Source organism: Macaca fascicularis, chromosome 13 (assembly GCF_037993035.2).
Source record: "Macaca fascicularis isolate 582-1 chromosome 13, T2T-MFA8v1.1".
NCBI classification, from domain to species: domain Eukaryota; kingdom Metazoa; phylum Chordata; class Mammalia; order Primates; family Cercopithecidae; genus Macaca; species Macaca fascicularis.
The window spans coordinates 72458111-72602289 of NC_088387.1; the positions used below are offsets into that span (position 1 = coordinate 72458111).

Sequence of the window (144179 nt, forward strand, 5' to 3'; positions counted from 1 at the left end):
AATGGTATTACCTAGGTTTTCTTCTAGGGTTTTTACAGTTTTTAGGTCTAACATTTAAGTCTTGAATCCACCTTGAATTAATTTTCATATAAGGAGTAAGGAAAGGATCCAGTTTCTGCTTTCTATTTATGGCTAGCCAATTTTCTCAGCACCATTTATTAAATAGGGAATCCTTTCCCCATTTCTTGTTTTTGTCAGGTTTGTCAAAGATCAGATGGCTGTATATATGCAATATTATTTCTGAGGACTCTGTTCTGTTCCATTGGTCTATATCTTTGTTTTGGTGCCAGTACCAGGCTGTTTTGGTTACTGTTGTCTTGTAGTATAGTTTGAAGTCAGGTAGCATGATGCCTCCAGCTTTGTTCTTTTGGCTTAGGATTGTTGTGGCAATGCAGGCTCTTTTTTGGTTCCATATGAACTTTAGAGCAGTTTTTTCCAATTCTGTGAAGAAAGTCATTGGTAGCTTAATGGGGATGGCATTGAATCTATAAATTACCTTGGGCAGTATGGCCATTTTCATGATATTGATTCTTCCTATCCATGAGCATGGCATGTTCTTCCATTTGTTTGTGTCCTCTTTTATTTCACTGAGCAGTGGTTTGTAGTTCTCCTTGAAAAGGTCCTTCACATCCCTTGTAAGTTGGATTCCTAGGTATTTTATTCTCTTTGCAGCAATTGTGAATGGGAATTCATTCATGATTTGGCTGTTTGTCTCTTAATGGTGTGTAAGAATGCTTGTGATTTTTACACATTAATTTTGTATCCTGAAACTTTGCTGAAGTTGCTTATCAGCTTAAGGAGATTTTGGGCTGAGACAATGGGGTTTTCTAAATATACAATCATGTCATCTGCAAACAGGGACAATTTGACTTCTTATTTTTCTAACTGAATACCCTTGATTTCTTTCTCTTGCCTGATTGCCCTAGCCAGAACTTCCAACACTATGTGGAATAGGAGTGGTGAGAGAGGGCATCCCTCTCTTGTGCCAGTTTTCAAAGGGAATTTTTCCAGTTTTGCCCATTCAGTATGATATTGGCTGTGGGTTTGTCATATGTAGCTCTTATTATTTTGTGATACATTCCATCAATACCAAATTTATTGAGAGCTTTTAGCATGAAGGGGTGTTGAATTTTGTCAAAGGCCTTTCTGCATCTATTGAGATAATCGTATTGTTTTTGTCTTTGGTTCTGTTTATATGCTGGATTACTTTTGTTCATTTGCGTATGTTGAACCAGCCTTGCATCCCAAGGATGAAGCCCACTTGATCATGGTGGATAAGCTTTTTGATGTGCTGCTGGATTTGGTTTGCCAGTATTTTATTGGGGATTTTTGCATCGATGTTCATTAGGGATATTGGTCTAAAATTCTCTTTTTTTGTTGTGTCTCTGCCAGGTTTTGGTATCAGGAGGATGTTGGCCTCATAAAATGAGTTAGGGAGGATTTCCTCTTTTTCTGTTCATTGGAATAGTTTAGGAAGGAATGGTGCCAGCTCTTCTTTCTACCTCTGGTAGAATTTGGCTGTGAATCAGTCTGGTCCTGGACTTTTTTTGGTTGGTAGGCTATTAATTATTGCCTCAATTTCAGAGCCTGCTATTGGTCTATTCAGGAATTCGACTTCTTCCTGGTTTAGTCTTGGGAGAGTGTATGTGTCCAGGAATTTATCCATTTATTGTAGGTTTTCTAGTTTATTTACATAGAGGTGTTTATAGTATTCTCTGATGGTAGTTTGTATTTCTGTGGGGTCAGTGGTGATATCCCCTTTATCATTTTGTATTGTGTCTATTTGATTCTTCTGTCTTTTCTTCTTTATTAGTCTTGCTAGCGGTCTATCAATTTTGTTGATCTTTTCAAAAAAAACAGCTCCTGGATTCAATGACTTTGAAGGGTTTTTTGTGTCTCTATCTCCTTCAGTTCTGCTCTGATCTTAGTTATTTCTTGCCTTCTGCTAGCTTTTGAATGTGTTTGCTCTTGCTTCTCTTGTTCTTTTAATTGTGATGTTAGGGTGTCAATTTTAGATCTTTCTTGCTTTCGCTTGTGGGCATTTAGTGCTATAAATTTCCCTCTACACACTGCTTTAAATGTGTCCCAGAGATTCTGGTATGTTGTATATTTCTTCTCATTGGTTTCAAAGAACATCTTTATTTCTGTCTTCATTTCGTTATGTACCCAGTAGTCATTCAGGGTCAGGTTGTTCAGTTTCCATGTAGTTGACTGGTTCTGATTGAGTTTATTAATCCTGAGTTCTAGTTTGATTGTACTGTGGTCTGAGAGACAGTTTGTTATAATTTCTGTTCTTTTACATTTGCTGAGGAGTGCTTTACTTCCTACTATGTGGTCAATTTTGGAATAATTGTGATGTGGTGCTGAGTAGAATGTATATTCTGTTGATTTGGGGTGGAGAGTTCTGTAGATATCTATTAGATCCACTTGGTGCAGAGTTGAGTTCAATTCCTGGATATCCTTGCTAACTTTCTGTCTCGCTGATCTGTCTAACGTTGACAGTGGGGTGTTGAAGCCTCCCACTATTATTGTATGGGAGTCTAAGTCTCTTTGTAAGTCTCTAAGGACTTGCTTTATGAATCTGGGTGCTCCCCTATTGGGTACATATATATTTAGGATAGTTAGCTCTTCTTGTTGAATTGTTCCCTTTACCATTATGTAATGGCCTTCTTTGTCTCTTTTGATCTTTGTTGGTTTAAGGTCTGTTTTATTAGAGACTAGGATTGCAACCCCTGCCTTTTTTTGTTTTCCATTTGCTTGGTAGATCTTCCTCCATCCCTTTATTTTGAGCCTATATGTGTCTCTGCATGTGAGATGGGTCTCTGAATACAGCAGACTGATGGGTGTTGGCTCTTTATCCAATTTGCCAGTCTGTGTATTTTAATTGGACGATTTAGTCCATTTGCATTTAAGGTTAATATTGTTATGTGTGAACTTGATCCTGTCATTATGATATTAGCTGGTTATTTTGCTTGTTAGTTGATGCAGTTTCTTCCTACCATCGATGGTCTTTACATTTTAGTATGTTTTTACAATGGCTGGTAGCTGTTGTTCCTTTCCATGCTTAGTGCTTCCTTCAGGATCTCTTGTAGGGCAGGCCTGGTGGTGACAAAATCTCTCAGCATTTGATCGTCTGTGAAGGATTTTATTTCTCCTTCACTTATGAAACTTAGTTTGGCTGGATATGAAATTCTGGGTTGAAAATTCTTTTCTTTAAGAATGTTGAGCCAGGCGCAGTGGCTCAAGCCTGTAATCCCAGCACTTTGGGAGGCCAAGACGGGCGGATCACGAGGTCAGGAGATCGAGACCATCCTGGCTAACACAGTGAAACCCCGTCTCTACTAAAAAATACAAAAAACTAGCCGGGCGAGGTGGTGGGCGCCTGTAGTCCCAGCTACTCGGGAGGCTGAGGCAGGAGAATGGCGTAAACCCGGGAGGCGGAGCTTGCAGTGAGCTGAGATCCGGCCACTGCACTCCAGCCTGGGCGACAGAGTAAGACTCCGTCTCAGAAAAAAAAAAAAAGAATGTTGAATATTGGCCCCCACTCTCTTCTGGCTTGTAGGGTTTCTGCCGAGAGATCTGCTCTTAGTCTGAGGGGCTTCCCTTTGTGGGTAACCCGCCCTTTTTCTCTGGCTGCCCTTAACATTTTTTTCTTCATTTCAACTTTGGTGAATCTGACAATTATGTGTCTTGGAGTTTCTCTTCTTGAGGAGTATCTTTGTGGCATTCTCTGTATTTCCTGAATTTGAATGTTGGCCTGCCTTGCTAGGCTGGGGAAGTTCTCCTGGATAATATTCTGCAGAGTGTTTTCCAACTTGGTTCCATTCTCCATGTCACTTTCAGGCACACCAATCGGACATAAATTTGGTCTTTTCACATAATCCCATTACTTTTTGGAGGTTTTGTTTATTTCTTTTTACTCTTTTTTCTCTAAACTTCTTTCGTCACTTCATTTTATTCATTTGATCTGCAGTCACTGATAATCTTTCTTCCAGTTGATCGAGTTGGTTACTGAAGCTTGTGCATTTTTCATGTAGTTCTTGTGTCATGGTTTTCATCTCTATCAGTTCGTTTATGGACTTCTTTGCGTTGGTTATTCAGGTTATCCATTCTTCCATTATTTTTTCAAGGTTTTTCGTTTCTTTGCACTGGGTACATAGTTCCTCCTTTACATCTGAGAAATTTGATCGACTGGAGACTTCTTCTCTCAACTTGTCAAAGTCATTCTCCATCCAGCTTTGTTCCGTTGCTGGCAATGAGCTGCGTTCCTTTGGAGGGAAATGCACTCTGATTTTTTGAATTTCCAGCTTTTTTGCACTGCTTTTCCCCCATATTTGCGGTTGTATCTGCCTTTGGTCTTTGATGATGGTGATGTATTGATGGGGTTTTGGCATGGGTGTCCTTTCTGTTTGTTAGTTTTTCTTCTAACTGTCAGGAGCCTCCGTTGCAGGTCTGTTGGAGTTTTCTTAAGGTCCACTCCAGACACTGTTTGCCTGGGTATCAGCAGCAGAGGCTGCAGAAGATTGAATATTGCTGAACAGCGAGTATTGCTGTCTGATTCTTGCTCTGGAAGCTTCATCTCAGAGGTGTACCCAGCCGTGTGAGGTGTGAGGTGTCAGTGTGTACCTAGTGGGAGAGGTCTTCCAGTTAGGCTACTCAGGGGTCAGGGACCCACTTGAGCAGGCAGTCTGTCCGTTCTCAGATCTCAACCTCCGTGCTGGGAGATCCACTGCTGTCTTCAAAGCTGTCAGACAGGGACATTTACATCTGCAGAGGTTTCTGCTGCTTTTTGTTTAGCTATGCCCTATTCCCAGAGGTGGAGTCTACGGAGCCAGGCAGGCCTCTTTGAGCTGCAGTGGGCTCCACCCAGTTCTAGCTTCCCAGTGTCTTTGTTTACCTACTGAAGCCTCTGCAATGGTGGGCACCCCTCCCCCAGCCTTGCTGCCACCTTGCAGTTAGATCTCAGACTGCTGTGCTAGCAATGAGGGAGGCTTCATGGGTGTGGGACCCTCCAGGCCAGGCGTGGAATATAATCACCTGGTGTGCCATTTGCTAAAACCCTTGGTAAAGTGCAGTATTAGGGTGGGATTTACCCAATTTTCCAGGTGTTCTGTGTCTCAGTTTCCCTTGGCTAAGAAAAGGAATTCCCTTCCCCCTTGTGCTTCCCAAGTGAGGTGATGCCTCACCCTGCTTCAGCTCTGGCTGGTTGGGCTGCACCCACTGACCAGCACCGACTGTCCAACATGCCCCAGTGAGATGAACCTGGTACCTCTGTTGATAATGCAGAAATCATCCGTCTTCTGTGTCACTCATGCTGGGAGCTGGAGGCTGGAGCTGCTCCTGTTCGGTCATCTTAGGCATGCCCCGAGCATGTTTCTTCTATACCAGTTGTTTGAGAGTTTTTATCATGAAAGGATGTTAAAAATCATCAAATGCTTTTACAGCATGAGTTGAAGTGATCATGTGGTTTTTGTCCTTCATTTTGTTGATATTATGTATCCCATTCATTGATTTGTATATGTTGAACCATTCTTGCATCCCTGGGATAAATCCTACTTGGTTATGATGAATAACCTTTTAAATGTATTGTTGAATTCAGTTAGCCAGTATTTTGTAGAAGATTTTTGCATCAATATTTACCAGGAATATCAACCTGTAGTTTTCTTTTTTGTTGATGTGTCTTTGTCTGGTTTTGGTACCAGGGTAATACTGGGCTCATAAAATGAACTTGAAAGCATTCCAACCTCTGCTATTTTTCAGAATAATTTTAGTAAAATTGCTATTAGCTCTTCTTTAAATGTTTGGTAGAATTCAGCAGTGAAGCCATTGTGTCCTGGGCTTTTCTTTACTTGAAGATTTTTTACTTTTTATTACAGCTTCAACTTCATTACTTGTTATTGGTCTGTCCAGGTTTTGAGTTTCTTCCTGGTTCAAACTTGGTAGGTTGTATGTGCCTAGGAATTTGTGCATTTCTTCTAGACTCTCCTATATGAGCATATAGGTGTTCATACAGGCCACTAATGATACTTTGAATTAGTGTTTCTCTTTTTTTTTCCTTTGAGACAAGGTCTCAGTTTGTTGCCTAGGCTGGAGTGCAGTGCTGTGATCTTGACTCACTGCTACCTCTATCTTCCAGGTTCAAGTGATGTGCCCAGTTCAGCCTCCCAAGTTGCTGGGAAACAGGTGAACACCACTATGCCTGGCTAATTTTTCTAATTTTTATGGAGATGGAATTTTGCCTTGTTGCCCAAGCTGGTCTTGAATGCCAGAGCTCAAGTGATCACCAACCTCATCCTCCCAAAGTGTGAGATTACAGTCATGAGTCATTGTGCCTAGCTAATCCTTTGAATTTCTGCAGTATCAGTTCTAATTTCTCTTTTTTAAACTATCATTTTATTTATTTGGATCTTCTCTTTTTTATTAGAATGACTAATGGTATGTCAATTTTGTTTGTTTTCAAAAAAAGAACTTTCTGTGTTTTATTGATATTTTGTATTGTTTTCTTCATTTCAATTTCATTTTTTTCTCTGATTTTATTTTTCATTGCTGTTATTGAACTAACTTTGAGTTCAGTTAGCTTGTGCTTTTCTATTTCCTTATGATTTATCATTAGGTTGTGTATTTGAAATTTTTCTTCTTACTTAATGTAGACACTTATAGCTATAAATTTTCCTTTTAGTAGTACTTTTGCTGTATCTGATAGGTTTTGGTATGTTGTGATGCCATTATTATTTGTTTCAAGACATTTTTTCAATTTCCTTCTAAATTTCTTCATTGACCCATTGGCCATTCAGCATAGTGTTTAATTTCCATTTTTGGGGTATAGTTTCAAAAATTCTTTATGTGGATTTCTAAGTCTATTCCATCATGATCAGAGAAGTGTTTGTTTTACACTACTTCAATTTTTGAATGTTCTAAGACTTGTATTGTGACCTAACATATGGACTATCCTTGAGAATAATCCATGTGCTGAGGAAAATAATGTGTATTCTGCAGCTGTTAGATGAAATATTCTGTAAATATTTATTAGGTTCATTTGGTCTATAGTGGAGATTATGCCTGAAGTTTCTTTGTTGATTTCCTATCTGGAAGGTCTGTCCAATAACGAAAGTTGGACGTTGTAGTCTCCATCTAGTACTGCATTGGAGTTTATCTCTTTAGCTCTTACAATATTTGTTTAAATATCAGGATTTTCCAGTATTGGGTGCATATATTTTTATAATTACCATATCCTCTTGCTGAATTCACCCCTTTATCATTACATAGAGACCTTCTTTGTTCCCTCTTCTAGTTTTTGTCTTGAAGTCTATTTTTTCTGATGTAAGTATAGCTACTCCTGCTTTTTTGGTTTCCATTGGCATGGAATATCTTTTCCATTCCTTTATTTTTAGTCCATATGTGTCTTCATTGGGGAAGTGTTTCTTCTTGGCAACAGGTCATTCAGTCTTGTTTTTTAATTCATTCAGGTGCTCTGTGTCTTTTAATTGGAGAGCTTAGTCCATTTACATTTAATGTTATTATTAATAAGTAAGAACTTTCTCCTGCCACTTTGTTACTTGTTTTCTGCTTGTTTTGTAATCTTCTTTTTTTCTTCCTTTCTTCATTTCACTTGAGGTGACTTTTCCTGGTGATACAATTCAGTTTCTTGCTTCATATTTTTTTGTTTATTTGTTGTATGTTCTTTGGTTTGAGGTCAACATGAGGCCTGCAAATACTATCTCATAGCACATTATTTTAAGCTGATAAAAACTTAATGTTATTTGCAAACACACACACAAAAACAAGTGAAAGAAAACTAATAAGAATTCATTAGGTCTCTATACCTTAACTTTGTCCCTAAACTTTGTAAATTTTTGTTGTTTCTGTTTAAAATGTCCTTGTCTTGAAATGTTGTTGCAGGTATTATTTTTGATTGGTTCATCATTTAGTCTATTTAAGATAAGAGTGTAACCGACCAATGGGTCCTTCTTGCCCACTACCTAGGCAGAGCTGACTTATCAAGACAGGGGAATTGCAATAGAGAAAGAGTTTAATTCACACAGAGCCAGCTGTATGGGAGACCAGAGTTTTATTATTACTCATATCAGTATCTCCAAAAACTTGGGAATTGGGATATTTAAGGATAATTTAGTACATAAGGGGCCAGTGAGTCAGGAGTGCTGATTGGTTGGGTTAGAGATAAAATCATAGGGAGTGAAAGCTGTCCTCTTGTGCTAAGTCACTTCCTGGGTAGGGTCCCCAATACAAGATGAACCATTTTATCCATCTGGGTGATGCCAGCTTATCCATCAAGTACAGGCTCTAAAAACTATCTCAAGCACTGATCTTAGGTTTTATAATAGTGATGTTATCCCCAGGAGCAATTTGGAGAGGTTCAGAATCTTGCAGCCTCCAGCTGTGTGACTCCTAAACCATAATTTCTAATCGTGTGGCTAATTTGTAGTTCTGCAAAGGCAGGCTAGTCCTCAAGCAGGAAGGTGGTTTGTTTTGGGCTAGCTCTGTTATTGTCTTTGTTTCAAAGTTAAACTATAAACTAAGTTCTTCCCAAAGTTAGTTTGACCAATGCCTAGGAATGAACAAGGACAACTTGGAGATTAGAAGCCAGATGGAGTTGGTTAGGTCAGATCTCCTTCACCATCATAATTTTCTCAGTTATAATTTTTGCAAAGGTGATTTCAAGAGTAGTTTACACAACACAGTTATAGTGTTATAAGTTTCTAGTTTTCTGTGTACTCAGTATTACCATGAGTTTTTTTTTTTTTTAACCTTCAGATGATTTGTTATTTCTCATTAACATTCTTCTCTTTCTGATTGAAATACTCTCTTTAGCATTTCTTAAAGGACAGGTATGGTGTTGATAAAAGTCCCTCAGCTTTTGGTATCTGGGAAAGTATTTCTCCCTCATCTTTGAAGGATATTTTCACAAGATATGCTATTCTAGGGTAAAACTCTTTTTCTTTCAACATTGTAAACATGCCATGCCACTCTCTCCTGGCCTGTAAAGTTGCCATGGAAAAGTCTACTGCCAAACATATTGGAGCTCCATTGTATGTTATTTGTTTCTTTTCTCTCTAGTATCCTTTCTTTATCCTTTACCTTTGGGAGTTTGATTATTAGATGCCTTGATGTATTCTTTGAGTTATATCTGCCTGGCGTTCTATAACCTTCTTGCACTTGAATATCGATATCGTTCTGTAGGTTTAGGGAGTTTTCTGATGTTATCCTTTTCAATAAACTTTCTACCCCTATCTCTTTCTGTGCTTCCTCATGAAAGCCAATAACTCTTAGATTTGCCCTTTTGAGGATATTTTCTACGTGTTATAGGCATGCTTCATTGTTTTTTATTCTTTTTTCTTTTGCCAATTCTGACTCTATTTTCAAATAGCCTGTTTTCAACCTCACCAATCTTTGTTCTGCTTTATCAGTTCTGCTAGCTATTAAAGACTCTTGTGCATCTGTCAGTATGCCAATTAAAGTTTTCATCTCCAGAAATTCTGCTTGATTCTTTTAAATTATTTCAATTTTTGTTAAATTTGTTAGTAGAATTCTGAATTCCTTCTCTGTTTTAGCTTAAATTTCTTTGAGTTTCCTTAACACAGCTATTTTTAATTCTCTGCCTGAAAGGTCACATATCTCTGTTTTTCCAGGATTGGTCCCTGTTGCCTGATTCAGTTCATTAGTTGACATCATGTTCTCCTGGATGCTCTTGATACTTGTAGTTGTCCATCTGTGTCTGGACATTAAAGAGTTAGATATTTATTGTAGTCTTCTCAGTCTGGGCCTATTTGTATTCGTCCACCTTGGGAAGGCTTTCCAGATATTTGAAAGTGTTTGAGTGCTGTTTACCTAAGCTATATCTATTTTAGGAGGCACTCTTAGGTGAGAAATGCTGTGGTTCTTGCAGACTCATAGAGGTATCCCCTTGATGGTCTTGAATAGTATTCACGAGAATTCCGTCGATTTCCAGGCAGAGACTCTTTTTCTTTTTGTTCGCTTTCTCCCAAACAAATAAAATCTCTGTGTGTATGTGTGTGTTCTGAGCCACCTGGAGTTGGGGATGGAATGACACAAACAACCCTATGGCCACCCCTACTAAAAGTGTACTGGGTCACTACCACTGCCAAGGCATAGGAGAAGGGTGGTGTCAATGATTAAAGACTGCTTTTTCCTACCACTTTAGTGTCTCTTTTAGTGATATGAAGTTAAAAGCAGTACTGTGAGTACTCACCTGATTGTTGGTTTTTAAGAAGGTGCTTATTTTGTGTGTAGATAGTTTTAAATTGGTGTCCTTTGGGGAACTGTTCAGTGGAGCCTTCTATTTTGATAACTTTCTCTACCCCAGATACTGATTTCAATTCTTTTTGATAAATACTTAGAAGTTAAATGGCTGGATTATATAGTAATTCTATTTTTAATTTTCTGGGGAACTTCTATTTTGTTTTTTAAAGTGACTGCACTATTCTACTTTTCCACCAAGAGTGTACAAGGATTCCAATTTTTCACATCCTTGCCAAGGTTTGTTATTTTCCTTTCTTTCTTTAATATAATAACCATTCTAACAGGTGTGAGGTAACATTTCATTATACTTTTAATTTGCATTTCTCTGATGATTAGTGATGTTGAGAATATTTTTATATACCTGTCAGTCATTTGTATATGTTTTAGGAGAAATGTCCATTAAAGTCTGTTGTCCATTTTTTAAATAAATTATTTATTTTCTTGCTATTGATTTGAATTCCTCATATATTTTAGATATTAATCTTTTATCAAATATAAGGTTTGCAGTATTTTCTACCATTCTGTATGTTGCCTTATTACTCTGTTGATGTTTCCTTTGCTGTGTAGAAACATTTTAGTTTGACATAGTCCCACTTATTTATTTTTGCTTTTGTTTTCTGTGCTTTGGTGTCATACAAGAAATCATTGCCAAGAACAGTGATGTAAAGGTTTTCTTTTATGTTTTCTTCTAGAAGTTTTATAGCTTCAAGTATACCAGAGATACAGTTTCAATATGTTTAGTTATTTTGTCCATTTTGAGTTGGTGATTGACTTAGTTTCCTTTCTTTCTTTTCTGTTGTCCTATCTAGGAATTCCAGTACCATGTTGTATAGACAGAAGTTGCGAGTGGGCATCCTTGACTTGTCCCTTATCTTAGATGAAAAGCTTTCAGGCATTTTCCCTTTGATACTGATGTTACCTATGGGGTTTTCATATATGGCCTTTATTATGTTAAAGTAATTTCCTTCTATTTCTAATTTGTTGAGGTTTTTTTTTTTTTTTTTTTTTTTTTTTTTTTTAAACGGGGTTGAATTTTGTCAAATGCTTTTTCTGGATCTATTTAGGTGATCATAAATTTTATACTCTGCTGTGTTAAAGTGGTATATCAAATCAATTGCTTCTTGTATGTTGAACCATCTTTGCATCCAGAGACAAATTCCACTTGATAATGGTGTAGCACTTTTGATGTGCTATTGAATTCGGTTTGCTAGTATAGTCAGTCCTCTGTTTCTGTGGGTTCAGCATCTGTGGACTCAAGCAATCATGAACCAAAAATATATTTTTAAATATGGATAGTTGCATGTATACTAAACATGTGCAAATTTTCTGGTTGTTATTTCCTAAGAAATAGAATATAACAACTATGTACACAGCATTTACATAGTAGTATATAGTATAAGTAATCTAGAGACAATTTAAAGTATATGGGAGAATGTGTGTAGGTTATATGCAAATACTAGACCATTTATATAAAGGATGTGAGCATCTGTGGATTTTGGTATCCACAGTGGGTCCTGAAACCAATCACCCACAGAAGGACCACTACATTTGGTTGAGGATTTTTGCGTTTGTATTCATCAGGGATATTGGCCTGTAGTTTTCTTGTAGATTTTTTGTCTGACTTTGGTAACATAGCAATGCTGGCCTCACAAATAATTGAGAAAGTGTTCCCGCCCTTCTTTCTTTCTTTCTTTCTTTTCATTTTTGGTTTGAGAAGAATCAGTGTTAATTTATATCTAAATCGTGAGCAGAATTTTCTAGTGAAGTCATTAGGTCCTGGGCTTTACTTTGTTGAGAGAATTTTTTGATTATTGATGGACTCTCCCTGCTAATTATTGGTCTGTTAAGATTTTGTACTTTTTCATGATTATGTTTTGATGAGTTATATGTATCTAGAATATATACATCTCTTTTAGGTTATCCAATTTTTGGTGTACTATTGTTCACAATAATCATGTATAGCCCTTTTTTAAATTTCCACAACATCAGTTTTAATATCTCCTGTTTTACTTCTAATTTTATTTATTTGAATCCTTCCTTCTTTTATTCTTAATCTAGCTAAGAACTTGTCAATCTTGTTTTCAAAAGTCAAATTCTTAGTTTCAATAATTTTTTTTCTGTTTTAATATTCTTAATTTTTCTTATTTCTGCTCCAATCTTTATTATTTCCTTTATTCTATGAGATTGGACTTAATTTTTTCTAGTTCTTTGAGGTGTAAAGTTAGGTCTTTTTTTTATCTTATTTTTTTAGTATAGGCGTTTGCTGCTTTAAACCTCTCTTTTTGTATTGCTTTTGCTGTATCCCAGAAATTTTAGTATGTTATGTTATCATTTTTGTTTCTCTCAAGATGTTTTCTAATTTCCTTTTTTATTTCTTCTTTGATGCATTAATTTTTTTCAGGAGTGTTTTATTAATTTCCATGTACTTGTAAATTTTTTTCTTTTCTTTCTTTCTACCTTTATTCCATTGTGATCAGAAAAGATACTTGGTATGATTTAATCTTTTAAAATTGTTAAGACTTGCTTTGTGACCTAATGTGATATGTCCTGGAGAATGTTCCGTGTAAACTTGAGAATATGTATTCTACTAATGTTGGGTAGCATGTTTTGTATGTGTCTGTTAGGTCTATTTAATCTATAGTATTGTTCAATTTTGAAACATTGTTCTGTTTTTGAATTAACCTTCTGCTTAAGTGTTTCATTGTTTATTAAAAGTTGGGTATTGAAATCCCCATTATTGTATTACTATTTCTTCCTTTTGTTCTGTACATTATTGCTTTATGTATTTGGGTACTCTGATGTTGGGTGCAAATATATTTATAATTGTTATATATTCCCGATGAATTGGTCCTTTTATTATTATATAATGCTCTTATTTGTTTTTTAATTCAAATTTTGACTTAAAGTCTATTTTGTCTGATACAACTATGGCCAATTCTGCTCTCTTTTGGCTACCATTTGCATAGAATATATATTTTTAAATCCCTTACTTTAGCCTATATGTGTCCTTAAATCTAAAGTAAATCTCTTGTAGACAGCATATAGTTGGGTCTTGTTTTCTAGAAAATTATTCAGCCACTCTGTCTTTTGATTGGGAAATTAAATCCTTTTACATTTAAAGTAACTACTGATAGAGATGAACTTACTCTTGCCATTTTGTTAATTATTTTCTGTCTACCTTGCAACTTTTTGTTCCTTTTCTTCTTTTTTCTTCTCTTCCTTTGGGTTTCAATAATTTTTTGTGGTGATATTGTTTGATTTCTTTCTCAGTTTCTTTTGTGTATCTTCTATAGGCTTTTTTTTGTTGTTACCATGGTATTTCTGTAAAACATAACTATCTCTTTTAATTTGTAACAACATAATTTAGCTTCATACAAAACTAAACCCTTTTGCTTCTCCCATGCACACATCATTTTATTTATGTCACAAATTACACCTTTTAATTGTGCATCTATTAGCACATTGTTATAGTTATTTTTATATTATTTACTTTTAATATCTATAGCAGAATTCAAAGTTATTTAAGCACCATTAAAAAATATTACAGTCTCCTTTATTTGTCTATATATTTACTTTAATCATAAATGTTATATTTGTATATGCTTTTGTGTTACTCTCTAGCATCCTGTCACTTCACCTTAATGGACTCCATTTAAATTTTTTGTTACACGAGTCTAGTGGTGATGAACACTTTCAGGGCTTCTTTTTATCTAAGAAAGTCTTTTTTTATCCTTCATTTTTGAAGGGCAGTTTTGTCAAATGTAGTATCTTGGTTTCCAGGGTTTTCTTTTTTCCAGCACTTTGAATATATAATCACATTTCTTTCTAGAATGCAAGGTTTCTGCTGAGAAATCTGCTGAAAATCATATTGGATTGCCTATACCATATGAGTTTCCTTTCTTTTGCTGCTTTCAAGATTTTCTTTGTCTTTGACTTTTGACAATATAATTACAGTCTTTCTCAGTGTGAACTTATTTGAATTTGTTTTAGTTGTAGTTCTAGTTGTAGTCTATGTGCTTCCTAAGTCTGGGTGTTTTCTTCCTTCTTTAGACTTGGAAAGTTTCATAACATTATTTTCTCAAATAAGCTTTCTATCACATTCTTTCTCTTTTCTCATTCTAGGTCTTCTGTAATGAGTATATTGGTCTGCTTTATGGTATTCCATAGGTTTCATATGCTTTCTTCATTCTTTTTCCTTCTTTTTGTTACTCTCACTGGATAATTCCAAATGACCTTTCCTCAGGTTCAGTGGTTCTTTCTTCTGCTTCAATATACAGATGAACCCCTTTAGTGAGTTTTTCAATTCAGTTATTGTACTCTTTAGCTCCAAAATTCTTATTTGGTTCTTTTTTATATTTCATATGCCTTTGTTGATATTCTCATTTTGTTCATGCTAGCCTTCATAGTTTACTGACCACTTTATTTCAGTTACATGGAATTCTTTGTCAGGTGATGCAAATATCTCATTTTCTTTAAGATTGATTTCTGGAGATTTATTTTGTTCCCTTGATTGGATTATGTTTCCTTGTTTCTTTATCAGACTTTTTACTTTGTATTGGAATCTATACATTTTAAAAATAGCCACCTCCTTTTTTTTCGTATATGAACTGGCTTCATACAGAGAGAGAGATCACCAAACGATCAGCTAGAGATTCTTGGTGCTTTTTGTACCGGATATGGTCTGGCTCTGTGTCCCCACCCACATTTCATCTTGAATGATAATATGAAGTATAATACCCATATGTTGGGGGAAGGACCTTATGGAAGTGATTAAATTGTGCCCTGCTCTGCTGTTCTTGTGATAGTATGTGAGTTCTCATGAGATCTGATGATTTTATAATGGGCTTTCCCCCACATCACTCTGCACTTCTCTCTCCTGCTGCTTTGTAAAGAAGAACATATTTGTTTCGCCTTCTGCCACAATTGTAAGTTTCCTGTGGCCTTCCCAGCCATGTGGAACTGTGAAGCAATTAAACTTCTTTCTTTATAAATTACTCAGTCTCAGGCAGTTTTTTATAGCAGTGTGAAAATTAGCTAATACCATAAATTGGTACTGCAGATAGTGGGGTGCTCCTATAAGGATACCTGATAATGTGGAAGTGACTTTGGAACTGGGTAACAGGCAGAGGTTGGAACAGTTTGGAGGGCTCAGAAGAAGACAGGAAAACATGGGAAAGTTTGAAACTTCCTAGAGACTTGTTGAATGACTTTGACCAAAAGGCTGACAGAGATATGGACAATGAAGTCCAGGCTGAGGTGGTCTCAGATGGAGATGAGGAACTTCTTGGGAACTGGAATAAAGGTGATACTTGCTATGCTTTAGCAAAAACACTGGCCGCATTTTGCCCCTGCCCCAGAGATCTGTGGAAGTTTGAACCTGAGAGAGATGATTTAGGGTATCTGGCAGACAACATTTGTAAGTGGTAAAGCATTCAAGAGGAAGTACAACACGAAAGTTTGGAAAAATTGCAGCCTGATGATGCAATAGAAAAGAAAAATCAATTTTCTAGGGAGTAATTCCTGCTGCAGAAATTTGCGTAAGTAACAAGGAGCCTAAAGTTAATCACCAAGACAAGGGAAAAATGTCCCCAGGACATGTTCGAGACCTTCATGGCAGTCCCTCCCATCACAGGCCAGGAGACATAGCGGGCAAAAAATGGTTTCATAGACCAGGCCTAGGATCCTCCTGCAGTGTGCTGCCTAGGGACTTGGTTTCCTGTGTCTCAGTCACTATAGCCTTGGATAAAAAGGCCAAGGTACAGCTAGGGTCATGGCTTCATAGGATGAAAGCCCCAAGCCTTGGCAGCTTCCATGTGTCATTGAGCCTGCAGGTGCATGGAAGTCAAGAATTAAGGTTTGGGAACCTCTGCTTAGATTTCAAAGGATGTACAGAAATTCCTGGATGTCCAGGCAGAAATTTCCTCCAGGGGTGGGGCCCACAGTGAGAAGCTCTGCTAGGGCCATGTGGAAGGAAAACGTGCGGTTGGAGCCCCCACACAAAGTCCCCACTTGGGCACTGCCTAGTGGAGCTGTGAGAAGAGGGCCACCATTCTCCAGACTGCAGAATGGTAAATCCACCAACAACTTGCATTACACACCTGGAAAAGTAGCAGACACTCAACACCAGCTCATGAATATAGCCAGGAGTGGGTGCTGTACCCTGCAAGGCCACAGAGGTAGACCTGTCTAAGTTCATAGGAGCCCATATCTTGCATTAGCATGACCTGGATGTGAGACATTGAGTCAAAGGAGAATATTTTGAAGCTTTAATATTTAATTACTGCCTCATTGGTTTTCAGAATTGCACGGGTCCTGTATCTTCTTTGTTTTGGCTGATTTCTCCCATTTGGAACATGTGTGTTTCCCAATGCCTGTACCTCCATTGTGTTGATAAAGTAACTAACATGCTTTTGACTTTATAGGCTCATAGGCAGAAGGGACTTGCCTTGTTTCAGATGAGACTATGGACTTAGACTTTGGGGTTAATGCTGAAATGAGTTAAGATGTTGAGGAACTCTTGGGAAGGCATAATTTTGTTTAGAACTTTGAGAAAAACAAGATTTGGGAGGGCCAGGGGCAGAATGATATGGTCTTGCCCTGTGTCCCCACCCAAATCTTATCATGAATTGTATTCTGAATTGTAATCTGCATGTCTTTGGGGACGGACCTCATGGGTGGTAATTAGATCATAGGGGTGGTTCCCCCATGCTGTTTTGTGATAGTGAGTGAGTGCTCATGAGATCTGATGGTTTTATAAGGGCTTTTCCCCGCTTTGCTCTGTACTTCTCTCTCCTGCTGCCTTGTGAAGAAGGATGTGTTTACTTCCCCTTCTGCCATGATTGTAAGTTTCTTCAGGCCTTCCCAACAATGGGAAACTGTGAGCCAATTAAACCGCTTTTCTTTATAAATTACCCAGTCTCATGCAGTTCTTCATAGCAGCATGAGAATAGACTAATACAGTACCTTTTCTGTAGATATATCTTCTCTGGACTTGTGTGGGTAATTTCCTAATTACAGGAATTTGCTGGTTTCTTTATTTAATGCAGCTTATAATATTTTGCATCCTCTGGTGTCTGTAGCATTGTGGATTCTCTTTAGTTGCTGCAAGCTACCTAGCTCACATTTTTGCTCAATGGTCCTCAGGCTTTTAGAGTGCGCTGGGTTCTATCAATACTATGAATGGGAAAAGACAGAAATCAGTTTCTTGGGCAGTCCCTCCAAAAGGCAGAGTGTAGGATGTCCATTCTACTCTTCTCTCTTCCAGCTGAGAGAGAGGCTACCAAATAGCATTGGCCTCTGTTTGCAATACTGTGAGTCTTCTAGAGCAACAGCAAACTGACCAGCTCTCTTTTGTTCTTAGTAGCCCCTAGGCATCTAGAATATGTGATTTCCATTAATTCTTTGAAACAGGTGAGACAGAAACTAATTTCTTGGAGAGTCTCTCAAAAAGCCAAAACATTGAACATTTTCTCCAAATTGTTTTCTCACCAGGTTAAAGATAGAAGTTGAGGCCAGGCACAGTGGCTCACGCCTGTAATCCCAGCACTTTGGGAGGCTGAGGTGGTTGGATCACGAGGTCAGGAGATCAAGACCATTCTGCCTAACATGGTGAAACCCCATCTCTACTAAAAAATACAAAAAATTAGCCAGGCATGGTGGCGGGCATCTGTAGTCCCAGCTACTGGGGAGGTTGAGGCAGGAGAATGGCATGAACCCAGGAGGCAGAGACTGCAGTCAGCAGAGATCGTGCCACTGCACCTCCAGCCTGGGCGGCAGAGTCAAAAACAAAAACAAAAACAAAAACAAGATAGAAGTTGAGCATTTTCTCCCTTTCATTCTGTGCTGAGGCAGGAGAAGGAAATATGGCGAGTGTGTGTGTGTGTATGTGTGTGTGTGTATTAGTTTTAAGTATTGTCTTTGTTTTCAGTGGGATTCTACCTGGCACCTTTTCCTGTCAGTTCTTAGATTTTGGCAAGACTAGCTAGTCTGTCAGCCAACAATCCCCCCAACCTCACACAAAGTCAAAATGTTGGACATATGGTTCAGTCTTCTCCATCTCTCCCCAGCAACAAAACCAGGAGCCAGGAGTTTTCTGATTGCCTCATGCTGTCAAAAGGTGAGACTGTGGTGAGTAAGAGCCATTAATTTTCCTTCTGGCTCATGTTTGCCCGGAGTACAGTAGCCTCTGAAATGGTTTCTGATTTCTCACAAATGGAATTGGTCTATACATTGTTGTTGAGTCCATGTCTTTGTGGTAAGGGGAGGGCCTGGGGATTCCTGTTCCACCATTTTGCTGCCATTGTTCCCTGAGGTAACCCATCTTATCACAACAGTCTACTTAAAACTATTTACATCCCTGGAACCATGGAAGTATTTTCATAAAAACTTAACAGATGGTGGTGCTTACTCAAACATCTTCATCAAATATGCCCACTTTGTCCTGTGTAGAAAACAAATGGATCTTAAGGAATGGCAATAACATCATAAGCTTTATTTAAAAAGAACCTCTGATTGAAGCTGTTCTCTTCATCTTCCAATCTATTTTTTCTCTATATCAATTGGAAAGATACTTAGCTAAAGCAATTTGCTTTTAACTGGCAGAAATAGCTATTTACCTTTATTGTTTTATCTCAGAGCAATATTAACTCTCCCACTTCATGTGGCAGTCAATTAAAAATGTATCTTCATCTGGAGACACGTTTTGTTTATCCAGCACATTGATGACATCATAATGTTTAGGTCTGGTGAGAAAGAAGTAACAAATTCTTTAGAGGCCTTTATAACACATGTGTATGATATTAAATGCCATATACAAGCCATGAACACTCAGGGATCTGCTGATTTAATAAAGTTTTTATATGTCCAGTGGTCTAGGGTAACATTCAGCAGACATTTTCTGTATAGACTAGGATATGATTTGGCTCTGTGTCCCTACCCAAATCTCATTTTGAATTGTACTCCTATAATTCTTACATGTTGTGGGAGGGACCTGGTGGGAGATAATTTGAATCATGTGAGTGCTTTCCCCCGTACTGTTCTTGTGGTAATGAACAAGTCTCACGATATCTGATGGTTTTATCAAGGGTTTCTGCTTTTGCATCTTCCTCATTTTCTCTTGCTGCTGCCATGTAAGAACTGCCTTTTCCTCCCTGCCATAATTCTGAGGCCTCCCCAGCCATGTGTAACTGTAAGTCTAATTAAACCTCTTTTTCTTCCCAGTCTTGGGTATCTCTTTCTCCGCAGCATAAAAATGGACAATAGAGACTAGATAGTAAATATACAGCCTTGTAGTTCATATGGTCTGTGAATTCATATCTGGCTTTGTATTTTGTATGGTCTGTGCCACAACTACTCTACTCTACACAGAATATGCACATAGTTGCAGACGTTACATAAATAAATAAGTGAACAGGTGATGCTGTGTTCTAATAAAACTTTATGCACAAAAACAGGTGGCAAGGCAGATTTAGACTGAAGCTGCTGACTTCTAGTCTAGGACATGTCAAAAATAACTCTGCAAAGTAAAAGACCTCATATTATACCTTCCATTAATCTTTTCTTTATGTATGTTTGATGTAATTGATATCTAAAAGACTAAAGGGAGTGTCTTTACATCCCACAAATGTGTTTCTAAAGATTTTTTCCCTATTTCCTTAGATATCACTAGATTTTCTTTATTGATTTAATTTACTCTGATAAAGATTTTATCTTAATATAGCCAATGGAGAGTTTTAATTCTTTCTGCTTTTAGCATTCCTGCATTGTTATTATTTCCTGCATATTTTATATCTGACAACTCTATTTTAATCTAAGTGTTGTGTCTTATTTTAGAATGTATATATATATATATTTTTTTTTTCTGCTGAGACAGAATCTCGCTCTGTCACCCAGGCTGGAGTGCATTGGCACGATCTCTGCTCACTGAAAGCTCCGCCTCTTGGGTTCACGCCATTCTCCTGCCTCAGCCTCCCGAGTAGCTGGGACTATAGGTGCCCGCCACCATGCCCAGCTAATTGTTTTGTATTTTTAGTAGAGACAGGGTTTCACCATGTTAGCCAGGATGGTCTCGATCTGGGATTACAGTCCTGGGATTACAGTCGTGAGCCATCATGCCCAGCCTCTACTCTTTTCTGTATTTTGTTGAGAGCACAAAGCATACACAGTCTAAAAGTGTCTTTTGTTTATTTATAGTAGAAGCTTTTCTATAGCATGCTTATCCTATAAAACTTTTCTTATTTTTTATTATAAAACTTTTCATATGCTCCTTGTTGTTGCTGTTTTTCTTTTTCTCTTGACTCTTTTTCAAAGAATAAAATATCTATTTACGTATGCAAGTTCTATTTGAAACTTCAGGGTGAATGTATTATCTTTGATCCTTTAACTAGTCACCTGAGTGCATCAAATAACCTTGTTTTTAGATCTTATTTGAGGACAAGTTGATGTGCACAGGCTCTCATTAAACTTCCATTTTCTGGGAAAGACTTTACCTAGTGTGACTTTGCTGAAACGTAATGAGATGATGAGATTTTCACCTGTTCCCATTTCCTGCTTCTCCAAATATGATGAGGAAAATTTATTCCTGCATAGTTTGAAATGCTTTGAAATTCTTAATTTTAAAAAGTAGCTTGTAAACACCATAAGTTTTCCAATACAGTGCTCCACATACTTTTTATGAATAAACCAGAAAATCTTAGGAAGTAACAGTCATATGCCGCCTCAATGAGATAATGGCCTCAGAATGAATGTAAAAGTAAGATACTGGGAGAGTGAGAGAGATATGCGGCCTGGCAGGTGAGCTCTGCCTGTCTCAGAAGGCAGTTTGTGTGCAGTATTAAATTATGGCTATATTTTCTTTTCATCTGTGCAGGCTCCAAGACTCAGACGTAGTAATTAACTATGTGTGTAGAAATTCTCTACTATGTTTCTTTAGTCTGATAGAGCCTCTATTTCGTAAGCCTGAGTTATTCTGTGGTTCCCTTTTCAATTTGATTTATCTGTAATGTGGTGGGCAGCAATTTCTATATGAAAAATGTTGTAAATATAGCAGATACTCAAAAGTGTTACCTGCCTGTTGTTGGCATATAACTAATGAGATCTTTAGTTATTATAATATTTGAATTTTTCAATTACTTTCTGTATTTTTTCATTTTTCCATGGGACATCCCCAAATTAAATAAGTAATTCTTTAACTTACACATAGGAATAAAATAAATGTCAGTTTCCTAGTCTCTAGCTTTAGAGTACCTGAGTTAGTAGAAATGAGGTGGAACCTAGAAATCAGTATTTTTAGCAAGTTCTCCAAATGATTCTGAGATGGGCAGTCAAGAATTCACACTTAGAAAAACTATCTTAATTCAAAGACCTTTTGAAGTTTCTGGATATTTTATGTTACAATCAAAAATACCTGGGCTATTAAATATATTTTACAGATTACTTCAAGATCTTGGGTTGTCATGTAGCACAGCCTGAGTGCAGACAGGTATAAGAACCTCCTACCGGCCAGGTGCTGTGGCTCGGGCCTGTAATCCCAGCACTTTGGGAGGCCGAGGCGGGCAGATGACCAGGTCAGGAGATCGAGACCATCCTGGCTAACACAGTGAAACCCCGTCTCTACTAAAAATACAAAAAATTAGCCGGGCGTGGTGTTGGGCGCCTGTGGTCCCAGCTACTCGGGAGGCTGAGGCAGGAGAATGGCGTGAACCCGAGAGGCGGAGCTTGCAGTGAGCTGAGATCGCACCACTGCACTCCAACCTGGGTGACAGAGCAAGACTCCATCTCAAAAAAGAAAAAAAAGAAAAAGAAAAGAAATGAAATGAAAGAAACTCCTACCTTGCAGTTAGAAAGTGATACTCCCAGTCATTTTAGCCACAGGCAGGGCTGTCAAGAGATTAGAAATGGTAATTATTATTCCCTTGGTCTGGAACAGTCTTTTTTTGCAGCTGAGTAGCTCTTAGAAAGAGGTAGAATTGTCACCATTCTTTGAAAATAACAAGAAAAGAATGTTCCCTCTTTAACTTTTAGTGCCAAACTTCCATGGAAACTGAGAATCAAAGGGCAAGTGTATTGGTTTAAGATACATAAAAATAGGAGATAACAATAAGCAATGATTCCTGAACTAAATCTCACTCTACTGCCATGTGTCTAAGTATGCTGTTCTAGTAAATTGGATTAAGTCCCTTTTAATATTCTTCATTAGTATCCAGTCATAAGTTACTAAGTTTCACATATTTGCTACTTCCAGTGTTAAATGGTATTTTCTTCAAATAGTTTTTTTCATATGAACTACCTGTATATGAGACAAGGTATTGAGTTAATATGCCAGAAATTAGAATAATGCTCAGACTAAGTAATATTGAATACATTTTGTTTTCTAAACAGGGCACCTGTCTACAGTGTTTTGGGATTCTAGAGCATCAAGGCTATTTAACAGAAATTCTATTTATTAGAATAGAACTTATAAATTCATCTCAGATAGATGAAAGTAAGCCTCATATTTTGTCTGTAAGATGAAAATAATCCTCACATTTTGTTTGTATTTTGTCACAGAACCTTGGCATTGGTTTGGAAAAGGTTGCTCAACCAATAATGTTAAATAAGTTCTAATTGCATACTTCCAATAATCACTGCAACTTGACTGCATTTTCTTCATTAATACAACATTGTACCCCTTATCACATAGGTTTTATCATATCTTATATAATAGTTATTGATCTCTCCAACATTCTCTTCTCTAATTGTTGAGGCTATGTATTCTGATAGTCTTGTATTTTGCCTATGGTAGATGCTTAAGCTGTGTTAAATGATTTGATTGGTGATTCAGGTTTTAAAGATTTGTATAGAAACTTCCTTTATCATGATTACAAACTCTCTCTAAAAGGAAGATTAACTAATATTTCGATTAACCAGAAATCCTCCAATAAGTGGGAACTAAGATTACAATATATAGTTACAAGTATCCAAAGAACTAGCTACCTGTAAATGGATTTTCAATTAAAGCTGAACTATGCCTGAGATATATGAGAATTAGCTATGAGAAGAGATGAGGTCAGATTATTTCATTTTATTGGCAAATTCTGTTTGATGAAAGAATCGATAATAGAAGTTAATAAATTATTTTTCATCTATTTTGTATTTTATATCTCGTATTGCATATCTATTCAGTATGTCATTGTTTATTTGAAAATGACACTGTAGATAAAGTTTATTATCCATTTATATGATTGGTTATAAAAAAGATCAATAAACCATCATCTTTAAACATTTATTAAGCAGCTTGATACAAGCACAACAGTGCATAATACTATGATACAAAGAGGTGCCTTTCCACCAGATTTTTAGAATAGTAGTATTTTCAAACACTGTCAAAATATGCGTGATGATCTCATCTTCTCCATGTCCAAACTATTTTTCAAATGGCATCTTGCACAGAGAAACAACATATATCCCAACTTACTCTTTGAAAGGTCTAACAAATGGTATTCCCTGAAAAAGCTTATAGCGAAGTTGGCTGAAAACAAAAGAAAACAACAGTATATGAAAATGTAAGCTAAAGTCCCATAGAATTGACCAGGATATGAGTGATCTCAAAATATCACATGCATGGCAAGGCTGACTTTGCTTAGCCTGACAGATCTCATTTTGAGAACTGGACTTTGTCCAGTGCCTTTCCAATTCTCCTTTGGTAAGTCAGCTTTCTACAGTTCCTTTCTGTGTGCACAGTGATTCTGCCCTGTTTGTAATTGGGCTGTAGTAGGCACTTAATAAAGCATCCCTCCTGCTGTGTTTGAGCCTATCAGCCTGCAGTTGTTTAGGTATTCCATAATCATCCATCTCCTAGTATATCCTACCCAGAAGAGTTATGCTGCAATATGTGTTGTTTCAAAGTGAGTAGATTGGCTGCCCTCCAGGATCTCATTGTCAGTGATGCCACCATGCCACTTAATTAAATAGGACTTCCAAAAGAAGCTTCTTTGGAAACCATTTATAAAGTCCTGAGCCACATGAGCTCTCACCACTCTCTATACAATGACAGATCCATAGACTTTCAGTTTCATTTAGCGTTTGGGGCAAACTGAGCTATCCATCTCCCTCCAGCTGATCAAAAGACACCATGATACATCTGACCCCTCTGCCTGACTAATTCCTATACATTCACTAAATACCAGTAAGTGTGTTTTCAGTTTTTATCAGACATGTGCTATATGTTTGGGATATACATTTAAATATAATTAAAGTTTGTGCCTCAATGACCACATCATCTTGTAATTAGGGTAAATACCATATATACAGTAATAGAGGTTTGTAAAGTATATTTTGGAATTAAAGAGGAGGAAGGAGTTCTACCTAACACATAGAGCAAGAAGAAAAGTGAAGCAAAGATGAAACAAGCACTTAGAAGGTGGGCAGTGTGAAAGGGATTGGCGAAAGGGCCCATTTCCATCGAGAGTAACTCTAAGAAAGGATATGTGTACCATGCGAAAGTTTAGTATAGCAGTTCAATTAGAAGCATGGCTTAGCTCTTCCAGACCATGGCTTATCTCAATCCATTTATTATCAATAACTCAATTCAATAAATATATACATGAACAAAAATGTCCTAAGAAAGTAAATAATTTCTCTGGTATACACAACTAGTTAGTTACATCTTTAGGTCTAGGATGCAGATTTCCTAACTGCAGGTCTAAGTGAAGTGTGGTTATTAAAAAGAGGGAAGGGGAGGAAATCCTAGGGTTAGAATACTTTGAGTAATGTAAGGCCTCTCCTCAGCATCTGCAGAGACCTTTTTAATACATAATACATAGAATTGGGATTATCATGTGATTTCTCACATACCAACACTGGCATACTAAGCATTTGTGATGACTGCGTCTTCCAAATTATGGTGAGTTGAGAAAAGTAATAAAACCAATTTCATCTTTTGTCATAAAAGTCATTATACATGCCAAATTAAATCCAATCTCAACATTTGAATATGAAACATATAAGATTTTTACATGAACTAAGCAAATAGTTAAAAATATCATGTAAGCAAGGAATAATTTTAATCTTAATTTGCTTCACCTCTCTGTGGACTCTGACTTTGTTGATTAGACACATCTTTCATCTTCAGAATCGCTCTTCTGTTTATTTTTCTGATAATATTCTGTTACACTTTCCTCCATCCCTTTATTTTGAGCCTGTGTGTGTCTTTGCACGTGAGATTGGTGTCCTGAATACAGCACAATGATGAGTCTTGACTCTATCCGATTTGCCAGTCTGTGTCTTTTAATTGGGGGCATTTAGGCCATTTATATTTAAGTTTAATAAATGTAAATTTAATATTGTTATGTCTGAATTTGATCCTGCCATTATGGTGCTAGCTGGTTATTTTGCCCGTTAGTTGATGCAGTTTCTTCATAGCATCGATGGGCTTTACAATTTGGTGTTTTTGCAGTGGCTGATACCGGTTTTTCCTTTCCATATTTAGTGGTTCCTTCAGGAGCTCTTGTAAGGCAGGCCTGGTGGTGACACAATCTCTCAATATTTGCTTTTCTGTAAAGGATTGTATTTCTCCTTTGCTTGTGAAGCCTAGTTTGGCTGGATATGAAATCTGGGTTGAAAATTCTTTTCTTTAAGAGTGTTGAATATTGGCCCCCACTCTCTTCTGGCTTGTGGGGGAATGCAGATCTGTAGCATTGTTGATTATGGAGAGTGTGTGTATGAAGGGGGTTAATGCTTAAATCTAGCCCTGAAGATGCGTTGTGACTCTAGGTAATTAGAGGACCCCTTGAGGAATGAAATGTTTAATTTAGTTTAAATGAGCAGGAATTTCTATGTTGAACAGTTCAGTAAAGTTTTGAACCTCTTCTGTATACCAGGCCCTGTACTCTTCCTTGGGGATACAAAGATGAATAAGACAGCAGCTTACTGTCCAGTGGAAGGAAAGACGCTTATATAATGAAGACTAAAAGTCAGCATGATGAATGTTATAATAGTCATATACCTAAGGGTGATATGGAGGCAGAAAGGTGAGGCAATGCTTGTTTATAGCAGAAGGAGGATGGTTGGAGGAGTATTGTTAATAAAAACTATTGTTAATAAAAGAAGGGACACCTCAAATTAATATTGAAATATAACTAGAGACGAGTTAAAGAAGGGAAAAAATGAAAGGAACCACAAGAAGGAAGGCACTGGACTGTATAGACATGCAGTGTTTAGGCTCAAGTATTTTAGTAATATTAGAGCATAAGATGATATTATGGGAATGGCTGGTACCTCCTTTTGCAGTTTCTAGAGAATTGGTAGGAGTCTTGCCAGGGATAACTAAGTGGGACATGCTAAGAACCTTGGACTTAACATGTAAACAGTAGATAGCCATGAGAGGGTTGTACCGACAGAAGTGACAGTCATATTTGAACTCAGAGTGACCACTGGTCATGCAAAATGAATATACCAGAGGTAGGAAGAAGGAGCTCAACAGAAGAGCACACGAGAGACCAGTTAGAAGACTTGATATTGGATGCAGATAACAGAGTGAAAAGATTGCTTTTTGAAAATATTAGTTTGTGAAACCAGCAAAAATTGCAAATAAATTTCTAATTTGAAATTTTAGGTAAGAGATTTCCTTTTCATTTGGAGAAACTTTAGCTTTGTAAAATAACATAGCAAAAGGATAAGCCAGGGTGCAGTGGCTCACACCTGTTATCTCAGCACTTTGGGAGGCCAAAGTGGAAGCGTCACTTAAGGCCAGGAATTCTAGATCATCTTGAACTACACAGTGAGACACTATCTCTACAAAAAATTTAAAAATTAGCTTGTCATGTTGGTGTGCGCCTGTAGTCCCAGCTATTCAGGAGGCTGAGGCAGAAGGATCACTTGAGCCTAGGAGGAGTCCAAGGCTGTAGTAAACTATGATCACACCACTAGATTCCAGCCTATGTGAAAGACTAAGACTTTGTCTCTGAAAAATAATTAAAATATAAAAAAATCGGTACTAAACATCCACCAGTAAGCATGGGTATAGTTATGTTCTAAGATAGAATTTAAGCCTCAAGAAAAAAGCATTGTATAAATCTGTTATGATGCATTTACAACACATTGCAGCCGTACAGTCAGTTCACTCAGAATTGACACTTATCTGGGGCCCTTAATTAGATGCATCTGACATGGGTTTATTTTATAAATGACAACGTGTGCCTCTCTGCTAAATGGTCCTAAGAAGTGGTGCAGGAGTCGCTCTGTTGTGGCATTAAGTACAATGTACACTTTGCAGTCTTTTAGGTCCACACTGGTTTAATGAAAAGTGTAAATTATTTTCAAAAGGTTGAATATGTGATATATTAAATATGAATATATAAATATATAAACATATACAAAATATATATATTTATTTCAAGCTAACAAGGAATCAGTGGCAAAAGTTTTACATCTCAAAACATTTTAAATATCTTTAAAGGTAAGAAATTGCTATAACGACCATATTTTCATGCTTAAATTGATTTATTTGTATACAATTTTTGAAAACTTTATACTTTTGAATATTTTAAAATATAGATTAAATTCAAAAAAATAGTACATAGTGTTCCCATATATCTATTATGCAGTTTTTCTGCATAATAGATATGTTATAGACTATATATGTTATATATGTTATATATAATATATATCATAATAATATATGTTGTAATATATAATGTGTAATGTATATTAACAGTAAAAAAGTTAATATCTTACATTGACTATGATACATTTACAAAATTAAGAAATTAACGTTGGTGCATTACTACTAATTAAACTACAGAATTTGTTCAGATTTCACTAGTGTTTCCACAAATGCCCTTTTCTATTTCCAAATACAATTCAGAGTATTACACTTTATGTAATCATCATGTGTCCTCAGTCTGTGACAGCATCTCAGTCTTTCCTATTTTTCTTGATGTAGACCATATTAAGGCATGGCCAGGTATTTTCTAGAATGTTCCTCAATTTGGGTTTGTTTGATGTTTCTCTTATGATCAGACAGAAGTTATAGGATTGGAGTAGGAAGACCTCAGAGGTGACACACCCATCTATTCCATCTCATCCTATCAGAAGATATGTGATAGCAACATGACATCACTGGTGATATTAACTCTAATTATCTTAGCTCAGGTTGAAATAATCGTTGTAAAGTGATGATTTTTCTTTCCATGCTCTTTCTTTGGGAGGAGTTACCAAATACAGCCCACAACCAATGTGATGGAAGTGATGCTGCACTTCTTAGAGGAAGAGATATCTACAAAATGTATTTGGAATTCTTCTCTAAGGGAGATTTGTCCCTTTGCCCACATCTTTAGTTACTTAAACATTTATATTAATATGGACCCATGGATATTGTCTTCTCTGGTCTGATAAAACAAAACACCATAACTAGATGGCTTATAAACAACAAACATTTGTTTCTCACAGTTTAGGAGCCTGGGAAGTCCAAGGTGAGGGCACTTGCAAATTTGCTGCCTGGTGAAGGCCCGTGTCCTGGTTCATAGATGGCAGCTGCCTTTTTGTTGTGTCCTCACATGCTGAAAGTGGGTGAGAGCATTCTCTGGAGTCTTTTTAAGAAGGGCACTAATCCCATTCATGAGGGCTGCATTCTTATCACCTAATCACCTTCCAAAGTCCCCACCTCTAGTAATACCATGGCATTGAGTAGTAGGTTTTAATACAGGAATTTGAATAAGGACACAAACATTCAATCTGTAGAAAATATTTATTCTATATTTGGAGTTATCATCCAATACTATGCTGTTCATTATGTTGCTCAAACTGATCCACGTTTGGGCACTGGAAATTCTTTCAGATTGGCTCCTGTTCCCTTTGGCATGCCCACTTGTTATATTTTTGAACATTTTCTTATTTTCTGGCCACACAGGGTGCTCCAAGTTTATCCTATATCATACCCTTCTCAATCATAGAATTAGCCTTGCTCCAGGGAGTCTTGCTTCCTCAAAGAAAAATCTTGTTGGAGAATGATTATTTAGCAATCAAGATCTGGACTATACTGCTTTTTAGAAATATTTTGTTTTCTCATTTTTTATCTTGTATTCTTAGATTAGACCACAGAAGTAATCCTTTCTTGTCATTTTTGTCTGAAGAGCAATTTTGTGGCTTGGGGAGTTTTTCAGGAATATGAATTCCTGGTTCCCACTGCTGGGAACTGTGACTCAGTAGCTAGGCACTGAACTGGTGTTTCTGGCGTTGGTGTTGCAATATACTCACATAATTTTGTTCTGAAAAATAATTACGAATTACAGCATATGTGATGAATTCTCTTAAATTCATAGCGGGACCAAATGAAACTCAGAGAATAAGCACATGGCCAAAGACACAGAGCAAAGGAAGCTATTTCTTTACTCCTAGTAAATCAGTTATTTCCCATACTTACACTCCCAGTGTATGTTTACTCATACCCTTTAAGTCAGTGATTCTCAACCCTGGTTCTTTCAGGAAAGCTTTAAAAATCCCTATGTCCAGACCTCAGTTTCAGAAATTCTGATTTAAATGGTGTAAGGTGGCACTTTGCAACTAGGTTTTAAAGCCTTACAGATGATATAATGAACAGCCAGGATTGAGAACTCTTGCTTTCAGTAAACAAATTCAATCTCATCTGGGTACAGATATTGTGTATTATGTTTTTTCTAACATTTCTGAGTAACATTTAACTTACGTGGTATAACTTGACAGCTCAGGTTTATCAATTTAATTTCACAAACATGTATAACATTTACTTTGTGTTTAGTATGGTGCTGGATTCTCTGGGGAGAGAGAGATTAGGGACATGAATCAGTTATAGTCCCTTCCATCCAAGAGCTTAAACTATAATAGAACAGCATTGGTATGGATCCAAAGTAGTAGAATATCAAGTGGAGACAGGTGAGTGGATAGGAGCATAAAGTGCCAGGATGGGAAATGGGGGCTCCAGGGAAGGAGATCATGTTGAGTTTAAATACATAATTTTGTTCCCTGGCTGAAAGAAGTCGTGTTTTTCTTAGGAGTCTTTATTATCCTCTGTGGGTGGCCTTTAACAAAGCTGTAGCTCTTCAGGGAATCCAGAAGTCATATTATTTTGTCTTAAAAGTCCATTAGTATCACATGTTAGCTAACACAGTTGTCACCTAGGTCTTGATTAAGCTCTCTCAAGCAAGAGACTAAGCAAACCATGTTAACAATGAATCCAGCTATAAGAAAACTGATGTTATTTTTAGACATCTTGACTGAAAATTGCTTTGTCCCATCACTGGGCAATGCTTATATTACTGTTTTTACTGCTGGTAAATTAGATGTTGTAGAAATTATGCATAACTGCACCATTTTTAATATTTGGTAGTGTAATCATTTCTGTAATTATGATACAGAAGCAACTGCTGCAAGCTGTTCCATGGATGGCTATTTTACTGAGTTCTAATGATGATATCTACTGAAAACTCTATCCACAAAGGCCCTGCCTGCTAGCAAGTGCCTCCCCGGTGATGTGAGGCAGATAAGCTTTATCAGATGCTGTTAATGAGCTTGATTTACGATGTTGGTGGTTCAATCTGACGCATTACTTTGAGCTTTAGGCATTTAGATTCCAGCTTTTGTTATGTCCTCCCCCATCCCTTGGGGAAAGAACAAAACCTGTTAGAATTTGAAATCAGTGGGCATTTGTAAAGTGATGTTGTTGCCATGCCACATTTTCTTGTAAAAACTGTGTCCTAAGTGCAATGTCAAGTTGTGTAATACATACCAAGAACAAGATGCATGAAGCTGTTAATTGAATAAAGGCTAATTATTAATCAGGGAATGGCTTTCATATTAGCTCTGGGAGTTGCCTAAAACACTACAATTAATGGATCCATTACCAGTTTTCACAAAGTGAGGTGATGACCTAGCAGCTGTTGTTTCTCTGGTTGAGCTTGTGGCTATCATCCATTCCTATTCTGCCTGATTCATACTGTTTCCAAAAAATAAATGTGTGCACAGTGTGTAAGCACACCCTCCCCAGTTAAGCCAAACAAGCTATAGACATAAATAAGAGAGCAGTGACCCCCAACACTGTGATTTGTGTGGTTTCTAGGAGACATTCATCTTTCCCTGTCCTCCCACCAGCAGCCTAAGTATCCTGGTGCCTGGAGTTCTGCCATTTGAGCTTTTGGGAAAAATTATACTCTTTCCATGTTTGTGTTATAAAATTTAAATATCAAGAGAGACCAACACATTAAGTCCTCATAGGTTTATATAATTGCATTGTCCTCGATGGATTGTGTCAACTTGTCCAAAATGGAATGTGCTGCCTCCTGCTGTGATGAATTCCTGTGCCCTGCAGTATCAGAGAGGCTAGCAGGTGTTAGCAGGGATTCAAGCCTTGAATAGGTATTAGACGACTAAATGGTGTACACATGTCTTACAACTCTGAGGTTTTTCCATTTTTACTAAGGTGCAATTGACAAATTAAAATTGTATATATTTAAGATGTACACATAATGATTTGGTATGCATCTGCATTGTGAAATAATTACCACAGTTAAGTGAATTAACATCATCTCACATAGTTCTCTTTTTTGTGCATAGAACAGATCTAATTTCTTAGCAAATTTCAAGTACACAATACAGTTTTGTTAACTCTAGTCATCATTCCACAAGGCAAGGACCTCTCTGGACCATTTTCCTTACCTATAAAATATACAGCTAGGATTTCTCTATTCTCTTCAAGCTTCATAATTCAACCCTTATTGTATGAGAGAACAGGGTAAGCCAATATGTAGTAAAGAACACCAAAACACAAGAAAAGAGAAAGTGGATCTTTGTAGAAATGCTTTAGTCTCTTCGTAAAGGAAACGTTGGTATGTCTTTCCTTTGGTGGGCAGTAATTCATCCGCAGCCATTAGAGCATGGTTGGCTATAGAATACTCTGAACTCAAAGGACATTTCCAAAAGTATCTGATCAGTTGTTCTGTATCTTGGGAACAATTTGTACAACCTTACCTGTTTGGTAAGCTTGGAGAGTGTCATGCTATATGGTTGACAACATCTAAAAGTCCTTTGGATTAGACAGAATCAGTTCTGGTCACAGGGCAATCACCTCCTAACAAGTCCTATTGAAGTTTGTCAAACTTTTGAAACTGTCATCCGCCCTTCTTGCTGCCTCCTTTTTGCTTTCTGATTTCTCTTTTATCATATTCTGAACAGTGACCTATAACCCTGTTTCTGATCTTTTCTGCTGTTTTCTCCACCTAATTTCCTATTTCCCTCTCCTCCTCTGTGTCCTTCTCTATATCTCTTTGTACACAGCTCTCTGTTTAAGAATTAGATCATGGTACAAAAATAAAAGTGCATGGTAGTTTTTTTTAATAACTGCACGCATGAGATTCAACTGAAGAGATGGGGAAAAAATTTTAAGTAGGACATCTTTTCTACTATTCTTCCAGTAGAACACCTTGCTATCTTTTTATTTTTCCCTGCACATGCAATCTTTCTTCCTCTTCTTTCAGCTTTGTGAAATGCTGATGAAGATATTGACCCAACTGTAAGCGGAGATAATTGGGGAAATTCATTTTAGCATTTACCTTCTAATTCTCATTTGTGATAGAGTGTATTGAGAAAAGTGGCATTTTTCTAGCCTTCTTGAATTTGTATCACTAATCAGTTTTCTCTCTGCCTATCCATAACAAAAGTTAAAAATGTTTTATGAGTTAGATCACTTTAGTAATGACATAATTCAAACACTATCACCTAGGTAATGGAATAACTACCATAGCAACAGAGCCTTTATCATGCAGTAGTTATACAATTTTGACAGATGGAAAAGACTGATTGAAGACGTAAAGCAGGACATAAATGTAACATATATTAGTGGCCAAAGTCATACTAATACTTTACAAATTTCTATCTCTTGTATAGATTAAATTGACTGTGAGATGTTTATATTGTTATTTATTTCCAAAGTTAATTTCGCTTTTGAATAAATAGAAATTCTTTTTTTGTGATTTCTTTTTTTTCCATTTAAAAAATTTTTTTTATTTTTTATTATACTTTAAGTTCTGGGGTACATGTGCACAACATGCAAGTTTGTTACATATGTATATATGTGCCATGTTGGTGTGCTGCACCCATTAACTTGGCATTTACATTAGGTATATCTCCTAAGCTATCCCTCCCCACTCTCCCGACCCCACAACAGGCCCCAGTGTATGATGTTTCCCCTTCCTGTGTCCAACTGTTCTCATTGTTCAATTCCCACCTATGAGTGAGAACATGCAGTGTTTGGTTTTCTGTTCTTGCGATAGTTTGCTGAGAATGATGTTTCCAGCTGCATCCATGTCCCTACAAACGACACGAACTCATCCTTTTTTATGGCTGCATAGTATTCCATGGTGTACATGTGCCACATTTTCTTAATCCAGTCTGTCATTGATGGACATTTGGGTTGGTTCCAAGTCTTTGCTATTGTGAATAGTGCCACAGTAAACATACGTGTGCATGTGTCTTTATAGCAGCATGATTTATAATGCTTTGGGTATATACCCTGTAATGGAATGACTGAGTCAAGTGGTATTTCTAGTTCTAGATCTTCGGGAAATCACCACACTGTCTTCCACAATGGTTAAACTAGTTTACAGTCCCACCCACAGTGTAAAAGTGTTCCTATTTCTCCACATCCTCTCCAACACTTGTTTCCTGACTTTTTAATGATCGCCATTGTAACTGGTGTGAGATGGTATCTCATTGTGGTTTTGATTGCATTTCTCTGATGGCTAGTGATGATGAGCATTTTCTTATGTGTCTGTTGGCTGCATAAATGTCTTCTTTTGAGAAGTGTCTGTTCATATCCTTTGTCCACTTTTTGATGGGGTTGTTTGTTTTTTTCTTGTAAATTTGTTTGAGTTCTTTGTAGGTTCTGGATATTAGCCCTTTGTCAGATGAGTAGATTGCAAAAATTTTCTCCCATTCTGTAGGTTGCCTGTTCACTCTGATGGTAGTTTCTTTTGCTGTGCAGAAGCTCTTTAGTTTAATTAGATCCCATTTGTCAATTTTGGCTTTTGTTGCCATTGCTTTTGATGTTTTAGACATGAAGTCCTTGCCCATGCCTATGTCCTGAATGATATCGCCTAGGTTTTCTTCTAGGGTTTTTATGGTTTTAGGTCTAACATTTAAGTCTCTAATCCATCTTGAATTAATTTTTGTATGAGGTGTAAGGAAGGGATTCAGTTTCAGCTATCTAGTTATGGCTAGTGAGTTTTCCCAGCACCATTTATTAAATAGGGAATCCTTTCCCAATTTTGATGTTTTTGTCAGGTTTGCCAAAGATCAGATGGTTGTAAATGTGTAGTATTATTTCTGAGGACTCTGTTCTGTTCCATTGGTCTATGTCTCTCTTTTGGTACCAGTACCATGCTGTTTTGTTATTGTAGCCTTATAGTATAGTTTGAAGTCAGGTAGTGTGATGCTTCCAGCTTTGTTCTTTTGGCTTAGGACTGTCTTGGAGATGTGGGCTCTTTTTTGTTTACATATGAACTTTAAAGTAGTTTTTTCCAGTTCTGTGAGGAAAGTCATTGGTAGCTTATTGGGGATGACATTGAATCTATGAATTACCTTGGACAGTATGGCCATTTTCATGATATTGATTCTTCCTATCCATGAGCATGGAATATCCTTCCATTTGTTTGCGCCCTCTTTTATTTAGTTGAGCAGTGGTTTGTAGTTCTCCTTGAAGAGGTCCTTCACATCCCTTGTAAGTTGGACTGCTAGGTATTTTATTCTCTTTGAAGCAATTGTGAATGGGAGTTCACTCATGATTTGGCTCTCTGTTTGTCTGTTATTGGTGTATAAGAATGCTTGTGATTTTTGCACATTGATTTTGTATCCTGAAACAATGTTGAACCAGACTTCCCTCCCAGGAATGAAGTCCAGTTGGTCGTGGTGGATAAGCTTTTTGATGTGCTGCTGGATTCGGTTTGCCAGTATTTTATTGAGGGTTTTTGCATCGATGTTCATCAGGGATATTGGTCTAAAATTCTCTTTTTTTGTTGTGTCTCTGCCAGGCTTTGGTATCAGGATGATGTTGGCTTCATACAATGAGTTAGGGAGGATTCCCTCTTTTTCTATTGATTGGAATAAGTTCAGAAGGAATGGTACTAGCTCCTCCTCGTACCTCTGGTAGAATTTGGCTGTGAATCCATCTGGTCCTGGACTTTTTTTGGTTGGAAGGCTATTAATTATTGCCTCAATTTCAGAACCTGTTATTGTTCTATTCAGGGATTCAACTTCTTCCTGGTTTACTCTTGGAGAGTGCATGTGTCCAGGAATTTGTCCATTTCTTGTAGGTTTTCTAACTTATTTGCATAGAGGTGTTTATAGTATTCTCTGATGGTAGTTTGTATTTCTGTGGTTTCGGTGGTGATATCCCCTTTATCATTTTGTATTGCATCTATTTGATTCTTCTCTCTTTTCTTCTTTATTAGTCTTGCTAGTGGTCTATCAATTTTGTTGATGTTTTCAAAAAACCAGCTCCTGGATTCACTGGTTTTTTGAAGGGTTTTTTTTTTTGTCTCTATCTCCTTCAGTTCTGCTCTGATCTTAGTTATTTCTTGCCTTCTGCTAGCTTTTGAATGTGTTTGCTCTTGCTTCTCTAGTTCTTTTAATTGTGATGTTAGGGTGTCAATTTTAGATCTTTCCTGCTTTCTCTTCTGGGCATTTAGTGCTATAAATTTCCCTCTACACACTGCTTTAAATGTGTCCCAGAGATTCTGGTACGTTTTGTCTTTTTTCTCATTGGTTTCAAAGAACATCATTTCTGCCTTCATTTCATTATGTACCCAGTAGTCATATAGGGGCAGGTTTTTCAGTTTCCATGTAGTTGAGCGGTTTTGATTGAGTTTCTTAATCATGAGTTCTAGTTTGATTGCACTGTGGTCTGGGAGACAGTTTGTTGTAATTTCTGTTCTTTTACATTTGCTGAGGAGTGCTTTACCTCCAACTATGTGGTCACTTTTGGAATAACTGTGATGTGGTGCTGAGTAGAATGTATATTCTGTTTATTTGGGGTGAGAGTTCTGTAGATATCTATTAGGTCTGCTTGGTGCAGAGTTGAGTTCAATTCCTGAATATGCTTGTTAACTTTCTGTCTCGTTGATCTGTCTAATGTTGACCGCGGGTTGTTAATGTCTCCCATTATTATTGTGTTGGAGTCTAAGTCTCTTTGTAAGTCTCTGAGGACTTGCTTTATGAATCTGGGTGCTCCTGTAGTGGGTGCATATATATTTAGGATAGTTAGCTCTTCCTGTTGAATTGTTCCTTTTACCATTATATAATGGCCTTGTCTCTTTTGATCTTTGTTGGTTTAAAGTCTGTTTTATCAGAGACTAGGATTGCAAGCCCTGTCTTTTTTTGTTTTCCATATGCTTGGTAGATCTTCCTCCATCCCTTTATTTTGAGCCTACATGTGTCTCTGCACGTGAGATGAGCCTCCTGGATACAGCAAACTGATGGGTCTTGACTCTTTATCCAATTTGCCAGTCTGTGTCTTTTAATTGGAGCATTTAGCCCATTACATTTAAGGTTAATATTGTTATGTGTGAACTTGATCCTGTCATTATGATATTTGCTGGTTATTTTGCTCATTAGTTGATGCAGTTTCTTCCTACCATCGATGGTCTTTACATTTTGGCATGTTTTTACAATGGCTGGTACCTGTAGTTCCTTTCCATGTTTAGTGCTTCCTTCAGGATCTCTTGTAGGGCAGGCCTGGTGGTGACAAAATCTCTCAGCATTTGATCGTCCGTGAAGGATTTTATTTCTCCTTCACTTATGAAACTTAGTTTGGCTGGATATGAAATTCTGGGTTGAAAATTCTTTTCTTTAAGAATGTTGAATATTGGCCCCCACTCTCTTCTGGCTTGTAGGGTTTCTGCCGAGAGATATACTGTTAGTCTGATGGGCTTCCCTTTGTGGGTAACCCGACCTTTCTCTCTGGCTGCCCTTAATATTTTTTCCTTCATTTCAACTTTGGTGAATCTGATAATTATGTATCTTGGAGTTGCTCTTCTCAAGCAGTATCTTTGTGGCATTCTCTGTATTTCCCGAATTTGAATGTTGGCCTGCCTTGCTAGGTTGGGGAAGTTCTCTTGGATAATATCCTGCAGAGTGTTTTTCAACTTGGTTCAATTCCCCGCGTCACTTTCAGGTACACCAGTCAGGTGTAGATTTGGTCTTTTCACATAGTCCCATATATCTTGGAGGCTTTGTTCATTTCTTTTTACTCTTTTTCCTCTAAACGTCTCTTGTCGCTTCATTTCATTCATTTGATCTTCAATCACTGATACCCTTTCTTCCAGTTTTCCACGTAGTTCTCGTGTCATAGTTTTCATCTCTATCAGGTTGTTTGAGGACTTCTCTGCATTGGTTATTCTAGTTAGCCATCCATCAAATCTTTTTTCAAGGTTTTTGGTTTCTTTGCACTGGGTTCATAATTCCTCCTTTAGCTCAGAGAAGTTTTATTGTCTGAAGTCTTCTTCTCTCAACTTGTCAAAGTCATTCTCTATCCAGCTTTGTTCCGTTGTTGGTAAGGAGCTGTGTTCCTTTGGAGGGGGAGAGGCACTCTGATTTTTAGAATTTCCAGCTTTTCTGTACTGCTTTTTCCCCATCTTTGTGGTTTTATCTACCTTTGGTCTTTGATGATGGTGTTGTACGGATGGGGTTTTGGTGTGGATGTCCTTTCTGTTTGTTATTTTTCCTTCTAACAGTCGGGACCCTCAGATGCACATCTGTTGGAGTTTGCTTAAGGTCCACTCCAGACCGTTTGCCTGGGTATCAGCATCGAAGGCTGCAGAAGAGTGAATGTTGCTTTCTGATTGTTTGCTGGAAGCTTTGTCTCAGATGTGTACCCAGCTGTGTGAGGTGTGAGGTGTCAGTCTGCCCCTAACTGGGGATGTCTCCCAGTTAGGCTACTCGGGGGTCAGGGACCCAATGGGCAGACAGTCTGTCCATTCTTAGATCTCAAACTCCATGCTGGGAAAACCACTACTTTCTTCAAACCTGTCAGACAGGGACATTTACATCTGCAGAGGTTTCTGCTGCCTTTTGTTTGGCTATGCCCTGTCCCCAGAGGTGGAGTCTACAGAGTCAGGCAGGCCTCCTTGAGCTGTGGTGGGCTCCACCCAGTTCAAGCTTCCCATCTTGTTTACCTACTGAAGCCTCTGCAATGGTGGGCACCACTCCCCTAGCCTTGCTGCTACCTTGCAGTTAGATATCAGACTGCTGTGCTAGCAATGAGGGAGGCTCTGTGGGCATGGGACCTTCTGGTCCAGGCACGGGATATAATCTGTGTGCTGTTTGCCAAGACCCTTAGTAAAGTATGGTATTAGGGTGGGAGTGACCTGATTTTCCAGGTGTTGTGTAACATGGTTTACCTTGGCTAGAAAAAGGAATTCCCTTCCCCCTTGCGCTTCTCAGGTGAGGCGATGCCTTGTCCTGCTTCGGCTCTCGCTCGTTGGGCTGCACCCACTGTCCTGCACCTACTGTCCAACACACCCCAGTGAGATGAACCTGGTACCTCAGTTGGAAATGCAGAAATCACCCGTCTTCTGTGTTGCTCACGCTGGAAACTGGATACTGGAACTGTTCCTATTTGGCCATCTTGGCACGGAAGCAAGAAATTCTTATCTTTAAAAACCTGAGGTTAGATTATCACATGCAGAGACGTTCATAATACAATGTTTAAAAAATGATAAAATTTTAAGAGTATAGTAAAAAGAAGTCTGTTGTAGAATGGTTATTCTTATTAAATTGACCAGTTAAACATTTATGGTTCTTACAGCTATAACCTCTATCTGATAAAAACATTTAAAAAATATTCTCCTTCATTTTTGACTTTACAGTGTTTTCAATGGACTTAAATCTTGTGTTTCTGTCTGTGCATTTTGTATGTGGGGGCTAGGGATGTCCATATGTTTTTCTTCATCCATATAAAAGGTGAACTCAATGTGCATTTCCTTAGGTGACATATTAGATGAACAGTTTGAATTCATTATTTTATTAAAGGAGATAAGAGTCAAAAGTCATTTATGTACTTCTTATGCTTCTACCAAAAATTAAAACAAAACATAGATAATCACCTTAGTTTCTCATACTCAAATCTCTCACCTCTGAGGTATTATTATTTAATAGGAGAAGTAGGCTCAGAAAATTGTATTTTATTGGCCCTGTCTACACTTCTACAAATAGAACAGTTTTCATGCTAAAGAAGTAGAGGACTGAGGGCATATATTTGAATTTTAAAAGTGTTTATTTAATAATAATGTCTTCCTTTGCCTTTCCAGGGAGTGGGAGTAGGTTTGCTAATAAAATCATCCAGGCCAAAAAAATAATTTATATTAATAAATAATATGAACTTGTTCACATATTCATTTAACAACAAATGGATTATCACAATATCAAATCAAAGTCTTGAAAAAATAGCATTAATATATATTAATTTGCCAATATTAATAAACAGCACTCATTCCTTTTTTTTTTTGGTCTTCTCCAGCTAACTGAAAGTGATGTAGCAACTTGAAGGTTGACTTTATTAAAACTTTTCATGATTTAAATCCAAGCAGAGAACACAAGTCTAATCTACACACCTCTTTTTAAAAATAAAATGATGATAAGATAAATTCCTTGGGTCGTAGTGAAAATCTGCTTTCTGCCTTTATGGCTCTTAGGAATGATAGTATATCCATTCAGATCCATTATAATGTAATTGCTTTGTGGGATCATGTGAGGTGATGTGGATTTGTGGGTGTGTGTATGCACATGCGTGCATGTGGGAGAGAGAGATGCTTTTTGGTTCTCTAACAGTTTTTACAAATTGAATTATAACTTTTCTATCTGCTCATGCCAGAAAATTAAGTTTCATTTATTCATAGAGGACAAAGCTATCCCCAAAGAAGTCATGGGCAGGTTGCATAAATTAGTCAGACCTCAAGAGATTACCTGTGAAATAAAAAGGTCTTTTACTCAGTGTTGACCTTCATGCAATGCTATGTAAAGCATGGAGCATGGGATTTGAAGTAAGAGGAACATATTTTAGTATTTGGACCACAACTTACTAACTTTAAGACCCTGCCTCTCAAGCCTCCAGTTCCTCATTATTAATGTTAGAAAATTAGAAGAATAGTACCTACTTCTTAGGATTGTTTGAAAATTTCTTCATTTACAATGCATATAAAGTGTCTGAAACATGGAAGATGTTCAGTAAATGCTGAGTCCCTTCATCTATATTCATGCTAATTTTGCAGTCCAGTGATTCTAGTTATGATTAGTGTTAGACCTGGGGTGAGTTAAAGGAGGAAATGATCAATTTAAAGCCCGTTTGAAATATTCATCTCCAGGGAAAAGGGAAACAATGGAGGGCTAATGAGCTAATATGTGTGGCAGCCCCTTGGTGAGATGTGCAAGTGAAATCCCCTCTAAGCTTATTTCATAGATCAACACTGAGTGTAAGAATTGGTAACTTTTTTTTGTTTGTTTCAAGAAATCTTTCCTTAAATTTTTTGGAAAATAAAATAAAATTTTCCCAGTTGAAATTGCTGAGACGAAGCTTTGACAGAACCACTGCAAGTCCTGTTATTTGGATCACATAAATCTACTGTGCCAGTAGATAGTTAAAACATTACATTCAAAATGCAGTGAAATGATTCCAGACAACTGAGAATGTGTTGGTATGAGGATCTGTGCATTAAGCCATAACGTGTCAGTCTTTTTTGGAAGTGACATCATGATCATTAGGAAAACATTTATTTTTTTAGAAATAGAAAGCTAGTATACTAATTTTATTGAAAGTTTAGGGGGCTGCTGAATTCTACCTTGGACAAACTTATTTTGATGAATGAAAAGAAGCCATAAAACCTTTGACGTGAGATTGCATAACCCAGTTCTTTTGTAAATGAATTAAGTTGGTGTCTGAGAAGATCGAATTACCACAGATGTTGATTAAGTGGTAACCCATTAAACGTATCTGGTATGGAGACACCAGTTTGATGGTACCAAATACCTTTAAAGGTGGCGTGAAGGGCAAAAAATTGGTTAAGAGTCAGTTTAAGTAGCAATTAATGCGTTATAGTTCTTCCTTAGTCGCAGCAAGATGGCAATTCTTCTCCTACTGTGGCAGAAGAAAAGAATTTTCTCTGAAAACCCTGTTTTGGAGAGACCTCAAATCATGGAACACTGGGCAGTAATAAACCAAACAATGCTGAGATACGGATTTCATGAAGATCATGTAAAAGTCCCGACAACACATGATATTAAAGTGGGATTTTCTCTGCCCTAAACTTGACCACAGAGGGAAGAACCAAAAGGGTGAAATCCATAAATTCCAAGAGTCAAAAACAAATTGAAATGTAACATAGCAAAAACAAGGTAAACCTCTGAGTAATATGAAAATATGCCAAAATCTGGCCAGAATGTACCTGTAAGCAATGTTTTCTTCTTATTTGTTATTTAGAGATGGAGTTTCACTCTTGTTGCCCAGGCTGGAGTGCAATGGCACTATCTTGGCTCACTGCAACCGCTGCCTCCTGGGTTCAAGCGATTCTCCTGCCTCAGCCTCCCGAGTAGCTGGGATTACAGGCATGTGCCACCATGCCCAGCTAATTTTGCATTTTTAGTAGAAACGGGGTTTCTCTGTATTGGTCAGGCTGGTCTCAAACTCCCAACCTTGGGGGATCCGCCCGCCTTGGCCTCCCAAAATGCTGGGATTACAGGCATGAGCCACCGTGCCAGCCTTTTTATTTTTTATAAACAATTATTTGAGAGATAAAGGAGATGATAACATGATCTCAAATTAAGATTCCATTTCAGTTCTGTCTGAAGCTTTGGATGCCTAGACCAAACCCTATATCTAATAGCTAGATGCTGAACCACCTAAGAAAAACTGTGAAATGCAGTGTGTTGAAGGCCAGTTTGTTTTCTGTAGCTCAACTTTTACCTTGAGAGTGCATAAAAGATTTGAAATGCCAAGAAGGAGTTTTATTTTCAGAGAAAATCTCTTTGCAACATTGCCCCCATGGGAAAAGGAAAGGGACTGTTTAAAAATCAGCCTAAAACTCATGAAAGGAGCTCCAGGAAAACTCCTGAGAGACTCTGGTCTATATTCACTGGACTTTTCAGGAAGGAGAGACTGGTGCCAGAACCATGGCCTGGTCCTGAGTAGCAATAAAGAGACTTACATTGGAAAATAGATATACATTCTTAGATGATGAGTCAAAGGAGCCTGTTATGAGGACCTGTTGAGGACCCAAGAGTAGGAAGAGGCTTGGGGGCCTTTTAAAATTCTGTTTGAGAGAACCTGATGATGAGACCCATAGGGAGGATTTGCATTGCCAGAAATTTAGGGTTAGAGGGAGCAAGAAAAAATGACCACTAGAAAAAAATGCATTGCAGAATATGGTAAATGTAAGTGCAGGTTCCCAGTGAGGGGATTTGCTTAGAAACCCAAAAGGTGTCCCCAAAATTTCTTTATGGAATTATGCTCTATTGACTTCTGCTATTTCAAAATGACTGTGTCATTTATAGTGAGTGATGAGACAATTCTAGCTTTTTAAAAATCTATAAACAGGCCTATCATCAGTCCCCTACCCAGTCAGAATAGTGCAGGATAACCTAAAAATATATAATTACTTCAGAAACATTGCTTCAGATATGTTGAGATTCTGACACTTTGGGTACCTCAATGAAATGCCAGAGCTTCTGCCTGATAACTCTCCACTGAATTTCTCTGGTCAAAATTCCTAATCATGCACACAGTTTCCAATCAAACTTTCAATGTCTTGGTCTCGTTCTTAGATATGAAAGGCAGGTAAGAATTGCAGATATATTGGGAAACCATAAGCATAAAAGAAAAGCCAAAACAAGAAAAGTGAAAAAAATAAATGCAATCAGTGTGAAAGAAAGCTTTTAAAAAGAACTACAATTAATATCACCAGAGATGAGAGAAGATATTTTATACACAAAAAAAAAAGGACGCTAAAATAAATGGACTATTACAGAAAAAGAAATAGTTCTTGTGAATTAAAATATATTAAAGAAATAATTTAATAGATGTTTAGACAATGGAGTTGAGTAAATTAAAAAATAGAACAAATACACAATGAATGAACAATAGCAAAAGAAAAAAAAGGAGATCAAAATTAGATGACTTTTTCTGAAGATTCAACTTTGAAATGAAGAATAATACTTTCTGAAAGAGAAAAAGAAGAAAAAACTGGAGCAAATTATAAAATGAATAAATCAGGACCAGGTATAGTGGCTCACACCTGTAACTGATAACGCCAGCACTTTGGGAGGCCGAGGCAGGCAGATCACGAGGTTAGGAGTTCGAGACCAATCTGGCCAACATGGTGAAACCCCATCTCTACTAAAAATACAAAGATTAAATTAGCTGGGCATGGTGGTGGGTGTCTATAATCTCAGCTACATGGGAGGCTGAGGCAGGAGAATCATTTGAACCTGGGAGATGGAGGTTACAGTGAGCTAAGATTGTGCTGTGGCACTCCTGGGTGACAGCATGAGACTACGTCTCAAAAAAAAAAAAAAAGAATTAATTAATTAATTAAAATATTTCTTAGAATTGAAGGAGTTGAGTTTCCAGATTGAAAGAGTCCTCTAAGTATATAGATCATTAATAAAAGAAAACAAATATATAAAATTCTTATTAAGATACATCATCTTGAAATTTTAGAATTCTAATAAAAACAAATATTTTAGGGGAGTTGATAAAATTAGGTCACAGAGGAAAAGAATTAAAATTTATATTGCCTTCAGAATTCTCAGTGGCCATAGCTAAATATAGAAGGTAAGAAAGCAATGCCTTCAAAAGTTTGAGTAAAGTTATATCCAACTCAGAATTCTGTGCTTATTTGTCAACCAATTGTAAGATACAATGAGAATATTTTCTGACTTGTGATAGATATATTTTTTCTGCCCTGCATCCTAGAAATGATGCCCCAAAACTTAAAGAAAAAGATACAAAGAATAAACCAAGAGGATAAAACGATACAACATAGAAACAAAAGCATTTGCTTTAATGCAAAAGAGAAGGGAAAGTAATTCCCAGGGTGAAGATAAAGGAGGAGCAAGGAGATCAGCTGTAGAGCAGACTCCGAGAGAACAGTCATACCAGATGGGAACAGGAGGGTGGAAGACTCTGGAATGATTCAAAAGAAAGAAGTAGAAAAACTGATATGTTACTTGTTTGGTCAGATTAGCAAGAGTTTTAATGCATTTTACTTCCCACAAATTGATAAAACTGTTTTGAGAAGATAGGACAGGTGATGTGCACATTTGGTACTGGGGAGTTTGTTTAAGTTAAATAGAAATGTTGAAAATTGATGACTGAAGAAGGATCAGTAAAAGTTCAATATTTACTTTATTTCAAAGTGATGGCTCCCAGATCTTTGAGAAACACATTCCGAGGTTATAGAGGAGTTACATCTCAAAGGGGCAAGGAAAGAATTTCTAATGGCAAATTTTCTAAAGCAACTGCTCTAAGAAAAGGGAGGTCAGCGAACTATTGTCATAAACAAACCTGTTTAAACTCTAGTCAAACTGTGGGTATCAGTAGGGTTGTGTTGGCCACTGAAAATAGAAAGAGGTAGAACTTCCTAATTATTTCAAGGCCAATGTGACATTGATACTAAAACATACAAGAACAGCACTAAAAAGGAAAATTATAGGCCAATATCACTAATGAATATTAATGCAAAATTATTAAATAAAATATCAGCTACTGAGTGTAGGAATTGATTTGAAAATAACGTGTCATCTCTATGTTGGATTTATCTTGGGAATACAGAGTTGGCTTTAGTTATAAAACTCTGTTAATGAAATTCACCACATAAACAGATTAAAGGGGAAAATCCACATTCTCATCTCAGTAGTTGCTTTAAAAGCATTAAATAGAATTCAACACCAATACATATAAATAAACAAAAATAAAACGAAAAAAACTTAGGAAATTATGGAAATAGAGGAATTTTTTTTTCTCATAAAGAGTATCCATAAATCCACAGTAATGTCAAACATTATACACATTTCTTTTAATATTAAGAATGGGACAAAGACACTTGCCATTACTACTTTTATTTCATAATGTACCAGATCTTTCTAGCATAGTAAAAAAAAATATATATATATGTATATGTATATAGATACAGATATAATTAAGAGGTTTATGACCTGAGATAAAAGAAAAAATGATGTAATGATTTGGACAGGTTATTATTATTGCCTACATAGAAAGCCTAAGAGAATCTACAGGCAAATGATTAGCATCAATAAGAAGTCAACAAGGGATAATCCGTTTTCATACTGCTGATAAAGACATCCTTGAGACTGGGAAGAAAAAGAGGTTTTATGGACTTACAGTTCCACATGACTGGGGAGGCCTCACAATCATGGTGGAAGGCAAGGAGGAGCAAGTCACATCTTACATGGATGGCAGCAGGCAAGAGAGAGAGCTTTTGCAGAGAAACTCCCATTTTTAAAATAATTAGATCCCCTGAGACTTATTCACTATAATGAGAACTGCATGGGAAAGACCCATCCCCATGGATTTAGTCACCTCCCACCAGGTTCTTCCCACAACATGTGGGAATTCAAGATGAGATTTAGGTGGGGACACAGTCAAACCATATCAGCATGTATGATCCACATAAAAAAAAAAATTGCATTTCTGTATACTAGCAACAACAGTAAATGTATTTTAAAATATGTATCATTGGTCTCAGCATTAAATATAAAAGAATCCTAAGATTAAGTATAAACAAAGATGTTCATAATTTTTATAAAGAAAATTTAAAACTTTATTGAAAAATATTAAAGATGACTTACATAAAAATAAATATGTTCATTAATAGCTTCAATATCATGGAGATAGCAGTTCTCAATAAAATAATCTATATTTTCAATGAAAACCCAAAAAGATCCTGTCAGGGATTTGAATGAAATTTGACAAGCTGATTCTAAAGTTAATATGGGAAAACAAAACATAAAAAAATTCTGAAGAAGAACAGAATAATTTGCTTTATAGTAAATCTCATAAACCTGTTTTTTTTTTTTTTTCTTTTCTTTTTTTTTTGGAGACAGAGTCACGCTCCATCACCCAGGCTGGAATGCAGTGGCATGATCTCCACTCACTGCAAGCTCTGCCTCCTGGGTTCACGCCATTCTGCTCCCTCAGCCTCCCATGTAGCTGGGACTACAGGCGCCCGCCACCACGCCTGGCTAATTTTTGTATTTTTAGAGACGGGGTTTCACGTGTTAGCCAGGGTGGTCTCGATCTCCTGACCTCGTGATCTGCCTGCCTTGGCGTCCCAAAGTGCTGGGATTAAAGGCGTGAGCCACCGCGTCCAGTCTTATAAACCTGTTTTAATGAAGAAAGTGAGTATCTGTATAGGAACAGATTAACAAAGAAATAGAATTGAAAGCCAACAAAGATACACACACATATGTGGAAACTGGATATATGAAGTAAGTGGCATGGCAGGTAAATAGAAAAAGGATTTTGGAAATAATTATGTACCAATATAATGCATAGTGGGAAATAAAACCTAATCTCCATTTCATATAATAGCCAGAATCAATTTAAAGTAACTGCTTAACCTAAATATGAGTCTTACAATATAAAGAAATATCTTTGTGATTTAAGTCTTGGGAAGAACTTTTTAAAAGAGACATAAAATACAAAACATAAATAAAAAGTGTTAAGAATAAAAGAATGTTAAAATTATTTTTTTCCATACAAATACATCATTTAATAAGTGGGTGTGGAGGAGCCAAAGTAGTAAGGAGATATTTGCAAAACCTAATTACAAACGGACTAGAATTCTGAGTATAGAAAGTCTTCCTAAATTCATAAGAAAAAGATTAGAAAACCAATTTAATGGTAGAAAAATATGCTATATCATCAGCTTACAAAAAAGTAAACCCTACTAGCCAGTCATTTTATGAAAAGATGACAAAATTTACTCATTTTTATGAAAATGAAAACCAAAATGAGATTATTGTTTTATAAACTTCAATGAAAAATGTTTAATGTCTCACAATAGCAATTAATGGTGAATATAGAATAAGTAGAACACTTACTTGCCGTGGAAGTGTAAATTGGTAGAACCATTTTGAAAAGCTCCTAATCAATGTCTGCATGAGGTTAAAGATGTCTGCACAGTAAGTCCTTACTTAATGGCATTGATAGTTTCTTGGAAACTGCAATTTTAAGTGAAACAACATATAATAAAATCAATTTTACCATAGGCTAATTGATTCAAACTACAGGTAAGTTCCTGCAGCATCTTTCTGGTCACAAAATATCACCAAATTTTTGTATAAAGACCCAAAACACTTAAAATAAGCGTTGAAAAAATGTGAGCTATGCATATATTTTTAAAAGATTAATAAAAACAGGTAAGATAATTATTAACACAGTTGCTCTAGTTCAGGGTTGCAGGTGCCCAGAGCCTATCCCAGCAGCTCAGGGGACAAGATGGGAGCCAACTTTGGACGAGGAACACTCATACCCACTTCCACACCCATTCAGACTGGGACAATTTAGACCTGCCAACTAACCTGATGTGCACATCTTTGGAATGTGGGAGGAAACCAGAGTGCTCAGATAAAACCCACACAGACATGGGGAGAACTTGCACTCTTCACACAGAAAGTAGCCCTAGCCAGGAATCATGTTTTTCATTGACGTTATAACGAACAACAGTATTCAAAGAGCTGTCGTACTCTATAACCTAGCAAATCTACCCACAAGGACCTAAGGAATCTATTGCTCATGGGTGCAATGAGACAGCACAAGATGGTTTATTGAAGCAATGTTTGAAATTACAGAAAAAAGTTAAAAACAAATACATGTAAATAAGAAACAAATTGAATACTATTAATCCCATGGACAGAAAAAAGTTCAAAAGCATGTAAAACGTGTTTAGGGATACCTATTTATACCCCCTACCCCTCAAAAGAAACGCACATGAGAGGTAAACATTAAGAGTAGAACATACCCATAAGAGTGAGCCATAGTCTTCAGTATTGGAAGGGCCCACACAGATTTTAATCATAATGGAGATATGATATCATTTTCTTATAACTATTTTAGTTGAAACCTTTTTTAAATAAACCTGAATATTTTTGTTTATACATAACACTAGGCTCATATCCAAAAGCAGAATATTGCACCAGAATTAGATGGATGAATAGATAGGTATAGAGATATTATCAAGGATGGACAACAACTATGAAGTGGGACAGAGACATGAACAAATGAAACTAACTGTATTATTAATGACTTTATTACAATTGAATAAGGAAGAAAAGAAATGACCCAAGTAATTTTAACACTGTATTTTACCTACTTGCCATATACAGGTATTGAACTAAATTGGTAGGTATTTCTTATGTGATATGGGTGAAAATTGTTGAAACTACTCTCTGTGTACTCTATGACTAAGTAAGTACATATAATAAAAATACTAGGAGCCAGGTTTTTCACTATTAGAGGAATTAAAAATATACAAATGGAGGAGACTAGAACAGACTTGGTGATGCTGGACTAGAATTGAAGGAAGTAATATAAATTAATTGTCAGATAAATAATTCTACATTATTTGATTTAGAGATAAATGTAGATATGTGTATGTGTGTGTGCACACACTGCATTGATAATGAGCATACCTGGAGCACAGATCTTAATTTCTAAATGCCATTCTTTACTAAAAGGAACTAGAGCTGCTTGGGAATTGGTTGATTCTAGAGCAGAGAAAGCAAAAGGTAACCCTGGAGTAACATATTGTGCCAGAAAGTTACAAAGCACTCAGAGAATGACAGGCTATATCAAAATGACAGAAAAGCACTAATATAAAGTGATATAGCCACTCTGAAGAATAGATTGGTAGTTTTTTATAACTTAAATATACAATTGCCATATGACCCAGCCATGACTGGGTTATTATCATAGAACTCCTCAGTATTTACTTAAGAAAAATTAAAATGGATGTTCACACACACAACACTTGGACATGAATGTTCATAGCAGAACATTTGTGCAAGCCCCGAACCAGAAACACGGCACGAATGACCTCAAATGGATGAATGGAAAAACAAAACGTGATATATCCATGCAGTGAAATACTACTCAACAAGGAAAAGAATAAAAGGAAATCTGAGGGTTGTATTTCCATGATTTCACAGAATATAACCCATCAAATTAAAATAAGAGTCCATGGATCTATGATATAATTAATACAGATAAATGGAGAAAAAACTCTTTTGCAGTAAAATACCAGTTAATAAGTGTAGAAATAAATTTACTACTTGGCTGCAATCATAGAAAAACTTGAATCAGGAAAGAATCATCAATGGGTGCTTAAAATGAGTAAGTAATATTTTCATGAGGAAGCAGCATCAATTGAAATAGCATGATGAGGTACATGCAACCACTTGATGGATCTCTTGGGAACTGTGTGAATGAAATAAAATTTCAACAAGTTATATACTATGTGATTCCATTTATAAAATATTCTCAAGATGGTGACATCATGATGACAAAGAAAATATTAGTGGTTCCGGGGATTAGATTTGGAGGGAAACTGCAACTTCAAAGAGGCATTGCCAGTAAATTTCCTTGGGTTGGTTGACTGAACAGTTCTGTGTCCTTATTTTGGCAGTGATCACACAAATAAGTATTTCATAGAACCATATGCACATACACATACAAATGAGTGCATGGACAAACAGGTGAAATGTGAAAAATGTTTGCAGTTTAATTAATATGTTTCTAATGTCCATGTTGTGGTTTTGATAACTGTGTGATGGTTATGTAAATGTTATCATTGAAAGAAGCAGGGTGAAGGCTATACAGCAGTAACTCTATATTATTTTTTCACTTCTGATTGAATCTGCAATTATTTCAAAATTAAATGATAAAAAAGGGCACAGAAGCCAGCTTGAATCAACTCTTATTGGTTAATCTGGGACAAGTTTAACACCAGAATAAATAATGATAGTAGCAGAATGTGTCAGCAGAATGTCTATCCTCCAAAAAACAGACTCCAAGGCAGAATTAGAAGTACAATGGATTTACTGGGGCGAATGCCTGTGAAGGATAAAGAAGACAGGGAGTAGAAGTACACAGGGAGAGCCACCAACTAACTTGGAGGCTGACTTATGTTAAGGGAGAGGAGGGAAAAAGAGGATTACATGGGAACAGCTGCAGTCTGCAATGGAGCTCTGGGAAAGAAAGTTTTGCACAAATTGATAGCAGTCCTAGCGAAGATTGTCCCTTTACAGCAGTGTTGTAGTGGGTGCAAATGGCCCAACTCCAATACCTCTGCAACACCCAGGCGTTGACCAGGATGCAGCTCTGGGATACCATAATTTTCATGTGAATATTGCAGTGTATCTGAAGGTGCAGCAACTGGAGACTGTCAAAAAACCACATCTGCAGACTAGCGTCTCTTGAAAGGAGATTTGAGGAGTGTATCTCCATGTTTACACAAACTATAAACCATCAAATTGAGACAATAGTTTGTAAAACTCTTATATAACTATATAAATAGACAAATGGAGAAGAAAAAGCTAATTTTTTTGGTAGTAAAATGCCAATTAAGAAGTGCAGAGAAAAAGTCACCACTTGGCCAGCATCATAGTAAATTTGAGTCAGGCAAGAATCATCAATGGATGCTAAATCTAGTAAGCAAAATTTTGATGTGTAAATAGCATATTTGCATAGGTTCAAAATATCTTCCCACAAAACATTTATTAATGACAAGGTGAGACACCTGGCAGAGACAACCTTAATCAAGTGATTTAAGTTAATATCAGTCACGGGACAAACTCACATCGTGCAGCTTCTCAAAAGCGAAAGACATCAATCACTTCTGTGTTATCTCCACCCCTAAAATTCATAACATGAAAATATCCTGTAGAAACCTCAGATGAACCCAAATATACTGCAAAATAATTAGTTTGTACTCTTCAAAAATGTAAAGGTGATAAAAGAAGAAACAAATAACTGAAGAAATGTACCAGATTCGAGGGACAACTGAGATCAAACAACTAAATGGAATGAGTGATCCTGGATTGGACCTTAGACTGAAACTTGGAGGAAGGGGATGACTATACAATACATTATTGGGGAAAAAGTTTCAAAATTTAAGGCCTGTCGATTATAGAATAGCCTTGTATTAATGTCAATTGAAGTTGAAAATTCTGTCGCTGTATAGGAGACTGTCCTTGTTCTCAGGAATTATACACTCACTTATTTAGGGGTCACAAATAGTTAAGAAAAAATATGTAATATACATGTTTATGTATGCATATATGTTCAACATAGGTTACTTCTTGTTATCTTGTTAGTAATGTTGCTGTTTTGCCAGTCATAATTAAATGAAATGATTTAGTTGAAATGAACAATATTAACAATGATAAGAAACGAGGAAATATAATACAAGGAAAAAGATAAAGGGAAAATCTTAGATTAAATTTTTACCGAGTACTACCCCAAGTACTTTGATGGAACTAAAAGTTTAAAAACAATTTGCTAGAATTTCTGGACTAAATTCCTTGCCACACAAACATACACACACAATTTCAACAGGGGCTGAGTCCCAGGTCAAAAATCCTGGCACAGTGTGCTTAGGCTTGAAGAAACACTTCCTTAGGCATTTAATCCTAACAGAAGAGAAGCACACTTGAAAGGCAAGCTAAGGACAGAATTCTGCTGATTCCCGCTGCCTGCTCAGTGACACGTAAGTACAAGCCTGGCTAAGAATAATCTATGTGGCCTAGGCTAACTTTATACAAAATCCGAGTAACTCCCAGTTACTCCCAGTAACAAACCAGCCAAGAACACTCAGGTATGTGTGTTGAGCGGGGTGGGAAAGTACCAAATACCATCTGTAAATTGATATGAACAGGAACATTAGCCCTCCAACATTTGGTGGCTTCTAGCGCACAGCATCATTTCAACAACTAACAAAATTCTCTACATTTATGGGATATCTTGGCAGTATGTAGACACACCTCTTATTTCATGCTTTTATTTTTTCCCGATGCCTGTTAAAGCAACAGTAGACATTTGGAATGTTTTCACCTACAACCACACGGGCTTTTGGTCTTGAGAGCTACCATTCAAAGATTTGAAAAACCACAGCTTAGCAACTGACAAATTTAACAAAATTTGAGAGGCCTATATAAAAATGTACAGATGGTTTCTTAGTGTTGCAGTTCATAAAATGTGCTTAGCTGTTATTTAAAATATAAATTTAAGAAACAAAACCTCAGGATTGAAAATTACCATAATTTTGAAGCTTGGTAAGCATTGCTTAGCCAAATATCACATATAGTTTAAGATCCTTGTTACTTCTGAATTTTATTTAAAGTATCAAAAACAGTTTCTTCCCTTGAAATCATGATAATATGTGAGTATTTTATGTTAACATTTGTAAAATTAACTTTCAATATAACCTTTCAGATTCCTCTGGATAATTTTTTCATAGGAAATAGTTTTTCTATGTAATATATACTGATACATTGATCAATTTATCTCCGTTGAAAGAAATTGTTTCTCATGTTTCTGCCTCACTATCATAGTAATTTTATGTGAATAAAATATCTCAAATGTTACTCCCACCTTCACAACATGTGCAGAGTGATTTAGAAGCATTGACATATGAGCAATACTCTTTGTAACAGCACATTATGGTTAGATAACAGTTAAAATTAAATTTGGTGTATTGGATGATATTTTTGATAATGTATGGAATAATGGGAGTATGTTTCTGTTTAAATTGGTCATGATAAGTGAACTACAGGTAACCTATCACTCAGAAGTACACATGCATCCAGAAATTATGACATTTTAATTACACATTGAGATGATTTCTCTTCCAAGCAGTGTATAGTCAATTTAAATTAAAGGTTGGATTGCTTATTGTCAGTGACCCAAAATATGTCAGACAAATTGTAATCACTAATAAGGGAAAGGGCAGTTTGGTCATCTAGAATCCACTGTAATAAGGTTAATCATTTCTTATGTATTAGAAAATTTAAATGGAAAAATGCAGGCTACTTCATAATATAGACATATAATTTAATTCAGCACAAAATAAATAAAGGAAAAGAAATAGACGTCTCAGCAGCTAGATGATGAGTTTTAAATCCTCACAGAATCTTTGCATCTCTGATTTGAGATTACTCCCATCCCTAAGTATTTCTATTTTAGAATAACATAGCTAGTAAACTTATGTTTTCATTTCTGGTTACTTTCACAATCATAATCCCATTTCATGCTCACTAAAGTGCTGTTAGAGTCTTAAAGCACACTAAGATTTATGGTGAAAGAGAACTAGAATGTTGTGGTAGAAAGTGACTTTGGGCACCATTAATTATTTAACTGTTTTTAGGTTATTTTTCTATAGTTACCAAAATGAGTGGAGTGGTTGCAAGCAATGCAACAACAGTAAAAACTTGAAATCAACTTAATCAAGTAGGTTATTTTATATTGTTGATTTTTATGTGCTTGAAATCCTTGGGATCAGGAATAGTAAAGTTAAATGAAATGATTCCTATTGGGGGGAAAAGCAGGATTTGACGTGGCCAATGATATTTACTAATTCTCTATGGGTCAATGCATGTGGGTGTGCAGTTTTATTGCTGCATGCTTTCTATCCAAATGTTAAGGCAGAAGTGAAATATTGTGTTTTTCAGAAAGTATGATTGACCCTTGACCAGGAAAAAATAATCCCCTGCTTCTTTCAAGTTCCATAGCCCTTTATTTCTACTTTTCTGACAATTCTCATCACTATGATATAATTATGCTCTTATCTTATGTGTTATCCTATAAGTTTTTGATAGTAATAACAGTGTTCTTACCATCCATGTACCCTCACAGTACCTAGCAATGAACCTTGTGAAGAAAGACAGTAACAACTGCTGAGTGAAACGATTTGTAAACAATGATACACTGGCACCCAATTGTCTCTTAGGCTTTGTTCTGGCACAGCTGTTTGAAAAGAAAAGCCCACTCTAGTTGTTTTCTAGTGTCTGCATTGTCTGTGTTCCTTGAGGGAAGCACCTTAGAAGTCAACTGCCAAATCTGTGAAAATACCTCATAGATTTTCATATTCTTGAGATGTATATGTGTGTGTTCTGGACTGGAAACAAATCCAGATTAACAAAATGGGAGGTAATAGTAGGGAGATGTTTGATGTGAAAATCGTCCTAACTCAAGTAGAAAGAAAGCGGGGAAAAGACTAATTAAGGATGATCCCAGTGTTAGCAAATGGCAGAGAGGTGAAAATTCTTTCTACTTTTATGATACTACGGACTACAAGCACACCCATGAGTCTTCAGAAAAGAGGACTGGTAGTTCAATGGTTTACAAGAGAGACTTCACTGTTTCCATGGCCTTGGTTTGGGAAAAGAAAAACAACTGCAAGCATAATTTTTTGGAATAGTGAATAATTTATTGAGGGGGTAAAGAAATGAGGTATCAAGGAAGAAATGGGGTGGACAGCAGGCGTATTTTCTTCTGAAAAGTACAGAATGGTATAATGTGTTATTTATAAAATGTCGTGTTGTCACACGAACAGACATCACCACATATGAAGAAAAATGGCATTTAGTCATGATAATTCAATCCCTAAAAATGTAAATTGTAGAACTGCCATTTTGAAGTTTTGGTTCCAAAATAAGCACATGTGTTATTTCCCATTCTTCTCTGATCATCCACTAAAGGTCAGACATTCTTCATGTACACTGAAGTCATAACAGAAATGAGGGTCAAGATTTCATTGCATAAAACGTTTTTACTTACATCTATTAATGTGCAGTCTTACATGTCTTATTTATCCCACTGCTTTTTCTTAGGGCATGGTATTTCATATGACTGGAATGTTCTCTTCTCCCCTGCCTTTAATTAAACCTATAGCCATTTTTTCATAACTAAAAGTTATACCTTCTCTTGGAGACCTTTATATTGATGCATAATAATTGTATATTTATATGCACTTATCCTGTACATGTGATATTTTGACACATGTATACAATGTGATCAAATCAGGTTATTTAGGATATCCATCACCTTAAACACTTAACATTTCTTTGTGTTGGGAACATTTCAAACTTATCTTCTAGGTATTTTGAAATACACAATAAGTTCTTGTTAACTATTGTCACTATACTGTGCTATTTAACACTAAAACTTACTCATTCTATCTACCTGTAAGTTTTCTGGTATTAATCAAATGCTCTTCATGCCTCACACCCTTCTCCACCTCTGGTACTACTCTCTACCTCAGTGAAGTCAATTTTTTTAGCTTCTACATGTAAGAACATGCAATATTTGTCCTTTTATATCTGGTTTATTTCTCTTAATGACCTCCAGCTCCATCTGTGTTGCAACAAATGACAGAATTTCATTTTTTTAATGGATGACTAGTATTCTGTTGTGTATATATATCACATTTTCTTTATCCATTCATCCATTGATAGACACTTAGGCTGATTCCATATCTTGACTATTGTGAATAATGTTGCAATAAACATGCAAGTGCAGGTATCCTTTTAATGTACTAATTTCCTTTCCTTTGAATAAACACCCAGTAGTGGGATTGCTAAATCACATGATAGTTCTATTTTCAGTTTTATGAGAAAACTCTATACTGTTTTCCATAATGGATATACCCATTTACATTCTCACCAACAGCATATAAGAGTTCCCTTTTCTCATTATCCTTGCCAGCATTTGCATTTGTTATTTTTTTGTCTTGTTGATAAAAGCCATTGTAACTGAAGTGAGGAAACATTGTAGTTTTGAATTGCATTTGCCTGATAATTGCTGATGTTGAACATTTCTTCATATACCTGTTGGCCATTTGTATATCTTCTTTTGAGAAATGCCTATCCAAATCCGTTGCCCACTTTTTAATGGAATAATTTGTATTTTTGCAGTTGATTTAAGTTCCTTGAGTATTCTATGTATTAGTTCTTTTTTGGACTAATAATTTGCAAATATTTTCTTTCATTCTAGTGGTTATCTCTTCATGCTGTTGATTGTTTCCTTCACTGTGCAGAAGCTTTTTAGTTTAATATGCACCCATGTGTCCATTTTTGTCTTTGTTGCCTGTTCTGTTAAAGTCTTAGACATAAAATCTTTCCCTAGACCAATATTCTGGAGTATTTCCACTATGATTTCTTCTAGTAATTTTATAGATTTGGATCTTATATTCAAGTCTTTAATCCATTGTGAATTGATTTTTGTATATGGTAAATGATAGAGGCTTAGTTTCATTCTTTTGTAAATGCATATTTAGTTTGCCCAATACCGTTTATTGAAGATGGTGTCCTTTTCCCCATATGCGTTTTTGGTTCCTTTGCCAAAAATCAGTTAGCCATAAATATATGAATTTATTTATGGATTTTCTATTCTGTTTTTTTTCTGGTCTATGTGTCTGCTTTTATGCCAATACCATGTTGTTTTGGATACTATAGCTTTGTAGTATATTTTGAAGTCAAGTGGTGTGATGCCTCAAGCTTTATTCTTTTTGCTCAGTATTGCTTTGCTATTTGAGATCATTTTTGGTTCCACACAAGTTTTAGGAATTATTTTCTCTATTTCTGTGAAAAAACGTGATAGATATTTAACAGCAATTGCATTGCCTCTGTAGACTAGTTTGATTAGTATGGCCATTTTAACAATACTAATTCTTCTGATTCATGAGCATGGGATGTATTTCTATTTGTGTCCTGTTCAATTTCTTTTATTAGTATTTTGTGATTTTTCTTATAGAGGTCTTTTACCTCCTTGGTTAAATTTCTTAGGACTTTTTAAGTTATTGTAAACAAAATTGCTTTCTTGATTTCTTTTTCTGCTAGTTCATTGTTGGTGTGTAGAAACACTACTGATATTTGTAGCTGAAACTTTACCAAATTTGTTTATCAGCTCTAAGCATTTTGTTGGTGGATTATTCATGATTTTTTTCTCTCTCTCTGTATATATATGTATGTAGAAAAAGTATATATGAGCATGTCATTTTTAACAAGGTAAAATTTCACTTCCTTTTTTCTAAGTTGGATGTCTCTATTTTTTTTTTTTTTTTAATCTTGCTTGATTGCTCTAACTAGAAATCCCAGTACTATGTTGAGCAGGAGTGACGAAAGTGGGCCCCCTTGTCCTCTCATTCCAATTCTTAGAGAAGAGACTTTCAGCTTTTCCTACATTCAGTATTGATGTTAGCTGTAGTTTTGCCATATACGATATTTATTATGCTGAGATATGTTCCGTCTGTGCCTAAAATGTTGAGAGTTTTCATTATGAAAGGATGTTGAATTTTATCAAATGATTTTTCTGCACCTATTTAGGTAACCATATGGTTTTTGTCCTTCATTCTGTTGAGGTGATGCATTACATTTATTGATTTGCACCTTTTGAAACATCCTTGAATCCCTGGGATAAACCCCATTTGATTATGGTGTATTATCTTTTTGATGTGCTGTTGGATTTGCTATGCTAGTGTTTTTTAGATGATTTTTTTTTTTCATTTATATTCATCAGGAATACTGGCCTGTACTTTTTTTCTTGTGCCCTCATCTGGTTTTAGTGTGGGGGTAATGCTGGTCTTATAGAATGAGTTAAGAAGAATTTTGTCCTTTTCGAACTCTTGGAATAGCTTGTGAAAAATTGGTGTCAGTTCTTTATAAGTCTGGTAGAATTTAGTAGGAAAGCCATCCAGTCCTGTGTTTCTTTTTGTTGAGAGAATTTATATTACTCATTTGGTTTCATTACTTGTTACTGTGTGTTCAGGTTTTCTATTTCTTCCTGGTTCAGTCTTAGGTTGTATATGTCTAGGAATTTATCCATTTCCTCTAGGTTTTCTAATTTTTTAGCATGCAGTTGTTCATAATAGTCTCTAATGATCCTTTGTATTTCTTTGTTATCAGCTTAATGTCTCTATTTTTCTTTTGGATTTGATTGATTTGGGTATTTTCTCTTTTTTCCTTTATTGGTTTAGCTAACAATTTATTGATTTTGTTTATCTTTTCCAAAACAAAGACTTTCATTTTGTTAATCCTTTGTACTTTTTTTAGTCTCTTTTTGTTTAGTTCTGCTTTGATCTTTATTGTTTCTTTCCACCTTCTAATTTTGGGTTTGCATTGTTCTTGTTTTCTAGTTCCACGAGGTGCATTTTTGTTTATCTGAAATTTTTCTACTTTTTTGGTGTAGATGTTTATTACTATAAACTTTCTTCTTAGACTGCATTTGGTTTATGTCATAAGTTTTGGCATGCTTCCTTTTTTATTTGTTTTCAGAAATTTTTTTCTTCTTAATATTTCATTGTCCCAGTGGTCATTTAGGAGCATGTTTTTAAATTTCTGTGTATTTGTATATTTTCCAATGTTCCTCTTGTTGTTTATTTTTAGTTTATTCCATTGTGGTATAAAAAGATACTTGATATGATTTTGATTTCTAAAAATTTCAATGTTTGTGTATGAGCTAACATTTAGCCTATTCTGGAGAATGTTCCATTTGCTGATGATAAGAATGTATATTACACTGTTACTGGATAAAAATGTTCTGTAAATGCCTGTAAAGCCTATTTGTTCCAAGTTTTAGTTTAAATTCAATGTTCTTTTGTTGGTTTTTCTGTCTAGATGATCTGTCCCATGCTGAGAGTGGAATGTTGAGGTTCTCAACTGTTACTGTATTTGAGTTTATTGTCCCTTTAGATCTAATAATATTTGCTTTATATATCTGGGTACTCCAGTATGGAGTGCATATATATTTGGAATCGTTATATCCTCCTGATGAACTGATACCTTTATTATTAAATAACAACCTTCTTTATCTTTTTATAGTTTTTGACTTAAAGTCTGTTTTATCTGATAAGTATAGCTATTGCTGCTTGCTCTTATTTTTTGTTTTTAGCGTGGAATATATCTTTTCATCCTTTCACTTTCAGTTGATATGTTCCTTTACAGGTGAAGCGAGATTATTGTAGGCAGCTCGTAGATGGGCCACATTTTTAAATCCATTTAGCCAGTTTATGTCCTTTAAGTAGGAAATTAAATCTTTGTACATTCAAAGTTATTATTGATAGGTGACTTATTCCTGTCATTTTGTTAGTTGTTTTCTAATGGTTTTGCAAATTCTTTGCTCTTCTTTGTCCTTTTTCTTTATTATTTGTCCTTTCATCTTCTCTTATTGTTTATAATTGTGGTTCGATGGTTTTCCATAGTAGCAGCAATTTGATTCCTTTCTCTTTCTCAGTCTGTTGTACCATCAAGTTTTACATTTTTGCATGTTTTCATGATGACAGATATCATTCTTTCAATTCCTGATGTAGGTTTCTTTAAGTATTTCTTATAGAACCTGTCTAGTGGTAATAAATTCCTTGCATTTTTGCTTGTCTGGGAAATACTTTAGTTTTTCTTCATTTTTGAAGGATAGTTTTGCTGTAAGTCTCTTCATTCAGAAATTTGAATATATCATCTTATTCTCTCTCGGCTAGTAAGATTTCTGCTGAGAAATGCACTTAGTCTGATGAAGATGCCCTTATGTGTGACTTGACACTTTTCTGTTGCTACTTTTAGAATTCTTTTGTCCTTGACTTTTTACAGTTTGAGTATAATATGCCTAGGAGAAAACCTCTGGGGTTGAATCTAATTGGGGATCTTTGAGCTCTCTATTTAGATGTCTCTATCTTTTGTAAAACTTGGATAGTTTTCGTACGTTATTTTGTAAAACAGATTTCCTATGCCTTTGCCCATCTCTTCTCCTTCTGGACCTCCCCAAATTAAGAAAAATTTGTGGCTTTATGGTGTTCTATATGTCACATAGCATTTCCTCATTCTTTTTTTTTTTTTTTTTTTTTAGATGAAGTCTCACTGTTTCTCAAGCTGGAGTGTAGTGGCGTGATCTCAGCTCACTGCAACCTCCACCTCCCATGTTCAAGCGCTTCTCCTGCCTTAGCCTCTGGAGTAGCTGGGACTACAGGCACGTGCCACCATGCCTGGCTAATTTTTATATTTTTAGTAGACACAGGATTTCACTATGTCGGCCAGGCTGGTCTTGAACTCCTGACCTCATGAGCCACCCACCTCAGCCTCATTAAGTGCTGAGATTACAGACACGATCCACTGTGCCGGGCCTCTCTTTTATTTTATTTTGTTTTCTTTTCTGTCTAACTGGGTTATTTCAAAAGATATGTCTTCAAGTTCAGAAATTATTTCTTCTGCATGATGTAGTCTATTGTTGAAGCTCTCAATTATATTTTTATATTATTCATTGGATTCTTCAATCCCAGGATTTTTGTTTGGTTCTTTTTTATTAATCTATTTCTTTGTTGAATTTTTGATTCAAATCATGAATTTTTTTCTTGATTTTTTTTTGTTACCGTTTATCTGTATTCTCTTATTTCTCACTGACTTTTTAAATATCATTATTTTAAATTCTTTTTCAGGCATTTCAAAGATTTTCTTTTTGTTAGGATTTGTTACTGATTGATATTTGTGCTTTTGGTGTAACAGTCACTTGTTCCAGTTTTATGGGTTGGATCTTGTGGGGGAAAAACTTTCCTGTATAAGGTTGGGTAGGGTGCTTTGTCTTTTATTCTGGTGGGGCATAACAATGTAGTCTTTGTATAAACTTTTTGGTTGTAATAAGAATCAATGGTGTCTGTGAGCCCCTCAATGGCCTGGGCTGTAATTGGTAATGGAGACTGTGTGAGGCTTTGCTTGAGATAGGTATGCCAGACAAGCTCGTCATCAAGAACCAGTGGTAGTAGCAGTGGAGTGGACTTCTAAATGGCACATTTGTGAGGGTAATAGTGGTGGTAAGGGCACTAGTGGTAGCAGTTTCTAGTGGAACAGTCCTTGGGCCTTTAAGCAGCTTATTGAGGTGCTACAGTTGCAACAGTAGGCTGAGTGGGAAGGTGGGTTCTCTGGCTCCTGGATATATGTGTGGCATTGTCAGTTTCCTTGCAGCTGCTGGCCAACTCTCAGGCCCCCAAGTGGTATGTTCAGGCACTAGCACTGGTAGAAACAGGCTTGGTGGGCAAGTCCCTATGGCAGCAGGCTTGGGAAGCTTGCCCTCATATGCTTTACATGAGTGCTGGAGGTGATGTGTGGGGTGGGTAAATCCCTAGGCCCTTAAATGGTGCACTTTGGCACCAGTGATAGTGGCAGTGGGAGGAGCAGGCCTGTCCTCGGGCCCCTAGATAGTGTGACGGGGGTGCTAACAGGGGTGGCAGAGGGCTGAGCTGGGCTCGGCTGGCCTGTCCCTTCGGCCCCCAGGACAGTGACCAGAGAGACCTATCTTTAGACCCTCTGAAGGTGCATGCAGGTGCACAGTAGCCCCACCACTGGAGGGAGCATGATTACTATCAGAGCAGTGGCCTTGGGGAAACAGCTCTTATGCTCTGGGGAGATATCTCTTTAACTCCCATTGTCCCAGGAGACAGCAACCCTGGTGTGCTGCACCACTAGTTCCCTGGGGTATAGGACACCGTATGGGCTATAGGGCTGGGGACCTGGCCACACCACTGGATCCATCTAGCTTTGCAACATTGCAGCCCTCTGGGTGGATGTGGCAGGGGTGGAAGCAATATTAGCAGAGGTTCAAAGATATGGAGAGGCAGAGACTGTCGAATCTCATGGCAGGATGTAGTATTTTGGGGCCTGGGCTCTCAAAATGGTACTATGCTACAGCTGCTTGGGTCTCACAGAATATGTTGGACTCAGTGTGAGCTCCCTATGTGGAGCGATGCTGTTGCTTGGACTCCAGGCAGCTTCCTATACTAATCTAAACATCCGCAAGGACTGAAACGCTCTCCTTTGGCTAGGATTGCAGGAAACTGAGGTGGGAATGTGGACTGCCTGAAACCTCTCGCTTAACTTTTTTTTTCCTGTAATGGGCAGTTTCTCCTGGCTCTGAGCTGATCCCAGCCAGTTTGGCTGGTTTGCTTTTCTCTCCTATGCCTCAGAGATCCCCTGTCACTTCCCTGCTGAATTCCTGTTTTCTCTTAGATGCCCTGTTTGATGTGTGATGATATGCTTGCTGTTTTGGTCCCTGTTTGTGGAGGAGATGAGTGCTGGGAACCTTTAGTCCTTCATCCTGACATCCTTGGAGATCTTTAAACAAAATCTTTAAATATTTTTTACTTCAATATATTTCTTGTATCATGGCTTTGATATTTATCAGTGATATTTATTATAAGTCAACCTTACATGGTCTCCTTACAATGGATCTCAAGCCCTTTGGAGAAAATGGGCTCTGCCTTCTAACTCATATGTACATCAAGATTCCAGTTCTCTTAACTGTCCTGCTGAAGAATTGAAAAACTGGTTTTGCAACACTTTATTGCTAAGTGTATTCTCACATGTGGTTGTCAGGAAAACACCTCCTCAAAATTTTCTGCTTTACACATACAGCTCGGTCAAATTTGATGGTTCCTTAACTGGAAGATTGTAGACTTTTGGATTTGGATTTGGTAAGGGACTAGAGCTGCAGCTACCAACAGCCATTGGCAGATTCACTAGGCACAGAGGCAAGTAGATAGCATAGAATAATGGACCCATTTCTCCTCAGCATTTACTGAGTGTTTACAACATTCACACAGTTAAACTAAACTCTGGAGGAAAAGCAAAAAAAAAAAAAAAAAAAAAAAAAAAAAAACAAACCAAAAAAACAACTGTATGCTCTTAAGATATTCTTATCTAAATGGGAAAACTGGTTATACACATAGCAAAAATGCAGATTAACACAAATAATATGCATGTAAAAAAAGACGATCCGAGGAAGCAGTGGATCTTAAGTAAGTTTCATGGGATTTGATGGATAGATTTTCATGGTCAGTGTAGGTTTTACTGAGTGTTGGGAGTTGACCAAGTAATAATCCTTTTTATTTTGTAAGTAGTAAGTTGAATTTCTACTGTGTACCCAGCATTGATACACTTCACTTAAACTTTGGAGTTAAACTACCAGAATTAAAGCTTATTTGGATAATATCCAAGCAGTGTGTGCATCAACAAGTTGCTTACCCTTTTTAAGTCTTAATTTTCCATCTGTGAAATGAGGATACTCCCAGTAATAAGTTTGCAACAAACTAATCTAAGCAATGCTTTCAATAATGTGTGTGGTACTTATAACTGCTTAATAACTATTGTTTTTATATTAGTTTTGTTAATGTTTTGATGATTACTGACTTGAACTTTCTGTAGGTATATACATATACTTCTCTAAATATTAAGTATCAGTAGGACCATATTATCAAAATTAAATGTTTAAAGAGCCAACTATTAGCCATCTGCAGTAATAACTGTAGTCTTAGTCTCTGTTAGATATGCTGTGCACAAGTTCTATTAAATTAAATATGATGAATATTGTTATGAAAAAATAAAGACCAAGCAAAATGAGAAAAGCAAAAGATATTTATTCAGAACTTGCTATAGCAATTGAGTTAGCCACCATCACTTGATTTTGGCAGAGAGGCTCAAAAACAAGACTGGAGTGGGAAAGCATTATAGTGGAAAAAAGAGAAGGTTTTGGGTTTGACTTAATGGGAGGCTATTGGCCTAGGGAAGCTGTAGGCAGGCTAATTAGAAACAGGGCATTCTATGTGATTGGTTAGGGCTGCATATTTGGCTTTCTCTGAGTGGTCTTGAATTAGAAGCAGAGACAAAAGTTAGGGAAACTGTCAGTTATTAATCAAGTCATGGCTATTTTGAGGTGATTTTTACAGTAGTTATTTTCTGACTTCTTGGATTGTTACTTGAGATAACAATCTGATTTCCTGCAGTTCTGATTTACAACAGGTTGGCCTCCTGGGCTGGTTATTGTAGATAAGGGATTAGCTTTCTAAGTACATGACTGCAGGTTGTAGGGCAGAGTTGTACTTTCACATGTGATCTGGTCATTGTCCATTTGCATATTCTGTCTATCAGGAGTTTAAGATCTGGGGCTAGAGAAAGTATGTGTGTGTGTGTGTGTGTGTGTGTGTGTATATGTCATATAACTTATGATGTGTGGCTTTGGAAAAATTGGTAAATCTCTCTGTGCCTCATTTTATTAAACTGTCAAAAGGGACCAAAATGGGAATCAACTGATGTAATTATTGTGATAATTAAATGAGTTATGTACATAAAGCACTTAAAACTGTATCTGGCACAGAGTATTAGATTTTATTCTTATTATATGATTGATGACATAGAAAATCCATAGGATGTAATACATGGGATTCACCAGATTCATTGTGAGAATTAGTTGGAGAAATACATCAAATTACAATGAGCCAACATTTTTTACCAATATAAATTATGCTTTCACTTAAACCACAATGCTATTTGTAGTACATTCCCACAGAAGAAGAAATATATTTCTTTCAAGGATATGCAGATTCTCAATTCTTTACCCCTTTTCTGCCTTCTAACTTGCAGTGCTTTGTGGTGGATGAAGTATATATTCCTATCCCTTTCATACTGAGCTGGGTCATTCAGATTGCTTTCACTTAAGAAAGACTTGCATACAGGATATAAGCAGAGGCCTTAAGTGTATTTGCACAATTTGGCTCAGTCTCCTATGTTTATCTGATTATCATGAGAAGTGCATGTCCCAGAATGCCATTGTCCCTTTAGTCTAAGCCCCTCAAAAAGTTATGTGACCAGAGCCCAGAACCAAGCTCAACCAACCCTGAAGCAGAACACCTCAGCTAATTTTTAAATCTGTGTGTAAGAAATATAAATGCTTACTGTTATAAACCAATGGAGTCAGGGAGTAGTTTGTTAGGCAACGTGATAGCAACAATAATAGGCTAATGGAGAAGAATAATCAGTTAAATATTTCACCAACAGTTTTGTCATTACTTGATAAAATGAGCTGTTTGTCCTTTAATATGAGGGGAGTCTTGAGAAGCTGAGACAAAGACTAGCAATATTTTGGGAAGGCAGAAGTGATTGGGAAAGTTGGGGTTCATGAGGTACTGCCAGAGTGACATATTACTAGTTGGTAATAGGGGAGGATTGAGTAAATGAGGACACTGGTTACATAGACAAGGGAGTCATATTGAAAGAGACTGAGGGGAGGCATGTAAAGGGAGAAAAGGAGCATATATTTCACTTCATTGTTTTCAATGGGATGAGTGAAAGAGTTAATTTGTCTCCCCAAAACAATTATTTTCCACCAGCATAGAAAAATCTGTACATAGAACTAAAAATTATTCATTACAAATAATAGCCAGGAAAACACAGACCTTTGAAAAAAATCTCAATTTCCTAGAAAAAAAATTCAACCAATTAAATCATGCTGGTTGTTAGCATTTCATATTTATGACTACATAAGCATGATCTTTAGAAGTACTGTACATATTTAAATTGCTTTTGCAGTTCTGGCATCAGATTGAAATTTAATTTCATGCAATTCCTGATGATTTTGTTTAGAATATTAGCCTTTGCAGTGAATTCTGTCAGCGTGGTGCAGCAGAACCCTTCTTACGTTTCTGTGAGTCACATGCAGGTAAAGCTTCTGAGTGAAACAGAAGAATACATGCAGACAGAAACATTCTTTTCTTGGCAATGCAGAGCTCCTGCCATATGCTCCGAAACAGGCAAGGTATGCAGTATTATTCATAATTACTTTATTCGTCAGAAATCTCTAGATTTCAGGTGGTGGTCACATTTACCCAGTGGGGGGACCTGGCTATGCTACCACCAATACTAATTCAGTATATTTCTCTTAACCATCGTTTTTATTTGTCAAAGCAATGGACTTAGATGATTCACTGTCAGCACAATGTAGAGCTTAAAATAAAATAAAATTTGCCTTGTGCTAATTACTTTTCTATTTGCTTAGACAAAGAAACATTAATGAAAGTGAGAGCATGACAAAAGTAAACACCAGAAGGATTAGTCATAATTACGATAAAGCACACTCACTTGCCAGAAAGAAATAAAATACATTGTGTAACAATGCAAAAAGTAGGGATACTATCACCAAAAACATATCAAGCATCTTTTCTATCGATATTAATACCACCTCCCTTTAGCTTTACCACTTCTTTTCATCTAATGTTCTGTGCTTTTTGAAAAGGCATTTATAAACAAATCTACACTATGATTTCGATGGCTGATAACAACTTAATACATTGTTCTACTCATGGTTATTTGAGCTTTAACACAAATTACTGTTTTATATTGTAGGGAAAGATGATAAATTGGTTGTGCTCCAGCTAACTGTGAAGAATTGCTGGGTTGGATGTTTTTAGGTGAAACACTGGGGCAGAACAGACTTTCCTAGCATATTTTCAATCAGTTCAAAGGGTTGGTCACCACATGTTCTATCACACCTAAGTATCACCCATAAGTGCAGTGCTCCTTTTTGGAACTTTCTCATGCAACATTGGTACAGGCAAACTTGTGCCTTAGATTTAGGGATTTTGTGCCAATCATCTAATAATATTGAACACACTCTCTCTCTCCACTCCATATTCCATCTTTGCGTATGTGTCATAGGGGTACAAGGTGTGTGTAATATTCAAGGATATAGAGGACATCATTTCTTACCTACATGATTGAGTTGTGACTGATGCTGATTATTCTTCTGTATGTCATGTATTTTTAAAAGATACGGTCTCAGAAGTGGAATTCTGTGCTAATTTTATTTTCTTTTTCATAGTTTTTATTTTCTCTGTTACCTGGTTTATTTTTACAAATGAGAATATGTTTTTAAACAGACAAAACAATAAACCTTTTCCATATGTATAACATTTATTAATTTTTTAAAGACAGAAAAAAAGAAGACACAAAATGGTCCATATATCCCACATACAAATAATCTCACTGATATTTTTAAAATCAAATACTTTGAAAATTCAAACAAAAGAAATACACAAATAAGAAGTAAAAATCTTCTCTCATCGTCCATCTCCAAAGATAACCATTATGGCCAATACTTCTGGTATGTATATCCAGAAAATAATTCTACACATATGTCACCATATATATGTGTATTTGTATATTCAATGTTTTTTCAATATAAGATATAGTTTAATATATAAGTCATTACATATATGCACATAGAAATGCAATAGGTATTTCTAAATAAATGCATACTTTACCATTGTATCTCTAGTCATGGTCATTTAAGTTGTTTCTAGGTTTTACTCTTTATGGACATTTAGCTTGTCCTGTTTTTTTGTTTCTACAGACTGTGCTTGAGTGAATATAGTTGTTCATTTATTCCGAGATAATTTGTCAACCACATTGTACACTTATGTTACTAACTATGGAACTCTGAATCAAAATATATGTGGATAAAAATATTTCATAGATATTGCCAAAATAGTTTCTAAAATGGCTACAGCAATTTATATTCCCACTAACAGTATATAACTTCCATGTAATCTTTTTTTATTAAACACAAAAAGTAGCATTTTACTGTAACTGTATCTTTTGATGAGATGATACATCTTTTTTAGCAATTACTTCATAAAGCTGTTTTTGAATATTACTGATTTATAAAATGAGACAGTTTAGCATCAATACTATCCCTATTTTTTTCCTTTTTTATTATACTGTGAGGTCTGGGATACATGTGCAGAACAAGCAGGTTTGTTACATAGGTATACATGTGCCATGGTGGTTTGCTGCACTCATCAACCTGTTATCTACATTAGGTATTTCCCCTAATGCTATCGCTCCCCTAGTCCCCATCCCCCAACAGGCCCCAGTGTGTTATATTCCCCTCCCTGTGTCCATGTGTTCTCATTGTTCAGCTTCCACTTATAAGTGAGAACATATGGTGTTTGGTTTTCCGTTCCTGTGTTAGTTTGCTGAGAATGGTGGTTTCCAGCTTCATCCATGTTCCTGCAAAGTACATGAACTCATCCTTTTTTATGTCTGCGTAGTATTCCATGGGGTATATGTGCCACATTTTCTTTATCCAGTCTATCATTGATGGGATTTAGGTTGGTTCCAAGTCTTTGCTATCGTGAACAGTATTGCAGTAAATATACGTGTATATGTGTCTTTATAGTAAAATGGTTTATAATCCTTTGAGTATATACCCACTAATGGGATTGCTGGGTCAAATGGTATTTCTGATTCTAGATCCTTGAGGAATCGCCAAACTGTCTTCCACAATGGTTGAACTAATTTACACTCCCACCAACAGTGTAAAAGTGTTCCTATTTCTCCACATCCTCTCCAGCATCTGTTGTTTCCTGACTTTTTAATGATTGCCATTCTAACTGGTGTGAGATGATATCTCATTGCGGTTTTGATTTGCATTTCTCTGATGGTTAGTGATGATGAGGATTTTTTCATGTGTCTGTTGTCTGCATAAATGTCTTCTTTTGAGAAGTGTCTGTTCATATCCTTTGCCCACTTTTTGATGGGGTTGTTTGTTTTTTTCTTGTAAATTTGTTTGAGTTCTTTGTAGGTTCTGGATATTAGCTCTTTGTCTGATGAGTGGATCGCAAAAATTTTCTCCCATTCTGTAGGCTGCCTGTTCACTCTGATGGTAGTTTCTTTTACTGTGCAGAAGCTCTTTAGTTTAATTAGATCCCATTTGTCAATTTTGGCTTTTGTTGCCATTGCTTTTGGTGTTTTAGACATGAAGTCCTTGCCCATGCTTATGTCCTGAATGGTATTACCTAGGTTTTCTTCTAGGGTTTTTATGGTTTTAGGTCTAACATTTAAGTCTCTACTCCATCTTGAATTAATTTTTGTATAAGGTGTAAGGAAGGGATCTAGTTTCAGCTTTCTACTTATGGCTAGCCAGTTTTCCCAGCACCCTATATTAAACAGTGAATCCTTTCCCCATTTCTTGTTTTTGTCAGGTTTGTCAAAGATCAGATGGTTGTAGATGTGTGGGTATTATGTCTGAGGGCTCTGTTTTGTTCCATTGGTCTATATCTCTGTTTTGGTACCAATACCATGCTGCTTTGGTTACTGTAGGCTTATAGTATACTTTGAAGTCAGGTAGCGTTATACCTTGGTAGTAATTAATAGCCTACCAACCAACAACCAGCCCAGGACTAGTTGGATTCACAGCCGAATTTTAGCAGATGTACAAAGAGGAGATGATACCACTCCTTCTGAAACTATTCCAAACAATGGAAAAAGTGGGAATCCTCCCTAACTCATTTTGTGAGGCCAGCATCATCCCGATATCAGAACCTGGCAGAGACACAAGAAAAAAAAAAGAAAATTTCAGGCCAGTATCGCTGATGAACATCATGTGAAAATCCTCAATAAAATACTGGCAAACCAAATCCAACAGCACATCAAAAAGCTCATCCACCACAATCAAGTCGGCTTCATCCCTGAGATGTTAGGCTGGTTCAACATTCTCAAATCAACAAACATAATCTATCACATAAACAGAACCAATGACAAAAACCACCTGATTATCTCAATAGATGCAGAAAGGCCTTCGATAAAATTTGACACCCTTCCTACTAAACTCTCAATAAAATAAGTATTGAGGGAACACATTTCAAAATAAGAGCTATTTATGGCAAACCTACAGCCAATATACTGAATGGGCAAAAACTGGAAGCATTCCCTTTGAAAACTGGCACAAGACAAGGATGCCCTCTCTCACTACTCCTATTTAACACAGTACTGGAAGTTCTGGCCAGAGCAATCAGGCAAGAGAAGAAAATAAAGGGTATTCAAATAGGAAGAGAGGAAGTCAAAGTGTCTCTGTTTGCAAATGGCATGATTGTCTATTTTGAGAACTCCATTGTCTCAGCCCAAAATCTCCTTAAGCTGATAAGCAACTTCAGGAAAGTCTCAGGTTACAAAATTAATGTCCAAAAATCACAAGCATTTCTATACACCAATAATAGACAAACAGAGAGCCAAATCATGAGTGAACTTCCATTCACAATTGCTACAAAGAGTATAAAATACCTAGGAATACAACTTACAACGGATGTGAAGGACCTCTTCAAGGAGAACTACAAACCACTGCTCAAGCAAATAAGAGAGGACACAAACAAATGCAGAAACATTCCATGCTCATGGATAGGAAGAATCAATATCGTGAAAATGGCCATACTGTCCAAAGTAATTTATAGATTCAATGCTATTCCCATCAAGCTACCATTGACTTTCTTCACGGAATTAGAAAAAACTACTTGAAGTTTCATATGCAACCAAAAAAAAGCCCATATAGCCAAGACAATTCTAAGCAAATAGAACATGTATTTTTACTAGAACTAGGCTTACAAGATTTTTCAATTTTTTGACAACTTTAAATAGAGAAAACTATCTTAATTTGTTTTGTTTTTGATTTTGGATTTCTTTAGTGACAATTTTGGTTAAGCATATTTTTTATAATTTGATTGACCTTCTGGATTTATTTTAGGTAAATTCTGTCACCTTATTTATTTTCATGTATAAATTGTCTCTTTTTCTTACTGCCTTCTAGAAGGTATTTTTATTTTGGAGAAAATTAAAAAGGAAGAAAAGAAGAAGGGATGGAAGGAGGTCAAGACAGGGAGAGAAAGGAAAAAAGTATTCCACCCAGAATGTATTTTTAAACATAATATCTTACCGTAAGCTGATATATCAAATTAGTCCAATTTAAGACACATGTTTGAATGAATACCTGCTATGTGGAAAAAACTGTGCAAAGCACTAGAGGGTTTGTAGAGGTAGGAGGAAAGTCACAGAGCTAGAGATCTCTCATCAAGAAAAGTAAGAATTTTTTCTTTGCCTTAAAAGGTCTAAATTTTAAGATCTACTCTGCCTGAGAATAGTATATTTTCTATAACAGAGAATGACTTTCTATTTGTTGCAGACTGTGTTATTGTTCAAATTATTTGTTACCTCTCCCTGGGGATAATTAATACTTCTGCTTCCCATTGATGGCAGGCTTGACCCTGTGACTTGAGCAGCCACACTCTGAAATGTTTAAGACAGTTATGGCAACCTGAGTTCCTGTGTGACTTCATGGTGTAATACAGCCACTGCTGACTCATGATGTGACATGAATTCAAATTAAAACTTTTGGGGGGCTAAGGCACTGACATTAGGGGGGCATTTGTTACATCAGTTTCTTAGTCTGCTTACTGCTGCTGTAACAGAATACCACTGACTGGGTAATTTATAAGGAAATCCAAGAGCATATGCCAGCATCTGTTGGGGGTGATCCCACGGTAGAAGGGCAGAAGGCAGAAGCAAGCACATTAGACAGATAGAGGAAATCAGGCCAAACTTAAACATTTTTTCATTCAACATATATTTATTAATGACTTATTATCTTCTAGGCACTATTCCAGTCACCAAGAGTATATCTGTGAAGAATGCAGGTGAAGTTGCCACCCTCTCAGAGATTAAATTCTTTCATCTTTCATTATTAATATAATTTCATTATAGTCACTTAAAATACTTTGCACGAATTCCACTTATTTAAATTTGTTTAGTTTGTGTGTGTGTGTGTGTGTGTGTGCACTTCATATATGTTAAAACCTTGCTGTTAGGTAGGTGCGTACCTGTTTAGGATTGTTATGTCTTCTCCAAGCTCCTTTTACTTATTGTTTGCATGAAATCCTTTTTCATCCATTTGCTTTTAATCTGTGTAAGCTTTTGTGACTAAATTGGCTTTCTTGAGCCCAGCATCTAGATCTTTTTTAAAAGATAATATAACTACTTTGATCCCTTAAGTGGAATGATAGACAATTTACATTGAATCTAATTGTTGGTATGGTTAGACTTAAATCTACTATTTTATTTTACTTTTTATTTTTATAGATTTGTGGGTACATGTGCAGATTTCTTACCTGCATATATTGTGTAGTGGTGAAGTCTGGGCTTTTAGTGTACCCACACCCAAATAGTGAACATTGTATGCAATAGGTAATTTTTAACGTTCACTCCCCCAACTCGCCCACATTTGTAGTCTCCTATGTTGACTATTCCACTCTATATGTCCATTTCTCCCTATTGTTCATCACCCACTTCTATGTGAGAACACATGGTATACTAGTCCTTTCTCACATTGCTATAACTACCTGAAACTGGGTAATTTATAAAGAAAAGAGGTTTAATCAACTCACAGTTCCATAGGTTGTACAGGAAACATGGCTGGGGAGGACTCAGGAAGCTTCCAATCATGGCAGAAGGCAAAGAGGAAGCAAGCGTGTCCTACATGGCTGGAGAAGGAGGAAGAGAGTGAAGGGGGAGGTGCTACACACTTTTCAACAACAAGATCTTGTGAGAACTCACTATCACAAGAACAGCAAGGGGAAATCCACCGCCATGATCCAATCATCTCCCACCATGCCCCTCCTCCATCACTGGGGATTACAATTCGACATGTGGTTGGGGATGAACACAAATCCAAACCATATCATCTGGTGTTTGACTTTCTGTTCCTGAGTTATTTTACTTAGTATGATAACTTCCACAAAGTTACCCTTTTATCAGGAGGCTACTCCTGTGATAACTAACCCACTCCCTCAATAACAGCATTAATCTACTCGTAAGGGTGAAGCTCTCATAACCCAATGACTTCTGAGAGACTCCGTTTCCTGACACCGTTACACTGGCAATTAAATTTCAACATTAGTTTTGGCAGAGACATTCAACCCACAGTAAACAGTGTATTTTAACCTATGCTAATAGACACTATAGTAATATTGTAAAAATACAGGCTTATTATGAATACCCCAACCCATGGAGGGAAAAAATACTACAAGAAAGCAAGAAATCACAAAAATTTGCACTATCCAGAAATAGCTACTCTTAACTTTAAGTGATATTTCTGGGATGATGGACTGACAGATGAATAAATACAAATGATTGAGAATAAAGAAATTATTCTTTACATAATATTTTAGCTTATAAAATATTACATTTAACTTGTTTGACTTAAAAAAGCCACAAAACACAACTTTAAGGAACGTCTCAAATTCAGATACAAATTTATTTATTACAAGAACCATATATTTTAAAAATATTCTGAAACTGAAAGATTATTTAAATTTTTTAAAAACATATTTATTACTCTTCTAAAGTATGTGTATTAATTTTAGTCAGTCTCTTGATCCTGAGTGATGAAAGATGGATAAATTAGTATAATCACACTTTGTCTCTGACTCCTTTCTCACACTCCTCTCTCCCTTTTATTTTGTTACTATTCCCATTATTATACTGATGGTGGTTATAACATTAACATTCTGCTCTGATACTATAAATCTACTCTTAATCTTAGTTCTCCATCTTAGTTTTATATTTAAATAGAATCAGTCCTCATCATAATTTCTCCATTGCTAAGTTATTAATGTAATTTTTTCTTAAAAGACTGGATTTTGCTGCTTGATAGTATAAAGGCTGGTGGTTCAATAGATATAGTGGTCTTGTTTTAGAAAGGTCTTATGGAGATGATTCCAGTATGCATGCTTGTCTTTTGTACTTAAAGAACAATCTGTCTCAGAGTAAATATCCTAAGATTAATTTATCTCATTGACAAATGTGTTGCCATTGTTTCACTTTCTTCTGGTATAAATATGTTGCTTTGGTTAGCGCCTAAGGCCTAAATGATTTTTTTCCTTGTCTGTGACATGCTTTTTCTACCTGAATATCCATTTGATTCTCTTTATATTTGAAGTTCAGTAGCTTTGTTTGATTATGCCTTAGTGTTGTAATTATTCAATATGATTTCTCAGAAACACATTTTATTTCAATTTGCATACCCAAGCCTTTATTTCAAAAATGCTTTCCTCTTTTGTCCCTTTGGGAGCACTTATTATGTTGAAGTTTTTTGTTTTGTTTTGTTTTCTATATCCGTTATCTCAATTAACAGTATTTACAATTTTCTTTCCACTTCATACTGTACGTTTTCCGCAAGCTATCCACCATGTATCCTACTTAGCTTTCATCACAGTTAGTCTATACTGCATGTGTGTTTTAGCTGTGGTATATTTTCATTTTTCTCTTCTATGTTTCCATGTTGCTCTGTTAGCCCCTCTTCATCTCTTTCAGTTTATTGCATCTGAACTCTGAATCTCTGTAACCATATTGTCTTAATGACGGTAGAAAATTATTTGTCTAAGAATCTTAATGTTAATTTGCATGAATATTGCCTTTTCCTCATGAACTCTTTATCCAGGCACCCCATTTTGCCCATTTTTGGTTCTGTCTCATTATTGCTACTGTTGTTGTTTCTGGTTTCCATGGGGAAGTCTTTTGTGACTTTTTGTCTGATTATTATTCATTTTCGGAGGGATTCAATGCTTGCTGAACAATGGTATAGGTGTAACTGAACACAGGTCTGGCCACTTGCTGCTTGCAGAGTCCAGTGACAAGTGCAAGGTATGGTAAAAAGAAAGTTACTTTATTAACCAAAACTAGTGATGGGGAAATGCCCAGATTCTCATCTAAAGTAACCACTTTAAATTTCTGGGGAGGAGGCGGGGATTTCAAAAGGGTAACTTGATATGGGGAGGCATGCAGGAACTGTGCTGAGTACAAGGTCTGCATGTCTTGTTTCAGTGGCTATCTTAAGTCTCATTCCACCTGGAACATGGGCTGGAGTCATCTCAACAACGGCCAGGTTGTTGACTAGCCTCCTTGAGATAATCTCTGGAATTGTGCAGCTGGGTCTCCGGGCTTGGTTTGTCTGTCTCAAGATTAGCCCTTGGAACTTCTAAGTAAGTACAGAATTAAGTACTAGCATATAGTTAGATAAATATGAAGGGAGTATACGGTGGGAAAGGGAGGGATGTAGAGTCTATTTTAAGGTTATGGGAAAAGGTGTCTGCAGTTTGCTTTCAGGTTACATCTCAAGACAAGGGAGAAAAGAAAAAAGTTTTAAAATGCATTTTGAAGTTGAGCTGCTTGGTTACATGGGGAGTTGAAGAAAGGGTGCTGGGGGCATGATTTGGGGGCCTAACACTCTCCTAGAGAAATATATTTTTTCTACCTTCGTGATTGACATGACCCACAGCAGTGTCCTGGGCACAAGCTCTTTGTGTTGTAATCTGAAATACACGATTTTTCTCCCTTCTTTTCCCTACTTTACTTCAAGAAACGGTCTTTGACTACAAGGTTTAGGAAAGCAACATCCCAGTGAACTTTGAAGAGGAAAGTGTTAGCTTTCAATACATTCCCTTACAATTTCATGGTACTATTTTACTTGATATGCTTTATATTTTGTGCTTTAAGTATGGATATATAGATGATAGATAGATAGATAGATAGATAGATAGATAGATAGATAGATACATACATACATACATATAAATATTTTTAGGAGTGTGGCATTTTCTTTGTTTTATTGATACTAGAGAAGTTTTATCCTTTGATTTTTGCTATTTCAGCTGCCGTCATTTGATTCCTCTGAAAAGTAGGATAAAAGTGACTTTATTCTTTGGTTTGTGAATAATGTTTTTAAGTTTTTGGTAAGCATCACCACGTAACTTATTCTACCTCTTGATAATTTAAAAACGCATGAAGTTTCTTACTAAAGAAACATACAAGTATTGATTTAGCACCTATATATACATCCTATTCTTCTAGGGTTATAGAAGATAGGCAAAAATCAGTGTAAAGTTGTCCCTTGGTATCCAAAGGGGATTGGTCCCAGGACCCCCACAGATACCGAATCAGTGCATACTCAAGTCCCACAGTGGGCCCTTCAGAACCTGCATATATGAAAATCAGCCCTTTGTATCCATGGGTTTTGCGTCCCCCAAATACTGTTATTTGTTTGAGATGGGATCTTGCTCTGTCACACAAGCTTGAGAGCAGTGGTGGTCATAGCTCATTGTAATCCTGAACTCGGGGACTCAAGTGATACTCCTGCCTCAGCTTCTGAAGTAGCTGACTGACTATATTTTTGATACACATTCAGTTGTGGATGTGGAACCTGCAGTTATAGAAGGGTGATTGTATTTATTTAAAAAAACTATACATGTTGGCCCACACAGATCAAACACACATTGTGCGAGGGTCAAATGTATCTGCATTCAAAAATCTAAGAATCTAGTTATTGTTTTCTAGTCATACAATAATGATAACTTTTAAAAGGATACTTGCTTGCCCTTTGAGAATGTAGTTTGTTTTACTCAATGTTAAGTACTTATTTTTCCCTAATCAAATTATTAATGTTTGTGAAAAGTGGGTGCTTACACTGCAGGGCTTCAGTTTACGTGCATGTAGATACAGTAAACTTAAGGAATAGGTACCATTAAAAAGTTTGAGTTGATTTCTATAAGTGATGGAGGTAGGGGTTCAGTTTTATTCTTCTGCATGTAGATATTTTGTTTTCCCAGCAACAATTATTAGAGACTATCCTGTCCCTAATGTGTAGTTTTGGTGTGGTCTTGGTTGAAAATTAGTTGGCTGTAAATGTGTGAATTGATTTCTGGGCTCTCTATTTTGTTCCATTGGTCCATATGTCTGATTTTATGCCATTACCGTGTTTTTTTCGTTAGCTATTATGCATCTAGCTTTGTCTCAGTATTGCTTTGGCTATTTGAGGTATTTTTTGATTCCATAAGAACTTTTCAATTTTTTTTTTGTATTTCTGTGCAAAATGTTGTGGATATTTTGATAGGGATTGCACTGAATCCATAGGTCACTTTGGATACTGTGAACATTTTAACCATATTAATTCTTCCAATCTATAAACATGGGCTATAAACCCATTTACTAGTGTCCTCTTCAATTTATTTTATCAATGTTTTATTGTTTATATTGTAGAGATCTTTCACTTCCTTGGTTAAATTGTATTTTTAAGTATTATTTTTTGTAGCTATTGTAAATGGGGTTGCTTTGTTTCTTTTTCAGATAGTTTGCTATTGGTGTATAGAAACACTACAGATTTTTGCATATTAATTCTAAATGCTGCAACTTTACTAAATTTGTTCATTAGTTCTAACAGTTTTTGGGCAGTCTGTGGTGTTTCTATATATAAGATTATGTCAACTAAAAATAAGGACAATTTAAAACTCTTCCTTTCCAATTTCAGTGCCTTTTATTTTTCCCCTTTTTAATTGCTCTAGTTAGGACTTCCAATACTATGCTGGACAGAAGTGGTGAAAGTGAGCATCCTTGTCTTATTCCAGTTCTTAGAGGAAAAACTTTTAATTTTCCCCCATTTGGCATGTTAACTGTGGGTTTGTCAAATAGGGTGTTTATTATATTGGGTATATTTCTTCCATACCTAACTTGTTTAGGATTTCTATCATGAAGTGATGTTGAATTTATCAAATGCTTTTTCTGGATCTATAGAGATGATCATTAGTATTTTGTCTTTCATTTGGTTAATGGGATGTATCACATTTATTGATTTGCCTATGCTGAACCATCCTTGCATCCCTGGGATGAATTCTACTTCATCATGGTGAATGATGTTTTTGATGCAGTGTTAGATTTATTTTCCTACTATTTTATTGAGGACTTTTGCATTTATGTTCTTTAGGGATATTAGACTCTAGTTCTGTAGTTTTCTTTTTGTTTGTTTTCTTGTCTGGTTTGGTATCAGCCTAATCCTGGCCTCACAGAGTGAGTTTAGAATTCCCTCCATTACATCCTTTAGGAATTGTTTGAGAAGAATTGGTATTAGTTCTTTTTTAAATATTTGATAGAATTCAGCATTTAATCCATCAGCTCCTAAGCTTTCATTAGACAGAAGACTTTTCATTACTGAGTCTCATTACTTGTTATTGATCTGTTTAAGTTTTCTATTTCTTTTGATTCAATCTTGGTATGTTTTATGTATCCAAAATTTATCCATTTCTTTTAAGTTTTCCAATTTTTTGCCACATACTTGTTAGACTTAAATTTAGGACCTAAAACTATGAAAGTACTAGAATAAAACATAAATGCTTCATGATACTCATCTGGGCAAGAATTTTTTTTAATAAGCCCTCAAAATCACAGACAACAAAAGGAAAAAATAGACAAAATGGAATTACATCAACTACAAAACTTGCACACAGCCAAGGAAACAATCAATAGAATGAAGAGATAACCTACAAAATGAGAGAAAATATGTAGAACCTATGCATCTGACAAGGAATTAATATCTAGAATATAAGAAATTCAGGAGGAGACAGATCAGTATGGATAAATAGAAGCCTTCACCACTTGTCCTTCCTGCGGGCACACCAAATATAACAACTGTCTACACAAAAAAGCACTTTATTATGAAAGTGCTTTTATGAACAAAAAATCAGGTGAGTGATGAAAGCACCTGATTTAACTTCATATCACTAAAAGAAGCACTGATGAGGGTAGGAATGACAGTCTTAAATGCCGAGGCCACCCCTCTCCATTCCCCAGCAGTGGCCATGTGACTGACAGAGAATCTGTGCACTTGTGGGAGGGAGAGCACAGTGATTGTGGGACTTTGCATTGGAACTCAGTACTGCCAACACAAGGCAGAATTTACCCGATACCCACAGAGGGAGCATTTAGACAAGCCCTAGCCAGAGCTAAATTGACCAGTCCAGCAATCTGAACTTGAGTCTGACAGCATTGTCACTGTGGGCTGAGGTGCTATGAGGTCTTAAATAAACTTGAAATACAGTCTAGGCCACAAGGACTGCAACTCCTGGGTGATTCCTAGTGCTATACTGGTCTCAGAGCCAGTGGACGTTTTGGTTGCATGACATAGTGAGACACCAGCTAGAGTGATTCAGGAAGTGCTTGTACCACCCCTCCCCCGATCTCAGGCAGAACAGCTTACAGCTCTGAAAGATACTTACTTATTCCTTCTGCTTGAGGAGAGGAGAGGAGTGGAGTAAAGAGGACCTTGTCTTGTAACTTGGGTATCAGCTCAGCCACCATAAGATAGAGCACAGGATAGAATCATGAGGTCCCATTCCAGGCCCTAGTTCCTGGACAACACTTCTAGACACACCCTGGGCCAGAAGGGAACTTGCTGCCTTGAAGGAAAGGACCAAGTACTGGCAGGATCCATCATCTGCTGACTAAAGAGTCATTGAGCCCTGAGTAATTGACAGCAGTAGCCAGGTGTTACACCTTACAGGCCTTGGGTGAGATACTGAGACATTTTGGCTTCAGATGTGTCACAGCAAACTCACAGCTGTGGTGGCTATGAGGAGAGACTCCATCTGCTTGAGAAAAGCAGAGGAGGAGTAAAGTAGACTTTGTCTTTCAGCTTAGGTACTAGCTCAGTCACAGTAAGATAAAGCAGAAAGGAGCCTCTTGGGTTCCTCAATTCCAGGTCTTGGCTCTTGGATGGCATTTCTGGACCTACCCTGGGCCAGAGGAGAGCCCACTTCCCTGAAGGGTGAGTCTCAATCTAGCAACATTCACCACAAGCTGACTGAAGAGCCCTGGGCCTTAAGTGAACATCAGCCGTAGACTGGCAGTAATCTCCATGGATCTTTTGTACTGATAGATATGGGGAGAGACACTTCTGGCTGCGGAAAGGGGAGGGAGGAGTGGGAAGGACTTTGTCTTGTGGTTTGGGTACCAGTTTAGCCACCGTAGAATAAAGCACCAAGTAGATTTCTAATATTTCTAACTCCAGGCTCTGGACCTACCTAGGGCTTAAGGAAACTTGCCACCCTGAAGCAAAAGACACAAACCTGACTGCTTTGCCACCTGTTGATTGTAGAGCCCCAGGGCCTTGAGTGAACATAGAAAAACTTTTAACATAGCCAGGTAGTGGTTACAGCAGGCCTTGGTTAAGACCCAGTGCTGTGCTGACATCAGATCTGACCTAGTGCAGTCCCAGTAGTGGTGGGTCCAGGGGTACTTGTGTTAGCCCTCACCCAGATCCAGGCAGTGTGGCACACAGAGAGAGAGAGACTACATTTGTTTAGGAGAAAGTAAGGGAAGAGAATAAGAGTCTTTACCAGGTAAGCCAGAGAATTCTTCAAGATCTTATCCAAGACCACCAAGGTGGTATCTCTATGAGTCTGCAAGAACCACAGTGTTACTGGGTTTGGGGTGCCCCTTAATGCAGATCTGGCTGCAGTGACCTAAAATTTATATCACAACTCCCAAGTCCTGGCCAGGTGCAGTGTCTCACACCTGTAATTCCAGCACTTTGGAAGGCCAAGCCTAGCAGATTACTTGAGCCCAGGAGTTGGAGACCAGCCTGGACAACATGGTGAAACTATGTCTCTACAAAAAATATAAAAATTAGTCAGGCATTCTGGCATGTACCTGTACTTCTAGCTACTCAGGAAGCTGAAGTAAGAGAATTGATTGAGCCCAGGAAGTTAAGGCAGCAGTGAGCCATGATCATGCCACTGCACATCAGCCTAAGTGACAGAGACACTGCCTGAAACAAACAAACACATAAACCAAAAGCACCCAAATCCCTTGAAATTTCTGGAAAGCCTTCCCAAAATGTATGAATACGAACAAGCCCAGACTACAAAGACTACATTAATTACATATCTGTTCAGTGCCCAAACACCAAAGAATATCCACAGGCATCAAGATCATCCAGGGAAACATGACCTCACCAAACAAACTAAATAAGGCACCAGGGACCAATCCCAAAAAACAGAGATATGTGAAAAGAGTTAGTGAGCTTGAAGTCAGGCTATCTGAAAATACACAGAGACGACAAAACAGAAAGGAATAACAAACCAACAAAAAACTTGCCTACAACACTTAGAGAATGGCCTCAAAAGGGCAAATCTAAGAGTAATTGTCCTTAAAGATGAGATCGAGAGAGGGGATAAAGTTTATTCAAAGAGATAATATCAGAGAACTTCCCAAACCTAGAGAAAGATGTCAATATCCAAGTACAAGAAGGTTATAAAACACCAAGCAGATTTAACTCAAAGAACATGATTTCAAGGTTTCTAATGATCAAACTTCCAAAAGTCAAGGATAAAGAAAGCATCCTAATAGCAGCTAGAGATAAGAAACAAGTAACATATAATGGAGAGCCAGTATATCTACCAGCAGACTTTTCAGTGGAAATTATAGAGAGTGGCATGGCATATTTATAGTGCTGAAGGAAAAAATTTCACCCTGGTATGGTATATCTGCTGAGAATATCCTTTAAACATAGAGAAATAGAGACTTTCCAGATAAACAAAAGGCAAGGTGTTTCATCAACACCAGACTTGTCCAACAAGAAATGTTAAGGGGAGTTTTTTTTTAATGTGAAAGAAAAGGACATCAATGAGTAATAAGAAATCTGAAGGTATAAAACTCACTGGCCATAGTAAACACACATTACAACAAAGAATATTACAATACTGTAATTGTGGTGTGTAAGCTACTCATATCTTAAGTAGAAATACAAAAAGATGAACAGATCAAAAATAGTACCTACAACTTTTCAAGACATAATACAATACAATATAAGTAGGAACAAACTTTTAAAAGTGGGAGAACAAAGTGTGGAGTTTTTATTAGCTTTCTTTTTATTTGTTTGTTAGTCTGTTTATGCAATCGGTGTTAAGTTGTCATCAGTTTAAAGTAGTGGATTATAAGATATTCCCTGCCACCCTCATAGTAACCTCAAATCAAAAAAATATAATGTATACACAAAAAATAAAAAAGCAAGAAATTGAAACATACCACCAGGGAAATTTACCTACTCTGAAAGGAAGAGAAAGGGAAGGGAAGGGAAGGGAAAGGAAGGGAAGGGAAGAGAAGTGAATGGAAGGGAAGGGAAGGGAATAAAGGGAAGAAGAGAGGGAAAGGGAAAGGGGAAAGGAAAAGGAAAGTAAAGGAATAAGGAAAGGAAAGAAAAGAAAGGAGAAAGGAAAGGAATAAGGAAAGGAAAAGGAAGAGACAGGAAGGAAGGAAAGAAGGAAGGAAGGAAGGGAGGAAGGGAGGAAGGGAGGAAGGAAGGAAGGAAGGAAGGAAGGAAGGAAGGAAGGAAGGAAGGAAGGAAGGAAGGAAGGAAAGACTATAAAACAACCAGAAACAAAATAACAAAATTACAGAGGTAAATTCTTATCTCTCAATAATAACATTGAAGGTAAATGAACTCTCCAATCAAAAGACATAGAGTGGCTGAATGGATTACAAAACAAGACCCAATGGTCTGTTGCCTTCAAGAAACACACTTCCTGTATAAAGTCAAACATAGACTGAAAATAAAGGGATGAAAAAAGGTATTTCATGCCAATAGAAATCAAAAAAGAGCAGGAATAGCTATATGTATTCCTACACAGATACAACCTAACAAGATAGAAGTCAAAATATATTTTAAGACAAAAATGATAAAAAGAGACAAATAAGGTCATTATATAATTATAAATGGGTTGATTCAATAAGAAGACATAACAATGGTAAATATATATGCACCCAACACTGGAGCACCCAGATAGGTAAAACAAATATTATTAGTGCTAAAGGCAGAGATAGACCACAAAACAATAATAGCTGGAGGCTTCAGTACCCCATTTTCCACATTGGACAGATCTTCCAGACAGAAAATCAACAAAGAAACATCAGACTTAATCTTCCCTGTAGACCAAATGGGCTTAATAGATATTTACAAAGCATTTCATCCAGTGACTGCAGAATACACATTCCTCTCCACAGCACATGTAGTATTCTCAAGGATAGACTATATGTTAGCTACAAGGCAAATCTTAAAACATTCAAGATGAAATAAAATCAATTATTTTATCTGACCACAATGGAATACAACTAGATCGACTACAAAGAGGAATTTTGGAAACTATAGGAACACATGGAAATTAAATAACATACTCCTGAATGACCAGTGGGTAAATGAAAAAATTAAGAAGAAAATTGAAAAATGTTTTCAAAAAAATGATAATGGAAGCACAACATACCAAAACCTCTGGCATACAGTGACAGCAGTACTAAGAGGGAAATATATAGCTATAAGTGCCTACATGAAAAAAGAAGAAAAACTTCAAATAAACAACCAATAATGAATGTTAATGAACTAGAAAAGTAAGAGCAAACCAAACCAAAAATTAGTAGAAGAAAATAAATAATAAATATCAGAGTAGAAAAAAATGAAATTAAAATTAAGAAAATAAAAGATCAATGAAACATAAAGTTAGTTCTTTCAAAAGATAAACAAAATTGACAGACCTTTAGACAGACTAAGAAAAAAGAGAGAAGACTCAAATAAATAAAAATGGAAATTAAAGAGGAGATATAACAACCAATACCACAAAAACTTAAAAGATCATTAGAGGCTACTATGAGCAACTATATACTAGTCAATTGGGAAATCTAGAAGTAAGGAGATAGAAGCCTTAATAAAAACTCTCCCAGTAAAGAAAAGCTTGATGATTTCACTGCTGAATTCTACCAAACATTTAAAGAACTAATGCCAAATTTACTTAAACTATTCCAAAAAATAGAGAAGGGGAGAATTCTTCCAAACTCATTCTATGAGGCCAATATTACCCTGACACCAAAACCATAGATGCATCAGAAATAAACAAACAAAAAAAACACTACATGCCAATATCCCTCATGAACATTGATGCAAAAATCTTCAACAAAATGCTAGCAAACCAAGTTCAACAACATTATAAAAAGATCATTCATCATGATCAAGTGGTATTTATCCCAGGGATACAAGGATGGCTCAACATACAGAAATCAATCAATGTGATACATTGTATCAACTGAATGAAGGACAAAAACTATACAATCATTTCAATTGATGTGGAAAACGCATTTGATAAAACTCAACATTTCTTTATGATAAAAATAACTCAGAAAACTAGGTATAGAAGGAACATACCTCAATGTAATAAAATCCATATATGACAGACCCACAGCTAGTATCATACTGAATGCGAAAATCTGAAAGTCTTTCCTCTAAGATCTGGAGCACAACAAGGATGCCTACACTCACTACTCTTATAGAACATAGTAATGGGAGAGTAGTGAGAGCAATCAGACCAGAGAAAGTAATAAAGGGCATCCAAATTGAAAACGAAGAAGTCAACTTATTCTTGTTTACAGATAATATAATCTTATACTTGCAAAATCCTAAATGCTCCACCAAAAATATTATTAGAATTATAAACAAAATCAGTAAAGTTTCAGAATACAAAATCAACACACAAAAATCAGTAGCATTTCTATATAGAAACAGTGAACAATCTGAAAAAGAAATTAAAAAGTAATTTATCTTAAAATAGCTACAAATAAAGTTAAATACCTAGGAATTAACCAAAGAAGTAAGAGTTTGCTATAATGAAATCTATAGAACTTTGATGAAAGAATTGAAGAGGATACACACACAAAAGGAAAGCTATTCTATGTTCATCTGTTGGAAGAATCAATACTGTAAGCATGTCTATACTACCCAAAGCAATCTACAGATTCAGTGCAATCCCTATCACAATACCAAGGGCATTCTTCAAAAAAAAAATAGAAAAAACAATCCTAAAATTTATATGGAACCCCAAAATACCCAGAATAGCCAAATCTATCCTGAGCAAAAAGAACAAAACAGGAGAAATCACATTACCTGATTTCAAATTATACTACAGAGTTAAGTAACCAAAACGGCATGGTGTTGCCATAAAGACAGACACATCATTCAATGGAACGGAACAGAGAACCCAGAAACAAATTCATACATCTAAAGTGAACTTATTTTCAAACAAGGATACACACACAAAAGGAAAGCTATTCTATGTTCATCTGTTGGAAGAATCAATACTGTAAGCATGTCTATACTACCCAAAGCAATCTACAGATTCAGTGCAATCCCTATCACAATACCAAGGGCATTCTTCAAAAAAAAAATAGAAAAAACAATCCTAAAATTTATATGGAACCCCAAAATACCCAGAATAGCCAAATCTATCCTGAGCAAAAAGAACAAAACAGGAGAAATTACATTACCTGATTTCAAATTATACTACAGAGTTAAGTAACCAAAACGGCATGGTGTTGCCATAAAGACAGACACATCATTCAATGGAATGGAACAGAGAACCCAGAAACAAATTCATACATCTAAAGTGAACTTATTTTCAAACAAGGTACCAAGAGAAGAAGGACAAACCCTTCAATTAATGGTGCTGAGAAACTTGGATCTCCATGTGTGGAAGAATCAAACTGAACACCTATCTCTCATCATACACAAAAATCAAATCAAAATCGATTAAAGACTTAAATCTAAGACCTTGAACTATGAATGAACTAAAAGAAAACATCAGGGAAACGCTCCAGGACATTGAACTGGACAAAGATTTACTGAATAATGTCCCACAAGCACAGGCAACTAAAGGGAAAATGAACAAATCAGAGATCATATCAAGTTAAAAGGATTCTGCACAGCAAAGAAAACAATCAACAAAGTAAAGAGAGAACCCAGAGAATGGGAGAAAATATTTGTAAACTATCCATCTAGCAAGGGATTATAATAATAACCTCAACAGAGCTCAAACAACTCTATACAAAAATGTTAAACAATCCCACTACTGAGTATATATCTAAAGGAAGTTGAATCAATGTATCAAAGAGATATCTGCACTCCCAGGTTTATTCCCGCACTATTCAACTGTTATTATATTCACAATAGTCAAGATACGGAATCAACCTAATTATACAACAACAGATGAATAAAGAAAATATGGTATATATGTAGTCATGAAATAAAGCATTAAAAATTAATGAAATCCTGTCATTTGCACAACGTGGGTGAACCTAAAGGATGTTATATTAATTGGAACAAACCAAGCAGAGAACAACAAATACCTCCATGATTTCACTCATGTGGAATCTTAAAAAGTTGACCTCATAGAATTAGAAAGTAGAATAGTGGTTACCGAAGAGAATGTAGAGGGGAGAGTAGAGGGGATGGGGCTGAGGAGAGGATGGTGAATGGTCACAAAGTTAGATAGGGGAATCATTTCTGGTGTTCTATTGCACAGTAGAATGCCAATGGTCAACAATCATGTGTACTTCAAAATACCTAGAAGAGAGGATTTTGAACGTTCTCATCACAAATAAATGACAAGTGTTTGAAGTGATGAATTTGCTAATTATCCTGACTTGTTCATTATACAATGTATTTATGTATGGAAACCTCACACTGTAGCCCATAAATAAGTATGATTACCATATTTCCATTAAAAATAAAATATAAACATATACATTTGCATAGATGAATTCATTTTTGACCTCACTTCTGTTAAATCTAAATTGTTTTAGTTCCCTCATTGAAATTCTTCTGGTCAGAAAACTAGGCTATATCAGAACAAATCTGAAAGGAAAAGTGTATTAAATTGGTGAACTCAAACTAAACAGGAGAATAGAGTAGTGAAGTTTTAAATTTTTAAAAGAAGAAGAAAATATATGGCAACTTAGGACATTGAGGCTAGGACATTATACTCTTTAGTTCTTTATATAGAGACTTGAATCAAGTCTTCACCAAGTAAAGGTTTGGTAGTTGTAGTGTAAATTAGAACAATGAATATTGCTGCTTCTTTTTTAGGCAAATACTGAAAGATAATATTCAATGTGCCTGGTGTTACCAGATTTTAAAAATAGTTTACGTAATTTGGAATTTATCCTTAGAGTAATGGAAAGCCTCAGGTTTCCTAAACACAGTGTATCTTCCATTTCATGTCTGTATGTAGAGGTGATTGTGAGTGAAAAATGTGAGCAGTTGAAAGAATACTTATTACAATATTAGGAATGAAACTTGAGAAAGCTGATTTAGAGTATTGACAATAGAAATAGAAAAAAAGGAAGCAAAATCAGGTAGGAAAACAAAAACAAAAAGAGAGTATTCTAATTTAGTTTTATGTATTGAATAGAAGTTTTAGCTTAATAAGAATTCTGAAAATTTTACAACTTGGATCTTTCAGACCTAGTGTCCACCATCTGGGACATTTCTTTGGAAACATCTGGGTAGTGATTAAATATTGTGGTTCCCATATAAATGTCTAGAATAGTGTATACACAACCTTGGAATAGAATTGCAATCCATTTCAAAGGAGAATTAAACTGACAATTCCTAGGAATGTTTAGAGTTATGAAATTAAATAACTATAAGTCTTGTAATTTTTTTACTGTAATCTAGATGTGGTAGCAATATATGTTTATTTAATGATATCCAATCATCATGTGCTCTCAGAAAATTTTATCCCTGAATTGCTGTTGGTTTTTTTTTCTTAAAACTGTCAATTTTCATGTTTGTTGTTGTTGTTGTTATGTGTGTGGGTTTTCTTTTTTGTATGTTGTTAGAAATTTGATTCAATGCTTTAGGTTGGGAATAGTTTAGGGCTTAGAATTTGTATCCTTCTTGAATCCCTAATTTTCCCCATCCTTGCATGATTATCCCAAACACTGTCACTTCAGTTCACTTCCTTTCAAGGATATGGGATATTCAATATTCTAGGATCTAAGCAGTCATAGGATGCATTATATACTTCTGAGTGAAATAATAATCTTCCTCATGGAGTTTACGTGAGGATCTAATGAGACATGCATTAAAGCCTCTAGAATAGCGCCTGAGTGACTTAGCACTCATTGTATGTCAGTTAGTCTCACTGCTACAAAACCATGAGAATGAACTTTGGTTGAGTTTTTCCTCATCAAACATTGTTACACTTCTACAGGAAGAGAAAGAATCCATGAATTCTAGGCTCAGTGGCTTTCACTACTCCTAACAGAGAGCAGGAGGAAACTTCAACTTCAAAGTTTTCAACTTCTGTGATATCAGGACTTCATAACTATAAGAATTCATCTAAATAAATCTGGTTGCTTAAATATAGGAGACAGGGAGGGGGAAAAACAGAAATTTCTGGAAAGAAAGCAATGAGACACCATGAAAATAAAATCTTAGATAATGCCTATATTTAGGAAGCAAATAAAAAGGAGTCAGCAAAGGAAGAGCAACAATAAAAAAGACAGTAGGAGTTATACAGCACTGTAGAAAGATTGCCTGGCAGAATCAGTTTCTTTCTTTTTGTGTTTCTTCCTTCTTCCCTTCTTCCCTCTTTTCTTCTTTCTTTTTGCCTCCATTCTTTTTTTCCTTCCCTCATTCCTCCTTTTTTTTTCTTCCTGTCTCCCTGCCTCCCTCTCACAAATGTTAATTGACAATCAACCATGTCATCACTACACTGGGCATTAGGATTATAGCAATGAACAAAACAAAATCTCTGTCCTTTTGAAGCTTCCAAAGCTTCAAATGGTGCTTTGCCAAACGATGCATTTGGCAAATGATGAGGGCAATGACTAACTTAAAACTTTCCTTTTTTGTTTTAACTACATCAAGAGATATTTTGAAGCTTCCAAAGCTTCCAAAGGGGGAAAACATTCACGTATAGATATTTAACATATTGGCAGATAGTAAACCCTAAAAATAAAAATAATGCTAAAGAGTAGAAACAAAGTGATATTTTAGAGGGGATATTGAGGAAAATTCCTTCTGTGTGTCATTTGAGTGCACACTTGAATGAGATTAGGAAGCAAGGGAAGCCCAGTGGGCTCTGAACCAAAGTGTAACATCTCACTTATGTTTAAAAATGCTAGATATGTAGCACTGGAGCCAGAAGCCTGTGTATGAATTTGTAGCCCTGGAACATTTAAGTCACTTGTTTATTCTGGGTCTCAGTTTCTTCATGAGTAGGAAGGGGTTAATCACAATAAATCTACAGAGATATTGTGAAGATTTTACAAAAGATCATTCAGATAAAGCTCTTAACACAATCTCTGAAACATAGTCAATGTTCAATAAATGTTATTTATTGTTTTTGTTATTAATATTGTTGCATCATCATCATTTTTATTAAGTGAGCCTATTAAAAGCCTCAAGAAGAAAGGAGACAACTGTGTCAGAGGCTGATGTAATTTAAAGTAAGGGAAAGATTAAGAAACTATTGGATTATAAAATAGGAGTAGTTTCTAAGTGTTGCAATAATTTCAAAAATGGATGAGGGCAAAGACTGACTTAAAACTTTCCTTTTTTTTTTTAACTACATCAAGAGATATTTTGTATCTTATTTTACTTTTACTACTTTTGCTTATCTTTTTTGTAAACTAGAACAGTGCAAAAACCAAGTAGGGTAATATGTGATCTTTGACATAACTCCCATAACACATTTAGTAATCTTGTCTTATTTTCTACAAAAGTGTTAAAAACAGGAATATGTGTGAAGCAATTAACCAAAAATATGTGATTACTTGCCCTCACATAGTCCTTAAGTTAGTGAATGTGATTTTAGTTTGATCTGTTCCTCCCACTTTGTTAAACTTTTTATCAAAATAAATTTGATGATATATAGTCACTACAAGTGAAGTATGAAAATGCAAGGTTTTTTTTAACAACCATTGTCGGTAAAGACAGTTCTATTTATTGCAGTTTTAGTTCAGATTCTGACATTTATGTCTAAAACTGTATCAGCCAAGACTAATAAATTTAGAGAATGCATAGTACCACTGAATAATTTAGTAGGCTGAAAGCCTTTTCTCATTTTCATATGAGGACCAATTAGAAAAAATTGGAATGCCTTTTTAGCTATGTTGTATATTATTGTGATACTGTCTGGAGCCAAGTTGAGCTGTTAGGTTGTCTATATAAGTTTTATACAAAATTAAAATGTAAGTAGTTTCAAGTAGGGTTATAATGCTTTTAAATATTTGGGTTTGATGACTTAGGCTCAGAGCCAGAGGTGGGCAGTGGAATAGAGAATGGGGCTGCAGCTGTGAGGAACAGAGTGATATGAAAGCCCATTAGGTAAAATTACCTTGTAATAGGCTGAAAGAGGTTTTCATACCCGAAGTCATCTGGCCAGCCCATTAGGCAGCCATTTTAGATGACCGTTTGAGAAAGTCAGAGGAGCATGCTCTTAGACAGGGGAGACTGTTACTGACTTACAGAGACACTAGCTCCAAATGGAAACCATGTGCGGAAATGAACACTGACATTTAGCCAGAGCATTTCAGCATGTTAATCAATAAAGATGTATTTCATTACAGTATGACTTTTTAGTCCTTATATTATTAAATATACCAATAGAGAGACATGATTATTATTTCCATTAATTATTTTTTAGATCTACACATCAGGGAAACAAAGTGTAAGGCTAAGAATGGATATACATACCTAGGTGCCATCTGTACATGAATATGCATGCTTTTGCCAGGTCTGTTTTTTTAACTTAAGGTAGGTGAATGAGCTCATAATAGTGGTAGTAGGGTTCAAATCTTACTCCTTCCAAAACATGCAAGATATCTTTTGTTGAAATCAGTCTTGAAACTGTTTAAGAGAGCATACCAAAGGCATTGAATGAAAAGCCAGTATTTGCTAAATTAATAGTAGATATGTATATATGTTTGTGCATGTGTATGTATATTTAATATATAGTATGTGTATTTATATGTATTTATTAATATAAAAGGGAAAAAGAAGATGGAAAAATTTAAGAAATTTCTATTTACATAACAAGGTTATGTACACCAGCAATGACCTTTTTAAGGAATCTTGTTGCAGAATAATGATGATACTTTCAAGATGCATGGGAAATAAACAAAAGGAATAAGCACTGAAGCCTGAGGTGGAGAAGAGGCGGGAAGGGAGATATTTCCATTTTCAAACAAATCAATCTGCTTTCCTCCTTTCTGAGTAAGCTCATGGGTTGAATTCCCCCCAATTCAAAGAATTCTACGTATTACCAGTCTAGCTGCTATGGTCACCCTTGTAATCTTTATTCACTGTTTAAAAAGTTATGTTAATTAGAGAAGCCTGTGGATGAAAACTAGAAATACAATACATTTTCTAATTTTTAAGTGAGTATAAGAGTTATTCATCTGCCTATCTGGATGCAGTGATGCTGCAGAAACTTACATTGAAGAGAACTGTGAATTGCTACAATCCCATTAGGTGCAGTGTGAGACACAGGAGGCTGTGAAAGGTCAAGAAGGCTTAGTGCAATGAGTATGGATTATCATAGCCAGACATCCTTGAATATTCTCTCAGAATTGTTCTTGAGCTACAATAAAATCTCTGTTACTTTTGTTGGGTAAACTTTGCTGATTTTCTGCTTGAGGTTTTGCCATTGAATTGCAGGTACCTTTGTAAGATAATTTATAACGATTGATTTAGCAAGATTGATGTCCAGCACCAAATGTATTAAACATGTAATTGCCTCTGCATGCAGCAAGCCATATTATCTCATACACAAGATTAGGTTCATTTGGAAATTAAGCCACTATTTCATCATTAATATATGGCATATCTTAGGCCACAGACTTTCCATATTAAACCGTTAAAACCTTTACTAAAAATTCCTTTTATAAAACTTTAAAGACAAACCTACATACCCACAGCAAAGATAAAATAAAAACAAAATTTATTTGACCTTCAACAGCTAACATTATTACATGTTAGTTTGCTTCTCCATTTTCTCTCCCAACTGAATTTCTGTAATCCATCAACCTCATCTTTTACTTTTTATTGATATCCTCAGTTGTTGGTTGGTGCCAACCCAGTGCGTTTTTAAAATGTATGGTTATGCTTTTCTCTATAGTGATGCTGCTAAATGGACCTGCTACATTCTTTAATTCAAAGGAATGGATGCTCAACTGCTACACTTTCTTCATGGATTGAATACTGAGCATACTTGAGTACAGTAGAAAACATTAGTTATAAGTCTGATTTTATAGTTAGCTTATTGAAACTTACGCCAAAAAATCCATTTCTTAGAATGCTTTCTCTGAATGGGCATAGAATTTGAGAAATGCATACTCAATGCAAATTTGTTACTTTTATAATTTAGAATAAACAACAGGAAAAGAACACAGAATTGGAAATATAATGAAAAAAATGAACATTTCTTTTTAGATCCTTACTTTAAAATGTTTTTTATAACATAGAAAATACTTAATTTCTTACTTCATGATTTTCTACCTCTTTCCTCAATATGTCATCTTGATAAAATCTCAGACACACAGATATCTTGAAGAAATTGATGGTGCTATCATATCAATTAGTATTTTGTGATATCAGCTTTCACTTGCTAGAAAACTAACTTCTGGAATTTCACCTTCTAAAGTGTAACAGTTATTTTCAGTGCTGTGTCAACTCATTTTACATCTTAACTTTTTGATCTGACTGTGAAAGTTGTATGGTATTCTCTTGACCATGTTTATAGAATTGAGCAAATACACAACTAATTATTAGTGGAGTTGGGACCAACTTTAAGAAAACCTACTATATGCAAAAATAACTTGCCTAAAATGTGTAAGAAATGATAGGCATTTATAGTATGATAGGATTTTTAACTTTGTATAATGATTCACCCTAAATTTTCATCAAAATATGATGGCTTCTTAAATGTGCTTGAATGATATTCAACATGCAAAAGTGGTCAGCAAGTATTAAATTTATGTTGAAACACTTTTCCCCCTGTCATGTGATTAGACAGAGGCATCCTTTTCTATTTATCTTTTTATGTTATACATTTATGTTATACATTTTAAATACACAAACCAGTGCACATAATACAATGTTTGAAAATTAACAGAACAACATAAAAGTCATTTGACTTTAACAATAGTTTTATTTTTCTTCATAGTGTACTGTTGTGTACTTCACATTTGTGTGTTTTGACTTTTGCTCCTCTCAGTCAGTAAATTTAGGTTCTTTGGTGTCATTATCTATGATAATTTGATTTCATATTCTTTCTTTCACAAATGAATAATTCTCTCCTATTCATCTGGTTTTGGATTCCATTTCAAAGTAAGATCCATTAAACAATTGGTGCCTTATCTTGGAGCTTAAGGAACACAAATCTACTCATAATACCCTATAGACTTCCATGTCGATTCTCTGCTTCCTGCTTTTCTTCACTGAAAGCATTTTTCCTCTAGGGAATGACCTCACAAAAATTGTCTCATCTGTTTTCTATTTTATCTCCTTCTCATGATTTCAAATTTAGCTTGAGCATCTTAAATATTCAGATTTCTGTCTTCCTTATTAAACTTCTAGCTTCTCCACATCATATTTGTGTATTTCTAGGGCATATAGCAGTGCCTGACACAGAGTATATACCAGCTTAAGTGTGTATGTGTGTGTGTGTGTGTGTGTGTAAGTTGTGATTTCAGTTTCATGATCCCTTTCTTGAAGGTAATATTGGGCTAAAATGCATCTTTTCTATATTAGTAAAGTAGATTAATTACAAATCAGAAGTTTTTCAAAAATCGAAGATTTTGGAAAATTAATTCCCCTGTAATGCAATTTTTAAGTAGTCCATCTTTTGTTATATATTTACTTTTCCATACAAGCATTTAATATACAATATAAACTACTTTGGCTGAAATTCTAAGAGCCTCTGTCTCATTGGAATATCAGAGTGCAGCCTCCCATTTATATCATCACTAATTGAGACCTACGTTTTTCATTCAACTTTACCTGGAACCAAGAATGGTGCAGTAACTGAGCCCAGAGTATGAGCTTGATTATTTTCCAGATCTTTTGTTAATTTTGTCTATCCAATGAATAAAAAAAAAATTTAAGAAATAATTACAATTAATTCATTTTGCAACTTAAAAATTACTACAATTTTTAAAAAATATACCAAATAGAATAGTACAACTAACTTCTATATATTCATCACCCAGATGTAACAGTTATTAAGATTTTGTCATAATGGTTTCATTCGTCCTTTTCCTTCTTTTGTTCTTTACTGAAGTATTTTAAAATAAATGTCAGACTTCATGACAGTTCACCCATTCATTCTTCAGTAGGCATCTATGTGGGCATTTCCTTGCATAACCACATTGTCATTGTCAAACATTTTGAAAAGCAGTTTCTCGATATCAATATGTAATTCATGCTGACATTGTAATAATATTTTTAAGGCAACATTTTGTTCACAGTTTACTTTTGAGTGACGTGTCTCTTAAGACTGTGACCAGGAGCTGATGCCCTCCTTTATTTTTATACCATTGATTTTTCATAGAAGCGAAATCAGCTCTCCTATTGAATGTCTTCCATTTACATTTGTTTGTCAATATCCTCTTAGTGTGGCTTAATTTGTTGCTCTATTCCTTATATTTCATAAAAATAGAAGTTAATGATAAAGACTTAATTGGATTTGAGTTTGCTCTTGGTTTTTTTGTTTATGGTTTTGTTTTGTTTTGTTTTGTCAAGAGCGCTTCAAAAATGGTATGCTGCACTTCATGTTGTCTCACACAAAGAGAAAAGTGGTATTTTATTGTCTCGCATTCAGTGATACTAAAATTGATCAGAGGATTCGGGGATAGTTGATTGATCCAATCATTATGAAGTTCACTGTCAGTCTGTCAATTTTTCAACAATTTTATATCCACTGACAATAATTGCCTGAATCAATTATTTTATCAGAGGTTTAAAATGGTGTTCTCTAGTGTTTTTTTTTTTTTAAATTATTTCCACAAAATACAAAAAACAAATAAAAAAAATCCCTCATTAGCTTGGACCATTTGGTTGTATGGAAAAGGTGAAGGAAAAACATGATAAATGTTTAACCTCTCCTTTTGTCAATTTTCTGAGTAAGGAGTTGATGCCCTCTTTGCTTCCTATTGTATTTTGGCTGGTTTTGTTTCCTGTTTCATTTTCCCAAACTCTTTATGTTTTTGAGTAACCTTATGAACACATGAATTTGTATATTTCAATATGTTACAATAAATTGTACTCATTATGGTTTTTCATGTGCAATTTTCTAACTCTTGGCCAGATTTCCTCTATGTTTGTTCCTATGTCCCTTTAATATAATTCATTTATATTTGATCACTTTCCGGATTTCTATTACAACTAGATAATCCAAATTCATCTTGTATATTTTCCATGCAGATGTAGAATGATTCATTACCTCAGGTTGCTCAGCTTTCTTACGGCATTTAAATACTGCAGTCCAGGCATTAGGTGTGCTTATTGCTATTGAGTCATCGTTGCTTCATAGAATTAGCAAGAAATAGTATTTTTTAGAAAGAAAAAAAAATTGCAGTTCACATATATATTTCCAATTTAAATTTATGTTTTCTTCTTCAAGATTTGGTTTTTACAACTGTATCTGTTTTAAGCTAACTTTTGTTTCTTAAAATTACTTATTTGCATTAATCTACAACATACATAAAGTAGTTTCAGAATGATAATATCAATACTACCACTCTACACTAGACTACTGATTGAAGTTTGATTTCTTTTATTTTTAGGTGTTCTTATTTTCTACTATGTCAACACAGCTAAAAGTTACTTAAAAAGTTGTTATCTCTGTGTGGTTTATATCACTAACTGGATATACAGTTAAATTATTTTCTTTGTTTTTGGTTTGGTTTTAACTTTATATGTTGCTTTCTATTTTTATTAGATTTCATTTTAGGTGTTTTAAAAACACTTAAGAATGAAAAGCTTTATAACAAGTTATATTTTTAAAGACTTTCATCTTTACTTGCCTCCTCTATCTTATTTCTTCTTCCTCTCCATAGGTAACCGTTTTTATTGATTTTTTGGTTCATCTTTTTAGTGTCTTTTTGCTTTTCGTAATATTAGATCTATTATTACATAACTTCTTTCTATCTTTTTTTTTCTTTGAGATGGAGTCTCGCTCTGTTGGAGTACAACTGTGCGATCCTGGTACACTGGCAACCTCCGCCTCCCGGGTTCAAGTGATTCTCCTGCCTCAGCCTCCTGAGTAGCTGGGACTACAGGCATGTGCCACCACGACCCATTAATTTTTGTATTTTTAGTAGAGACAGAGTTTCACCATGTTGGCCAGCCTGGTCTCAAACTCCTGACCTCGGGTGATCCACCTGTCTTGGCCTCCCAAAGTGCTGGGATTACAGATGTGAGCTACCACGCCCGGCCCATAACTTCTTTCTTTTAGCAAAGGTAATATGTTTTACATATTGTTTTTTACCTTGATTTTTTCAAGTATATGTAATGGAGAACCCTCCATATCTGTGATAGAGATCTTCATTTCTGTACACTGTTGCATGGTATTTCAAAGTGCTGGCATACCAGAATTTGTTCTGTCATTGTGTATTTTATGAATTAGGTTGTTTTCAATCTTCCACTATTATAATGGCAGAATAAAACACTTAAGCATGAGTCTTTTCATATATTTTCCAGTATAAATTGGTATAGATACTTAGGCATAATAAGTCAAAAATCGAATTTGGCATATTCTTCCAAAAATTGCCAAATTCTCCTCAACAGAAGTTGAACTGTTTTATATTCTCAAGAACAATGTTTTAACTGTAATGCACACTGCATGATAGAGAATGAGTTGAATGCCATGAAAAAATGTATTCAAGCTTCCTTTTATAGAACTTTTATTACTTTTAATGTGGTAGTATCACAATTATACCATGTTCACACGATCTGGGTCTTCTGGTAACTTGTTTTTCCCTTTTAGTTGATAGGCAGATTTTAAATTTGAAACAGGGACCTGCTTTGAGTAGAAGTTGCTTCTTTCAAAAGTTGATGTCTAAGAATTACTCTTATTTATTTAGTGGCCAATTCGAGTCATTATTTTCCACCTTCCATTCAGATGGCTGGCTGAGCAAAAGCTCTTCCTATTACTTCACAAGATTTTATTGTGTGTTGTATGTGATGAATGGTTTTGCCCTCCCTGTTGCTTCTAAGGCATGAAACAAAGGTTGATATTGAATTCCTATTCCTTGAAATAAAGAACTGTTTATTTTTATTACTCTGCTAAGAAGAAAGATTTCATGGATGACTCTAAAGTGAAAATATTAATTTCCCTCTGAGCTTTCTTTAATTTTATCTTTCAATATCCCAGCATCTCTCACTACCAAAAAATACATTTTGAATCTGACATGTTATAATAAAAGAATATTTTGAGGGTGCATTTCTTGATAAGCTTTAGACAGGAAAATACTTTTAGAGAAAACAAGAGGAAGATACTCTAGTCTATTGACCCTGATCTCATCTTGTATCAGAGGACTTTATTTTGCTTTGTTTTCTAAAATCTCCTTCTGTTGTACCTGTTAAAAAAAAAGGAGAGGTAGGAAGCAATTAATGATTTTCACTCTCTCTACATAAAACGCTTATCTTGTGGCAAACATGTTTCTTGAGAAGAAAGAAGAAAATCACTACTTATTTTTCAGAGATAAAGACAAAGCCTTAAGTCTGTTTTGTCCTTACAGCTTCATTAGTGACAAGCAGGAAACCTAAGCAGAAAGCACAAAGGAGGATGCTGATAAACAGAACTGCCGTGAGTACAGCATGAGTTCTGACCTGACCTCTATTCAAAGACAAAATAACTCAGTTTACCATGTATTTCAAATTATCTTTGTCATAAGTTTGATATCAAGGATTAATCCTAGGAAGAACAGTTGATAATCAAAATGTGAAAAATGATAATATAGATCTTTACCAATTGAAGAAACATGGTATTTGAGAAGACTAAAGCTCATTTATTTCTTATTTGCAAGTGGTTTTGTTTTGCATAATATTTATTTCAAAATAACTGGCCATATGCCTTTTTGAAGAACAATTGAAAGACTCATTGATGTATACCTGTGTAAAGCAATTGGACAGAGTTTATGTTTCATTAATTGAAGTATAAATATTAAGAATATCTATCAAGAGAAAGCTAACCATCAATGACTTATATCAATCAGGAAATTAACAACAGATATTATATATTAAAATGTAATTTTATAGCATGAAAACCACTTATGTATTAGGAAGGAGTTACCATTTAAAGAGATTCATTGAGAACTTACAGGAATGTACTCCTTTTGAGCCCATTCTTATTTGTCTTGTTATGTGATGTATTCCTTAGTTGACATAAATTTTTATTAATAATTAATGTATTTTATTTCGCTGCTTGAATTGTTAAGAACACTGTGTATGCTTAAAGAAACACTAAAAACAAGAAGCACTGATGATTGAACAGTTGCAAAGATATCAAATCTGACTTCCTCAAAAGTAGCTTTCTAAGGATTCTATTGTTTCTCCTTGTCAACTATATAAGTCAGTTGTCCTTGGCTATAAGACTCGTCATTTTGACTTTATATAGAAATTTTTAGCATCAGAAGTAAATTCATACCTTGAATTGGCACAAGTGCAGTTGACAGGTAACAAAACTAGCAGTTGTTAGGTTAAAGCCTCTTGCAACACAAAGAGTCCTGACACTGAATTAAAATACCTAAAGTTTTTTACTACATCTTGAAAAGTTAGTACTCCTACTGGTGAAAACCTAATCTCTGGGATAAGGTTTGAGACCAGCGTAAACCTAAGTACACCATGTCCCTTATTCAATCACAAAAAGAAGTCCTTTTGCAACTCAAATTCTGGATATACTTGTCAGTCTGTCTCCAAGACAGCATCTCTAACCTGATTTTTACAAGGCAAGATGATCGGGGTATGTCTTCAATATGTGAGGCTTGTCAAACATCTGGATCACTTTCAACCTATTTAACTTAGATATTTGAATTTACAATACAAAAGAAGCCACACCTAAGATGAGATAATATTTATAAGAAGCATGTTGTGAACTGGAAAGCAGCATATAAAGTTAGTATAAAACATATAATATTTTATGCTATTTAATTTTTTTAAAAAATTTTAACTTCTATATATTGAGCTTCAAGGTTTGCTTCTAACTTCTGATGAGTACAACCAGAGAAGTCATTAGTCTAGGGCAAATTTGTCCCCTCCACTGAGTATGTCACCTGACACTCTGAATATTAGTAGTTTTATTTTTCACTCTGGGTGTAGATATCAACTAGTCCCAGCCCTGTGTGAACTTCGGCATTGCTTCGCCCCTCCTTTTAGCAGTTCTTTCCTCAGCTTAGTGCATGTTCGGATCAGTACACGCCTGCATATTCAAGGAGAACCCTCTGCCTATCTCCAGAGCTCTTTCGATGTGCCACTTTTTCTTTCTCAGTCCCCCGCCCTGTGATCTCTAGCTGCTTTGTCCTCCCTGAATACTCAACTGGTCTACTCAACCTATGGAGACCACCAGGCTCTGTTTGGATTCCCCCTCTGAGCTTTGCAGCCTGAAAATGCTCCTCAGGCAATAGAAACTGAGCATTTTAGAGTTATCCTCAGTTTTTTCTCTTCTTTCAGAAATTACTCATCTGTGCAGCCTGTTTTCAAAGTCTAAAAAGTATTGTTTCTTATATTTTGTCTGTTTTTGTTAAATCTAAGATGGTAGGGTACTTCTACTCCCTGTTAGATCCATTATGACTAAAAGTAAAAGCCACCAGTTTCCTTTCAATATTATGACTATGAACATATGAATATAGGCAGGTTTATTAATACCATATGTATTTTATGACTTTTGCCTTTCATGTCATAGATAGAACTATTTCTTTCTATAGAATTATATAAATATTAAACTCCCTTTCTTCTAGAGCTTCCATAATTCCGTTAAAAAATATATAGCTGTTGTTTTTGAGGGCAGAGCAAGATGGCCGAATAGGAACAGCTCCAGTCTCCAGCTCCCAGCGCGAGCGACACAGAAGACGGGTGATTTCTGCATTTTCAACTGAGGAACTCAGCTCATCGCCAGCAACGGATCAAATTTGGATGGAGAATGACTTTGACGAGTTGAGAGAAGAAGGGTTCAGTCCATCAAACTTCTCAGAGCTAAAGGAGGAATTACGTACCCAGCGCAAAGAAACTAAAAATCTTGAAAAAAGAATGGAAGAATGGATAACTAGAATAATCAATGCAGAGAAGGCCATAAACGAACTGACAGAGATAAAAACCATGACACGAGAAATACGTGACAAATGCACAAGCTTCAGCAACTGACTCGATCAACTGGAAGAAAGAATATCAGTGATTGAGGATCAAATGAATGAAATGAAGCAAGAAGAGAAGTCTAAAGAAAAAAGAGGAAAAAGAAATGAACAAAGCCTGCAAGAAGTATGGGATTATGTGAAAAGATCAAATCTACGTCTCATTGGGGTGCCTGAAAGTGAGGGGGAAAATGGAACCAAGTTGGAAACCACTCTTCAGGATATCATCCAGGAGAACTTCCCCAACCTAGTAAGGTAGGCCAACATTCAAATTCAGGAAATACAGAGAACACCACAAAGATACTCCTCGAGAAGAGCAACTCCAAGACACATAATTGTCAGAATCACCAAAGTTGAAATGAAGGAAAAACTGTTAAGGGGAGCCAGAGAGAAAGGTCGGGTTACCCACAAAGGGAAGCCCATCAGACTAACAGCAGATCTCTCAGCAGAAACTCTACAAGCCAGAAGAGAGTGGGGGCCAATATTCAACATTCTTAAAGAAAAGAATTTTAAACCCAGAATTTCATATCCAGCCAAACTAAGTTTCATAAGTGAAGGAGAAATAAAATCCTTTACAGATAAGCAAATGCTTAGAGATTTTGTCACCACCAGGCCTGCCTTACTAGAGACCCTGAAGGAAGCACTAAACATGGAAAGGAACAACCGGTACCAGCCATTGCAAAAACCTGCCAAAATGTAAAGACCATCGAGGCTAGGAAGAAACTGCATCAACTAACGAGCAAAATAACCAGCTAATATCATAATGGCAGGATCAAGTTCACACATAACAATATTACCTTAAATGTAAATGGACTAAATGGTCCAATTAAAAGACACGGACTGGCAAACTGGATAAAGAGTCAAGACCCATCAGTCTGCTGTATTCAGGAGACCCATCTCACATGCAGAGACACACATAGGCTCAAAATAAAGGGATGGAGGAAGATCTACCAAGCAAATGGAGAACAAAAAAAAGCAGGGGTTGCAATCCTAGTCTCTGATAAAACAGACTTTAAACCATCAAAGATCAAAAGAGACAAAGAAGGCCATTACATAATGGTAAAGGGATCAATTCAACAGGAAGAGTTAACTATCCTAAATATATATGCACCCAATACGGGAGCACCCAGATTCATAAAGCAAGTCCTTAGAGACTTACAAAGAGACTTAGACTCCCATACAATAATAGTGGGAGGCTTCAACACCCCACTGTCAACATTAGACAGATCAGCGAGACAGAAAGTTAACAAGCATATCCAGGAATTGAACTCATCTCTGCAGCAAGCAGACCTAATAGACATCTACAGAACTCTCTACCCCAAATCAACAGAATATACATTCTTCTCAGCACCACATCGCACTTATTCCAAAATTGACCACATAATTTGGAAGTAAAGCAATCCTCAGCAAATGTACAAGAACAGAAATTATAACAAACAGTCTCTCAGACCACAGTGCAATCAAACTAGAACTCAGGACTAAGAAACTCAATCAAAACCACTCAACTACATGGAAACTGAACAACCTGCTCCTGAATGACTACTGGGTACATAACGAAATGAAGGCAGAAATAAAGATGTTCTTTGAAACCAATGAGAACAAAGATACAACATACCAGAATCTCTGGGACACATTTAAAGCGGTGTGGAGAGAGAAATTTATAGCACTAACTGCCCAAAAGAGAAAGCTGGAAAGATCTAAAATTGACACCCTAACATCACAATTAAAAGAACTAGAGAAGAAGATGGCCGAATAGGAACAGCTCCAGTCTCCAACTCCCAGCGCGAGCGACACAGAAGACAGGTGATTTCTGCATTTTCAACTGAGGTACTGGGTTCATCTCACTAGGGAGTGCCGGACAATTGGTGCTGGTCAGCTGCTGCAGCCCCACCAGCGAGAGCTGAAGCAGGGCGAGGCATCGCCTTACCTGGGAAGCGCAAGGGGGAAGGAATCCCTTTTCCTAGCCAGGGGAACTGAGACACACAACACCTGGAAAATCAGGTAACTCCCACCGCAATACTGCGCTTTAAGCAAACGGGCACACCAGGAGATTGTATCCCACACCTGGCCGGGAGGGTCCCACGCCCATGGAGCCTTACTCATTGCTAGCACAGCAGTCTGCAATCTAACCGCAAGGCAGCAGCGAGGCTGGGGGAGGGACGCCCACCATTGCTGAGGCTTAAATAGGTAAATAAAGCCACTGGGAAGCTCGAACTGGGTGGAGCTCACAGCAGCTCAAGGAAACCTGCCTGTCTCTGTAGACTCCACCTCTGGGGACAGGGCACAGCTAAACAACAACAACAAAAAGCAGCAGAAACCTCTGCAGATGCAAACGACTCTGTCTGACAGCTTTGAAGAGAGCAGTGGATCTCCCAACACGGAGGTTGAGACCTGAGAAGGGACAGACTGCCTGCTCAAGTGGGTCCCTGACCCCTGAGTAGCCTAACTGGGAGACATCCCCCACTAGGGGCAGTCTGACACCCCACACCTCACAGGGTGGAGTACACCCCTGAGAGGAAGCTTCCAAAGTAAGAATCAGACAGGTACACTTGCTGTTCAGCAATATTCTATCTTCTGCAGCCTCTGCTGCTGATACCCAGGCAAACAGGGTCTGGAGTGGACCTCAGGCAATCTCCAACAGACCTACAGCTGAGGGTTCTGACTGGTAGAAGGAAAACTATCAAACAGGAAGGACACCTACACCAAAACCCCATCAGTACATCACCATCATCAAAGACCAGAGGCAGATAAAACCACAAAGATGGGGAAAAAGCAGGGCAGAAAAGCTGGAAATTCAAAAACTAAGAGCGCATCTCCCCCCACAAAGGAGCGCAGCTCATCGCCAGCAATGGATCAAAGCTGGACGGAGAATGACTTTGACGAGATGAGAGAAGAAGGCTTCAGTCCGTCAAACTTCTCAGAGCTAAAGGAGGAATTACGTACCCAGTGCAAAGAAACTAAAAATCTTGAAAAAAGAGTGGAAGAATTGATAGCTAGAGTAATTAATGCAGAGAAGGTCATAAACAAAATGACAGAGATGAAAACCATGAAAAAACCATTAAAGCAGTGTGGAGAGGGAAATTTATAGCACTAAATGCCCACAAGAGAAAGCTGGAAAGATCTAAAATTGACACTCTAACATCACAATTAAAAGAACTAGAGAAGCAAGAGCAAACACATTCAAAAGCTAGCAAAAGGCAAGAAATAACTAAGATCAGAGCAGAACTGAAGGAGATAGAGATGCAAAACCCTCCAAAAAAATCAATGAATCCAGGAGTTGGTTTTTTGAGAAGATCAACAAAATTGACAGACTGCTAGCAAGACTAATAAAGAAGAAAAGAGAGAAGAATCAAATAGACGCAATAAAAAATGATAAAGGGGATATCACCACCGACCCCACAGAAATACAAACTACCATCAGAGAATACTATAAACACCTCTGCGCAAATAAACTAGAAAATCTAGAAGAAATGGATAGTTTCCTGGACACTTACACTCTTCCAAGACTAAACCAGGAAGAAGTTGAATCCCTGAATAGACCAATAGCAGGCTCTGAAATTGAGGCAATAATTAATAGCCTACCAACCAGAAAAAGTCCAGGACCAGATGGATTCACAGCTGAATTCTACCAGAGGTACAAGGAGGAGCTGGTACCATTCCTTCTGAAACTATTCCAATCAATAGAAAAAGAGGGAATTCTCCCTAACTCATTTTATGAGGCCAACATCATCCTGATACCAAAGCCTGGCAGAGACACAACAAAAAAAGAGAATTTTAGACCAATATCCCTGATGAACATCGATGCAAAAATCCTCTATAAAATACTGGCAAACCGGATTCCGCAACACATCAAAAAGCTTATCCACTATGATCAAGTGGGCTTCATCCTTGGGATACAACGCTGGTTCAACATTCGCAAATCAATAAACGTAATCCAGCATATAAACAGAACCAAAGACAAGAACCACATGATTATCTCAATAGATGCAGAAAAGGGCTTTTGACAAAATTCAACAGCCCTTCATGCTAAAAACGCTCAATAAATTCGGTATTGATGGAACGTACCTCAAAATAATAAGAGCTATTTATGACAAACCCACAGCCAATATCATACTGAATGGGCAAAAACTGGAAAAATTCCCTTTGAAAACTGGCACAAGACAGGGATGCCCTCTCTCACCACTCCTATTCAACATAGTGTTGGAAGTTGTGGCTAGGGCAATCAGGCAAGAGAAAGAAATCAAGGGTATTCAGTTAGGAAAAGAAGAAGTCAAATTGTCCCTCTTTGCAGATGACATGATTGTATATTTAGAAAATCCCATTGTCTCAGCCCAAAATCTCCTTAAGCTGATAAGCAACTTCAGCAAAGTCTCAGGATACAAAATTAATGTGCAAAAATCACAAACATTCTTATACACCAGTAACAGACAAACAGAGAGCCAAATCATGAATGAACTTCCATTCACAATTGCTTCAAAGAGAATAAAATACCTAGGAATCCAACTTACAAGGGATGTAAAGGACCTCTGCAAGGAGAACTACAAACCACTGCTCAGTGAAATAAAAGAGGACACAAACAAATGGAAGAACATACCATGCTCATGGATAGGAAGAATCAATATCGTGAAAATGGCCATACTGCCCAAGGTAATTTATAGATTCAATGCCATCCCCATCAAGCTACCAATGAGTTTCTTCACAGAATTGGAAAAAACTGCTTTAAAGTTCATATGGAACCAAAAAATAGCCCGCATTGCCAAGACAATCCTAAGTCAAAAGAACAAAGCTGGAGGCATCACGCTACCTGACTTCAAACTATACTACAAGGCTACAGTAACCAAAACAGCATGGTACTGGTACCAAAACAGAGATATAGACCAATGGAACAGAACAGAGTCCTCAGAAATAATACCATACATCTACAGCCATCTGATCTTTGACAAACCTGAGAGAAACAAGAAATGGGGAAAGGATTCCCTATTTAATAAATGGTGCTGGGAAAATTGGCTAGCCATAGTAGAAAGCTGGAACTGGATCCTTTCCTTACTCCTTATACGAAAATTAATTCAAGATGGATTAGAGACTTAAATGTTAGACCTAATATCATAGAAACCCTAGAATAAAACCTAGGTAGTACCATTCAGGACATAGGCATGGGCAAAGACTTCATGTCTAAAACACCAAAAGCAATGGCAGCAAAAGCCAAAATTGACAAATGGGATCTAATTAAACTAAAGAGTTTCTGCACAGCAAAAGAAACTACCATCAGAGTGAACAAGCAACCTACAGAATGGGAGAAAATTTTTGCAATCTAGTCTTCTGACAAAGGGCTAATATCCAGAACCTACAAAGAACTCAAACAAATTCACAAGCAAAAAACAAACAACCCCATCAAAAAGTGGGCAAAGGATATGAACAGACACTTCTCAAAAGAAGACATTCATACAGCCAACAGACACATGAAAAAATGCTCATCATCACTGGCCATCAGAGAAATGCAAATCAAAACCACAATGAGAATACCATCTCACACCAGTTAGAATGGCAATCATTAAAAAGTCAGGAAACAACAGGTGCTGGAGAGGATGTGGAGAAATAGGAACACTTACACTGTTGGTGGGATTGTAAACTAGTTCAACCATTATGGAAAACAGTATGGCGATTCCTCAAGGATCTAGAACTAGATGTATCATATGACCCAGCCATCCCATTACTGGGTATATACCCAAAGGATTATAAATCATGCTGCTATAAAGACACATGCACATGTATGTTTATTGCGGCACTATTCACAATAGCAAAGACTTGGAATCAACCCAAATGTCCATCAGTGACAGACTGGATTAAGAAAATGTGGCACATATACACCATGGAATACTATGCAGCCATCAAAAAGGATGAGTTTGTGTCCTTTGTAGGGACATGGATGCAGCTGGAAACCATCATTCTTAGCAAACTATCACAAGAACAGAAAACCAAACACCGCATGTTCTCACTCATAGGTGGGAACTGAACAATGAGATCACTTGGACTCTGGAAGGGGAACATCACACACCGGGGCCTATCATGGGGAGGGGGGAGTGGGGAGGGATTGCATTGGGAGTTATACCTGATGTAAATGATGAGTTGATGGGTGCTGACGAGTTGATGGGTGCAGCACAGCAACATGGCACAAGTATACATATGTAACAAACCTGCACGTTATGCACATGTACCCTAGAACTTAAAGTATAATAATAAAAAAAGTAAAAAATAAAAAATAAAAAAAGTTGAAAATCAGAAAAATAAATGAATAAAATACTTCTTTTTCTGTGAAAAAAAAATATATATATGTGTGTGTGTGTATATATATATATATATATATATATATGTATAGCCCTTAAGCCACTAGGAATTTGCTATAAAGTATGGGATAGGATGAGATTTTTTCTTTTTCCTTTTCTTTTCTTTTTTTTGACATGGAATTTCACTCATGTCACCCAGGCTGGATGGAGTGCAATAGCACGATCTCTGCTTACTGCAACTTCTGCCTCCCATGTTCAAGCGATTCTCGTGCCTCAGTCTCCTGAGTATCTGGGATTACAGGCGTCTGCCACCACGCCTGATTAATTTTTGTATTTTTAGTAGAGACGTGGTTTCACCATGTTGACCAGGCTGGGTTTGTATTCCTGACCTCAGGAGATCCACCAGCCTCAGTCTCCCAAAGCGCTGGGATGACAGGTGTGAGCCACCACACTCAGCCAGGATGAGATTTTTATATGTTTTTTGTGTGTGGTAACCTAGGTATTCTCAAACCATTTTTGAATAATTAATTTTTTTCTCACTGTTAAAAATGTCATTTTAATCATTTAATTTATTTCCTACAAGTACACTTAAATCTGTTTCAACAGCTAGAATTTTGATTCATTAATAAGTTTGTATTTTGTCACATTATTTATATGCAGTCTTTACTATAGAATTTCAATATACTTTTATCTTGGAATTTTAGTCTATATTCTATTATATTGTAAAAATATCCCAACTAACTCTCAGATTTATTGTGTTTTGTAAATTGTAAATAGTCACTTTCCTTTATTGATTAACCATTGTTGGATATTTTCCATGAGAGAAATACTAGCTTTGCAAAAATATTCTGGAGTTTTCATTCTTTCCCTATTACTTTAACTATTAAATTGATTAAAATGTGGAGTTCTTTTGTAAGTTTGAATGAACTCATCTGCAAAATCATGCGGGCCATCATATTGCGGAAGTAAAAAGGATGTGAAGGTAGGCTTCTTTTGACCGTCCCTCAACTCCCCCAGTCCTTAGCTTCTGGTAACACCTTTCTACTCTGTTTCTATGAGAGTGACTTTTTTAGATTTCACATATAAATGAGGTCATACCCTTTGTCTTTCTGTACCTGGCTTAGGTCACTTAATATAACATCCTTCAGGTTCATTGTGTGGTCGTAAATGACAGAATCCCTTCTTTTTGAACATTTAACAGTATTCCATTGAGTATATATATACACATACATATACATTTTCCTTATCCACTCATTTATTGATGGACACTGAGGTTGATTCCGTATCTTGGCTGTGGTGAGTAATGCTGCAATTGACACAGAAATGAAGATATCTCTTCAAGTTACTGATTTCATATCCTTTGGCTATAACAATATATTCTAGGCTCGTGAATCTCTAAGAAAGCAGACTTTAAGTGTTCTTACTACCAAAAAAAGTGTGTGCAATAATGCATATGTTAATTAGCTTGACTTAGCCATTCCACAATGAAAACACATATCAAAACATGTTTTACATCATAATATATGTATTTTTTGTCAATTAAGACAATTTAATTGGCCAGCCACAGTGACTCACGCCTGTTATCCCAGCACTTTGGGAGGGCGAGGCGGATGGATCACCTGAGGTCAGGAGTTCAAGACTAGCCTGGCAAACATGGTGAAACCTCATCTCTACTAAAAATACAAAGTCAGCCAGGTGTGGTGGTGGGTGCCTGTAATCCCAGCTACTCTGGAGGCTGAGGGAGGAGAATCACTTGAACCCAGGAGGTGGAGGTTGCAGTGAGCCGAGATCATACCACTGCGTTCCAGCCTGGGCAACAAAGAGTGAAGCTCTGTCTCAGAAATTAATTAATTAATTAATTAAATCCAATTACATTTTTAAAATAAGTTTTCCTAGGTTTTTATTTTTTTTTTTTCAGAATGTATACAATTTTGTCCAAGGTTATTACTTTTATTTTGGAAATTTGTAATTTTTTTAGAAATTAATTTTATCCATATTTTAAACATATAATTATATAAATTATTTTAAAATGTGCATATATTTAAAAGATTTTTCATGTATGCTCCTGTATTCCCTCTTTCTTTTTAGGTTAAACATTTTTTGTTTCTTTATAAACTTGTAGATTAATCTATTTTGTTGATTTTTGCAAAGTATTTGGGGTGACTATTTAAATCAACTCAATTTTTTTTCTGTTCTTCAAGAGCATTTATTATTCCATTACTTGTATTTGAATATGAGACTTTACTCATTGCTGCATTTGAGTATTCTTTCTCTCTCTTTTTCTTCTCGTTTTTGGAATTTTATTTTCTCTTGCTCCCTTTTACTCTTTTCTTCCTTTCTTTATTTTTGCTTTTAAATATACTTTTTTCCTGCCATGAATAAATAAATGTTACCAGATCTGTCTTCCCTTAATAAACAACTATAAAACTGTACAAAGTAAATGAAACAACTGTTTTCCAAAACTGGACAAAAGGAGTAAATGCTGGGACCAAAGGCACAGAAGTGGGGTGAACCCTATGCTAATCCCAGTTAACTGTGTGGAGGGACTCCCCAGCTCATATCACAGATATAGAGAGCCCCACCGGAGCATGATTGACTTGCAGAGGTGAGTAGGGAATGATCAAAGCCTGGGCAAGCTAATGCAGATGAAATGTGTGGGGCAGAGAGGAGGCAACTCCCCAGAAAAATAACTGATAGGAATTTCTTTAGTTAACAAATAGACTAACTACTCATTCATTAATCTGATTATTTCCTCATAAAATAACTACTGGATTTATCACTGCAATTAATTTCTATTTTCATATGGAGAAATTCCTGATTTTCTCTTTATCAATTATTTTCTCTATATTCTTTACATTTATTATTCTCTCTCTAAAATCTTGGAGACAATATTACTTCATTTATTTTTCTCTTTATTTTCTGAGTTAAAACAAATAATAGGAGTGCCGAATAAGACTCCACAAAGTCACGGATCTTAGGATCAAACTTTGTCAAGAGTATCAAGGATACAGGGACTCCAAAGTGCTCAGATAAAGCCAAAAATGGTCTGAGACATTGACAGTTATTCTCACATACTTTCTTCCCGTATCAAAAATGCACTCTAGTCCAGAATAATAGATGAGGTCTCTAAAGAGTGCTCTAAGTGACATTATGTGGCAAGAGGAGCATTGAAGTTAGCTTGAAAAAATAAATAATAATTTAAAAATCTCTATTTTATACCCAGAGAGTTACATAACTTATTTGCCATTTTCCAGTGAGCTGTGCCTCATATTTCCATATATTTATATATTTTACTTTCAGTAACCCATTAGCTAGTAATGTTCCCTTAAGGGAATCCTGTAGATAAGACCTCCTCCTCTCAGCAAATATTTTTAGTCTGTTTATCTAGAAGTCTAGTTGGCAAGGAGATTAACCAGGTCACCCTTTTTTTCCCCTCTGGATGTATCCCTACGCTAAAGGAAATGAATGAATCACAAGCCAGCTGCTTTAATGCTTTCCTTTCCAATATCTGTCTCATTTGTGAATAAAATAATTATTTTATTTTTAGGTTGTAGTGTTAATTTTTCTCTGAGGAGAATTACAGTCACATATTTTATGTATTATAATAATTACAATAATAATTAAAATCATTATAATTCATCCCTATTCTATTTTCTAAATATTGTGTTACAGTTTGATTTTTGCTTTGGGTCTAGTTGTTAAAGTGCACTTTATATTTTGTTTTCAATGTGTTATATTGTGATTAGAGAATATAGACTATGCCCTTTTACCATTATAGATTTAACTGAAGATTCTTTGTGACTTTTATGTGAGTAATTTTTATAAATAATTTGTAGGTGTTCTTTTAAAGAGATATAGTCTGTATGATACCAGGTTGAATATATTATGTGCTATTAACTTTATTAAAATAACGTTCAGCTTATCTACCTCAACCTCATCAGCTCTCGATTCTGTCTGTATATTGCAATCTCCTGGGAGGCTTTTATAAACCAGTAGTGCCTGGGACTCAACCTAAACCAATTGAAACCAAATCTGTGAAGGCAAAGTCAAGCATCTGCACATGTAGAGCTCCCCAGGTGATGCCCATACACGCTGAGGTTTTACAATCACTACTCCATATCCATTTTTGTGTTGGTCCTTTTTTTTTTTCCCCAGATAAAAACAGAGAAAAGCATATTAAAAATCTTCTTCTAACTTTAGGTTACAGAGGGTGGGTGCGGTGGCTCAAACCAGTAATCCCAGCACTTTGGAAGGCCAAGGTAGGCAAATCACTTGAGGTCAGGAGTTCAAGAGCAGCCTGGCCAACATGGTGAAACCCCGTCCCCCATCTCTACTAAAAATTCAAAAATTAGCAGGCCTTGGTGGTGGGTACCTGTAATCCTGGCTGCTCAGGAGGCTAAGGCAGGATAATTGCTTGAACCCAGGAGGCAGAGGTGGCGGTGAGCCAAGATATTGCCACTGCACTCCAGCTTAACAGAGAAAGATCCCATCTCAAAAAAAAAAAAAAAAAAAAAAAAAAAAAAAAAAAAAAAAAAAAAATTAGGTTACAATTAAATTAATTCTTCTTTTTTTTTTTTCAGTCTGCAAATATTTTTCCTTAAGTGTTTCAGCACAGTTATATCATGTAATAGTTAACCCTTTTTCTTGGTAAGTCTCAATCAGCTGGGGCTGCTATAAGAAATTAACATTGACCAGGTGGCTTATACAACAAACATTTATTTCTCACAGTTCTGGAGGCTGAAAGTTCCAGATCAGAGTACTGGCATGGTCAGGTCCTGGTGAGGGCTGTTTTCTAGGCTGCAGACTATCAACTTCTCTTTGTATCCTCACCTGGTGAAAAAGGAAAAAAGACTTCTCTAGGGTTTCTTTCTTAAAGGCTCTAATTCTATTAATGTTCCATTAATGAGAAGTCCACTTGCATAAACTAATCACCTCCCAAAGGCCTCACCACTTAATACCATCACAGTGGGGATCAGAGTTGCAACATAGGAATTTTGATGAGACACAAACATTTAGTCCATAAGAATTTCATTGTAGAGAAGTCATAAATGAAAATTCCAAATATTTACTTGATTTAATGTTTTCTTTTTAATCATATCTTTTATTTTGAGAAAAAAGATTTTAAATCATCCTTTGGGTTGCAATGTATGCTTTATTTCTTCATTTTTTTCTCATGAATTTTCTGAATTATTCTCCTATATATACATCCTGAAAATAATATTTAGTTGGATTGAATTCTTAATCCTATCTGCTCTTTTTTCTTGTTATGAATTTTTCAATTTATGTTGATGTTCCATTATATATGCCTTTTTCCTACCTCAACTAACTTACTTTATGTTTTATTCCTGTGTTCTCTTTTTGTTTCTGTGGTTTTATATCTTTTGATGTTTGTAATCTATATTTATTTCACCTTCTATTTATTTGGAAAGGAGAAATTTTAACAACAATGAGGGTAATTTTTAAGTTTTAAGTTTACCTGAACCACTTTGAGTAATTCAAGACTATGTAATTTAGACAAAATTCCTGCAGAAAACATCTAGAAAAGACAGGCCAAATTAAAAAAGATAAACGATTTGGACAGCTACTAAGCCAGTGAAGATACATAGCATTTGGGACTACTATTCTCCTTAGGGCACCTACTGATCCTAGACAATGTGACCAAGAGCCTGAAAATAAGAGTTTTCAACAGAATTGAGAATACAGAGAGACAAAAATTAGAGTTCAGTTCTCATCAAGAATGGGAGGTCCTAAAGGGCTATATACATCAGACATAAATATAAAGAAGAAATTGGCTGGCTCTCTCAGGAGCTAAGGGTCCACTTTATTTCAATAATAGTGATGGCTTGTGGAATTTTAGTTCTCTCAACATTTCACAAAACTCTTTTTATTAATGATTTAATTTTATATACTTGGCAGCCTTTTAAAATTATTCAAATTTACCCTTATTCATTTATATTAATTCTTACACCTCAATGTTTCTATCAGGGAGCATTTTTCTTCTTCCTGAAGTACATTTTCTGTGTTGCAAATTTGCTGGTGATTAATTCTAATGATTTTATAGTCTCTGAAGATGTCATCCTCATTTTTATAGGGTATGTTTGCTGGGCATATAGACTTCTAGAGTGGCAGCTGTTTTCTATCAGCTACTTTGAGACTATCGTCTTATTATTTGCTTGCTGCTTTCTTTTCAAAGTCAGCTGATAACGCTTATTACTTCTTTTTAAGTATTATGTCTTTTTTCTGGCCTCTTTAAGATTTTCCCTTATACTTTGGCTTCTTGGTGGTTTTACTATGCTCTGCGCAAGCATTTTTTATATTCATTTCATTTAGGGTTCCTAGTTCGGTGGCTTGAAACTTTTTGCAAGTTTTGGTAAATAAATAGCTGTTATTTCTTCAAATATTGGTCTTCCCATTCTTTTTCTGCCCTCATTCTGGCATTCTAGTTACACATATGTTAGAACTTTTCACCATGGCCTGTATGTCTCTTACGTTTTTCTGTGTGTGTGTGTGTGTGTGTGTGTGTACGTGTGTCTTCATGCTACATTCCAGCGACCTCTACTCATGTGTTTAATATTTGACATTCAAGTTCCTTGAAATAAGTTGTGCCTTAATATGATGTTATTATTTTACAGAGAGAAAATATGTTTGCCTCTGGCAGATTTTAGACATACAAAATCAGCCGTATACAACCAGGAATTAAGATGGATCAAAATGTGAATAGGAGATACGGTTTCAAACCCTTGCTTTCAATGTCAGTGCTATACCTGTCCTACCTTCCCTTCATGTGCTTGTTTCAGAATGTGATATTTATTGGCAGAATACTTTCTCAATCCCTGAATCTTTCTTTGTGGCGTCTTCATATGAAAACAACTTGTTTCCATCTCAAATTCTTGTATCACTACTTTTGTTTACCCAGCTCTATATAGGTGCTCATATATTAGTCAAATGTTAGGAAAGGGAAGTCTTCCAATAACCTAATGTCTCTGTGTCTACAAGTCAGCTTAAAAAAAAAAAAAAAAAAAAAGCCCGACAGGATGTTGTTGTAATACCACTCTCTTTTTAAAATATCATAACTTTATTCAGATCTGTAGCTCTAAGTATTACTTTTTATAAAACTTACTTCTTGTAGAATAAACCATTTTTGTCTTTTGATTGAGAGTTATATCAGGTATGAACATTTTTCTTCTGTCTTTGAATACAGCTTCTATTTTATTGATATCATTTATTCTTATTCATTTAGGCACATCAGCTACTCACAGGTAATATTTCGATTTTCTGGTCTTCACATGGACCATCCATTCTTTAACAACATTCAATAATTTATCCTTTAACTGGCATCCTGGGAGATTTTCACCAGCTTTATAACGTGAGATACATTTCTTGCAGTGGTCATTCTGCCATCTAATACTTCTACTGTGAATATCAATATTATACATTTTAATCAATGTATTCCATGCACATGATTCATCTGTTATTACTAGATGGCTTACTGATATGGTTTGGCTGTGTCCCCACCCAAAATCTTATCTTGAATTGTAATCCTCATAACCTGCACCTGTCAAGGGTGGGATCAGGTGGAGGTAATTGAATCATGGAGGTGGTTTTCCCCATGTTGTTCTTGTGATAGGGAATGAGTTCTCATGAGATCTGACGGTTTTATAAGGGGGTCTTCTCCCTTCTTTCCGCATTTCTCCTTCCTGCCATTTTGTGAAGAAGTTCTTGTTTCCCCTTCACCTTCCACCACTATTGTAAGCTTCCTGAGGCTTCCCCAGCCTTACTGAACTGTGAGTCAATTAAAACTCCTTTATCAATTACCCAGTCCTGGGCAGTTCTTTATAGCAGTATGAAAATGAACTAATGCAGTTTGAAAAAATTAAGTTACCTTTCCCAGCCGTACGCAGTGTTCTGCTCTCACAAAGACCACATATTTTAATAGTTTCTGCTTCAATTATTTTTTATTATTACAAATGTCCTTTATGTATTTGAATAAGACACTAAAATCTTTATTTCATGAAGCATATCTCTTGACTTCATTTGCAGAATGAGGTTATTAATGTACTCACTTTCGTTTTGCCTATAGTTTCCCACTTTGTCTCCTAAATTCTTTTATACACACAATGTTGCTAATATTTACGTTCTTCTCCATGAGCACAATTAAATCTTCTGTGCTTTGTTCACATATTGATGCAAAAAGTTAGAAATCATTAAGCGAAAACAAGTTATTATCAGCTTGGGAAGGTTCACTGCAGAGCCAATGAGTGTTCCGTGAACTTCCTTTCTGTTAGAGCTTTTGATTTTTCTAATTGTTTCTTTCTATTTCTTCTATATAATAACTTTATTTTATCTTTAAATTATTTCGCTTTCTCAAGCATTCTGTTGAAATTGTCCATGGGATATATAGTTTTGTTTCAGCTATCTTCCTAAGGCTTGGTGGTCCATTTCCAGTCTGGGCTGACTGATCTCTAGGATCGCAGCTGTCTGCCATTTAGGGAAGTCTCTTATGTTCTTAAAGTTAATGCACTATTTCCAGATTCCTAAATCTTTCTTGGTTTATTTTCTTTTAATTTTTCTTACTGGAGGAAATCTTGAAGAAATTCCTTAACGTAAAATATATGGTAGGCACATTTCCTGAGTTATTTTATGTCAAAAAATGTCTTTATCCTTCATTCATGCTTAAGAGTTTGGCTGTGTACCTGTTGTGATATAAACACACAGAGACGAGTTATTTCAAGTGACTTTAGATGACAGGATTTGATCTAAAGAATCTTGTAGGATACATTCTATTCCATTTTTATATAATTATATGTGCTAAGTTTTATGTAGTTTATTGGGTGTATTAATGCTATCATTTTAAACTATTTTATTTATATTACAGAAAATGCAAGTTAAAAATCATATTACTGTTAGGAGTGAAAAGTTTTTGTATAAAATAGATATAAGGATAAAATCAGATAAATTATGTAAAAATACTGTAATATTGCATATGTATTAGAAATGCCATTATAGACTCTCAAATATTTTGTCCTGTTTTCAAGACTATGTATTTTCTAGCTTTGTCCACTTGAAAAGCCTAGAATCAATGATTACCACATTAATAGTAAGTAACTTGGCACCCAGGGCTTCTTGGAGACTGATTCCACGGAATCAAGGCTGATACCAAGACTGAGCTAGAATATATAGGATTAAAACTAAAATCTGTTGTGCTAGAAAACAAGGATGTCTTCAATAATAAGGGGCTATCTCAAGAAAATAGGAGACACATTGAAATGTTCCTTTGGCCAAAGGAAGAGCAATTTGAGCACTAAAAATCTGATGAGTGCAACTGACTAAAACTAAATATATAAAAATATGAGTTCAAAATGATTTTGAGTTTAAAAAAGAGAAAAAAAATATGCCTCAATGTGTGTCATTGGACATAACTAAGGCAAAAACTCTGAACACTGGTTATTGAAAGGCATTACCCTGCCTTTCCTGCATTCACTAAATTTAAAGATAATCAAATATTTACAGTTGCTGAGGGGAAAGTTCATCTTTGCTAAAAAATTCCAGCAGTAAATGTGGAAGAAATGATAAAATGCGAAATCTGTTTTGCAACTCCTAGTGGAAAATAAAAATAGTGAATTCAGGCAATGATGATAAATTAACAAAAGCATCAGATGAAAGGTTAAGAGATACTTCATACTGATAAGATTAGATTGCCAGGACCTGTCTCCACTCATGAGCCTTAGCATCACTAAAGGTGAACTAAGCAGTCAACTAAGGTCCTGAGATGTGATGAAATATAACACACATCATCTGTAAAGCACTCTTGGAAAACAAGCAAATGAAATAAAAACCTTGAAATTAAATCTAATTAAGATTCACAGCTAACTTAATTTACAGTAGATAAATGAAAGTTAGTTAAATGACACTGAAAAGAAGCAAATAAACAAAGCTGGAATGTGGAATATCACTAATCCAGTTTTTGCAAAAATTCAATAGGGTGAGGGAATTGAATAACAGAATTAGAAGGACCACAGAAGGAATAAAAAATCTGAATCACAAGACACTTAAATAACAAATGCAATGAGTGGAACTTATTTGAATTTCGATCCAAACAAACCAACCTTAATGAGGCATTTTTGAAATCATCATAGAAATCTCATTGACTGGATATTGAATGACAGCAAAAATTGCTTACTCTATCAGTCATGATGACAGCAGAACTTTATAAGAAAATGTCAATTAAAAAATATGTAAATGTGAGATATGTCATCTTTGATTTGCTTTTAAGATTCATTAGCAAAGGAAAAATATAAAAAGATGAAACAAATATTAAAAGATATTGATAATTTTTTATCTGATTAATGGGTATGTGGAGGTTCAGTGTACTCCTTTTAAAAAGTTTTTTAAAACTTACAATTTTATAGAAGCATTCTTTTTTGTGTGTGCTTTCTGTATTAGGTTTAATATCAATTTTATTTTCTTGTACTGTGTATAAACTTTAATGTTTAACACTTAGTTATCCATATTATGTTGCTTTTTTGTGAAGAGGAGTAAATGATGTTAGGGGAAAATCTAAATTTTTCATTCTGATTCAATTCAACCAACACTTATTAAGCACCTAGTCTTTGCCAGATACTGGGATATGAAGATGCATATGAAGATACAGTAGAAATAGTATCAGCGCCCAGTAAATAGAAGTAAATTATTAACTTCTGTCAGAAAGCAATGAGAAACAGCTTCATATAGAATTTATAATTTGAGGTGGGACTTTAAGAATGAATAAGAGCTTGTCAGAAAATGAGTGGAAAATTCCTCACAGAGGAAATACAAGGGTAAACTCACAGCTTTGTGAAACTAAAACCTTAAGCTTTGGGTAACTATTTTTGACTGTGCCAGCAGATTAATACAAGAGGAAAAAAGGTGAGATAGAATAGTAATGTAAGCAATGGCCCTGCTTGTCATGGGCAGATGTAGGGCCATATTTGTAAGAAAAGAATTAATTGGATGGACTTAAAGAGGGAACTTATTATTCTGGTAAATTTGTGAAAACAGGGATAAAAAACAGTAGGTGATTTAAAATAGCCTAGGCAAGAACTGACAGACTGAACTGTTATGATAATGAAGAAAGCAGCATAATTTTTTTTAAATTATACTTTAAGTTCCGGGATACATGTGCAGATCGTGCAGTTTTGTTACATAGGTATACATGTGCCCTAGAGGTTTGCTGCACCCATCAACCCATCACGTACATTAGGTATTTCTCCTACTGCTATCCGTCTCCTAGCCCCCCACCCCCTGACAGGCCCCAGTGTGTGATGTTCCTCTCCCTGTGTCCTTGTGTTTTTATTGTTCAACTCCCATTTATGAGTGAGAACATGCAGTGTTTGGTTTTCTGATCTTGTGAGAGTTTGCTGAGAATGATGGTTTCCAGCTTCATTCATGTCCCTGCAAGGGACATTAACTCGTCCTTTTTTTATGGCTGCATAGTATTCCATGGTGTATATGTGCCACATTTTCTTAATCTAGTCTACCATTGATGGACATTTGCATTGGTTGCAAATCTTTGCTATTGTGAATAGTGCCACAATAAACACGTGTGCATGTATCCTTATAGTAGAATGATTTATAATCCTTTGGGTATATGCCCAGTAAAGGGATGGCTGGGTCAAATGGTGTTTCCAGTTCTAGATCCTTGAGGAATCACCACACTGTCTTCCACAGTGGTTGAACTAATTTACACTCCCACCAATAGTGTAAAAGCGTTCCTATTTCTCCACATCCTCTCCAGCATCTGTCGTTTCCTGATTTTTTAATGATCACCATTCTTGTTTGTGTGGGTGTGTGTTTTTTTTTTTTTTTTTTTTTTTTTTTTTTTTTTTTTGGAGACAGAGTCTTTCTCTGTCATCCAGGCTGGAGTGCAGTGGTGCGATCTCAGCTCACTGCAACCTCCGCCTCCCAGGTTCATGCCATTCTCCTGCCTCAGCCTCCCGAGTAGTTGGGACTAGAGGCACCCACCATGATGCCTGGCTAGTTTTTTGTATTTAGTGTAGACAAGGTTTCACCATGTTAGCCAGGATGTTCTCAATCTCCTGACCTCGCGATCTGCCTGCCTTGGCCTCCCAAAGTGCTGGGATTACATGCATGAGACACCATGCCCTGTCTTCAGTGATCACCATTCTAACTGGCATGAGATGGTATCTCATTGTGGTTTTGATTTGCATTTCTCTAATGACCAGTGATGATGAGCATTTTTTCGTATATCTGTTGGCTGCATAAATGTCTTCTTTTGAGATGTGTTTGTTCATGTCCTTTGCCCATTTTTTGATGGGGTTGGTTTTTTTTCTTGTAAATTTGTTTATCTGTAGATTCTGAATATTAGCCCTATCTCAGAAGGATAGATTGCAAAAAATTTCTCCCATTCAATAGATTGCTTATTCACTCTGATGATAGTTTCTTTTGCTGTCTAGAAGCTCTTTAATTGAATTAGATACCATTTGTCTATTCTAACTTTTGTTGCCATTGCTTTTGGTGTTTTAGGCAGGAAAACAGCATAAATTTATGAGATACATAGTGACTGATTAGGGGAAAGAAGTGAGAAAATGACTTTATTGGCTGGGAACGGCAGCTCATTCCTGTAATCCCAGCACTTTGGAAGGCTGAGGCGGGCGGATCACTTGGGGTCAAGAGTTCAAGACCGGCCTGGCCAACATGGAGAAACCCTGTCTCTACTGAAAATACAAAAATTAGCCAGCTGTGGTGGTGCATGCCTGTAATCCCAGCTACTTGGGAGGTTGAGGCAGGAGAATGGCTTGAACCTGGGAGGCGGAGGTTGCAGTGAGCCAAAATCAGTCACTGCACTCTAGCCTGGGTGACAGAGTGAGACTGCATCTCAAAAGAAAAAAGAAAATTACCTTATTAACACACTTTTGGCATTATCTTTAGACCACTTTCCCTGGGAGTGCTCTGGATTTGATCTTTTTCCTAAAAGTCAATCTGTTACCATCATTTGCCGTCTGGAGGGGCTGGTAGTTTTCTAGACCAGCAAGGATATACAAGTTGATCACTGGGACAGAATAGAGAAACTAAAAAGAGACCTACACAAATGTGGTCACATGATTTTTGAAAAAATATTCCACTACAGTGTATTGGTGAGGTTATGATTTTATGAGTAATTGATGTTTGTTTAATTGGATAGCCATAGTGTTTTTAAACAGAATATACACACATCCATACATACACAAACACACACATACCCCGACACACAACACAAAACATATACCCCAACATACAACACAAAACATGAAACATTTAAAAATTTTGATAAATTGGACCTGAATAAAATTAAAATATTTTTTAATCAAAAGATAGTTAAGAGACTGAAAAGGTAAATAGAAAATATTTCCAATATAGATAGCTAGGTAGCAGAGAAGAAACTCATCTAGAACATAAAAATAACTATACATCAATAACAGACAACTAAGTAGCAAAATGGCCAAATGACTTGAACTGGTGTTTCATCAAAAAAAAAGCAAAGGGTATACAAATGTCCAATAAACATATTAAAAGATTTTTTAAATTTATTAATCATCTAAGTAATCCTGGGTAATATGACAGTGAGAAACCACTATACAAAAATCAGAATGGTGAATATTAAACACACGCAAAAATAAACTGGTAATATTTTAAGCATTGGCAAGAATTTGGAGAACTGGAATTCTCATACACAGTAGAAAGAGGTATACACTTGAGTGATCACTTTCGTAAGCCAGTTGGTGATATCTACTAAAAACTTAGTACAGGTATATCACATGACAAGAAATTTCACTCCTAAATGTTTGCCAAATAAACGTGCACATGTACACCACAAAGAATGTTCAGAGAAACCATATTAATGCAAAATTTGCAAACAGTAAAATTGAATAAAATGGATAAATTTTAACATATTCATATAATGGAATACTACATAGCAATGAAGGGGGAAAATACTTCCGTGTAACATGTATGAATGTCAGGAATACAATGCTGAGTGAAAGAAGCTAGAACAAAATAACACATTCTGTATGATTCCTTTTATATAATGTTCTAAAGAAGGCAAGACTCTGGTGATGTATGTCAAAGTATTAGTTCTTGTTGAAGACAGTGACTACAGAGAAAACCTGGGAGTTTCTAGGATGCTGGAAATGTCCTATTTCTTAATCTGTGTGGTGATTATATGGTGTGATCACTTTGTGAAAATTTATTGAGATATTCAAACTTATAACTTGTACACTATTCTTTATATATACTTGATCAAAAATTTATAGAGTAATTGGAGTTAGTACAGGGCATTATTACAAAAGTAAAAGGATTATTTCAGAAAAATTGAATCCACCCACAAAATGATCTATATACAGTTTGCTAATCAATTAACTGACTATCCAAGTGTATCTTTTGTATGAAAATATGTTCATAATTACTAATATAAACATACTTTTCAACATATGCATAGCTACATAAACATAGTGACATATAGGCAACATGAAATAAATACTATCCATCTTTCAAAGTCCATGTCAAATCAGTACTTTTAATACAAAGCCTCTTCCCTATTCCAATTACTTAAATCTATTTTCTAGTTTTCATCAGCAATTATCAGCTATAAAATTTATATATACTGTCTTACAGTGTTCCTTAGATATTCCATGTATCTTATCTCTCAGACTACACATTTCTGAATGGGCAAAAAACCCTTTTGTATGCAACACAGTTACGTATTTGGTGCTTATTCAGTAAATGCCAAATCAATACATAAGATGTTTTAGACAGAATGTAGTGACAGTATCATGTTACACAGAGCAAAATAAATGGAATCTAAGCATGTATACACAGAGACACACACACAGCATGCACATGCATATCTGCAAATCCATGGTTCGTTTTTCTTGTTTTTGAGGGATACATCTGTTATGTGTATGGTGGTTGCCTCCCACTACAGAAATTGAAATCAAATAGCTGTTTTCCCTCAGTCCCCTGGTAGCAAAGGCTAGGATCCAAAATACAGGTTTGTCTAATCAGATGTGACACAAAGAAGCCAGGCCACAGGAGAATTCTTTCCAGCAATCTCAGTGAGAACATCTCCAGAGGCAGTAATGGCAGTGAAAAAGGCTTCTAAACAGGGTTTGGGTTATGGTTTATATCACTTAGCCTGCCTTGATTCCTTTTATTGTGCCACCCTTCTAGGGAATCTGTGACCCATCCAATACCCATTTAAACATTCCTCTTCTATTTATATCACAATTATTTCCTTTTAGTGGTAACTAAAAACTTGAGATACATATGTGTGTGTGTATGTATTTGTGTGTAGACAGTTATACACACACACATTCATACGTTTCAAAATCATCTCTTCTAAAGGAAAAAAAGTATGTGTGAGTGCGTGTGTGTGTTGCATGTTGATGCCACACAGCTAGATTTTTAGTAACTAAAAAATACTCGTTATAAATGTTTTCACTTTTTCAATCATATATAAAAAGCAGGCTTTGTTCTATTGTTTTTTAAATAGACTTCATTACTTCTTGTTTGCTTGTTTTAATAAAATTTTTACTATTTGAAGAAATTGAGTCATTATCTGAATGCCTTTTTGCATACCAGAAATTTATAAATATTTGTCTATATTTTTAAAGTAATTTTATGTATTATTCAAATTTTTTATTTCTGCACATGATATATGGTATGAGAAAATCATCAAACTATATTTTTCTAATGGATCAGCCAGTTGCCTAACAGTAGAAATTGAATAATCTTTCTAACTGATCTGAATTGCTATCTTTATGAAGTAGTAAAATTATATATACATCTCAGGCTCCTAATGAATATTGTTTTCAATTTAGTCTGTAAGTTTTTTCTGTGTTGATATGCCTCCCATTTAATTTTTACAACTTTATAATGACTTATTTTTTGGTTGAGCAGATGGTATCTTATTTTTATTGAAATAAGTTCTTTTGTATCTGTGATTTTTAAGTACTTCCTCACTCCTAATATTATTTTTATTTTTTCCAATTATTTTTTGTAAGTTTTACCTACAATATTGTTGTTCTTGAATAATTAGTTCTTGAATGTATTCATCCATTTACAGTTTTTCTATCCACAATGTACAGTTTGTTTGAATATATTATTTGTATATGTATTCAGATACCTAATATCATTATTTAACCAGTTCTATCTACCCTCAGCTCTTTGAGGATGGTTCTTATTTGGTAATTGTTTTTTTTTTTTTCTTTTTGTACTTTAAGTTCTAGGGTACATGTGAACAATGGGCAGGTTTGCTACGTAGGTATACATGTGCCATGTTGGTTTGCTGCACCCATCAACTCATCATTTACATTAGGTATTTCTCCTAATGCTATCCCTTCCCCAGGCCTCCACCCCACAACAGGCCCTGGTGTGTGATGTTCCCCACCCTGTGTCCAAGTGTTCTCATCGTTCCGTTCCCACCTATGAGTGAGAACATGTGGTATTTGGTTTTCTGTCTTTGTGATAGTTTGCTGAGAATGATGGTTTCCAGCTTCATCCATGTCCCTGCAAAGGACATGAACTCATCCTTTTTTATGGCTGCATAGTATTCCATGGTGTATATGTGCCACATTTTCTTAATCCAATCTATCATTGATGGACATTTGGGTTGGTTCCAAGTCTTTACTATTGTGAATAGTGCTGCAATAAACATAGGTGTGCATGTGTCTTTATAGTAGCATGACTTATAATCCTTGGGTATATACCCAATAATGGGATAGCTGGGTCAAATGGTATTTCCAGTTCTAGATCCTTGAGGAATCGCCAAACTGTCTTCCACAGTGGTTGAACTAGTTTACACTCCCACCAGCAGTGGAAAAGTGTTCCTATTTCTCCACATCCTCTCCAGCATCTGTTGTTTTCTGACTTTTTAATGATCACCATTCTAATTTTGATTTGCATTTCTCTGCTGTCCACTGATGATAAGAATTTTTTCATGTGTCTGTTGGCTGCATAAACGTCTTCTTTTGAGAAGTATCTGTTCATATCCTTTGCTCACTTTTTGATGGGGTTGTTTTTTTCTTGTAAATTTGTTTGAGTTCTTTGTAGATTCTAGATGTTAGCCCTTTGTCAGATGGGTAGACTGCAAAAATTTTCTCCCATTCTGTAGGTTGCCTGTTCACTCTGATGGTAGTTTCTTTTGCTGTGTAGAAGCTCTTTAGTTTAATTAGGTCCCATCTGTCAATTATGGCTTTTGTTGTCATTGCTTTTTGTCTTTTAGTCATGAGGTCTTTGCCCATGCCTATGACCTGGATGGTATTCCCTAGGTTTTCTTCTAGGGTTTTTATGGTTCTAGGTCTAACATTTAGGTCTTTAATCCCCCTTGCATTAATTTTTGTATAAGGTGTAAGGAAGGGATCCAGTTTCAGCTTTCTACGTATGGCTAGCTAGTTTTCCCAGCACCATTTCTTAAATAGGGAATCCTTTCCCCATTTCTTGTTTTTGTCAGGTTTGTCAAAGATCAGGTGGTTGTAGATGTGTGGTATTATTTCTGAGGCCTCTGTTCTGTTCCATTGGTCTATATTTCTGTTTTGGTACCAGTAACTTGCTGCTTTGGTTACTGCAGCCTCGTAGTACGAAGTCAGGTAGTGTGATGCCTCCAGCTTTGTCCTTTTTGCTTAGGATTGTCTTGGCAATGCAGGTTCTTTTGGGGTTCCATATGAACTTTAAAGTAGTTTTTCCAATTCTGTGAAGAAAGTAACTGGCATCTTGATGGGGATGGCATTGAATCGATAATTTATCTTGGGAAGTATGGCCATTTTCACAATATTGGTTCTTCCTATCCTTGAACATGGAATGTTCTTCCATTTGTTTGTGTCCTCTTTTATTTCCTTGAGCAGTGGTTTGTAGTTCTCCTCGAAGAGGTCTTTCACATCCCTTGTAAGTTGGATCCCTACGTATTTTATTCTTTTTGAATCAATTGTGAATGGGAGTTCACTCATGATTTAGCTGTCTGTTTGTCTGTTATTGGTGTATAGGAATGCTTGTGATTTTTGCACATTGATTTTGTATCCTGAGACTTTGCTGAAGTTGCTTATCAGCTTAAGGAGATTTTGGGCTGAGATGATGGGGTTTTCTAAATAGACAATGATGACATCTGCAAACAGGGACAATTTTACTTCCCCTCTTCCTATTTGAATACTTTTATTTCTTTCTGTTGCCTGATTGCCCCGGCCGGCACTTCCAACACAGTGTTGAATAGGAGTGGTAAAAGAGGGCATCCTTTGTCTTGGGCTGATTTTCAATGGGAATGCTTCCAGTTTTTGCCCATTCAGTATGATACTGGCTGTGAGTTTGTCATAAATAGTTCTTATTATTTTGAGATATGTTCTATCAATACCAAGTTTATTGAGAGTTTTTAGCATGAAGGGGTGTTGAATTTTGTCAAAGGCCTTTTCTGCATCTATTGAGAAAATCATGTGGTTTTTGTCGTTGGTTCTATTTATGTGATGTATTACGTTTATTGATTTGTGTATGTTGAACCAGCCTTGCATCCCAGGGATGAAGCCGACTTGATCGTGGTATATAAGGTTTTTGATGTGCTATTGGATTCAGTTTGCCAGTATTTCATTGAGGATTTTTGCATTGATGTTTATCAGGGATATTGGTCTAAAATTCTCTTTTTTTGTTGTCTCTGCCAGGTTTTGGCATCAGGATGATGTTGGCCTCATAAAATGAGTTAGGGAGGATTGCCTCTTTTTCTATTGATTGTAAATGTTTCAGAAGGAATGGTACCAGCTCCTCCTTTGTCTCTGTTATAATTAGGGTCTGATTTGGTTTCCAGGACTTTATTTGGTTGGTAGGCTATTAATTATTGCCAAAATTTCAGAACCTGTTATTGATCTATTCAGAGATTCACCTGCTTCCTGGTTTAGTCTTGGCGGTGGTGTATGTGTCCAGGAATTTACCCATTTCTTGTAGATTTTCTAGTTTATTTGCATAGTGGTGTTTATAGTATTCTGTGATGGTAGTTTGTATTTCTGTGGGATCAATGGTGATATCCCCTTTATCATTTTTTATTGAGTCTGCTTGATTCTTCTCTCTCTTCTTTATTAGTCTTACTTGTGGTCTATATATTTTGTTGATCTTTTCAAAAAACCAGCTCCTGAGTTCATTGAATTTTTTTTTTTTTGAAGCGCTTTTTGTGTCTCTATCTCTTTCAGTTCTGCTCTGATCTTAGTTATTTCTTGCCTTCTGCTAGCTTTTGAATGTGTTTGCTCTTGCTTCTCTAGTTCTTTTAATTGTGATGTTAGGGTGTTGATTTTTAGATCTTTCCTGCTTTCTCTTGTGAACACTTAGTGCTATAAATTTCCCTCTACACACTCTTAAATGTGTCTCAGAGATTCTGATACATTGTGTCTGTGTTGTCATTGGTTTCAAATAACATCTTTATTTCTGCCTTCATTTCATTATCTACCCAGTAGTCATTCAGGAGCAGGTTGCTCCGTTTCGCTGTGGTTGTGTGGTTTTGAGTGAGTTTCTTACTCCTGAGTTCTAATTTGATTGTACTGTGGTCTGAGAGACAGTTTTAATTTGGTAATTATTAAATATGTTTTTTCCTAATTTATTTATTTGGTTTATGTTAATTCCATTCAATAAATTGTCTTTCCCCAAATTAAACTAGCTAAAGTCCACCTTTCTTCATGGCCTATTTTACATGTCACAATGAGGCCATCATTCTCCTCTTGGGCTGAATACATTTAGTACAATAATCTGTTCTTACTCATAAAAAAATTTTAGATTAATAAATAATAGTATATGTCTGTAGCACCCTCTCTCCTCATAGATTGAATTCATTGGAAACAAGAACCAAATTCAAAATAATTTACCACAGTAGCCAACAAAGAAGTTTTCTAAGTAATTATTAAACCATTTATAAGCATATGCTAATATTCTACTTTTCTATTTAGTCTTCTATCACTTGATAAAAGAGAGGTACTATAATAAAATGTTAATAGTAGGTTAAAAAGTAAGATCAGAAAAAATACAAATCAAATCCAGGAGTAAAAAAGACTAAATGGAATTACAAAGTTATAGGCCTTTATTTTAAAAAATATCATACATTAATTTACCCTGAGGCATCCCAGTAACTGAAAGAAAAATTGATGCATGATTGGGATTTTGTCTGAGAAGAGTGTGTAGTGTATCTAGTGTTTGCTGCTTTGGAAATGAAAAAGAACATGTATGTAAGTTGAAAATCTTGATCGTTAAGGTTTTATAGTAAGCTAGAATCACAGGATACATACCTTTGAAAAGTAAAGACAACAATGGGATCTAAAATAAAGCCAGTAAGTAGTCTAAGCCAGCAGATAGAGCAAGTCATTACTGGCTAAAATGGTGATCATGTAAGTACACATGAATCACTAGAGATTAGACCCAGAGAAGTTGAATATCATGGTAAGAATATTCCAGACAGGAGTGATAGCAATAGTCCTGTTAAGATGTATTATACCATTCCTATTCTGTAAAACAAAAGTAATTATATCAATAGCTGATGCTGAAACATAGATAAGATAAGCAAAGTTGTAACGCCATCTTTTTCTTTCTTATTTGAGAAATTCTAAAAGAATATGGAGAGAGAGAACTGTTACAGGTATAATTTTTTGTGTGGTATGTCATGATATCCCACTGGCTGGGCAATCTATGTAAAACTTTCAATTTTGTATGATCCTGCTTTATGTCAACCTTATAGTAAACAAAACATCTAACTTTAATTTTCATAGTGTTTTCCAATGAGAAATGAAATTATTTGGTGAAGCAGAGCCAAACAGTTAAGTTTTCAACACGTGAAAAAATAGTTTATTCTCAAAGAGTGTGTAATTTATCTGTGTTCATCAAAAGGCCATAAAGCATTAAAATAAGTACTCTCATGTAAAAAGGTTTCGTTTAGCTATGAAGTCAGGTCAGACTCTTAGGTGTTTAAAATGCAGAAGTAAAATGGTCTGTAATGTCTAAGTGAAAAAGCTTTCAGAATAGTCAAAGAAGACCTTTCAGCAATGCAAACACGGATAACAAGATGCTAAATCTGAATGACAAGGCTTTTGCCTGGGTGTGCTGGTTTTGTATTCCTGAATGAAGTATCTTCATTGTTTGTTGCTTCTTCATGGGATGTTAAGCATTCAGAACAATTTATGAAGCCATAAACCCACAAGATTCCTTTTCCTGCTTAAGCTACATCAAGGCAATCTTTATTTTTATTTGCCTAGACAACACTACTAAAGTCAGTGTCTAATTGACTGAAGTGACCATAGTTATTCCCTCTAGGATACCATTATAATAATCCTTTTCATTTTTATTTCCTTCTTTACTGTTTTGCTAAAATCAATATTTGAGGCTTCATTAAATTGACAACTAAATCTGAAATGCATTGACTATCATTTAAAATGCAAATGACTTTTTGGTGCCTTTAATTCTTAAACAAAAAAAGTAAACATGTCAGTGATACTATAAATGTATATAGTTTATTTTGAAATTTTCTACTCAGCAGGTTTCTTTATACTTCTGTAGATAATTCTTTTATATGAACATAAATTTGAAACTGCATTCCCTGATTTACTTTGCTACCACAGTTTTTTCAAAAAGTTAAAAAAATAAAATAAGAGTCACTACTGATGGTACATGAATTATGTTTTTTACAGAGTCATGCACATCTCTTGAATTTCTTCTCAGCTTTCCTGCCATCCGTGTGATTTTGAACAAGGAATCTTAATAATACAAGGTGAGAATTTACCTTATTTGTCACCATGCAGCTTGGTTCTGTCATTTTCCACATTAATAGGATTTTGTGACTGAGTGACCTTGTTAATATAGCAATATGTTTTCTGCCATATCATCAGTAACAATCTTCTAAATAGGAAAAGCTAGCATTAAAGAAATATCACAGTTGATTTCACTCCATCTTTTTTTCTTTCTTTAGCAAAAGCAAACAACTTTTATTATATCATAATGCAACCACCAGCAAAAAAAAAAAGCTACTTTGATTGTGGAAAATCCACTATGTTGACATAGAGGACTAAAAATCTTCTGTCCAGCAGCACAATCAGATGGAGACAAGTGGATCTTTGACAATGTTTTAGAGAGAGACAGAGAGGATAATCTAAATATTTTGTATCAGACACAAAAAAATTAGAAGATCTGTAAAGATTATTGTGGAAAGAGTTGTATTAAGATGGCTAAAATATTTTATTTCCTTTTTATATCTTTGAACTAGTTACGTATGTCAGTTTTTGTTAACGCCCCAGTATCACATCAATCAATTCTGACTACATGATGTAGTACTAGGGAGGTTGTCTCTTAGCCAAAAAGTGTACAAAAGCAGGATAAAACACAATTTGCTAAAGGGAGATCAAGAATCCCGGTAGTTTGACCTAATCAGCAGCTAAGAACTTTTGCCCTGGAAAAAGATAAATAACCTTTATTGGGAATATGCAGCATGAAGTTTCACTTGCTGATTTCTCATTTCTCCAATCCTGACCTGTCTTCTCCATGGGCTCCCTGTGTTCTCTGGCAACTTTCTACAAATGTATTTTTTCTAATTATCATCTCTTTAATTAATTCATTACTTCTCAAGACCCTTGTTCATTTCTCCATCCCAAAGATTCTTTATCTTTACTCACGTCCTTAGGTCAACCGTATCTCTAACTCTTTCTCCATTCATGCATCCTTATCCTTCACAGTGTCCTTTCTTCTCCACCATGGTCATGTAGGTCCTTATCTTGCTTTTCAGTATAAGCTTGTATATGAGAGAAATGATTTCCTTTTCTCACCTATTGCTAAGTTCATGGCTGAGGCCTCTGTAACTAAAGACAGATTAACAAGAGAAAAGCATCCATATTTATTTGAGTTTTATGTGATTTTGTGTGACACAAGAGACTTCAGAAATGAAAACTTAAACAGGTAAACTTGTATATTTTTATGCTTGGGTGTGAAGAAGAGGTCATAGATGAGTATGGCTGGAAAAATGAGGCTACAATCTAATAGTAATAAACTTAGCGGGGTGGATTTACCAAGGATGGCTTGTTTCTGATGCTTCTCTGTATTCCTGTGTCTTTAGAGATAAGGATGTTCCTTTCCTTGAGGTATAGGGAGGGGACCTCTCAGATGAGAGTGTTATGATCTGCTTCATGGGAGAAGGGGAAAGGGAAGATCAAAGTGGCCTTCCTGTTTCTGTTTTCCAAAGTACCAAGGTGCTGTAACTTAGGGTAGTGTGTCTTGAATCCTATCATTGCCACAGTTTCCATTCACTTTGACAGCAAATGCTCCAGTGCCCCGAAGAGTGAATAGCAATCCACAGGAAGAGCAAACTCTGTATGTGGGTAGTTTCGCCTAAAGCAGAATAATGGACCAGTTATACTCTCATATATGGTTTCAAAATTTGTTACAGAAGACTTTGGCTTTAATTATTTTTCTTTTCCTCCTTTGAGCTAGACTGCCAGTGTCTCAGGCTAATGATCATGAGGCTAGCGTAAACTGCTTTTACTTTATGAGACCATGAGAGAATCACTATATTAGTTTGCTAGGGCTGTTGTAACAAAGTACAAGCTGGGTGCCTTAAACAACAGAAATATATTGTCTCAGTTCCAGAGGCTAGAAGTCTGAAATCAAGAGGATGTCAGAGTTGGCTCCCTTTGAGGGCTGTGAGTGAAGGATCTGTTCCAAACCTCTCTCCTTGGCTTTGAGATGACTGTCTTCTCCTTATGTCACTTCACATCTTCTTGTCTGCGTCAGTCCCTATATCTATTAGGAACTGGATAGCATCCCTCCAAAGTTCATATGTTGAAGCCCTTGCCCTAGTGTGCCTCGGTTTGAAGGTAGAATCTATAACAAGGTAATTAATGTTAAATGAGGTAGTAAGTGTGGGCCCTTAATCCGACAGAATTGGTGTCCTTAGAAGAAGAGCAAGACACCAGAGATCGCCTTTGGCCTCTTTTGGTGTATGCACAAAAGGAAAGCCAAATGAGGACCCTCCTAGAAGGTGGCCATCAGCAAGCCAGGAAGAGAGGTCTTACTAGACACCAACCCTGAGAGTGCCTTGATCTTGGACTTGTAGCTACCAAATAAATTTGTTATTTAATACCATCTAGCCTGTGGCATTTTGCTATGGAATCCTTACCAAACTGACAGTGTCCAAATTCCCCCTTTTTATAAGGGCATTATTTGTGTTAGATGAGGGTCCACCCTAATGACTTTGTTTTAACTTGAATACCTCTCCAAAGACTCTATCTCCAAATAATATCACATTTCGAGGTACTGGGCATTCGAACTTGAACATATCTTTTTGGGAGATACAATTCATCTGATAACATGAAAAATCAGATACTTGGAAAGAATCCAAGTATAGGAATTTATAACTGATATATGAGGCTACTGAAACAATCTTTATAATAATTAACCTGGATCATATGAAAAGACGCCAGCAGATGCCTACAGAGTAGGGTTATTTGAAAAACTGTATAGCAATACCAGTGCATGACATAATTCTGATTTTACAGCAAGTATTTACTTTTCTACGGACAGGTGATAGATGCCACTTTAACATACAATGTGGAAACTGAATAAGTATTAGCAGAATGAATGAATGAATCTCATGTGCATGTATTGGGAAAGACACATCCATGGACATCAGATGAACTCAGACCTGACCTGACGTCACATTGCCAATATAGCACCTAGTAGTTTCTCCTAAAAGAAGTGTCCTCTTTTATATAACTCCAAAACAAAGGACTTTGGTTCTGATGTTTTCCATTCAATTAGCTTATCAATCCTGACTCCTGCCAATCCTTTATGAGATATAAAATTTCTCCTACACCACATCATTTGCCCAGTCTATCTCTTAAACACAGTAAACTCATTGGGAACAATATCACCCCTAAGAGAGTGTACATGGGGAGTAAAAATAAGTTTTTATGTGTAGGATTTTTATGTATAGAACACAGATGTACATACAGTGTAAAAACAGATACAAGGGGAGTGGGGACAGCAGTGAGGTGGGGAAAAAAGTATAAGAAGGCAAAACATTGCTTTAGGTGTGATTTTTTAAAAAGTGAAAAACGGTGAAACAATTGTCAATGAAAAGAGTCAAACTCCATAAAATATTTAAAGAAATTTATTCTTTGCCAAATGTGAGGATCATGACCCATGACCCAACCCCAGGAGGTCCTAGAAAATGTGCCCATGGTTGGTTTACAGGTTGGTTTTATATATTTCAGGAGGGCACAAGCTACAGTGGACCTCAGTCAATACATGTAAGGTCCACATTTGTTCCATCCAGAAAGATGGGACAACTCAAAGTAGGATCTTCCAGGTCACAGGTGGATTCAAAGATTTTCTGATTGGCAGTTGGTTGAGAGAGCTTTATTATGTGAAGACCTGGACTCTATATAAAGGAGTGTCTAGATAAGGGGTTGTAGGGACCCAGGGTTTTATTATGCAGATGAAGCCTCCAAGTAGCAGGCTTCAGAGCTCTCATCAGACCTAAAAAGGTGCCAGACCCTTAGTTATCTTCTGGATCAGGAAAAAAAACCTGGAAAGGGAAGAGAATTCTCCACAGAATGCAGATTTTCCCCATAAGAGATAGAGTTGCAGGGCCATTTCAAAATATTTCAAAGAAATATATTTGGGGGTAAAATGCTTCAATTGCTTTAAGATCCTGCTATCTGCCATGTGATGTTATACTGGAGTAATGTTGGAATTGGGTATCTTATTATTAAAAAGAGTCTATTTTGTCATTCTTAAGATCTCTGTTTTAATATTAATGCTGGTCAGTTGTGCCTAAATTCCAAAGGGAGGAGAGTACGATGCGGCATGTTCAACCCTCCCTTGTCAATGTGGCCTGAACTGGTTTTTCAGGCTTACTTTGGAATGCCCTTGGCTGAGAATGGGGGTGCATCATCAGTCAGTCAGGGGCTTAGAATTTTATTTTTGGTTTACACAGTGTATTGACATGTGCCCTAGCCATGGCTCCTTTCAAACATCAGACACCAAATTCCAACCCCCCAACTCCCTGCCTGCCTTGCCCTCCTTATGTAGCCATTGCCCTGTTCCCAGATCTTTTTTTCTCCTTTTACTTTATTAAACATAGACATTTTAAAGGAATTCAACATTGAATGCCTTCAAATGGAAGCTCCCTTAGCATATGTAAGTTTGTGTTTACAAATAATTAATAACGGGTAGCTGAATAGACTAGAGGGCAGAAAAACCACGTAAAATGTTAGGATGCATCTTTAATGGAAAAAGAGCTTAAAAAGAAAATTACGTAGATATATTTCAATAATAGGAAAATAAAAATGATTTGCTTTTATAAAGTATTGTAAGTAAATTATAGAGGCTGATTTTCTAAGCGCATATTGTTTTAATTACTTCAATGACATTTGTGACATGTTCATGGAAATGCAATTGAGAAAGGAAAGGCAAGGACATTCAAGGTGCTTATTAAGAATATTATAAAAACTAAACAAACAAATACTATTTACAACTGCCACTCATTCCTAGGAAGGAAAAGAAAGAAATCCAAACTCAAGCAGGTAATAACAATACATATAGATTTCAGTATAGGTGCCAAAATCAGAGTACGGTTATCTTTCTCTTCTGTTTGTGTGTGAGTGTGTGTGTGTGTGTGCATGTGTGTGTTTTAATTTCCTAGAAAGAAAACACGTTTCAATGGCTTTTTAAAAACTGTGTTTCTTAGGTTTTAGTATGTTTCTAGTTTTTGTTCTTTGTTTTTCCTTAAAGGAACCAAGTTACTGACTTCTTACATAGTACCCTTAAGAATCAAGACATTTAGTCTCAATCTTAATTAAAACCTAAGAAGTAGGGTTTGGGACTTTTAAAAAATCCAAATGATGAATCATGAGCCACTCTGTTAGCTGTCACTTGGTCCAGGAATAAGCAGTAAGTGAGGTTGTTTAAAACTGAGATGCTATGGCCAGTGCATCTATCTTCCCAGGCAGCTCTAATCCTGCCTGGTCCACTGGTTCTCCCTTTATGAGTTCTTTTGATTGGTAATTGAGAGAATAAATCTTTGAAGAACTTACATGAATGCAAAAATATATATATTAAGATTTCAGTAATAAAATACCTTCCAAAGTATTTTGTGCAGTCACCTTTCAGGACTCAGCTGTTTAATTTATTTTGCTAGACAAAGATTTGCAATCGGTATTCAGGTATAGAATTTTTTTTCTTGTCTTTTTGTTTTTCTGATATGTAGTTAGGCAATTCCAAATTTTTGGTTTTTGTGCCAAACTGAGTTATGTATGTTTGAGTAGGGAATAGGATCTAAGGAATCATCTCAAAGACTTAAATAGAAGTTATATCTACATAAGTGGAAAGCTACAGGCAGAATCAAAGGGTTAATGTGGAGTATATGAGGCATGATAGGGAAAGTTAATAATATTAAAGTTATTTAACCTGGGGAAAAATACAAGATTAATTATTGATTATCTTAGTACATTGCTTTCATTAAAATACTCTGCTCTAGAATCATAAAACGATCTTGATTATCTGGAAACTAAAAGGTAGAATTTGAATAGATGCTCATATCCTATTAAATCAGGCTACTAACGTCACTTTGAATTTATTTTTCATGTTTTACTTTACGACATCTTCCTATCCCCACACCCCACACTAGGATATTTCCCATTATCCCTAAGGAGAACCATAAAGTATCAGGTTTAATACTAATAACAATATTGATAGTAACTGTTATTTAATGAGCATTCATTGTGTGTCAGGGAATGTTCTAAGCACATCACACTTTGCAGTTATTAATTCCTATTCTCAGAATAGTACTACAAAGTAACCATAGTGATTCTTATTTTATATTTTAGGAAACCAAGGCTCAAGAGAAGTTAGATACGTTGCTTAAAATTACAAGCTATAAGTAGCAGAACTGAAAATCAAAACCAGCTCTATTTAACTCCAAAGTTTGTGTTTTGTCCACTCCACTTCACTCCCTTCTTAGTGACTATACAACATAAAGATAGTATTATGTACAAAGATCTTAGTAGCAAAATGATTTATAAAAATTCTAATTCTAAGGTTACTCAAAGATAAAACTATGTATGAATTATTAAGTTAAAACCTTGGTGTTATATATACTTGATCAAATGAAATGTATAATTAACATAAAAATTCTTATGCAATAATAAATTTAAAAGTTCATAATCAAGTCTGTATTTGGATGAAATGATGCCTTTTAAAATGCTCAGAATAAGTCTGTAATAAACAAGGCTAAAACATCAATAGGGACTAGAGGGAATGGTGTGATTAGAAGTAATTTTTGGTTTTCTTTCTATCTTAAATGTATATTATAATAATGTATGTATTATTCATAATTATTTAATAAATATCCTTAAGTAGTGTACAGATCTTCGGTTTTAGGAATAAAGTTAAATTTTACCCTGAAAATAATCCTCTATCATCCTTCATTCATGCTGCTTTCCTTCCCTCCCCAAACTTTTCTTTTTGCCCATCTTTCTGTTCTGTTCAAGGCTCACAGGTTTCATTCTCTCCCACGTTCTTGTCTCGACCTCCACTTCTCATTGCACTTTTTCACCTGAGCCTCTTGGCCTTTATATAACTTGGCGTTGTTACATTTCTGTTCTTTTTTTTCCATGTACGTTTTATTTCCTAGGGTATAATCCAGTGTCTCATGAACCTCAACAAATATGCCAATGATTTAGTTAATATAAGCCTCTAACATTTTTCTTTAAGAACAGCCAGACTGTCTTCATCTTTATTGAATCAAGAACAAGAAAATGAGACCTAGTATTCACAAGAGGAGAAAGATTTAACATTTGTTGCTAAGAAATATTTACTGACATTAAGAGCTATTATACCCTGGAGTAAATGACCAAGAGCATTTTGGATTTACCACACTGGAGAGCTTTACTAATTATTTAGCTTGACAGATAGTTTTTGGTGAAGGCCATAATCATATTAAGTGATATATAAAGAGTCACTTTCCATTTCAAGAATTACTCAGTGTTCCACTCCTTTAAACAAAAAAGGTGTTTTTGCTTTGCAACAAAAATGCAATTGACAATGATTTCTAGGCTACAGTACTTAACTAAGTTAATGAGTCCACATGAAGTAAAGAGAACCTTACTCGAGACGATGTTTTTGCCTTCTATAGGATTTTTTAAGGGTCAGCAGAAGATAGCTTGAAAATTTATGAACATGAAGGAGCCCTTTTAGAATTGAATAGCTCTAACATGTTATTTCCTTTCATTTGCTTCTCTTTGATAAAATAAACCCTTAGTTTTTCAGCCCCCTCCATATTCATCTCAATGTTGCTAGAAACTAGAATGGTGTTCTGACACAGCAAATACAAATACTCACTGAACGTTTAAATGAATATATGTTTATCTCCCATTAACCCATACAGGCAAATCTTGAGCTTCATCCTAGACCAGAAATACAGAAAAACCTTTCCTTTAGGAATAGAAAATACTGAAAAAAGTGACACTGTTTATTGTAAAATCTGTCAGTTTCATGTCCCTTCTATGTGACACCTTATAGAGGCTAACACGTGTGCACAATTGATTGGCCAACCTCATACATCAACAATCTCATGGAGCTCTAAGATTCTTATGTTTCAGAGTCAGTTCTATTCCCTTAGCCATTTAGTAGATTTCCTGGACTCTTGTATAACCAATTTTCTTTTTCCTTTTGACTAATACCTTCTTGTTCTCGCTTTCCCCCATATTTCTCTTATATAATACCCTACCTGAGTTTCTGCTTAGTTACTTAATAAAAAAAAAATTTAATTGAGCTTCTGTTATTTGTTGAAGATTGTGTTTGGACCTACTGATTATTGACTCCTTTATAACATCCACCAGATAAACCTGTTGTTTGGTAAAGCAGAATTTATTAAACATATTGCAATTAGGGAGAAAGCCATATTAACAGGGTTTTATCATTCTCAAAAGGAGACAACAGAGAAGGGTATTTATAGGGTTTTGGGGACTATACTCAAATAGTTTGAGGTGTGTTTTTTAAGATGTGAAGGTTGTCTAGATTAGGCAAAATTCATGACACAATAGTTTAAGATAGACATAAGGCTCTTTGTGAGAAAACAGTTGCCTGAAAATTGAGCTGTTTGCCCAAGTGAAAATGATGTTGTCCAATAAGAGAACTGTTTGTTCAGATGGGCAAACTGGTTGCCTGGATAAATTGGTCTGCAATAATTTCCTGAAACAAACAGCAAAATTATTTATTAGTTTACAGTTTTATCTTTATAATCAAATCATGTTAACATAGGCAATCTCAGTTCTCAGTTCTGTGAATATAAAATTAAATAAGATGTTTTCCTGATTTCAACACATTTATTATCTAATGTGATTGAAACACGTGTAAACAAATAATTTTGGTTGGAGAAGGAGAAAATACAGTATATTAGAGACATAGGGTCAAAAGGACCTAATTGCTAATTGAACATGGGCATAAGGGAAAGAATCTAGACTATTTCCCACTTGTCTTATTTAGTTGTTCTAGCAAATCTTGGCAACACAAAATGAGGTAGAAAGTACGGGGGGAAAAGGTGAAGGAGAAAAATAATAGTGTCCATTCTAGACAGGCTGACTTTGAGATAATCAAGTAGTAGGTAGATAGCTAAATGGGTTAGTATTTCATGGAGAGATCTGCAGCAAGGTCTTAAATGTAAATCTTCAGTCTTAGCTGGTAGCAGAATTCAGGACATAGACAATATCTACTAGAGAATATGCAGAATAAGAAGAAAACCAAGAATTAAACTCTAAATAACTTCGGAAATTATGAGACAAGCAAAGAAGAATCCAGACAAAAAAAGTCAAGGATATTGTAGAAATCAAGAGAATAAAGAATTTTAAGCAATAGAGAGTCAATGGCATCAAATACTGCAGAAAAGTCACTAAAATATAGGCTAGAAGGAGTCACGTGATAATCGCAACATTAAGAATAACTTTAGTACTAATAATTTCATTGTAAATTCAAAGTAAGAACAACAAATGTGTTGAATGGTAGAACTGTCTTCTAGTTATGTATCTCAATACAAACTCCCTACTGTTTCAGAACAACATAGAAAATAACTTTTCCTTTCAGTAATTTTCATAATCTCTCTTACTTTCCAAATCACTGACTGCAATATTTCAGTGTAATGGAAATTTCTTATTCCTTCTGTCTAACTGAATTTCTTCCTGTGTTTGGGGAATCACCTCATTGTGAAGTTTAGTGGGAAGCAGGTCCAATCTCCTATTACAGAAGCCAAAAATATTAGATACTCTCCTTTCCATCTTGCCTTTAGCTCAAGCACAGTCAGCAATCTACATTTCACCAATCAGTTACATCAACACTAGACCTTGACCCAAGGCGTAATTTACGATGCCAAGAATCAGAACCTTGCAGGAGGAGTCTGTTCCTGGGAGCCGGAGCCAGATGACTGGCTAAGCAGCTGGGATAGTTGACTGCTTGGTTACAGCAGCAGCAGGAGCAGCTTCCTCAGCAGAGTGGTTCTATGTTATCCTGGCTCTGTAGTAACAAAAGGAATAGTTAACACTGTGAGCGAACTGTGTACTAGGTATTGTCCTCAGAGTTTCATTTTTGCACTCTCACAGGGTTTTTCAATCTCAGCACTGTTGAAATTTTGAGCTGGATAATTCTTTGGTGTGTTCGTTGCAGGGTAGGGTGTGGGGATGTCCAGTGTGTTGTAGGAGGTTTAGCAGCATTCCTGATCTCTACTCACGAGATGCCAGTAGCACTCTGTTAGTTATGATAATCTACTCACTAGATGCCAGTACCACTCTCTTAGTTATGACAATCAAACATGTTTCCAAGTATTGCCAGTTGCCCCCTGGAGGGCAAAATAGCCTTTGGTTTAGAATCACTACTTTAACTTATTCAGTATACACAACCACTCTAAAGTGGGGTTACCAAGCTGAATTCTCCAGGCCTCCAGAAGATTCACTCAATTTCCTTTTGTTAACTCTAGTAGTTGGGTCTAAATAAGTTTTTGTCTAAATCCATTACTTCTGGCTTCTGCTGTTAGAAAACTAAAACCCACCTGGCTGGAGTTTCTCGTGCCTCTTAATTCTATTCACATAGGAATCTCAAAGTAGTTGCTGTTTTTCCCTTAGAATCTCTCTCTGGGTCTTAAATAGTCAGAACTTTGATGCTAAGGAGATGTTTCCATATGGGAGTGAGTAGCTTGAGAAAGAGGTGGTTTTCTCTGTTTATTCAATCCAGTAAAATGATTTCCAAGCATTAATTAAGTATCTTTTTTTGAATGGGGCCAGTGCCTCTGCAGCTCTCACTAAAGCATTATCAGCAACATCGAAGATTCCACTCTCCCCTTTTAGTGAGGCAACTTGACATCCCATTTTCCAAATAGTAGGTCAGAAGAAGTAACTCTTTTTTCCCTCAAATGTGTGGATGGTGGGCAGTTGGATAATTTGTTCATCCCTTGACTAAGATCTCCCCTGGAGAGCCTGCTTAGTTCTTTGAAGCACTTACCTTCTCCTGGGGGCATCACCTTTATAAGTATTTAACACCCCCCTACTGCTCAGAAATCACTGGGTAAGTCATGAAATCAGGCTTACACTTGCTCAGAAGCAGTAAGCTGAACATGAAGACCATCACTTTCAAATATGTTGCACCCTTTGGGAGGCCAAGGCGGGTGGACCACCTGAGGTCAGGTGTTCGAGACCAGCCTGGCTAACATGGTGAAACCCCATCTCTACTAAAAAAAAAAAAAAAAAAAAAGCCAGGCATGGTGGCACATGCTTGTAATCCCAGCTGCTCTGGAGGCTGAGGCAGGAGAATTGCTTGAACCTGGGAGGCAGAAGTTGCAGTGAGCAGAGTATGCCACTGCACTCCAGCATGGGTGACAGAATGAGACTTCATCTCAAAAAAAAACCATATATATAAAATTATATAAATACATATATGTATGTATATAGCACCCAAACCTCCAGGAAGTTTTGTTTTTGTTATAGAAGCAAATTAACAATATGGGCTTACAGTCTGATAAGTTCCGTATCTTGCCTCAGCTCCTCCTGATTGCTTGGCCTTGGAGGATTTTCCTAGCCTCTCAAAGTCTCAGTTGCCTCACTCAGAAAACAGAGGTAAGCATGTATAAGGTCATTATGAGAGTAAAATGAGATGAGAACACCAAGAACACAACACATATTCAGCAAATGGTGGTTCTCGCTGTTATTATTGTGTCTTTTTCCCTAGCTTATAGATAATTGCTGCTCATTCCTTTTGTAATATGAACTATAGACAAGTTTCCCCAAATTCTCTAAATTCTGTTTCCTAGGATTACCCAGTCTATAATTTTAAACATGCATGCATCACTGTCTGAATCTTGGGTTTTATTTCCCTGCAGCCTTCATAATTTATAAAGAGCATTCATAAGCATCATTTCATTTGACCTTTGAACTATGAAATTAAAAAGGGAAAGCAGGTATTATACAGGATGAATCCACAATGTAGAAAGGTCTTGAAGAATCTCCTCAAAGCTTGTTGACATCTTGTTGGTTGCTAATGGAACCATCACAATGTCATATGTGTCTCATTATGTTTATTTTTCATAAAGTATCTTTTTATGTGATAAATGGGGGGGGGTTGAACTAGAGGATCACTCAGTTTTTCTGCCACCTGTAATGATCTATGAACTCACAAAACAGGTTCAAGTGAATGGAGACTATGTATTATAAGAGTAGACAGTTGATAAACGAGGTCTTTGTCAACTTTAAGGCAAACTAGGTGAAAAGGAAATCAGAACCTGATGTAGCCAAAGGTGGAAAGCCATCAAAGTATTTTAACATGCTGCTGGCATGACCCTCTGACCCTACTCTTTACAGTCAGTGCCACCAGATGACTTCTGCATTCCCCCTGCTCAGTTTGGTGTTGCCATTCAGACCCAGCTTTCCAGGATTATGGCCTCATTTCTGGCTTCTCTCACTGGTTCAAGTCAACACTTCATTTCCAACTCCAGCCATTGGAGTGTAACTCCCCACTGTCTACTATGTGGAATATTTTTGTTACTATGTCTAATTTCTGACAGTCTTAACCTCCGACTAGCTATCAATCCTTACTTACTCTCTATCTCTGAGGTTCCAGAAGCAGGAAAACCCCAGAATCTATCTACTAATTTCTGGAAACTGAAAATTTGTTTTTCTAGTCTCGGGAAACTCACTGAATGAGACTTTTGTATCTGAATTTTTCTTATTTCCCAGGACTTCTTAGTATGGACTCAACTGGGTAACCCCCAAGTCTGTGTAAATAAAAGGAATCATTCTTGGTCAGGACTATGGCTATCACCAAGTTGGAATGCCTGCAGAGCTACAAATTTCCCACTTAAGGGAATACAGTGTTTTCCTTTATTGAATCTTCAGGGCATAATGCATTCTCTGATTAGAAAGAATGGCATCTGTGGAAGAAAATAACCTTTGCTAGAGGTAGATGAGAAGCCCCACCTACAATAAACAGACTGATTGTTAGCCTTTTAGAGGGAGCCAAGAATCATGGACCAGATAATACACTGTAAGAATTTGGTACAATTTTTAGAACCTTTGTAACTTTCTTGGTAATGTTATTTTTGCTATTACCATCTGTTTTCCCATAGTGATTAGTACTAAACTTCTTAAAATAAAAGGGTCTGTGTGCCTATCCTCAGGACCTTAAGAGAAAACAGAAGCTTGGCTTCTTACTCTGCAGGCAGGCTTGCTAGGAAATAAACCCAGAAAATAGAGTAGGTGTTAACAACTTCCAAGTAAAGGAAAGAGGACTGAATCCTTGTAGCCTGTAGAAAAGGGGGAAAAAAAGGAGAATTAATTAGGGCCTGAGAAGAGACGCAGGACTGCATAGAACAAAGTCCTTAATGAGATTTCCTGAAAATTTGCCTCTGAAATTTACTGTAAGGTGAACAATTCACTAGTAAAAATGTTCTTGATGGTGAGAGTTAGGGGCTGCTCTTTCTGCATCCCTTGGGATGAGAGTATATATCTTTTTATTTAGGATAGGTTAAGTGGGACCTGAGAGACAGAATTTATGGGAAATACACTAGATTGTGTGTCAGGAGATTTAAGTACAACTCTGAATCTACCTTTCAGTCAGACAAATAAGTCTGTAAATTTGACTTCATCAAAATTGAGAACTGCTCTTTGATGTCACTATTGAGAGACATGAAAAGACAAACTGCAGACTGAAAGAAAACATGTGCAAGGCATACATCTGATAAAGGATTTGTACCCAGAATATATAAAGAACAACTCTCAAATCTCAATGTTAAAATAAATAAATAGTAGGTGGCAAAAAAGTCAACCATCACGTCACCAAAAAAGACATAGAGCTGATAAATAAGCACATGAAAAGGTGCTCAATATCACTAGTCATTAGGGAAAGGCAAATTAAAACCTCAATGAAATATTACTATATACCTTTTAGGATGTCTAAAATTAAGACTGACCATACAAACTGTTAGTGAGGGTATAGAGAAACTGGAATGATCATATACTACTGATGGGAATATGAAGTGGTATAAACACATTAGAAAAGTGTGGCACTTTTTTAAGAAGTTAATTTTTAAGAAGTCAATGATCCAGCCACTCCACTCCCATGGGTTTAACTGAGTGAAATAAAAGCATGTGCTTACAAAAACACTTCTACACAAATATTCATAGCAGCTTAATTTGTAAAGCTTAAAATTGCAAATAAACCAAATATCTATCTACAAGGGAATAGATAAACAAACGTGGCATATCCATATAATGGAACACTAGTCAGCAATAAGAGTGGAATAACAGACATTGGAGATTAGAAAAGGTGGAAGAGTGGGATGGGGGTGAGGAATAAGAAATTACCTAATGAGTACGATGGACATTATTTGGGTGATGGTTACACCAAAAGCATAGATTTCATCACTAAGCATTATATCCATGTAACAAAACTGTATTTATACACACTAAATGTATGAAAACTTAAAATATAGTAATAAACTATAATACATGTAAAAACATAGATGGCTCTCAAAATAATTACTCTGAGAAAAAAAAAGACCAAAAAAGTACATGCTTTGTGATTCTATAATTCCATTTTTATAAAATTCTAGAAATATGCAAACTATTTGGTAGTGACAGAAAATCCTGGGAGATGGGTTTTGGGCTGTGGGGGGATGTTGGCTTGGACATGGGACAGTTAGGGAAGGGGGTAAAAGGGAGGGATTGCAAAGGGGCATGAAAAGAATACTGATACGATGCATATATTCATCGTCTAGATGTTGATGGTTTCACCTTTTTTTTTTTTATCAAAACTCATTGTACTCTTTAAGTATATAGTTTATAACTATGTATCTCATGAAAGTTTTTTTAAAGAGTCTGATGAATTGCCCAGAATCAGAGAGGAGATCAAAATCTCTGAGGAATTAATCAATGCAATCAAATGGCTTTATTCTTCTTTTTCCGAGTTATGCTATTCTAATACTCCTGCCACTCTAACCAGATGTTTAAGCCTTTAAGGAAAATAATTATGTCTACCCTAAAACCTTAACCACAGGAGCAACTTAAAGATCATGGTAAGCCCCTTCTTGTGTAATTTACCCCAGAATAATATTGGAAACAGAAATTCCACCTTCAATAAACTCAGACATTTTTAACCCACATCATAATGAAGATTTGGCAATATGGAAAGTGAGCCAACATTAGAGGAACAATACAGCAAGCTAAGAACAAAGACTTTAGGGCCAAATTTCCTGAAATAATATGGTACTGCCATTTAGTAGGTATGCGATCTTGGGCAAGTTACCCTGTGTTCAGTTACCTCATTCGTTAAATGAAGATAATATTATCTCACAGATTTTTGTGATATTGAAATGAGTTATATTTGCAGAGTGCTTAGACCTGCACTAGCAGATAGTAAGCACTACATAAATTTTTGTTAAATAAAATATTGTACAAAGATCTATTTTAAACAAATGTGTGCTGATGAGGATAATAAAAAGCAAGGCTATTGGAAGGATGCCATAAAGGGATAAAGTTATAAAAGTAAGGGGTTTGTTAGAGAGTTCCTATAACAACTGGACCTGTGATTACCCCTTACCTACCCTGTCTCTCCAGGAGATGGTAGGTCTGTTTTCTAGAAAAATGAAATCGGAGAAGCTTTGGAGACTAATATATTATACTTCAAATGGGCAAGGATGAGCAGTTAGACTGTAAGAAGGGGACAAAATGAAAGCTGTCCCTTGACAGGAGATCCTTCAGAATACCTATCAGGCAACCGAGCTTCCACACCTAGATAATAAAAAAGGAATGCTTCTCCAGAGGACCTGAACCATCCCAAAGATAAGCTATTCGGGTATGCCTAGTGATAAGCCAGTACCCACTAAAGTTGCTTACAAGTAACGTCCACCAAAGAGGATCCCACCATTCACACAGAGGTGCTGTGATGGTTAATTTTAGATGTCAGCTTACACTGGTCTAAGGGATACCTAGATAGCAATAAAGCATCATTTCTGGGTGTGTCTGTGAAGATGTTTCTGGAGGAGACTGGACTGTGAGTCAGCGGACTTGATGGGGAAGATCCACCTTCAATGTGGGCAGATAACATCCAGTCGGCTGGGGACCCAGATAGAACAGAAAGGCAGAGGAAAGATGGATGTGCTCACACACTCTCTCCTGGAGCTGGACCCCCTTCTTCTTCTGCCTTTGGACATCAGAACTCCAGGTTCTCCTGCCTTTGGTCTCTGAGACTTGTATCGGGTGTCCCCTGGGTTCTCAGGTCTTTGACCTTGAACTGAAAGTTACATCATTAGCTTCCCTGGTTCTGATGCTTTGGGGCCTGGGATGAGCCACACTACCAGCTTCACTTGGTCTCCAGCTTGCAGGTGGCTTATTGTGGGACTTCTTAGCC

At 36.1% G+C, this 144179-nt stretch overlaps 1 long non-coding RNA gene across 2 annotated transcripts; it reads left to right on the forward strand.

Annotated features, from left to right (window-relative positions):
• The first annotated feature begins 19364 nt into the window (after positions 1–19364).
• On the forward strand, positions 19365–96901 carry LOC135966967 (uncharacterized). 2 transcript variants are annotated; one of them, XR_010580676.1, is made up of 2 exons: positions 19365–19465; positions 95797–96901. It is a non-coding gene; the product is annotated as an uncharacterized lncRNA (long non-coding RNA). The 2 variants fall into 2 exon arrangements; XR_010580677.1 differs by lacking the exon at positions 19365–19465 and adding an exon at positions 74809–74960.
• Positions 96902–144179: the final 47278 nt, after the last annotated feature.